The following is a 144,179-nucleotide window of genomic DNA, read 5'->3' as shown; positions in this document are numbered from 1 at the left end:
AAGCTGGATGGCAGCACTCAGCTGCGATCCAGCCTGTCATCTCAATGCCATCCCAGCGTGGGAGAATTCTCCTGAGCTTACAGCATGCGCAGGAGGATTCTCCCACGCTGTCAGTGACGTGCAAGAGGTGAGCTGAGTTCATTGGACATGAACTCGGCTCATCTGGATGCCGTCACAGCGAGACACTGAGGAAGCTCCCTGTTTAGTGGCTGAGGCCGATGTGAAAGAGGTCAAGGTGGCAGAGTCACTGTCACGTGCCCAAAAGCAACAGTGCAAAGAGTTGCTACAGCGAAATCAAGACCTGTTTTCGGAGTTGCCAGGACTCACTCAGGTCATAGACCATGAGGTTCTCACAGAGCCTCATGTTCGCGTCAATCTAAAACCATAACGGATCCCCGAGGCCCGGAAAGAGGTGATCTCAAAAGAAGTGAGGCGGATGCTTAAACTGGGAGTCATTGAAGAGTCCAAAAGTGGATGGTCCAGTCCTTTAGTCTTAGTGCCGAAACCAGATGGGGAATGGCGGTTTTGCAACGACTATGGGAAGATGAACGAGGTCTCGAAGTTCGATGCCTACCCAATGCCTAGGGTAGATGAGCTTATCGAAAGGCTAGGACCCGCTCGGTACATCACCACTCTGGACCTCACCAAAGGATATTGGCAAATTCCCCTGTCCAAAGAGGCCAAGGAGAAGACAGCCTTCTCGACGCCAGACGGATGTTATCAATACGTCAGGATGTCGTCTGGGTTGCAGGGAGCTCCGGCCACCTTCCAGAGAGCCATGGACCGGATCTTAGCACCCCACAAAAAGTATGCAGCGGCCTACCTAGAGGACATCGTCATGTTCAGCCAGGACTGGGAAAGTCATCTGGACAAAGTTCAAGCGATACTAGATGCCCTAAGGAAGGCGGGTTTTACTATCAACCTGAAAAAATGTGCCATGGGGATGGAGGAAGTCAAGTACCTAGGGTATGTGGTTGGTAGAGGGGAAATAAAACCACAAATAAAACAGGTCGAGGCGATCTTGAACTGGCCACAGCCCCTCTCGAAGAAGCAGGTCAGGGCGTTTCTAGGCATTGTTGGCTACTATCGAAGATTTGTCCTTAACTTTGCCCTGATAGCAGCCCCACTGACGGATCTTCTGAAAGGGACAAAGTCGGCTATGGCCAAGTGGTCCCCGGAAGCAGAGGCATCCTTCCAGGAATTGAAACTGGTCCTCTGTAAACAGCCAGTCTTGGTGGCGCCCAACTTCTGAAAGGAGTTTGTGGTCCTGACGGATGCATCGGATGTCGGGCTGGGAGCAGTCTTGTTCCAGGAGATTAACGGAGAAGAACACCCTGTAATATACCTCAGTTGGAAGCTCTCCACTTGTAAGAAGAACTACTCCATTGTAGAAAAAGAATGTTTGGCCATTAAGGGGGCGTTAGACACTCTGAGGTATTACCTGTTAGGTAGAAGGTTCAGGTTAGTGTCGGACCATGCCCCACTGAGGCGGATGCGAGAAAAGAAGGGGAACAATGCCAGAGTGACTAGGTGGTTCCTGGCTCTACAAGATTTTAATTTCCGGGTAGAGCATAGGCCTGGGAAACAACATGGGAATGCTGATGCCTTGTCAAGGGTTTATTGTATGGTGACATAAGGTGCCAAGCCCCCAGGCTTTGGGCAGAGGGGGGGGATATGTAAGGTGGCTGCCGGACAGTTCGTGGACGGGAGGCACGTGTCACGCCCATGGGATGGGGAGGACTCGGCGCCCAGGCCTCGTTGTTAGTTTTGTAGGGGATGTCGTGGTTGTCGGCTCCCGGGCCCGTACCATGGGCCTCTCTTTTAAAAGGGATGGAAATGATGTGGAAGTTCGTGACGCCACCTGTGGTGTCTGGTGAGGATCACCAGCGCTGCGGCAGCCCATTGAGGCCGGTGTTAAGGCAGCTTGGGTGGTATAGCTCCCCACAGGCGGAGCTAGGCCTCAGGGCAGCATAGGAAAAGGGATGCAGGACGGAGGAGACCCAGCTGGGTCTGCAGAAGGATAGGCAAACGCACAGTTCACTTCAGTACCTTTTATTGATGGAAGCTCAGGCACATCCTGGAGCACTGTAGGGTGAATGGTGCATATCAGGATCCTCCCCAGTGAGCGGGTATAGGGCCTCCAGTTTCTTGCCTTTGTGTAGTAAGTTTCTGACCTGTTTTTCTGTTTTTGTTATTATGTATTATTAAAAATAAAATGTATCACCTTTGCATAAACTGACTCCACAGTTTAGTTAATTCTCTGTGTTTTGAGACATATTGCTGTTTATATTAGAGATTCGGGAATGACAATTTTTTCTTGGTATACTCATTGATTTGGGTTGTGGTCACCTTGAGTGACGCTTTTTATAGGTTTATAAGTTTCTCACCTGCCTGGAGCTATGCCTAACTTTGTCGCTATCCTGCACCGGCTGACTTTGTGGTAGGGCCTTCTCTTGGAGTACACGCTCCCAGCTTGCGGGGCCTCTGTGACTCCTGGCTCTGGTACGTATCAGCTCTTGGGTGATCCTGGGACCTGAAGTCTTCCAGGGGTCTCCGGTTGTCTCTACAGGGGGTATACGACTCTGTAGACATGGACCCGGTGTCCGGTATATGCTTTCTGGGGTGAGCTTGTACAGCTCTTCTGCCCCCAACGCTACTCACTCCTTTAGCCTTCGGCCTCGCTCGAGGCCCTCACTAGGCTATACACACTAGCGGCAGCTTGCCGCGCTTCACCGCTCTTATGGCGTGGGCACGCCTTTGGCTCACTAACCTGAGCTCAATGAGTCTAGCTTGCAGGAGCCTCGTGCTCCACTGCGGAACTCTTCTCAGACTCCAGACCAGACTCAACTGCCTAGCTCCACCTTCCCTATTTATATCCCTAACGGGCTCCCTCTGGTGGGCTGAGGTGGAAGGTGGAGGTGTGTGTGTGCTATGAGGGCCTCTTGTGGAGGAATCCGTCCATGCACCCCTCTAGGATCTGTGGCACCAAGCGCAGCAGGGCGCCACACATGTCCCCAAAGTGCCAAGCTTCGGTGATGTAGGTCCCGGAGAAGCAGGCTCCAGCACACATAGTGCTGAGAGGAATTTAAGGGCCCCGGATTATAGGGCCGGGTTTTACGAGCAGCTGAAAGAGCTGGGGGGGGGGTGAGGACAGCTGCTCACTTACCTCCAGTCCAGGTCTTGGAAGGCTGATTTAAGACATATACGCCTTTCTCTGGCAGTTTGTGTGTGTTGGGCAAGGTGAGCAGACCTTGCATGTGTTTCTCAGACTCTGCAGGAGGCAGAGGAAGGCACTCTGTTTAAACGGCTGAGGCCGTGCTGCATGGACTTGTTATTTTGAGCTTTGTTCTGTTATTCCTTTTTGTGCCAGTAAAAGGCTGATACTTTTGTTTCTTCACTGGTGTATGGACACTAAATAAACCACAAGTTTGTTTGAACCCGTGGACTGCATCACCGTGGGAACCTGAGCCTACCTTCAACGCTGCTCAGTGAGTACAAATCCCTACAATATATATATATTTTTTTTTTCAAATTACTTTCTACATTTGAAAAAAAAAAATAGAAATCTTGTAATTTTCACACTGACAAAGAGGCTTAGTATTAGACTCATACTTCCTTTCTTTTCAGCAGCAGCCAGAGGCCTCGGCCCGGCCCCAGCCAGATGCCCCGGCCTCAGCCCCATCCAGAGGCCTCGGCCCGGCCCCAGCCCCAGCCAGATGCCCCGGCCTCAGCCCCAGCCAGAGGCCCCGGCCCCAGCCACAAGCCCCAGCACAGAACCGGCCAGGCTAAGGGCCCAGCCAGGCACAGGCCCCGGCCCGGCACAGGCTCCAAAGCTTCTCACCTCTTCTGCTGAAGCCGTCGGCTTTCTGAGGGACTCTGCCTCCTGTGAACCTCGCTCCACCGCCCCCCAGGTTAGATACCGTACCTATTCAGACTATAAGACGGGTCCCCATCTTATAGAAAATATTTTTTTTCTATTTTCCACCTCAATATTTGGGGTGTGCCTTATGGTCCGAAAAATACAGTAGCCATTTCACAGCACTATATCCCTAAAAATGAAAACGTTGCAGGTCTTGAAAAATGGGGACAAAAGCAATTTTTTTTTCTTTACAAGTTTCCGAATTTTTTTCAGCACTTACTCGTACTCCACTGACCTGCAGAATCATACTGACCGGTCAGTTTCAACATATAGCGAATATGGTAAACAAAAAAACAATTGTGGATTTACACTTTTTTTTCAATTTCAAAGCACTTGGATTATTTTTCCCATTTTCCAGTACACTATGTGGTAAAATGAATGATGTCATTGAAAAGTACAACTCGCCAGCAAAAAACAAGCCCTCATACGGCTATGTGGACGGAAAAATAAAAAAGTTATGTCTCTTTGAAGAAGGGAGGAAAAAAACTAAAAAAATGGAAAAATCACACGGCGGAGAAGAGGTTAAATAGAAAGGATAATAATGGGGCGATAAGAAATAACAGGGGGTAATGAGATATTCCAGATGGATGAAGGGGAGTGACAGTCTGTAGCAGAGAGAGGAAGACAGAGCAGAACCGACAGCTAAGGATCATGGCCCTGTGCTGTGAAGAACGTGTGACCCTGACCCCGCCAGCCAAGGATTTTATATAGTTTCATGCTCAAATTCAAGGTTATGACACAAATTTTACTACAGATTCCAAACTGAAAACCTTGTTAGCACAGATGACAATCTGCAAACTATGTATGTGAAGGAGTCTTTGGCAGTGAAATTCATATGGGATGGAAAATATTAGTTAGATAAAGCAGCATTTCTACAGAATCTGCACAGGAAAAGCAACTTGAAAAACCTGACACAAATTACCCCATTGATTGACCTGCGGCTGTTCAAATTGTGAACTGTGGTTCTTACGGTATGATGCGCAAATCCGACATGTGGACGATAGTGGTTATGGCAGGAAAAAGGTCAGTAGCCGGCTGAAACGTCGCCATTATCGCACTTTATGTACTTTTAGGTGGAGACGCAATGAAAGGGCCATTTTAACATCACCCTATTTGAGCTTAATTTATTTGAGTGCTTGATTCAATCCCAGTGGAAGTGGAGCCCTGGACCACACTTGCAGAATCTACACAGCTTGGTGCTAGGGGATCTGACCACTTCTGCCAGCCTGCACCACCGGCCAGCAGATAACCACGTTGCTCCAGCCCAGTGGCCCCTGTGTAAATCCAGATTCCTACGCATTGGTTAAAGGGTGAAGGACAACCACTGGTATCTGGTAAATGGAGTGGTAGGCATATCCGAGGAAGCCATTTTTATAGCTGCCAGGTGACCACTTTATATTCATAAGTATACTTACCTCACAAACCAGCACTGCTTCTCTGCTCCAAGCCCTGTGTGCTACACCGATCTCATGACATTGTTTATGTCACGTGAGCGATGCAGTCAATCAGCAGCCGTTGATGGACTGCAGTGCTCACAGTTAGTCAGACGTAACTGCTCCATCTGCAAAAATGGGAACTTTGAAGGGTTACAGCACTTGTGTGACATAATAATACCATAAGATCACGGGGGGACACAGACCTCGGAGCGGAAAAGAGTCACCTATCCAGTAGACTTGTATGCGCTTTGTCTCCTTTAAATTACGAAAAGGAAAAACACTGGAAAAAAACAAAAGCACAAATAGGGTCTTATCTGGGTAACAAAATAAATAGAAATGCACAAAATGTGCTCAGCTGATTTGCTTGTGTGCACACAACCACTTATAGCGCTTAAGGCTGCTGCAGACCCACGAGGAGATGAATGCAGAAAAGAAGGAGCAAATGGGTTTTTCTGCACTGCTGTGAAAGAATGGAGGATGCCAATCCAGTATAAGTGGTTTATTAGTCCTAATTACTCCTTAGACTAATAAACCTATTACTACTGGATTGGCATCCTCCACTCTTTCATGGCAGAGCAGAACAACCCATTTGCTCCTTCTTTTTATGCATTCTCCTTTAAATTAAGTCCAGTGATGGCATTCAAAAGGAGATGTACTTCAGTGAATAACCCCTTTAAAGGGGTTGTCTGGTCTAAATCGATAAGTCTACAGTCACTCTGTGTGACTGCAGTATCATGAATCCCCCCAGTGCATGCACTGTGCACTGCGGGGATTCGCCGGTTTCTGAGCTGGGACAGGAGGGTATGGATGCGTTATGCACACTCCCAGCCAGAGCCCGACTAGTGGACAACCACGTCACTAGACAGGGAGCAGCCTCGCTCCATACAAGTGTATACATAACCATACGTACCCGCCTGTCTCGGCAAAGAAATTGGCGAATCCTCACTATGCACAGTGATTGCACTGGGGGGATTCATAAGTCTGCAGTCACACAGAATGACTGCAGACTTATCGATTTAGGCCGGACAATGCCATCAGTGGGCTTAATTTAAGAAGAATGCATAAAAAGAAGGAGAAAATTGGTTGTTCTGCGCTACAATGAAAGAGTGGAGGATGCCAATCCAGTAGTAAGAGGTTTATTAGTCTAAGGATTAATTAGGACCCATAAACCACTTACTACTGGATTGGCATCCTCCATTCTTCACGGCATCGCATACAAACACGGTGACTGATGGCTGCCAACATATATATTTTTCATGTCAAAGAGCAGAGTAATAACACACTGCAGAAGCAAGGAGACGCAAGTACTAATGACATACACGGTGGCCACCATTTCAAAAGACTGGGGGCCTTTGACCCGTTAAAAGGAGTTTGTCACCCCAAAAATCAAAATTAAACAATTAAGTAGGAGACTTAGCCATTATAAAAATCATATGAGGAGTGTATATTTCATTGCTGTAATTACTTTTAAAACTCGTTTTACTCCATAAGCAAATGAGGGGGATTGACTGGACCCTTTCAGTGGCCAAGAGCTCACTTTTACACCCCTCAATTTCCATTTTGAGCAGTTCCCCTGACTCTGATTGGCATCACTCGCCTGCCCATAGAGAACGCTGCCTGAACCCCCACATCAGTGCTGTGTGTGCACACAGACTATGCAGGAGTCAGCGGAGGGCACACAGCAGCCACCACTCCATACACTGATGCACCCAGAAGTGTAGACAGCGGCTTCAGAGAGGAGGAGAGGGTCAGTTACGTGCTCCTCCTCCTGTCTTCAGTGCATCACACAATAGGTCAATGTCAGCGGTGATCCTGACCTATTCTGTGATGCACTGAAGACAGGATCCTCTCCTCCGCTCTGAAGCCGCTCGCTACATTTCTAGGAGTATCAGTGTAATGAGCGGAGGCCGCTATCAGGAGGCAATAATGAAAGGGGGGACCTGAACCTGTACTGGGTGAGTGCCGCTGACTCTTTCATGGGAGCCTCTTTAACTGTTTCTTTTGTGTACCATGATAACCAATGAGTTAATATAACTCTGCAGTCCTATGTAAAAATACCAAGGGACACATTCTTATACTTTAACAAAACAGCTTGTTTTCTGGCACAGCTTATGGCAATACATTTGCATCAGACTAAAAAAAGAGACTCTCAACCACTTTTTATTGGAGTTATGTTTTACTTAAAAAAAAAATGAATAGAATAAATTAGAATAAAAGTGTCTCTCTATGATGAGTCTATGGGGTGGAAATAACTTCAGGGGAGGCCTGTAAATAATTGCGCTCCATGTTGCCAAGATAATCAAATTACCAGCCAATGAGCTACCAGCATTTAGTGGAAGATACCATATTTTACATCATAGGGGGAGGAGAATGTCTTCTATTTATTTAATTATGTAATATTTTGATGAAGAAACATGTGAAAGTCAATACATTCTTCATCAAATTATACAATATATCATTATTATATGTGACTGCATGCAAAAACAGTATTTAGAAGACAGGGGCACTTTAAATAAGAGGTGAATACGACCCTGCAGCAAGTAGTGGTGACCAGTGAGCGATGGCATCACAAACTGCCTCATGATGCAACAATCCAAACATTCCATCTCTATGGCAACCGGACATTCCGCCAGTAACCGCTTTACTGACACAGTGAAAACGCGACATTTCATATTCGCTTTCTGTGAAGTGAGAACCAAAATCGAGATTGTTATCCCCAATTATGACTGAAAGAAGGTCTACCAGAGCAAATAAAGGGGCCAGATACAAGGAATTTGTAGCTGATGGCCTGCTCAACTTTTTCTGGGAAAAGGAAAAACCATGTAAGTGTAAAATGAAGACCTAAAATAGCTGTACAATAAAGTTCCTTTAACAGGAACCCCGGTCATTAGATAAATACTTCCCGAACTATGGGCAGCATGAGTCTGAGCTTGGTGCACGACTGCAGCCAGGTATGTTTTTTTCTGAAATGCTCCAGTGGCTTTTCCCCGCACCACTCTAGTTGATTGATAGGTCTCTCAAGTGTGAATATAGGGAGCGATCGGTCAATCAACAGCAGGGATAACCCAGGATGGTCACTGGACGGTGGCAGGGAGACGGACGACTCCTTAAATTATGTTTTCTCTGAAACACAACAGCATTTTTAGAGAAAAACATACCTGGCTGAAATCGTGTAACCAGGCTCTGATTTATGCTGTCCGTGGATTGGGCAGGATGAATTGAGTCACAGGTCCCCTTTAATATGGTATTAGAGCAGCCTGACAAGTGCTGGATTAACAGATATTTGCTGATATTTATTATCACCAATATCCTTAGTAAAATAGATCTAAATTATTGATAAGGGGAGAAAACCTTCAGGAAGGAAGTTCAACGTAAAATTTAAACCCCAAATCGGCTGCTATCATTTCCTAAGGAGATAATTCTCCTAATAATCCCCATTTTCTCCAATAGTAGTTGTTCGTCGTCTTGAAACAGTATACCCAAGAAAGGGAAGAACATTAAAACACATCTTGGAACAGACCGCCGTACTCCCTGAGATCGGAGATCCCGATACAGAAGCAGACGGCAGACTGTACACAACGTAAGTCACCATTTGTATAGTACTGTACCTGCCGTGTCAGAGGGTCATTAACTTTTATGTCCATGTATCAGGGGTAGAAGGGGTATTGTTTCTTTATACATTAAGTGCAAAATCTCACAGTTCTAAATGCATTCATTGTCTTCTCTAAATAGAGAGGAGATTGACGCATCGCTCGCTCTTGTGGAAATGTCAAGACAATTTGAGAAGAAGAGAATCCCTAACCAGTGAGTTACACTCAGCGATGGCCCCGGCCTCACTCTATAACTTCATCTGAACTTCTTATTTCTTGTCCGTTACACAGACTCACTGAGAAAGGGATAAAACGTAACTTATAATCATCATAGCATTAAACAACCCCAATAAATAACTACAATTAGAGCAGTAAAATATAACTCCTGATTCCCCCATATGTCACTCAGGAGATGACTGAGACATAAATATACAAAATACATACAAATACCTGACGTCTCTTAAGCCTCATAGCTGGTGTACGTCAAAGCAGCAACTCTCTCCCATCAGACCCATGACTGAATGCGACTGGCTGCATCTGAGCCAAATGCACGGGTAACCCTAATGTATTCATTGTCTAATCTAAACAGAGAAGAGATTGATGCAGCGGTCGCTCTTATGGATTTATCAAGGAATTGGGAGGAGCGCAGAGCAACTGAGCAGTGAGTTACAGCGATGGCCCCGGCCTCACTCTATAACCTCATCTCAAGAGCTTATTTCTTCTCCGTTACACATGTAGAACGTCAGGACCTTATATTCATTTTCAGAGCTAAAAATACAAAAGAGGAAAAGAGCTCAAGGAAAACTCAAGGAAAAGAGCAAAAAACTCAAAACTCAAGGAAAAGAGCTAATAAGACCAGCAAGCCGCCCCCCAAGAAAAGAGCAAAAAAGAATAGTGATGAGGTAAGGCAGAGCGCCGCTGCCTTCATTTCTCTGTGGGGGAAGGGAGAGGAGGACCGAGCGATTGGGAAACACATAAGATAATGACATGCAACATATTGTAACAAAGTCCGACACATCACAGTGGCCAGGAATGGTGAAAAGAACCATAATTATATGTTTGCTGCGACTGAAGATTTCACTAAACTTTGGTTTTCTTTTCTGTTTCTTGTTCTAGGTGGTGACTGCATCACCAGCTATGACCACCAGCCACTCCAACCATACAAGAAAAGCTGCCACTAAATGCCAAGATCAACCGCCAGCTGCCACCATCATTTAGGATATTTCTATTATCTATTTTATTTATAGGACTAGTTTTTTCTTATTCATCCATTGATATTTTTAGATTTAATTAATGTTTGAGCATTTATTTTAATAGTTAATGATTTTTATATTTTTTATTCTATTTCTATTTTTGTATATTATATTTATTATAAATAAGAGATCTATATTTTTTATACCAAAGTGGCTAACATCCATCTGCCACCAACAACTATGCCTAATTACCACCAGCCAGTACCATCAATGCCGAACTACCACCAGCCAGTACCATCAACGCCTAATTACCACCAGCCAGTACCATCAACGCCTAATTACCACCAGCCAGTACCATCAATGCCGAACTACCACCAGCCAGTACCATCAACGCCTAATTACAACCAGTCAGTACCATCAATGCCTAATTACCACCTGCCAGTACCATCAATGCCTAACTACCACCTGCCAGTACCATCAACGCCTAACTACCACCTGCCAGTACCATCAACGCCTAACTACCACCTGCAAGTACCATCAATGTCTAACTACCACCTGCCAGTACCATCGGCTAACTACCACCTGCCAGTATCATCAACGCCTAACTACCACCTACAAGTACCATCAATGTCTAACTACCACCTGCAAGTACCATCAATGTCTAACTACCACCTGCAAGTACCATCAATGTCTAACTACCACCTGCCAGTACCATCGGCTAACTACCACCTGCCAGTACCATCAACGCCTAACTACCACCTGCAAGTACCATCAACGCCTAACTACCACCTGCCAGTACCATCAATGTCTAACTACCACCTGCCAGTACCATCGGCTAACTACCACCTGCCAGTACCATCAATGTCTAACTACCACCAGCCTGTACCATTTAAGCCTATCTTGCGCCTGCCAGTACCATCTATGCATCATTTTCACCACCTATTGTTATTTTTACTGAGTTTTATATTTACTTTTATATTTTACTCTATTGATATATTTTTTTATATTTTGTACATAGTGTAAATATTGTAAATAAGAGATATATATTTTTATACCAAAGCCCTGGTGTCAATTGTGTTCTTTATTCGTCTACAAAAATTCTCTGTTCTAAGAGATGATGAATTGATGATCCTTTACTTGCCTAAAACGTGTTCCCATTGTTAACACGACGGCTGACAGGTTAGGCTATTAATGTCGTGTGCCACGATGCATTACACAATTTGTGCAGTGTGGCCCCATACACCGATAGTGGTTTTCCACAGAAATTAATAATCCTGCCGATCCCTACTGATTCTGATCTCTATTGTTGCTTCCCTGCGCTGCTCTCAACACAACATAACAAAGCTCTTACACTAACTCCGGCAGGAGGAGAGAGCAAGAGAAAAAGGTATCAGAGGGTAAGATGGGGTTGTAGGAAATAACCAGAGGTGACAGGGGGCGATGGGGAATAACAGGGGGGTAATGAGAGATAAGAGATGGGAGTCACATACGGTGGCAAAGAAAAAAAATACGGAGCAGAACCAACGGCTAAGGACCACAGACCCTGGACTATGAATAAAGTGTGACCCTGACCCCCGACAGCCCAGAACATAAATAGTTTTTTTATAATTTTTTTTTGCAAATTACTTTCTACATTTGAAAAAAAAAAAAATAGAAATCTTGTAATTTTCACACTGGCAACGAGGCTTAATATTAGACTCATATTTCCTTTCTTTTCAGCAGGAATAGACTGACTGACCCTATTGACCTGTATAGGAAAGCTTTCTATGCATGCTCTGACCTAGGCAAAGGTCATTGCGGAGGGAGGAGGAGTAGGTGAGCTGTAATATCACCTATTTAAATGGTGGGTTCTGAGTTATTTATCTTGCATCAAGGTGACATTTGTCATGTAACCCTGTCTGTGATGATAATGAGACTGCTGTGAAGTATTACAGAACAGAAAGGATGAGTCTGCTTTTAGGTTTAGCGGCCAATGTGAAAATTGAAAGAAGTTTTTTTAAACGTAGAAATTAGCAACATAGAAAATTTGATGGAGGGAAAAAAAATTGCTTTTTTAACACAGAAATAACACAAAATCAGGTTTTTCAGTTTATTGTGGCTCTTGAAAATGACTCTAGCAAAAATAAAAAAAATATATAAGTTGAATTTAAAGGAAAGAGCAGCCAGTATACAGCCGGCCGGTCTGAGCACCGACACCAGAAACAGTGCAGAGCGGTTTCTTCTCTTACCTCGGGAATATTTCCTTCTCTGCACAAGTAATGAATCCCCAACATCCTGATGGCTTCCAGGTTATGGCTGTCCTTGTGTAGTAACCTATGGGAGAAAAAAGACAATGTCAGATTTTTATACATTATCTGTCTGGGAATAGTTTATATTTTTTTACCATCCATGTACAGAGACAGATATATTAGAAGAACTGTGCATGTGATCAGATGAAAGCAGCGGAGAACAGTAAACAGATCTGTCACCAGATTTCACAATATAAACTGCACACATTATTTAATCTTCGCCCTGATGAGGCTGATGTACTTACTTTGAAAAGCCACATCAGAATGGCTGTATAGTCCTGAGTACAAAATCAGTAGTTTATGAGTCCAGCCACAAAAAGAACTCATGAGTCCAAGTGTTTTCTGTCTCTGCCCACCCACTCAGTCAGCCTGAGAACTGCAGATTGTACTGAGCAGTGTAAGAATTCAGCAGCAGCATGCAGGAGGGACACTGAGGAGCTGTCAATCAGACCAGTTGGGCAGAGATTGAGTTTAGACTTTCAAAAAGTATTGTATACCATTCTGACGATGATTCTCAAAGTAAGTACACCAGCCTCATCGGGTTTAAGATCTATTGAAAAAATGTGTGCAACTTGTACTGTTAAAGCCGGTGACTGATTACATTTTATGTAAAAAAACAAACAAATAAGCAATGTCCTGTCAGCCAATGCTTCACAAATATCTCAGATAGCGTGTGATGTAGCTACAGGACAGCTACATCCAACTTACTGTTCGGTGAGGGTCCGACAACTTATACCGTCACTGATCAGCAAAACAGGGAATTTTATCCCTAATGGGGCATTTTACCCCCTTTACAAAATGGAGCAGCAGGTCGGACACCCAACTGACGATCAATTTACTCTCTATGGGGTTGGCGGAAAAAGCCGAGCAAAGCGCTTGTCAGCCCCAGAGAGGAGTTAACGGTCCCAGCGGTAGGACCCCATTGATCAATAAGTTATCACCTTACCTACGGATTGGTGATCAGGGGTTTCTTGGATGAACATAAGTTAAGATATACAGTGCATTGTGAAAGTATTTGGTCCCCTTGAACTTTTCTACCTTTTGCCACATTTCTGGGTTCAGACATAAAGATATAAAATTCTATTTTTTTGGGGGAAGAATCAACAACAAGTGGGACATAATCGTGAAGTGGAGCGAAATTTATTGGATATTTTAAACTTTTTTAACAAATTAAAAACTGAAAAGTGGGGCGTGCAATATTATTCCGCCCCTTTACTTTCAGTGCAGAAGTTCAGTGAGGATCTCTGAAGGATCCAATGTCGTCCTAAATGACTGGTAATGATAAGTAGAATCCACCTGTGTGTAATCAGGTCTCGGTATAAATGCACCTGCTCTGTGATAGTCTCAGGGGTCTGTTTCAAGTGCAGAGAGCATCATGAAGACCAAGGAACACACCAGGCAGCGCCGAGATACTGTTGTGCCGAAGTTTAAAGCCGGATTTGGATACAAAAAGATTTCCCAAGTTTTAAACATCTCAAGGAGCAGTGTGCAAGCGATCATATTGAAATGGAAGGAGTATCAGACCACTGCAAATCTACCAAGACCCGGCCGTCCCTCTAAACTTTCATCTCGAACAAGGAGAAGACTGATCAGAGATGCAGCCAAAAGGCCCATGATCACTCTGGATGAGCTGCAGAGATCTACAGCTGAGGTGGGAGAGTCGGTCTGACGCGCCCCCTGGGCCATATTCGTTAGTGGGAATATCCGGAGCCGGATCAGATGGGGGTTGTAGTCTTCCGAGTGGCTGTGACCCGGTCCGTGCCCAGGGTGTCAAACTGAGTTGTATGTGGCAGTCCTACAGATGTTATAAGTTCTTTATTTGTCGACTACGCCACCCGTTGTGTTGCGGTCACTGTGGCCGCCGCTGCAGCAGGGTCCGCTGAGGCTGATGGTGTAGGTGCAGCTTGTGATGGTATAACCCCCAACGGGTGGGGTATAGCCTCAGGGGATCAGGTGCAGAGGATGGGAGTTGTGGTGATGCAGTGTAGACGGCAATCAGAGACAGAGTCGGGTTATGCAGTTTAGGATGTTTACTCACTGCTGATGTTCTGGTCACTCCAGCTTCGAGTGACCTCCCGAGCCGTGCTGCGTCCACCAGGTTCTGGATCCAGCCAACTCCCAAATAAGTCCGGAGCGTGACCCTGAGCTCTCCTTCAGTCCTTTCTCTGGCCGTCCCCACTATTGATCCACCCAGGTCCAGCTCCCTCGGGCCTTCTGTTGGGAGACCCTTGGCCTTGGGTTCCCTGACCCTCCTCGTGGTATGCCTTCGTGGTGGATGTGGTGGGTGACCGTGGCAAACGCTGCCCACGGTCTCCGGTCTCTGGCTGGGGAGTGTTTTTACCCCCACCAGCTTGGGTTCCGGTACCCTGGTGCCGACTCTTCACCCGGGGATTTAAGTTGGGATCTTGGAGTCCTTTTCTGCTGTTTCCCCCTCTGGGTCTCTCTCTCTTCTCCTCTCTCACTCTGGGTCTCTCTTCTCCTCTGCTCCTGACTTTCTCTCTGCAACTGACTCTGTTCTTAGTTGGTGCCCACCTTATATACACCCTCTATGTGTGAGCTCAGGTGACCAGCACCCAATGAGCTCCTATCTTTACCCAGGCTGCTCCCCCTATCTGCCCCTACACTACTTGGGATGTACCACCCCCCTCCCACTCCAGCCAGGAACAGACTCGGTCGTACCTGCACATTTCTAAGTGGGAGTACCGTCGGTCTGCTCCTCGGAAATGGGATGTGTGTAGTGCATGCAGCCTACCGAGCTCAGATCCACACTCCTTCCTTACCCGGGAGTGGAATATCACACCTCTGGGTTGAGGTGCAATACCCCTGTAGCAGCCGAATCCTCAGGGTGCTACAGGTCCATAGGACAACAATCAGTCATACACTGCACAAATCTGGCCTTTATGGAAGAATGGCAAGAAGAAAGCCATTTCTCAAAGATATCCATAAAAAGTCTCGTTAGAAGTTTGCCACAAGCCACGTGGGAGACACCAAACATGTGGAATAAGGAGCTCTGGTCAGATGAAACCCAAATCGAACTTTTTGGCCACAATGCAAAACTATATGTTTGGTGTAAAAGCAACACAGCTCATCACCCTCAAAACACCATCCCCACAGTCAAACATGGTGGTGGCAGCATCATGGTTTGGGCCTGCTTTTCTTCAGCAGGGACAGGGAAGATGGTTAAAATTGATGGGAAGATGGACGGAGCCAAATACAGGAGCATTCTGGAAGAAATACTGTTGGAGTCTGCAAAAGACCTGAGACTGGGACGGACAAGACAATGATCTGAAACATAAAGCAAAATCTACAATGGAATGGCTCAAAAATAAACGTATCCAGGTGTTAGAATGGCCAAGTCAAAGTCCAGACCTGAATCCAATGGAGAATCTGTGGAAAGAGCTGAAAACTGCTGTTCACAATCGCCCTCCATCCAACCTCAATGAGCTCGAGCTGTTTTGCAAGGAAGAATTTGCAAGAATTTCAGCCTCTCGATGTGCAAAACTGATAGAGACATACCCCAAGCGACTTGCAGCTGTAATCGCAGCAAAAGGTGGCGCTACAAAGTATTAACTCAAGGGGGCCGAATAATATTGCACGCCCCACTTTTCAGTTTTTAATTTGTTAAAAAAGTTAAAAATATCCAATAAATTTCGCTCCACTTCACGATTGTGTCCCACTTGTTGTCGATTCTTCCCCAAAAAATTAGAATTTTATATCTTTATGTTTGAAGCCAGAAATGTGGCAAAAGGTAGAAAAGTTCAAGGGGGCAAATACTTTCACAATGCACTGTAACTAAAAAAAAAACTTTCAATAGAATAAAAATTCTGAAAATGTATAATATTACTGTTGGGTGGAAAATGCTTTACGTTACTCCATCTTCCCATGACACATTGCATCAGCATCATAAGAATAAGATGGTCTGGGTCACCCCAACACTGCAACTGTGACCTTCTTCACAGCATAACTGTCCAAATAAAGGAAAGAATGAACCTGATTCCTCCCACAGAGGAATAAAAAATAGCACAGGGTAATTAGATTCACATTGACTCTCAATACTGCCACATCTGTCACAGTGACAGGTAGATCCTATCATTTAATATGGGGTTGTTCTATAGATATTAGCAGGCGGGAGATGAATAGTGACGTTTGCATGTTATCATCCAGGAAGGTATAGAGTGTGCTGCCCATCTCATCCTGTGCACTGTATATACTATGACGCTGGATCTATATATCGCAGTGTCTGCATTGTAGATACGAATGGAGAGGAGACTTAATAGCTGTCTACAAATATGTCAAGGGCTGTCACATTGTAGAAGGATCATCTTTATTCTCATTTGCACAAGGAAAGACTAGAAGCAATGGGATGAAACTAAATGGGAGGAGACACAGATTAGATATTAGAAAAAACTTTTTGACAGTTAGGGTGATTAATGAGTGGAACAGGCTGCCACGAGAGGTGGTGAGTTCCCCTTCAATGGACGCCTTCAAACAGAGGCTGGACAGACATCTGTCTGAGATGATTTAGTGAATCCTGCTTTGAGCAGGGGGTTGGACCAGATGACCCAGGAGGTCCCTTCCAACTCTACCATTCTATGATTCTATGATTCTATGAGTCAACAGAACATAAAGGAGCGGATTTCACCTACAACACTGCCACCCAGTGGACAAGCATTGCCATGCAGCTATCAAAGTAGATCAGATTTCGATATTTTTTCTCTCTGCCGATTGTTTGTGTTGAATTGGGGACGGGATGGTATAAATGTTATGTTTTTCAAATAAATTTTTAATTAATTTTTCCTAGAAAACTTGAATCCGTGAGGAACTACTACAATCATAGGCGCACCAAGATGGAGGCGATAGGTTCCTTGTTAGCCCAGTGGCTACACTGACTACCCAACTGATCATTCAGCTACTAGAGATGAACAGTTGCATCCAAATAGTGAAACAGCAGCGACTGGAGCGTTCTCTGGTCGTTGCTTTAAAAAGCAAGTATTGGCTGAAAAAAACAGTATATGGAGCAGGATCAGCTCCGGAGACCACCCATACAACCTCACCCGCCATAGGACGCCCATACAACCTCACCCGCCATAGGACGCCCATACAACCTCAACCGCCATAGGACGCCCATACAACCTCACCCGCCATAGGACGCCCATACAACCTCACCCGCCATAGGACGCCCATACAACCTCACCCGCCATAGGACGCCCATACAACCTCACCCACCATAGGACGCCCATACAACCTCACCTGCCATAGGACGCCCATACAACCTCACCTGCCATAGGACGCCCATACAACCTCACCTGCCATAGGACGCCCATACACCCTCACCTGCCATAGGACGCCCATACACCCTCACCCGCCATAGGACGCCCATACACCCTCACCCGCCATAGGACGCCGATAAAACCTCACCTGCCATAGGACGCCTATACAACCTCACCCACCATAGGACGCCCATACAACCTCACCCGCCATAGGACGCCCATACAACCTCACCTGACACAGGACGCCCATACAACCTCACCTGCCATAGGACGCCGATAAAACCTCACCTGCCATAGGACGCCCATACAACCTCACCTGACATAGGACGCCCATACAACCTCACCCACCATAGGACGCCCATACAACCTCACCCGCCATAGGACGCCCATACAACCTCACCCACCATAGGACGCCCATACAACCTCACCTGCCATAAGACGCCCATACAACCTCACCTGCCATAGGACGCCCATACACCCTCACCTGCCATAGGACGCCCATACAACCTCACCTGCCATAGGACGCCGATAAAACCTCACCTGCCATAGGACGCCCATACACCCTCACCTGCCATAGGACGCCCATACATCCTCACCTGACACAGGACGCCCATACAACCTCACCTGCCATAGGACGCCGATAAAACCTCACCTGCCATAGGACGCAGATACAACCTCACCTGACATAGGACACCGATACAACCTCACCTGCCATAGGACGCCCATACAACCTCACCCGCCATAGGACGCAGATACAACCTCACCTGACATAGGACACCGATACAACCTCACCTGCCATAGGACGCCCATACAACCTCACCTGCCATAGGACGCCCATACAACCTCACCTGCCATAGGAAGTCCATACAACCTCACCTGCCATAGGAAGTCCATACAACCTCACCTGCCATAGGACGCCCATACAACCTCACCTGCTATAGGACGCCCATACAACCTCACCTGACACAGGACGCCCATACAACCTCACCTACCATAGGACGCCCATACATCCTCACCTGACAGAGGACGCCCATACAACCTCACCTGCCATAGGACGCCCATACAACCTCACCTGACACAGGACGCCCATACAACCTCACCTACCATAGGACGCCCATACAACCTCACCTGCCATAGGACTCCCATACATCCTCACCTGACACAGTACGCCCATACAACCTCACCTGCCATAGGACGCCGATACAACCTCACCTGCTATAGGACGCAGATACAACCTCACCTGACATAGGACACCGATACAACCTCACCTGACACAGGACTCCGATACAACCTCACCTGCTATAGGACGCCGATACAACCTCACCTGACACAGGATGCCCATACAACCTCACCTGCCATAGGACTCCGATACAACCTCACCTGCTATAGGACGCAGATACAACCTCACCTGACATAGGACACCGATACAACCTCACCTGACACAGGATTCCGATACAACCTCACCTGCCATAGGACTCCGATACAACCTCACCTGCTATAGGATGCCCATACAACCTCACCTGCCATAGGACTCCGATACAACCTCACCTGCTATAGGACGCCCATACAACCTCACCTGCCATAGGACGCCCATACAACCTCACCTGACATAGGACGCCCATACAACCTCACCTGCCATAGGACGCCCATACAACCTCACCTGCCATAGGACGCCCATACAACCTCACCTGCTATAGGACGCAGATACAACCTCACCTGCTATAGGACGCAGATACAACCTCACCTGCCATAGGACTCCGATACAACCTCAACTGCCATAGGACGACGATACAACCTCACCTGCTATAGGACGCAGATACAACCTCACCTGATATATGACGCCCAAACAACCTCACCTGACATAGGACGCCCATACAACCTCACCTGCCATAGGACGCCCATACAACCTCACCTGACATAGGACGCCCATACAACCTCACCTGACACAGGATGCCCATACAACCTCACCTGCCATAGGACTCCGATACAACCTCAGCTGCTATAGGATGCCGATACAACCTCACCTGACACAGGATGCCCATACAACCTCACCCGCCATATGACTCTGATACAACCTCACCTGCTATAGGACGCCCATACAACCTCACCTGCTATAGGACGCCCATACAACCTCACCTGCCATAGGACGCCCATACAACCTCACCTGCCATAGGACGCCGATACAACCTCACCTGCCATAGGACGCCCATACAACCTCACCTGCTATAGGACGCCCATACAACCTCACCTGCCATAGGACTCCGATACAACCTCACCTGCTATAGGACGCCCATACAACCTCACCTGCCATAGGACGCCGATACAACCTCACCTGATATAGGACGCCCATACAACCTCACCTGCCATAGGACTCCGATACAACCTCAACTGCCATAGGACGCCGATACAACCTCACCTGCTATAGGACGCAGATACAACCTCACCTGATATAGGACGCCCATACAACCTGACCTCACATAGGACGCCCATACAACCTCACCTGCCATAGGACGCCCATACAACCTCACCTGACATAGGACGCCCATACAACCTCACCTGCCATAGGATGCCGATACAACCTCACCCGCCATAGGACGCCCATACAACCTCACCTGCCATAGGACGCCCATACAACCTCACCTGCTATAGGACGCAGATACAACCTCACCTGCTATAGGACGCAGATACAACCTCACCTGCCATAGGACGCCCATACAACCTCACCTGCCATAGGACGCCGATACAACCTCACCTGACACAGGACACCCATACAACCTCAGCTGCCATAGGACGCCGATACAACCTCAGCTGCCATAGGACGCCGATACAACCTCACCTGCTATAGGACGCAGATACAACCTCACCTGACATAGGACGCAGATACAACCTCACCTGCCATAGGACGCCCATACAACCTCACCTGCTATAGGATGCCGATACAACCTCACCTGACACAGGACGCCCATACAACCTCACCTGACACAGGACGCCCATACAACCTCACCTGCCATAGGACGCCCATACAACCTCACCTGCTATAGGATGCCGATACAACCTCACCTGACATAGGACGCCGATACAACCTTACCTGCCATAGGACGCCCATACAACCTCACCTGACATAGGACGCCGATACAACCTTACCTGCCATACGACGCCCATACAACCTCACCTGCCATAGGACGCCCATACATCCTCACCTGACACAGGACGCCCATACAACCTCACCTGCCATAGGACGCCCATACAACCTCACATGCCATAGGAAGCCCATACAACCTCACCTGCCATAGGACGCCCATACAACCTCACCTGCTATAGGACGCCCATACAACCTCACCTGACACAGGACGCCCATACAATCTCACCTACCATAGGACGCCCATACATCCTCACCTGCCATAGGACGCCCATACATCCTCACCTGACACAGGACGCCCATACAACCTCACCTGCCATAGGACGCCCATACCTCACCTGACATAGGACGCCCATACATCCTCACCTGACATAGTACACCCATACAACCTCACCTGACATAGGACGCCCATACATCCTCACCTGACATAGGACACCCATATAACCTCACCTGACCTAGGACGCCCATACAACCTCACCTGACATAGGACGCCCATACAACCTCACTTGACATAGGAAGCCCATACAACCTCACCTGACATAGGACGCCCATACAACCTCACCTGACATAGGACACCCATACAACCTCACCTGACATAGGACACCCATACAACCTCACCTGACATAGGACGTCCTGGTTCTGATATTGAGATGAAAAGTTTATTGTTCCAGATATAATGTGAAACCTCATGGATCCAAGTAAATTCAGTCACTACCCACCCAACTTGACTAACAGCTGCAACTTGTTCTGAGCAGGGTGAGATCTCAGCAGGGGAGAGGGACAGTGAGGAGTTGTCAATCAGGCACATTGAGATAAAATTTCATGAAAGATTATACTGCTATTCAGCTATAGATATACAAAAGAAGCACACCAGCCACATCAGTCTCAGGGCCAATAATAATGTATGCAGTTTGCATTGTGAATTCTGGTGACAGATCTGCTTTAAATGTAGTACACTGACAGGAGCAAGTGCTCTTAAGGAGACGGTGACAATAGATAGCGATGTTTTTATATGCAACTCGCACACAATCTACAAGGTTTCCGGTAAAAAAAATGTTTAAACTACTGATGACTGTCAGATTCAGCCATTTACTTCCATAATTGCTTCTTCTCTGTTTTCCTAGCAGCTGAAATGCCGGCAGCCCACACAATTCCCAATATCTGTAACGCTCTGCTGGCGGTGCGAGCGCTGCGTACTGAACCTTAGTGCCGTCTCCACTGTCTGGTCCCAGTCCTGCAGAGCGAGCTGGAGACTCATTTCGTTAATGAGAGCCGGGGTGAAGCCCGGATGGCTGGCCAGGATTTTGTTCACGACTTCCAAGGCTCCGGAATAATTCTGTCGTAACTCGTAATAGTGAGCCTAAAATAAAGCCATGTGCATGCATTAAATGCTCTATGTAGCAAAAGCCGTATACTGCTTCTGAATAGTAATTGTGAGAAAAGCATACATTGGACGAGCACTTATGGTCTCTTACAGGGGCAGGAAATTAGATATTGATCACCTATCCTAAGGAAAGGCCGTGAATATGTAATCAGTGGGGTCTGACACCCGGCATCCCACCGATCAGCTGCATGCGGCTCCCATGGAGGTCAGATTTGCAGTGTGATCAGTGCAGCGCCGTACACGTGTAGTGGCCGTACTTGGTACTGCACCTCGGGCACTATTGAAGTGAGCTGCTTCACCCAAGAACAGCCACTCCACAGAGCCACTGTGGGATCCACGGGTGACAGACCACCTCCGGTATGATACGTCATCAATATACAAGTCCTGGACAACTGCTCCCATTTACCTGGTCATAAAGGTTCTCAAGTATTAGATAGACTGAACAGTCAGTGCTAATAGCGGCATTTTCCATGTTATGAACGATTCTTCTCATGGACAATAATGAGTCTTTTTACATTGCTATCTGTGTATATTTTTCAAGGGAGGTTTTCCAGCTGACAACAAGATCTAGATCTGATAACTGGACCGGTGTGATCACGTCATGAACAGAACAGATCACATTCCCTTGAAATACACCGTGACAGCAAGCAGAGATCTCAAGAAGCATGAAGAATTCCTACAGAAAGTCAATTCTAAAATGGCAAAACGTTTAACTGCACAAAGAATTAGGTTTGTGGGAATATTCCCCAGAGACGACCAGTCAATTGCAATAAATGTATATGTGATATTTTATCCTGGTGTCAATCCTGCAATGCTCCTGAATTTATTTTTTATTTATTTTACTCACTTATATGGCGCCATTAATTCCACAGCGCTTCACAGACATCATCACTGTCCCCATTGGGGCTCACAATCAGTCACTGGGCTATACCGGGGGGGAGAAGGTCACTGGGCTATACCGGTGAGGAAGTCACTGGGCTATGCCGGGGAGGAAGGTCACTGGGCTATACCGGGGAGGAAGTCACCGGGCTATACCGGGGAGGAAGGTCACTGGGCTATACCAGGGGGGAGGAAGGTCACTGGGCTATGCCGGGGAGGAAGGTCACTGGGCTATACCGGGGGGAAGAAGGTCACTGGGCTATACCGGTGAGGAAGTCACTGGGCTATACCGGGGAGGAAGGTCACTGGGCTATACCGGGGAGGAAGTCACTGGGCTATACCGGGGAGGAAGTCACCGGGCTATACCGGGGAGGAAGTCACTGGGCTATACCGGGGAGGAAGGTCACTGGGCTATACCAGGGGGGAGGAAGGTCACTGGGCTATACCGGGGGGGAGGAAGGTCACTGGGCTATACCGGGGGGGAGGAAGGTCACTGGGCTATACCGGGGGGGAGGAAGGTCACTGGGCTATACCGGGGGGGAGAAGGTCACTGGGCTATACCGGGGAGGAAGGTCACTGGGCTATACCAGGGGATAGGAAGTCACTGGGCTATACCAGGGAGGAAGGTCACTGGGCTATACCAGGGGGGAGAAGGTCACTGGGCTATACCGGGGAAGAAGGTCACTGGGCTATACCGGGGAGGAAGGTCACTGGGCTATACCGGGGAGGAAGGTCACTGGGCTATACCGGAGAGGAAGTCACCGGGCTATACCAGGAGGTGCAGGGGTCACTGGACTACACCGGGATGGGGGGGGTCACTGGGCTAAACCAAGGGGTAAGCCACTGGGCTATACAGGGGGGAGTCACTGGGTTATACTAAGGGGGGGGGGAGTCACTGGGTTATACCAGGGGAGGGGGGTCACTGGGCTATACAGGGGGTCCACTGGGCTACACCGGGGGGGAAGTCGCTGGGCTATATCATTCCCTGACTCCCGTTTACTTCTATGGGAGTTCTGGAACTACAATAGTAAAGCTCATCTCCGTTCACTCTTGCGGCAGGACGTGGCCAGGGATCATTGTTCTAGGGATAAGTGGGACCACATCTATGAGACATTTATGGGCCGTCCTATGAGCATGGGAAAGCCTCTTTAAGTAGGATTTAATGACGTTTCATAAGGATCTACTTATAACTTAGACGGTTTCACATGTCCAGCATTCACGGTCTGAGTATGGACCGCTATGTCTGGACCGGCCGCGGGTCTCCTGACTCCACTTTACAGACTCCTAGACATATATAAGGCTCTTAAGTTCATACATGGAGACTGCGTCCAGCCCGGGTACTGCGCTTGGTGCTCGGACCGTTAATGTCGGACGTGTGAAACCACCTACGTTGTAAGTAGATCCTATGTGAAGCGTCAAAGAAGCCTACATTTATAGTACTGGTACTCATTTATGTAGAAGGACTGATGGGGCCTTTCAGCATCGCCAATATGAATGCTGCTGCCCAATATTCAGTAATGCACCTACATCGGTGAGGATCGGTCGGTCAGCTGTTTGTAGCTGCAGCCAGCTGTATAGGAGCAGAGGAGCACAGCTCTATGCGCTGCTTTATGACCACTCTTGGGTGCGGAAGCTCCTATAGAAGTGAATAGGAGCGGAGCTGCAGCATCCAAAGATGGTCACTACACTGTGCACATCTGTCAGTGAAGAGGGCAACAACTGATCGAAGGGTGCACTGAGGAACAGACCCCCACACATCCAATATTGATCGATAGGTCATCAATATACAAGCCCCTCTTAACTCCCCTCCTTTCTGGATGCTCCTAATAAACTTTACCTTCATGACCAGATTATCTACAAGATTATCCAGATGTAAGTTAAAGGGGTTTTCCCACTAACAAAGTTAATTTTAAAGTTGATTTTAATCAATAAATCTTGGAATAACAATAATTTCCACAATTGGATGTGTTTAAATAAAATGTTCCTGTGCTGAGATAATCTTATAAATGTGCCCCTGCTGTGTACTGTGTAATGGCTGTGTCTGACCATGCGGGAACATGGTCTGATCATACCACAGCTCCTGGGCAGGGGAGGAAGGAAAAGAGTATACAGACATTACAGCACGGGATCACACCTGATTCTTTCTGTGAGATAAAATATTTCTCTGCATCTTTTTAAAAAATGTTTTATCTCACAGAAAGAATCAGGTGTGATTCCTGGATACCTGGATAAGCCAAAGCTGGGAACATTACTTAAGGCATAAAACACAAGATTTGATTTATATAGATGCAAAACGTTTGGTTATAAATGTTGTACTCGTGCGCTCTCTGTGTACAAAGTCCATAGACAGAGAGCTGCTTATCACAGGAGGGGGCATTGCCGGACTAGTGTAGTCCCAATGTTAATCCCTTAGTGATAAATCCTTCACAGTTAGTAGACAACAGCACGCACTTTGTCAAGTGACACATCCCTGAATTCTGTGTTTCAGCCTCTATCTCTTGCATAGTAAAAACCTGCTGACAGATTCCCTTTAACACTTTCCCATTTTTTTGCTTTTAAGTTTTTCTTCCTTTTCTTCCAAAAGCAAAATTATTTATTTCTCTGACCACTTGAAGGCTTGAAGTATAGGGGGACGAGCTGTAGTTTTGAATGTCGCCATTTTTCTACCATTCAATGTGCAAGAAAACAAGAAAAACAAGATTTCAAGTGCGGTGAAATTGTGCAAGTAGAAAAGAAAAAAAAAAGATGCAGGTTCAGCTCCTGAGCCAGCATACAAGAAGGTGACTTCTCAGATGTCGCACTCGTATGTCAGATGTCGCACTCAGGCTGCGCGACCTTATATCTCCACGGAGCACGCTGCTGGTTCAGTTTCTGTAAGTAACATGATATGTTGCGGAGGACTGTAGATTGTGAAAACTTGTAAACTGATGTATAAAAAAGAAAAACATAAGGGCCGATTCATCAAAGCTTTTACGGCAGAAAAGTGAAGTAATAAATTCAGCCCCTTCTACTGCAGTAAGACTAGCATGGGCTACTCCAGTCTTGATGAACCGGACCCATTATTTTGCAGGTTGCAGTGCACCATAATGGCGCACAACCTCAGTCAAGCTATTAGGAGAATATATCAGTCTGAGTGGCAACGAGCATAACCCTGAATATAAGTTTGGATGGGGCTGGCTATAGTTCCTTGCATATCGGCGGACGGCAGGAAAAACTTAGAAGGGGACTCAGTGGTAACGTGGTCTCTTCATTCTCTGGAAATCCCACAGAGGTCGCACCTTCACTGATCATAAAGTGATACCAATCCCCACTTTATGGCACGGCATACTGCCCAGTGAGTGTATGAGGGTATTGTTGTATTATGGCGCTGTGTTACTTACATCTCGGTCTCCGTTTGATATCTTAATCATCCTGTCGACATACTCCCGCGCTTTGTCATGACGCTGCACGTGCCACAGGAACAGCCCGGCGTAGTATAAGGCTCTGGGCGCTGCAGTCTTTCGCTGCTCTTTCATCCTCGTTTCCAGATCCTGAATCGCTTCTCTGTCTGCACAAAAGTAAAAGGAACTTTATTGTCTTTAGACACAGAAATATAATTAACCGTTTAAAATAAGAAAAGAAAGAGAATATTGATATAATGTCAGGGGTCTCTATGTGTATGTTATAGATTCCCAAAATATCCATGTCCTAGTGAGGCTGTGTCCCAGAGGACCAGGCTGCTACACAAAAATAAACGTCCATCCTAATTATCTGTCATCTCAGTGGGGACGATATTGGACTGACTACATGACCTGTAGGAAAATTATACAGGTGTATTCAGTCTCTGCCCACCCAGCCTGACTGACAGCAGCAGCTTGTACTGAGCAGTGTGAGATCTCAGTAGGGAGGAGGGACAGTGAGGAGCTGTCAATCAGGCCAGGTGGGCGGAGATTGAGCTAAACTTCATAGAGGATTATACAGCCATTCTGACATGGTTTTTCAAAGTAAATACCGTACAGCAACCTTATAAGGTCACATAGTGTTGCATATATTTCTGATATTAAAGAAATCAGAACGACAATGTATAAGCCTGACGTCAGTATAACAATATTAAGGGAAAAATAAAATATTAAAATTATTAATGCATTTAATTTAAAACAAATACAAAGCAAACATGGGTTAAAAGGAGTGTTCAAATGGAAAGGGTTAACCGGGAGTTTCAGCTAAAATCCATTACCTTCCATTAACATCCCAAAGGCCCGGAAAAAGAAGAACACCGGATCATTCCCATACTCCTTCAGCCCCTCATTAGCGGCTGCCTGCACGTGATGAAAGTACTTTTCCTGGCAGTAGTAATTGATTAATGCCGGAAAAGAGGAAAGAATTACAATTGTAGGCGCTTTCTAGAAATCCCCAAAGAACATTTCCATGAACGGTCATGAAAAACACAATGTTGACTCTTAGGATTCTGGAGAAACACAGGCTAAAAGGAAAGGTGTGAGAAGATCTGTAGGCTGCATCCTGCACAAGATCGATGGCCATTACTGCTCTTCTGGTGATCTGCACTCTCTCTCTCCGACAGGTGATGGCGTCCTATGGCTACACCTCTGTAGGGACCACCCTGGCACAGCAGAAGTGCCGCCTAGGCTTCTGCAGTAGTGATGAGAGAGTATGTTTTGTTAACCCTTTCGGCGAGTATGCTCGGGCCGAGCACCGAGTATTTATAGCGTGCTCGGTGATATGTTTGTGTGCATGATTTGTGACTTTTTGACAGCTTTGATACATGTGAGGAATGTCTGCTTCTTACACATTCCTCACATGTATTAAAGCTGTCAAACAGTCGCAAATCATGCACACGGGAGTGATTCAAACATATCACCGAGCACGCTATAAATACTCAGTGCTCAGCCGAGCATACTCGGCGAAAGGGTTAAGAAAACATACTCGCTCATCACTATTCTGCAGACTTCTACAAATTTCTGCTAGAAGCCACAGGAACATGCGCAGAGGCAAATCCAGACAAAATCATATGGATTTTGGAATAGATTTAGAATAAGCAATATAAAAAGAAAAGTAATCACTGGTAACAGCCTGTAGAGTTGGCGCGTATTGATTGTCAGGAACCTGTCCATTGGCCAGTGATCTGTGGCTGCTAGACGGTAGCCCTGAGAACAGCCTCTTACATAGCGGCATCGGCGGCTCTTCTTTTGGCGTGATGTCATATGTGTTTCACACCGCGATGATAATGTCACGCCAGGTCGGCTAATCAGATGAAGAGCGGCAGATGCTGTCAGGTAAGAGGCAGGTCCCAGGGTTCCTGTCGTGGCCATCAGACTGCGTCCTGTGGGGCGATTTGCACCACCTCTACTAGCCTGGTCTCTTGAGTTGTCATCGCAGCAGACTGCGCTATATTGACCGGCAGGGAACCAGGGGAGTTTTACCAGGGGAGTTGAGTACAGAATATTTGCTTTTATCTTCGACTTACTGAAAAGTGATTTTCCTTTTTATTTTGCACATTTTTTATTTTTAAGAAGTTGTGGATTTTCAGTAATCAACAAAAAATGGGATCTGTTGATATATTTTTATTTCAATGGGAAAAAAATCAGCAAGTGAGACAGGCAGCAGCTCCATGAGTCATTACTGACCCTAATGGGTTTTGTTTTACTCCCATATCATCCACTATACTTCTTAGACCACATTCACAAATTCAGTATTTGATCAGTATTTTACACCAGTATTTGGAAGCCAAAGCCAGAAGCCGACGTTCGCCGTCAGCCCCCCCCGACGTTCGCCGTCAGCCCACCCCTCCCCCGACGTTCGCCATCAGATCCCCAGATGTTTGCCGTTAGGCCCCGCCCCCCATCGTTGGCCGTCAGCCCTCCCCCGACGTTCGCCATCAGATCTCCAGATGTTTGCCGTTAGGCCCCGCCCCCCATCGTTCGCTGTCAGTCCTCCCCGACGTTCGCCGTCAGCCCCCCCTCCCCCGACGTTCGCCATCAGATCCCCAGATGTTTGCCATTAGGCCCTGCCCCCCATCGTTCGCCGTCAGCCCTCCCCCGATGCTCGCCGTCAGGCCCCCCCCATCGTTCGCTGTCAGCCCCCCCCCGACGTTGGCCGTCAGCCCCCCCTCCACCGACGTTCGCCGTCGGCCCTCCCCCGACGTTCGCCATCAGATCCCCAGATGTTTGCGGTTAGGCCCTGCCCCCCATCGTTCGCCGTCAGCCCTCCCCCGATGTTCGCCGTCAGGCCCCCCCCATCGTTCGCTGTCAGCCCCCCCCCGACATTCGCTGTCAGTCCTCCCCATCATTCGCTGTCAGCCAATAGTGAACTATAAAAGACGATACAATCTATTCTGAGGCATTCTCCGGTCCCTGGTACATTTTTGGGTCCTTTTGCTTTGGGAATGGGGTTTTGCTTTTTTCTGCCATTTCCACATACGTGCAAAAAAAATTATGAATAAAATGAACAAAAAAAAATACTATACTAGTGAAAACTGCAAGAAAAAAATCACAAACACCTAAGTGTGAAGGAGGGAGCAGAGCTCGACCCCCTCTGACTTATATGTGACAGATCGAGGGCTGATAATAAACGCATATTCGCTCTTATTCAGTCACCATCTACACTATAGCACAGCCAGTAAGTCGCAGCCGCTCCCACCTGAGCACTGGAGGCGGCAGCATCTGCAGCCATGTTCCCGGAATGCCCGGATGCTGCCTCTCTCCACAGCGGACACCGCTGACACTAAGGACCAGTCCTGTAACCCCGCCCACCGGAAGTACAAGGCCGGTGCGGCTCCAAGTTCTCGGAGTCCTTAGGAGACAATATTTACGTGATGACGTCACCAGCGCTTTATGTTCTCTCATAGTCAGTGTAATCATTCCTGAACACTAGAGGGAAAGCAAAGTATAAACTGCACGTTATAATATGTCGGCCTTTGTGGTGTGACGGAAGTGAGGGTTAACCAGTTATATGCCGCTGTCGATCGCTGATGACAGCGGCATTTAAATAAGAGTCGCGCATGTGATCGAGAGCACCAGCTCCCGTCTGCTCCCCCGCAAGGCGATCGTGGGGCACCGGTGGCTTACAATGACGGGGGGAGGGGCAGCTCACAAAAAGAGACAAAAAGAGCTACAACTCATTCTGCAGCAAGCAATTAGGGAAAAAAAGCAGTAATGTTGGACAACCCGTTAACCCTTTAAAGATTTAGTATTTTTTTTTATTTTTGCGTTGTTGTTTAGGCCCAACTATTTTCATTTAAAGGGAAACTGTCACCTGAAAAGGTTCACAATGCTATTAACCTGCAGATTAACCCCATGTCTGTCAGTTAATCAATTTTTTTTCAGGTGACAGGTTCCCTTTAAATAATAATAAAATGTCCCCAAAAGAGGAAAACCCCTTTAAGGGCCAATTTTTTTAACTTAAAGGTGTTGTCCTATGAAATACAGTTTTTTTGACTTATGAAAAAGGCTACATGGTACGTGTATTATTGCTGGCGGTCCAGCTGCTGAGACCCCGACCAATCCGGAGAACAGGGGGCTCCTATAGTCAGTGAGTGGAGCTACAGCCACAGAGGGAGCTAAGTGACGGAGGGGACGTTTTCATTTCTGCCTCCTCATTTTGCATCAGCTATATATTTTTTTTACTTTAAGGCTTTGTAGCTACTTAGGGACTTTATTTTTTTGGGAAAGGCTTTATATTGTAAAAGCTGCAAAAAAATATGTATTTTATGGCATCCACTAAGGGGTATTTCAGGCAAAAGTATTGGTTGCCTCCCCACTGGCAGGTGATAAATGGTGGGACCTGATCTCCGCGATCAGTGCAGTGCACTGGAGTTTACATGGCCTTATGTAGGAATCTGGCTGTCAGTCACTGGTGCCCTACTGATCGTACAGGCAGCTGATCCGGATAATGCTCATCTATAGCACGATGCAGGAATTATCTTCCGTATTGCTGATCATATTGTCAGGCTACTCTCGTGTTATTGATGAGGAACAACAGTTTTGATACAATTGATTTTTTTTTTTCTGCAAAGACCTTTCAGTGACTGCGTCGGTCAGGGGGTTCATTGACCCTTTATTTTAACATTTGACTTGGTGCCGGGTCAGAAGTTTAAAGCGGATCTGTCACCAGACTTCACAATACAAGCAGCATACAATACTAAATAGATCTCTTACACCTGATGAGGCTGGTGTATTTACTTAGAAAAATCCAAGTCCTTTGTTTCCCTCCCTAATATTAAAGTGAGCATTTTATGAGTCCAGATCTCAGCAGGACTCATAAAATGGACATTTTACTATCCGGATTATATAGCCGTTCTGACAAGGATTTTCATTGTAAATATACCAGCCTCATCGGGTCTAACAGATTTAATTTGTATATTCAGTTTTTATTTTGCAATCTGGTGACAGATCCTCTTTAACCCCTTACCGACATGTGATGTGTCAATTGCCCCTGTCTATGGAGGGGGTTCAGGATCTGAACGTGCACCATACCTGGGAGAGTGAAAATTTGAATCACCCCCTTTTTCCATAATTAATAATATTGAAATACTGGCAGATACTTTTCCATCAGCGAGGCGTCTGATTAGCCCTTAATTTATTCTGCAGCCGGACAATGACCCCCAAACATACAGCCAATGTCATTAAGAGCTATCTTCAGCATAAAGAAGAACAAGGAATGATGATTTGGCCCCACAGAGCCCTAATCCCACATCGTCCAGTCTGTCTGGGATCACATGAAGAGACAGAAGGATTTACACAATCAACATCCTCAGAAGATCTGTGGTTAGTTTTCCAAGATGTTTGGAACAACCTCCCTGCCGAGGTCCTTCAAAAACTGTGTGCAAGTACCTAGAAGAAGTGATGAAGGCAAAGGGCGGTTACACCAAATATTGATGGGATTTAGATTTCTCTTTTGTTCATTCACTTTGCATTTTGTTAATTGATCAAAATAAACTATTAACTCTGATATTTTTAAAGCATTCTTACTTTCCAGCATTTTCCCACATTTTAAGAAATATAAAAAAAGACATAGAATAAATAAGGTGTAAATCACATGAAAGTAACATGTGAACATGTGGTCAGGTGGCCACAGTCTTGAAGAACTCAACTAGTGACCCCTATGAAGGTCTGTTACACAGTTCTTCTGCACAATGGCACTTCTGGTCACCTATTGTCACCATCAGGAAACTGAACACGGCTCCAGAGCTTATTTTAAAAGGGGACGTCACCACTTTGAGACATGTAGATCAGGAGAGCAGACTGTCAGTCATTACATGTCTCTTTCATTTATAATAAGTTCTGGAGGCAGATTCTTGGTGAGATCTGTGTCCGGCTCATAGATCTTAACAGCTCATTTACATAGTAAAAAAAAAGTGTATTTCTCTAGAATAAGATATCAGATCATCGATATCAAGGTATCATTTTATTCAGCTTCCTATGACCTACTCGAGGTGGGCACACTTGGGGAGGAGAAAGTGACATTGCTGAATGCCTGTGGTATCTTCCCCTAGCCACAGGCATTCAGCACAGTGACAGCCGTGGCGCAGGCACACAGAGGAGCAGTGTCCGTCAATGACACTTCTCGCCCCTCTCTCTGCCTGTGCACCAGCCATTTTTCCCTTCCTGCACTCACGTCTGTCAGACATGCATACAATTGATGTCGGCACTGCCCGGAACAGGAGCAGAGGAGCTGTAATCAGCCCCTTGCTCCTCCGGGACCTCCACCTGAACACAGGCCACTTCCGGCCTGCGCACTGAAGGAGATGGCGCACACAGGGGACGGCGCGATGCTCTGACGTCATCACGCCTTTCAGCGTCCACTTCTGCACGAGACAGATTAGGTGAGTATAAGCTTTTTTTTACATTTTTCTTATTAGTTTGCCAATGAATGGGGGACATAGCAAGAGAGGCTGGCTGTGGGGATCTACATGGAGCTAGCTGTGGAGCTGGCTGTGGGGACCAATGTGAGGCTTGCTGTGGGGAAATACGTGGTGCTGGCTTTTGGGACCTACGTGGTGCTGACTTTGGGAACATAACAAGAGGGGCTGTTGGGGACATCATATTATATGGGAAACAATATACGGGGAGCTGTGGGGACATTATACCTAGGCTGTGGTTACATCATACTCTGTAGGATATGTGGGGAGGCATAATACTGTATAGGGGGCCAAGGGGGACATTATACTGGGGCTGTGGAGACATCATCCTGTATCGGGTTGTGGTGACCATACTGTATAGGGTGCCGTTGAGGACATTATTTTGTATATGGGGCTGTGGTGGACATCATACTGTATATTGGGGGGTTCTGGTAAACATCATGGTGTATATTGGGGGACTGTTGTGGATATATCGCATGGGCCGCTGTGGTGTCTATCATACCATGTAGGGCAGTGTTCCTCAACTCTACTATATACAGTATGATCCCCCATTTAGCCTCCTATATACAATATGAGCCCCCACATAGCCTCTTAAATACAGTATGAGGCCCCACATAGCCTCCGATGTAAGTATGACCCACACACAGCCCCTCTACATACAGTATGAGCCCCCACATAGCCTCCTATATACATGTAAAGTCCCCATACACATATGAAAAAAACCCGACATACTCGCCTCACTCCCGTTCCCCCGCTGCTCTGCTCCGGTGCACTCACTCTCGGCACAGCAGATGCGATTAAGTGACGTCATCGTGTCAGCTGTCTCACATGGTGATTGGTGAAAAAGGAGCCGGCAACCCTTCCTCCACCAATGTATTCACCGCTGTCTACCCCTACGTCCTGATGATGCGGACAGCAGTGACAGCGGGTGGCTGAGGGCATGGTGCGGCCGGTGGGCCACTGTTCCAGCCCTTTGGCTGTCTCGGTTAGTGGGCCGGACTGGGACAGCCAGAGGGCCGGATGTGGCCACAGTTTGACCAGCTCTGCTCTAGTGGCTGCAGTAATAGAATCATCTCACTTGATTCTTCATATTGGATCTCTGAAAAATAAAAATGTAGCTTTGCATACTAGAGAAATCTTATACCGAGTAATGGTGTTCACGGGTGTTTTTTGCCACCTTATATCACTAATTTCCTTGCTAAGATAACATTCTCTGGAACGTTTTCATTATCCTGACGCCTCTGTTATCAGTGCTGGCACATTACGGGTGCTATAAGCAATAAACCCCTCACTTTTGTGGCTTAAAAGTAGTTTACTGGATGAGTGGTGAATGGAAGACCCCTGTAACAAATGCATGAGAGACACGCGGCGAACATTTCCCTGTACATCACCTGTAGCAGCCGATATAGAGCTTCTTATCTTTCCTGTGCTGGAGATATACCTCAGCCATTTTCTCCTTGGTCTGGACAAAATACGGCTGCTCTGGAGAAACATTTCGGGGCATGGACAAAGCTCGTTCCACGTCCCCGTGAGACAGGGCCAGCTCAGCGTTGGCTATCATGAGGCGCAGCTCCTCCGCTGTCCCGGAGAATTCATTGATTGCATCTTGTAAGACTTTGGCAGCTTTGTGCTGTAGATATAAAAGGGAAAGTGGAAAAGATTTATTATAAGAGGCAGGACAGATGCAACACACTCGCTAGAAGAAAAATATTCTGGAAATTAAAGGTGGTTGTCTCCTAAGAAAAAACAGCTTTCAGAGTGCAGCTCCTGGGGGAGATCTGATAATCCGGCACCCGTGGCCACAGCCGGCCGACTGCAAGGCAATAATAATGACCACTATGAGCAAGATATGGGGGTCCGACCTCTGGCACCATCACAGAAGACTGTGAATGAGAATGAAGAGGCCATTTCCCCGTTCTCTGGATGAGTGGGGGGTACTAACGGTTGGACCCTCAGCAATCAATATGTTACTCTAAACAGTGGTGGCCAGTTTCAGCGGTGCAGGGAAAGAGTTTAGAGGGACTGCAGAGCTGAAACACTTTCTCCATTTTTATGATCTATGATTGTGGGGATCTTACATTTAAAGTGTAAAGAAACTTTTGTAAATTTTTTATACATATTTTACGCCCTTTAAATCTGAGCAGATAGGTGGGGGTCCAGGTCCTGAAACCCCCCGACAACTGCTTAAAAAACCTTTTAAAAGTGCGCAGCTCAGATGACAGTAGAGCAAGTGCACAGCAGAGTATGGATTAATTAAAAAGTCATAGGAGCACAGAACTACTGCCAGATCGTAACCCCCCCCACCCCCCCGGCTGAGCGCACAACCCCCTGACAGAGCACACAACCCCCCTGACCGAGTGCACACAGAGCAGACATGTAGTAGGAAGCTTAACTTTCTACTGAAGCCGTACTCATCTGAGCATGCATGCCCAGACAGGAGTTGGCCGCTCCTATGACTTTCTTTTGAAGCCGTACTCCATGATATGCGAGCTCCATGAGCTGCCCACTTCTAGGAGGTCTATTGAATGATGTGTGGGGGTCTCAGGACTCAGTCCCTCACCAATCTGCTCAGAATTAAAAGGCCTAAAACATATACATTTTATTTTTTACTCTTTAAATGTGACAATAAATCCTTTTTTACTAATACTCTGCAGGTATACAGTTCTTATTACCGGATTACAGAGAGGAGTGATGTTTTCTATGCAATTGCAAACCTGACATGTAACTGTAAAGGCGGCTTTATACGTCCGTATGTAAATGATAGCAAAGTATATTTCTTACAAACAAGATACCAAGTTCTCTAGTAGTGATGGGACCGGAGTGAGTGGACGCTTTCCCTCCGTTACCTGCTCCCCGTTCATGCTATGACAATCAACGAGCTCCAGGAAGATGGACACTCGGTCACTTGCTCCGATTTCTACTTTTCTTCCTTTTGCCTTTAGAGAAGATCCGGCCTTTTTCATTCCCGGTAAGCTCATTGCCATCTGTAGTGTTTTAATGGCCTCCTGAATTTCTCCCATTCGTTTCTGGGTCTGCGCTTTCAGGAGATTGTACAATGGATATTCACTAGTGTTGAGCGAGCATGCTCGACACTGCTGGGTACTCGCCCGAGCATCTCACTACTCGGGATGTTCGGCGAGCACCGAGCATTTCTGGGTTACTCGGGCGGGAGCTCCGGTCTCCGCCCTGCATGTTTGGCGCTCTTTACAGAGCCAATGAACATGCAGGGATTGCCAGCCAGTCACTGTAATGCCGCAGCCATGTTGTGGGCATTACAGTGATTGGCTGGACGCACAGCGTCACCTCGAGTATTTAAAACCGTGCGCCGCCATCTTGGACACAGTCGCCCGGGATCAGACAGTGTAGGATCAGTGCTGCTGAGTTAGGGAGAGATATATAGTGCAAAATAGGTAGTGTAGGGTCTATAAAGCCTGCCAAATCAAACAAACAGTCCTTCTGAGGACTAATATCCATCCCAGATATCAAGCAGGCAGGCTGTATAGGAGACGCAATGGTTATACCAACAAACACTGCATTACAGTCCTGTGTGCTGCTGCTGGTCAAATTGCTAGACTTAGCTCCAGGTCTCAGGGGCCAGGAAAAATCCTTTTTTTTTTATCTAAATCCTCTTTTTTTTTCTCTCAGTCAGACTGTACAAATACCCGTCTCATTAACCTTTTGGTATTCCCCCCCCCCCCAAAAAAAAAAAAAATTGAGTGTGTCTGTGAGTGTTCAGACACAAATATATCTGTTTAAACGAGTCTGGTTTCGGCTGGATAACTAGAACTGTGGTTTTGCAGTTCCACGGTTCAAATCTCTGTATTACCCACTTTTTTGCCTTTTTTACATAAAAAAACAGTTTGAGTGTCTCGCTGACTGTTCAGACACAAATATATCTATTTTAAAAAGTCTGGTATATGCCAGGAAATTAGAACTGTGGTTTTGCAGTTCCACGGTTCAAATCTCTGTATTATCCACTTTTTTGCCTTTTTTACATAAAAAAACAGTTTGAGTGTCTCGCTGACTGTTCAGACACAAATATATCTATTTTAAAAAGTCTGGTATACGCCAGGAAATTAGAACTGTGGTTTTGCAGCTCCACGGTTCAAATCTCTGTATTATCCACTTTTTTGCCTTTTTTACATAAAAAAAAACAGTTTGAGTGTCTCGCTGACTGTTCAGACACAAATATATCTGTTTAAAAGATTCCGGTGTAGGCCAGAGAACTAGAACTGTGGTTTTCCTCTTCCACGGTTCTAATCTCCTTTTTATTACCCTTTTGCCATTGATAGTGCGAGTGTAAGCTATTTTAGTTAATTTACAATGGGCAAGGCGCGTGGCAAGGGACGTGGAACTGGACGTTCTGGTGACGGTGTGTGCAGAGGACGGGGCCGTGGCCAAGGTGAAAATGTGCCGCAACCAACAGCCACATCTTCTCGCTCCCAGTTCTTGACCGAATTACTAGGGAAGCACTGTCAGGCAAAATGTATTTTTGTCCTAGTTTTAAAAATGAGAGATGTCCTAAATTTCCACCCCTCTGTCCATTTGTAAGACATAGGACTCACTGTAGCTTCCCCCAACCCTCAGGAATTTTTATGACACCATAAAACCTCAGCCCAGAGCAAGTATACTGGTATACCCTGGATCTTTCCCTCCAAAAATCCTATTGTTTAAAAGTTTGTACAGTTAATGTAGATTTTAATAAGGCACATGACTGTCATAAACCCAGGGACCACATTTTTGGAATGCTCGCTTTTTTCCGGTTACAATGGTATATCTTGCATGGCTGGGAAACCGCCGGAAACGTGGGAAATGGTTTCTTAGCTTCTGAGCATCATAGAGATATCATATTTGATAGCCATCCGCATGAATATTAGTGACGGCAAACATGATGTCTACATCTTGGATGTGGGACCCCCCCACACCAAGATATGAAAGATGGAGGATTTTTATGTCTTATGCAGCTGGGTGGGTTCACAAAACCGAGCCCCCGTGTGAGGTAAGCGATATGGGTGTCTCCTGGTGTTTTGGCCCCATGCTAAAAACCAGAACGGCCATAAACCAGCAGATTCTTCTCAGGGACGTCAGACGCATGCCCTACACGCTGCGTGGAAGAATCACATTTAATTTCCGGGGAGCCGCCCCCCCCACAGAATCTGAGACCATCACCTTGTGAAGCAGGTTTTGCTATTACTTATCCCTTTTATTTTAATAACTGTTTTATGCATATATGTAAATTGTCTCTTTTATAATATCTTGTATATATTTTGTAAACACTGTCCCCCTTTCGGGAGTAAATCATTATTATTTACCAGTTTCGTTCTTCTTGTTCTATGTCGAGCAAACACGTTCCTCACCCGCTAATTCACGTTACCTAACGGGTACCCGATCCACCTGTTAAGAGATCGGTGGTGGCAGTATACCAGTATTTATGTGATATTGTGGTTTGAGGGTGGCTGGTCGGAGGTATATATACGTTCCTGGAAGGAACTGGTGGTATATATACGTCCTGTCACATCACGTGACGCAATAGTCGACATAAATTAGAGCAGCTGCACCCGTGCTTATCCTCGGTCAATACCGTGTTTGACCAGCAGGATAAGGGGGCGACAGAGAGCGGCAAGGTCTGACCCAAAAGTGGGTGTTGTTTCCTGACAAGCACATAACAACACCAGTATTGCGAACTGATCAGTGTGAACAGGTTTTTAATTGGATAGCAGATAATACTTCCAGTCACCTGGGCACCACCACCTCCGGTCTGTCTTCCACACGGTCAAGTGTTAGTAGCTTTGAGTTTCGACCGCATACTCCTCCTCACCCTGATGCTCCTTCCTCCCACCATGCCGAGTGTCGTCAGACAGCAACTGATCCCACACTTGGACACTCTGAAGAGCTGTTCACTGGTCCATTTCCATATTTGGGCCCCTCGCCTGCTCCGCTTGAAGTGGTGGAAGAGGAGATCCCATGTAGCGATGGCCAAATATTTGAACAGCCACGGCCACAGGAAGGCGAGGCTGCCAATTTGTCACAAGAGGTGGACGATGACGAGACACAATTGCCGCGAAGTGAGGAGGAGGACCGTGGTGCGGAAGTGGAAGAGGAGGAGGTGGTGGATGATCTAGTAACTGACCCAACGTGGCAGGAGGACACGCAGAGCGAGGCCAGCAGCACACAGGGGGAGGGAGGCAGAGTACCCCCAACAGGCTGGAAGAAGCAGTGTGGTGGCCGCAGACAGAAGGCGGGCAACCGTTCCCCGTAACACCAACACGAGGGACGTTGCCAGTACAACCGGTAGGTCTTCCAGAGTCTGGAATTTTTTTAAAGACTCTGCTGATGACCCCAAAAAGGTACCACCTGCCAGGCCAGCATCAGCAGGGGTGACAAAACTACCAGCCTGACCACCACCAGCATGATCAGGCACATGTCAGCAAAGCACCCGACTTTGTGGGGCGAACCCCAGGGTCCATGACCAGTGTCAGCGGGTGTCACCACTGCTTCTTCCGCTGTTGTGCATGTAAGAGAAACCCCTGTTGTGCGTGCAAGGCAATCCCCTGTCCATACTGCATGCAAAGATGCCCCCTCCTCTCAGTCTTCACTTGTTATGGCAGTTTCTCAAGAAACAGCATCAACGTCCACGTCCAAGTCACACCACAGCGTTCAATTGTCCATATCGCAGACTTTTGAATGAAAGCGCAAATTCGCAGCCAACGCCCCACAGGCCCCTAAATTCGCACATTTCACGACTGCTTGCGTTGGAAATGCTGCCTTTTAGGCAGCTCCTGTGCATCCTCCTCCTCCTCCTCATGTTCAGCCTCCATCTCAGATATCACCACATCAGTTACAAGCTGGAAGCACTGCCGTACTGCCTCAGCCAAGCGGCAACAGGCTGTGCTGAAACTCATAAGCTTAGGTGATAAGCCTCACACTGCTTGTGAGTTGTGGACAGCTGTGAAAGAGCAGGCAGATCTGTGGCTGAGACCGCTGAGCCTACATCCAGGCATGGTCGTGTGTGACAATGGCCGCAACCTGGTGGCGGCTCTGATGCGAGGCGAGATCACACACGTACCATGCCTGGCTCATGTGCTTAACCTCGTGGTTCAGCGGTTTCTTAAATCGTACCCCGAGTTGCCAGATCTGCTCATCAAAGTACGCCGCCTGTCAGCTCATTTTCGGAAGTTGGCTACAGCTTCCGCCGCCCTTGCTGTGTTGCAGCAGCGTTTGCAGCTTCCGTCACACCGACTGGTGTGTGATGTCCCCACACGTTGGAACTCTACCCTCCACATGTTGCAAAGGATTTGTGAGCAGAAGAGAGCATTGTGGAGTACCAGCATCAACAATGCCATCGGTATTCAGTTCAGACTCCACACATAAGACCTCAGGAGTGGACCTGGATGTCTGACATATGTACCATCCTGACAAACTTTGAGGAGTCCACCAAGATGGTGAGTGGCGATGACGCCATCATTAGCATCATCATTCCACTTGTCTGTCTTTTGCAACGCTCTCTGCAGAGAATTAAAGAGGAGGCATTGCAGCCAGAGTATGATGAGATGGATCAAGAAGCCGTAGCGGGCGATTACACACAGCCCAGCCTCATCTCATCCCAACGTGCATTGGGGGACAATCAGGGAGAGGAGGAGGAGGAGGAGGAAGAACAGGAGCTTGTATCATGCACTGTAGACGGTAGTACCTGTACAACTGTCATACCGTCGGTTCAGCATGGCTGGCCTGAGGACAGGTGGGAGGAGGACGGAGGACAGCATGGTTAGTCGTTATCTTGGTGAGGACACGGAAGTCTTGCCCATTACCAGTCTGGTACGCATGGCTGACTTTATGTTACAGTGCCTTAACCGTGACCCTCGCGTTGTCAAAATGTTGGGTGACAGTCATTACTGGTTGGTGACACTTTTAGACCCCCGCTCCAAGGAGAACTTTCACTCTCTTATTCCTGAGGTGGAGAGGTCTACAAAAATGGGGCAGTACCAGAAGGCCCTTGCTGTAGAACTGTTAAAAAAATTCCCATCTGAACACGCTAGCGGCAGAGGTCACAGTTCATTGCCCAACCAAGGTGTACAGGAGAGTCGCAACTCCAATCCAGCAGAGGCAGGGGAACACTGTCAACGTTCTGGAACAGTTTTCTCAGACCCTCCCTTCGGACAGACCCTGAGGCGTGGGGTACTCTCACAAGGAGTGGAAAGTTTCAAAAGATGGTGAGGGAGTACTTTGCCGACCGTACCAGCATCCTTCGTGATTCCTCTGTGCCTTTTAATTATTGGGTATCCAAGCTGGACACTTGGAATGAACTTGCTCTGTACGCCTTGGAGGTCCTGGCCTGCCCTGCCGCTAGCGTGTTATCGGAGCGTGTTTTTAGTGCCGCTGGGGGAATTATAACTGATAAGCGAACTCGCCTGTCAACTGACAATGCTGACAAGCTGACCCTTATCAAAATGAACAAGGGCTGGATTGGGCCAGACTTCTCATCACCACCAAATGACAGCAGAGTAACATAAAGTCAAATCCACTGTGTTATTTCGGGAGGTGTATTCACATGCACCGCTTCACACCCACACATGGGTATACGCTTCCTCATTTTGGCTGTTTTATGTTCTTCTCCTTATCCTCAGCCTCCACCACCACTATACCACCAGGGTGACCGTGGTCCGTGTTGCCATTATTGAAAGTTCCTCCGTCCTTATTTTTGTCAGCTTTTGCTTGGAAGGCATAAGCAAAGACAGTGGGAGACCCACTCCCCAATAATGGGAATAATATTTTTAAGATGCGTCTTGTTAAGCTACTGCGACCTCCACGTCTCTTCCGAGGGGCAATAAAACTGTCTTGTTAAGCTACTGCGACCTCCACGTCTCTTCCGAGGGGCATTAAAACCATCTTGTTAAGCTACTGTGACCTCCACCACTTTTCCAAGGGGCATTAAAACTGTCTTGTTAAGCAACTGCGACCTCCATCACTTTTCCAAAGGGCATTAAAACCGTCTTGTTAAGTTACTGCGACCTCCACGTCTCTTCCGAGGGGCATTAAAACCATCTTGTTAAGCTACTGCGACCTCCACGTCTCTTCCGAGGGGCATTAAAACCGTCTTGTTAAGCTACTGTGACCTCCACCACTTTTCCAAGGGGCATTAAAACCGTCTTGTTAAGCTACTGCGACCTCCACGTCTCTTCCCAGGGGCACTAAAACCGTCTTGTTGTAACATCCCTGGTGGCATGCTTGCATGGTGCACCACCTCCCACCATGCAAGACCGCAATCTTACCCATCAGTCCAGCCTGCAAGCTGTGCTCCAGTTCTTGCCGTGTGCATGCCTCTTGACTGTCTGCTTAGGGCGGCGGCCCAGTTACTTCCTGGTTGTTATAGCTGCTGTGGGCACACCCCTAATGCGTCTCCAGCCTATTGCTATGAGTCACTGGATATTTAAACCCCCTCCACCCAGTAGGAGGTGCCTGAACAACACTTACATTCAGTGTGCTCCTTTACTCTGAAGTTGCCAGGTCCAGTCTGCTTCTTGCCTGTTTCCACCATCTCTGGGAGCTGTATACCCAGACCTGTTTTCTGTGACTTCTAGTTCGTCTCCGCCACTCTGGGGAATGCCTTCCCAGACCTGTTATCTGTGACTTCTAGTCCTTTCCGCCATCCCTGGGGGCCGTATACCCAGGCCTGTTCTTGTATCTCTTGCAGTAGCAGTTCCTATCTGAACTGTATCCTAGCCTGTTATCTGTTTGTCTCTATGTTCGTACCTTCCCTTTTCCTGCAGTGTCTGAACCAGCACCTAACTCCTACTCATTGTCTCTGTACTTCTGTTTGTGAGTTTTGTGTCCACTCGCTACTTCAGTGTAAGTACCTTGTGTGTATCTGGTTCTGCTTGTCCCTTTTCTCTTCTTCCGTATCTACCTCCTGTGTCCTAGCCATCTTTCTGTATCCTTCAGTCTGTTCCATGTGAACAGAGCCCTGTCCTCTTTGCCTGCACCGTCAGCCCTGTTCTGCTCTGCCTTGCTCACCGCTCCGGCGGTTCCCCTCTGCTCTGCCTTGCTAACCGCTCCGGCGGTTCCTCTCTGCTCTGCCTTGTTCACCGCACCTGCGGTTTAGTTCTGCTCTGCCTTGTTCCCCGCACCTGCGGTCCCTCTCTGCTCTGCCTCACTCACCGCTCCGGCGGTTCTTCTCTGCTCTGCCTTGCTCACCGCTCCGGCGGTTCCTCTCTGCTCTGCCTTGTTCACCGCACCTACGGTTTAGTTCCGCTCTGCTTGCTCACCGCTCCAGCTTTTCCTCTCTGCTCTGCCTTGCTCACCGCTCCAGCGGTTCCTCTCTGCTCTGCCTTGTTCTCCGCACCTGCTGTTTAGTTCTGCTCTGCTGGCTCACTACTCCGGCGGTTTCCCTCTGCTCTGCCTTGCTCACCGCTCCGGCGGTTCCTCTCTGTTCTGCCTTGTCCACCGCTCCAGCGGTTTCGCTTTACTCCGCTTGTCTACCGCATCTGTGGCTCTGTTCCTGTCTCCCAGTCTGTACTGGACTCTATCCAGCAAGCGCTCAAACTTGCCAGTATTTCCCTGTCTGCACTCCAGCCGTGCTTGTCAGCACCCACCAGTCTGTACACCAGCCGTGCTTACCAGTACCCCCCTGTCTGCATACAAGCCGTGCCTGCCAATACCCACCTGTCTGTGTGCTAGCCTAACCTGCCTGTTCCTGCATTCCCCGGTGTGGGTCAACAGCTGTGACCGGGGTCTGACCTGGTGTAGCACCTGGTCCCTCTGCTCGGTTCCTCCTTGGTTCACGGAGTCGTTAGCCGCCATGCGACTTAGTTACACCTCTCCAGGCACTCCTCGGTTCATGGTACAGTGGGATCACTAATCACGCTCATGCCAGTCAGTCCGGGCATTAACACTTGTTAAGCTACTGTGACCTCCACCACTTTTCCAAGGGGCATTAAAACCGTCTTGTTAAGCTACTGCGACCTCCACGTCTCTTCCGGGGGGCATTAAAACCGTCTTGTTAAGCTACTGTGACCTCCACCACTTTTCCAAGGGGCATTAAAACCAACTTGTTAAGCTACTGCGACCTCCACCACTTTTCCAAGGGGCATTAAAACCGTCTTGTTAAGCTACTGCGACCTCCACGTCTCTTCCGAGGGGCATTAAAAGAGTCTTGTTAAACCACTCTGAACTCCACAGCTCTTCCAAGGGGCATTGAAATGTTGTTTTTAATTAACTGTAACCTCCACGACTCTTCGAACGGGCATTGCATTTCCTCCTAGTTTTTGGCAGCTTTTGCTTGGAAGGCATAAGCAAAAACTATGGGAGACCCACTCCCCGATAATGGGAATAATGTTTGTAATATGCTGTACTGCATGGCTCTTGTAAGGGGCATTGCAAGTTCCTCCATCCTAAATTTTGGCAGCTTTTGCTTGGAAGGCATAAGCAAAGACTATGGGAGACCCACTCCCCAATAATGGGAATAATGTTTGTAATATGCTGTACTGCATGGCTCTTGTAAGGGGCATTGCAAGTTCCTCCGTCCTAATTTTTGGCAGCTTTTGCTTGGAAGGCATAAGCAAAGTCTATGGGAGACCCACTCCCCAATAATGGGAATAATGTTTTTAAGATGCTGTACTGTATGGCTCTTGTAAGGGGCATTAAAACCGTCTTGTTAAGCTACTGCGACCTCCACCACTTTTCCAAGGGGCATTCAAACCGTCTTGTTAAGCTACTGTGACCTCCACCACTTTTCCAAGGGGCATTAAAACCGTCTTGTTAAGCTACTGTGACCTCCACGTCTCTTCAAAGGGGCATTAAAAGCGTCTTCTTAAACCACTCTGAACTTCACAGCTCTTCCAAGTGGCATTGAAATGTTGTTTTTAATTACCTCTAACCTCCACGACTCTTCCAACGGTCATTGCATTTCCTCCTAATTTTAGTCAGCTTTTGCTTTTCAATGCAAAGGCGAAAACTAAGGGAGACCCACTCCCCAATAATGGGTAGAAGGTTTTTAGTATGCTGTAATCTACGTCTGTTTCAAGGGGCATTGCAGTTCCTCATAATTTTTGGAAAGCCTTCCATTCACTGCTTAAGCCAACAGTGTACAGGAGACCCAGTTGCTATAAATGGAAAAAACGGTTTAGTTAAGGCCCTCTGACCTCCATGTCATTTCCAAGGGGCTTTGGAGTGCCTCAAAATTTTTGGTAGGCATTGCACTCACTGTATGCTCTATAACTGTGTAGCCGAACCGCTCCTTTTGTTACAGAAAGATATCCTACAAGACATATGTGGTTGACTGGCCTGATATTGATGTGAATGGTCCCTGTTGCTCCTGCTCTTTCTCCTTTGCCACCACCTCATCCATCATTTATCACCTGAAGCTTTGTTTTAACGGGAGTCATAGAACTGGGATAGTAGCAGGAAAACATCCAGCAATCCTCGGAGGAGGTAGGATATGCGCCAAAACGCTGACCACCTCAGGCCTAGCCACTACTACATACAGTTAGGTCCATATATATTTGGACAGAGACAACATTTTTCTAATTTTGGTTCTAGACATTACCACAATGAATTTTAAACAAAAGAATTCAGATGCAGTTGAAGTTCAGACTTTCAGCTTTCATTTGAGGGTATCCACATTAAAATTGGATGAAGGGTTTAGGAGTTTCAGCTCCTTAACATATGCCACCCTGTTTTTAAAGGGACCAAAAGTAATTGGACAGATTAAATAATTGTAAACAAAATGTTCATTTCTAGTACTTGGTTGAAAACCCTTTGTTGGCAATGACTGCCTGAAGTCTTGAACTCATGGACATCACCAGACGCTGTGTTTCCTCCTTTTTGATGCTCTGCCAGGCCTTCACTGCGGTGGTTTTCAGTTGCTGCTTGTTTGTGGGCCTTTCTGTCTGAAGTTTAGTCTTTAACAAGTGAAATGCATGCTCAATTGGGTTGAGATCAGGTGACTGACTTGGCCATTCAAGAATATTCCACTTCTTTGCTTGAATATTCCAGGGTTGCTTTGGCTTCATATTTTGGGTCATTGTCCATCTGTAGTATGAAACGACGACCAATCAGTTTGGCTGCATTTGGCTGGATCTGAGCACACAGTATGGCTCTGAATACATCAGAATTCATTCGGCTGCTTCTGTCCTGTGCCACATCATCAATAAACACTAGTGACCCAGTGCTACTGGCAGCCATGCATGCCCAAGCCATCACACTGCCTCAGCAGTGTTTTACAGATGATGTGGTATGCTTTGGATCATGAGCTGTACCACGCCTTTGCCATACTTTTCTCTTTCCATCATTCTTGTAGAGGTTGATCTTGGGTTCATCTGTCCAAAGAATGTTGTTCCAGAACTGTGCTGGCTTTTTTAGATGTTTTTTAGCAAAGTCCAGTTTAGCCTTTTTATTCTTGATGCTTATGAGTGGCTTGCACCATGCAGTGAACCCTCTGTATTTACTTTCATGCAGTCTTCTCTTTATGGTAGATTTGGATATTGATACGCTTACCTCCTGGAGAGTGTTGTTCACTTGGTTGGCTGTTGTGAAGGGGTTTCTCTTCATCATGGAGATTATTCTGCGATCATCCACCACTGATGTCTTCCGTGGGTGTCCAGGTCTTTTTGCATTGATGAGTTCACCAGTGCTTTCTTTCTTTCTCAGGATGTACCAAACTTAAGATTTTGCCACTCCTAATATTGTAGAAATTTCTCTGATGGTTTTTTTCTGTTTTTGCAGCTTTAGGCTATGTGCCCACGTTGCATTTATGAAGCAGAAAATTTCTGCTGCATAAATGCAAGTCCTCTCCCGGAAAAACGCATGCGGAATTCCGCACGCGTTTATCGCGCATTTTTCGCGCGTTTATCACGCGTTTTCCACATGCGGAATTGCCTTGCGTTTTTTATGCATTGGACAAAGGCAATTCCGCTTGCGGAAACGCAAAATTAAATGACATGCTGCGGATTTTTGAACGCGGCATAAACGCTGCGGAAAAATCCGCAGCATGTGCATAGAACTTGCGGAATCCCATTGGGGACCATGGGGTGCGGATATACATGCGTTTTTCAAGCGTTTACGCTGCGGAAATTCCGCAGCATATACGCTTGAAAAATGCTACGTGGGCACACAGCCTAAGGATGGCTTGTTTCACCTGCATGGAGAGCTCCTTTGACCGCATGTTTACTTCATAGCAAAACCTTCCAAATGCAAGCACCACACCTCAAATCAACTCCAGGCCTTTTATCTGTTTAATTGAGAATGACATAACGAAGGGATTGCCCACATCTGTCCATGAAATAGCCTTGGAGTCAATTGTCCCATTAATTTTGGTCCCTTTAAAAACAGGGTGACACATGTTAAGAAGCTGAAACTCCTAAACCCTTCATCCAATTTTAATGTGGATACCCTCAAATGAAAGCTGAAAGTCTGAACTTCAACTGTATCTGAATTGTTTCGTTTAAAATTCATTGTGGTAATGTCTAGAACCAAAATTAGAAAAATGTTGTCTCTGTCCAAATATATACTGTATATACACTGCTCAAAAAAATAAAGGGAACACTTAAACAACACAATGTAACTCCAAGTCAATAACACTTCTGTGAAATCTACCTGTCCAGTTATGAAGCAACACTGATTGTGAATCAATTTCTCCTGCTGTTGTGCAAATGGAACAGACAACTGGTAGAAATGATAGGCAAATATCAAGATACCACCTATAAAGGAGTGGTTCTGCAGGTGGTGACCACAGACCATTTCTCTGTTCTCATCCTTTTTGGCTGATGTTTTGGTCACTTTTTCATTTTGCCATTGCTCTCACCCCTAGACGTACAGTAGCATGAGGCGGTGTCTACAGTACAACCCACAGAAGTTGCTCAGATAGTGCAGTTCATCCAGGATAGCACATCAGTGCGAGCTGTGGCAAGAAGGGTACCTGTGTCTGTCAGCACAGTGTCCAGAGCATGGAGCAGATACCAGGAGATGTGGAGGGAGCCATAGGAGGACAACAACCCAGCAGCAGGACCGTTACCTCCTCCTTTGTGCAAGGAGGAACAGGAGGAGCACTGCCAGAGCCCTGCAAAATGACCTCTAGCAGGCCACAAATGTGCATGTGTCTGCACAAACGGTTAGAAACCAACTCCATGAGGTTGGTATGAGGGCCCGACGTCCACAGATGGGGGTTGTGCTCACAGCCCAACACCGTGCAGGACGCTTGGCATTTGCCACAGAACACCAGGATTGGCAAAGTTGCCACTAGCGCCCTGTGCTCTTCACAGATGAAAGCAGGTTCACACTGAGCACATGTGACAGACGTGACAGAGTCTGGAGATGCCGTGGAGAGCGATCTGCTGCCTGCAACATTCTTCAGCATGATCGGTTTGGCAGTGGGTCAGTAATGGTGTCGGGTGGCATTTCTTTGGAGGGCCGCACAGCCCTCCATGTGCTCGCCAGAGGTAGCCTGACTGCCATTAGGTACCAAGATGAGATCCTCAGACCCCTTGTGAGACCACATGCTGGTGCGGTTGGCCCTGGGTTCCTCCTAATGCAGGACAATGCCAGACCTCATGTGGCTGGAGTGTGTCAGCAGTTCCTGCAAGATGAAGGCATTGAAGCTATGCACTGGCCCGCCCATTCCCCAGACCTGAGTCCGATTGAGCACATCTGGGACATCATGTCTCGCTCCATCCACCAACGTCATGTTGCACCACAGACTGTCCAGGAGTTGGCGGATGCTTTAGTCCAGGTCTGGGAGGAGATCCCACAGGAGACCATCCGCAACCTCATCAGGAGCATGCCCAGGCGTTGTAGGGAGGTCATACAGGCACGTGGTGGCCACACACGGTACTGAGCCTCAATTGTTTTAAGGACATTACATCAAAGTTGGATCAGCCTGTAGTGTGTTTTTCCACTTTAATTTTGGGGGTGACTTCAAATCCAGGCCTCCATTGGTTAATGAATTTGATTTCCATTGATGATTTTTGTGTGATTTTGTTGTCAGCACATTCAACTCTGTACAGAACAAAATATTCAATGATAATATTTCATTCATTCAGATCTAGGATGTGTTATTTGAGTGTTCCCTTTATTTTTTTGAGCAGTGTATATCTCCGTTAGGATTCGGTTCTGCTGGTTCCAGCACAATCATACTTGCAGTCAAGTGACAGCTAGTGTCAGTGACTAGAACACTGTAGGACGTGGCTGACTCTCTAGTTGGCACATGACAGCAAGTGTGCAAAGTGCATCCTCGTGGTTACGTGATTAATGATGGAACTGGCAGAGCCCAACCAAGTATATATTATATTATATTACATTATATGTCTGGTATCGATACCATCTTGTATCTGGTCGAATTCTACAAATTAAAGTATGGAATATTGTAGTACGCTGCATTATTCCATACAATGGTATCCTGTAAAACACGTACTTAAAAGATTGACATTTTTTTTTTAACAGTGGATGTTGAAACCACTGTATGGCAGGTGGGAGTGGATGGGTGTCACGGGTGTGTCAGATGCAGCAGACAGTCGTTCCGCAGCTGGTTGCAGAAGGTTACTTTGTTTGACATTACAGACGACTTCTTAAATCTCTCTGAAGTCGGCTCAAGCTAAGTTGCTTCCACCTGTGTTTGTTTTCCTTTTTGTCTTTAGTTGTTTAGTGGGGACTGACCAGTGCTCATCCCCACCCTTACCTATCCAGTGCCAAGCTCTAGGGAAAGACAGGACTTAGGATTCCTGTTCGGAGATTGGTGAGGAACCAATATAGGGATGGTAGGGGAGACAGGGTGATATCTCCCCTTTCCTTAGTGTCTGGGCTCCCTTCCCCTCATCCCTTCGTGTTGCACTTTGTCTTTCCTACACTATGCGTGACATTGGGTCAATCAAAATCGGGCCCCTTGACTGAGAGGCCCCATAGCGGTTGCATGGTCTTCTGTCATGAGCAGTATGCCCCTACATCCATGGGCCCCCCTTGCCTCTGGGCCCCGGTGCAGCTGCACCGACTGCACCAGCAGTGTGTCCGCCTCTGGTTGTTGCCTTCTCACCAAGCTGCTTGCCTATTGCCCTGTAGCCCATCCCAGCTTTGTGCAGGTCTACAATTTTGTCCCTGGTGTCCTTAGACATCTCTTTGGTCTTGGCCATGGTGGAGAGGTTGGAGTGTGATTGATTGAGTGTGTGAACAGGTGTCTTTTATTCAGGTAATAAGTTCAAACAGGTGCAATTAATTCAGGTAATGAGTGCAGAGTAGGAGGGCTTCTTAAAGAAAAACTAACAGGTATGGGAGAGTGAGAAATCTTGCTGGTTGGAAGGTGATCAAATACTTATCTCATGCAATAAAATTCAATTTAATTATTTAAAAATCATGCAATGTGATTTTATGTTTTTTATTTTTAGATTCTGTCTCTCACATTTGAAGAGTACCTATGATAAAAATTACAGACCTCTCCATTCTTTGTAGGTAGGAAAACTTGTAAAATTGGCAGTGAATCAAATACTTATTTTCCCCACTGTAGGTACTAACCATGCAGGGTGCCCAAACTTTTGCATTGGACCATTTTCATTTTTGTAATTTTTAAATGTAAAAGTTGAATGAATAAATAAATATATATATATATATATATATATATTATTTTTTTGCCTAATATACAAAGGAAATGTGTCATCTTTAACTTTATGCCTTTTAGAGATCATTTCATCTTCAGCTTGCTTAACTGTTCACAGTAACAGTAATTTTGACCAGGGGTGCCCAAACTTTTACATGTCACTATAGATATGTATGACGCGCCCCCTGGGCCATGTTCAAGGGATACCCGGAGCCGGATCTGTATGGGGGTAGTAGTCCTTGTGGCGGTGACCCGGTCCGTGCCCAGGGTGTCAAACTAAGTGGCAGTCTATGACAATAGATGTTAACTTGGATGTCGACTACGCCACCCGTTGAATGCGGCTTTGAAGCCGCCGCTGCAGAGCAGTCCGCTGAGGCCGGTGGTATATGTGCAGCAGTGATGGTATAACCCCCAACGGGAGGGGTATGGCCTCAGGGCAGCAGGTGTGGATGATGGGGGTTGTGATGATGCAGGAAGGAGAGGCAGAGTCAGGAGATGCAGTTTCAGGGTTTTTACTCACTGATGTTGCTTTAGTCACTCTGGCCTTGAGTGACCACCCGAGCCGTGCTGCGTCCACCAGGTCCTGGACTCGGCTAACCCCCAGGCAGTCCGGAGCATGGTCCTGAGCTTCCCTGTCTCTCTCTCTTCCTCCTGGCCGTTCCCACCAGGGATCCACCTTTGGCCGGCTCCCTCGGGTCTCTTGGTGGTCAAACCTCCTCTGGGTTCCCTGACCCTATGCTTGGTGTGCCTTTCTGGTGGATTTGGTGAGGGTCGTGGCAAATCTTGACCACGACCTCCGGTTCCTGGCTGAGGATTAGTGGCCTCCACCAGTTCGGGTTCCGGTACCCGTGTCCGCCAACCCTTCACCCTTTCTGGTCTGTTTCTGGGTTCTTGGGGTTCCCTCTGTCTTTCTCTCTGGGTCCTTCTTACTCCTCTCTCTCTGCAGGCCTTGCTCTGGAGCTGGGCCCAGCCGGAGCCACAGCTCCCTGTCAGCCCTCCTGGCTGAGCTCCCCTCCTCTTCTCCTCCTGCCTGAACTGAACCCTGATCTAAGATGGTGCCCACCTTATATACTCCCTCTATGTGTGAGCCCAGGTGACCAGCACCCAATGAGCTCCTAGCTTTACCCAGAGTACTCCCCCTATCTGCCCCTACACTACTGGGATGTTCCACCCCCCTCCCACTCCAGCCAGGGACAGACGCTGTCGTACCTGTACATTTATCTGGTGGGAGTACCGTAGTTCTGTCCCCCGGAAATGGGATGTATGTAGTGCATGCAGCCTACTGAGCTCAGTTCCACACTCCATCCTTACCCGGGAGTGGAATACCACACCTCTGGGTTGAGGTGCAATACCCCTGTAGCAGCCGAATCCTCAGGGTGCTACATGTACATCTGAGGAATCATTGTTTGTTGGCTCATTTTCATGAAATGTGTATGGGGGCATGTAGTTTCAGATTTTTCTCTTGTATTAATGACTCTCCCAGTAATACATGTTGGATGTGATCTCAGTGTATCTAGGTTTCTGCGACCTTCACTAATATATCAGCACAGCTTCTATCCTGAACTTATTGTTTATACAAGTGTTTTCCTCTTTGTCCACAGCCTGTTTCTCTGCCCTCCTTAAGATGGTAGATGCTTTGCCACTTCCCCAAAATGTATGGAGATATGTGTACGAACCATTCTAAGCTGCTATCCCCACCAGGGAGAGAACGGAAGACGACAGCAGAGACAGCCGTCAGGAATGAGCAGTCTCTGACGGATTTGTATCATTTTTGTAGATCACTCAGCCAGGTAAAAGATTTACAAACAGTCTGCAGAAGCAAAACAGTAGAATGTTTTATTATGAAAACTGTCTTAAAAAATGCTTTATATTGCATTTAGCAAGAAAATAAACAATAAAAATGAATCCTTCAAAGTTGTATAAAGATTTTAAGTTCTATATCCACTAATTGTAAGAGTGTGACTGATTACACCTCCACTAGGGCTTACTGTCAAGTGTCTTTGGAAGGTTTGTCGGGCACCAATTGCACCTAACGTCTCCCCAATCTGTACAATTGTTGTAAATATGACCCATGATGCTAAAATGCCATTGATGTAGACTCACAAAATGTGTTTCAAATTGTGAGATTCTTATCTGTTACATAAAGCAGTAAGATTTCTATCCCTTATAATACACCGATGCAGGTGCCAGACCCTTTCTTAATGGGAACCTGTCTTCTGATTCTGCCCAGTCCGCAGGCAGCATGGATCAGAGCCTGGCTGCATAATTCAACATGTCTACTATTCTCTGAAATCCTCCAGCATTTCAGGGCAAATATGGTCTGGAGGTTCGGCCGGGGAACATAGCCACAGATGAGACTCTTCCCAGCACTGCTAGAGATAAGGGACAGGTCTCTCCCTATGTACACACGAGGGAAAGACCTGTCAATCACCTGCAGAAGCGCTGGAGAAAGCTGGACCTAGGTGGCACTAGTCTGGTCTCTGGCTATGGTCCCCGGCCGCATCTATAAACACTGGAGAATTTCAGAGAAAAATATACCTGGCAGCAATTTTGAAGCTGGACTCTGATTCATGCTGCCCGCGGTTTGGGAGAGGGATCTTTTATTTATTGCAATTTCTCCCAATCCGTCCTTCCTGCTTTTCATCTTTACAAGGGTCATGATAAATCATTTATGCTACATTTTATCTTTATATGGATGTGTTATACATATTCAAGGCCAGATCAGCTAAATGGCTATAAATGAGAACGTGCAGAAGATTTGTCATTTACTTATGATATCATTGCATTACATATATAGGACTGATATAGGTTGATATATGGTGGGGTATGAACCAGCAATTTGTACTGGAAGGGACTTTCATTTTTCAAACTTGCTTTTTCTTTCTTTCTCTTTCATTTATTTCACCATAAAGACATAAGAGTGGGACATTTCACTACTATAATACACGTTTCTTATTGCTGATTTCCCCAGTAACTAGGGCTGGATATTAGCATTTTCAGGCTTCTGCCTCCGCTGCAGAGCTGATCTGTGCCGTGGGTTTAGTATATTATAATAAATATATCACTTTGTGTCATGCATTTTTCGTCTTTTTCTGATTTGATTGTCAGTCCTCTGTAATAAACCATCTTTATAGGGAGTCTGGCCGGCTCTGACAGCGGCTCTCCGCTCCGGCAGCTGCACGATCACCACCTAAACCCCACATGGTAAAGGATGGAACTTTCCAGAGACACAACGATTAATATTAATGATGTAAATGATTTATCACTTAGATCACATATCATTAATTCTTCTATAGTTTTTAATAGTAAACTCTGCAACCAGTGAGTTAAATGTTCTATGGCGAAAAAGAAATACATGAGGTACTAAATATATTCAATATTCCCCATAATATGACAGAGTATATCATTAGTGTATGTTCAACATTGTCGCTTTTTCAGCATTAAGATTCTATCACAAGATTCCGTGATGACATCACTGATGATGGTCACCCATTATGACATCACGGCTCACAGTCCCTACTTATACAATGTACGCTGGGTCACGGGTGCCTTTGTTGGCTTCATAGTGATTGAGCGCACTTGCAGTTTCTCGCTATTTCATAGTGACTGATCGCACTTGCAGTTTCTAGCTATTCCATAGTGATTGAGCGCACTTGCAGTTTCTCGCTATTCCATAGTGACTCATCGCACTTGCAATTTCTAGCTATGGCTGAATTACTTCTGGACAATCTTCAGGTACAAGCCTTATGGGGGATTGTTATCAATAATCGCCCTGACATTGAGCTTCTACCACCCGATGGCGTCCTTAGCTTCACTCACCAGCTGATGGTGGAGCTAGTAAGGGACTGCCTGTCCAAACACCGACAACGTCGTCTTACCTCAGACTATCTGACGGATTTACATTACAACATCAGGACATTACTACACCAGGTAAATGGCGGACACTCCGCACAAAACTTCTCTATAATAATAGATAATAATGGTGGGAGAGAAGCTTTTTCTTTCCTCCAGTGTAAATTATGATGAATCCCCAGATATGTAGACATTGTATCAGCAGACACAGGAGCAGATGTCACATACAATGGCCGCCTCCATTGTGCCCTTTCTCATAAACTCAGGAATTTACTTTTTCTTTTTTTATTTATAGGCTGAAGAAAAATCTCAAAATGGTGATTTGGCTTTTATAAAAGAGCTGGCCCAAGAAGTCCTGTCTGTATTGGAATGTACGGCCCCCTCATTGGAATGCCCGGTAAGTACCCATCCAGGGGCATGCATAGCAATCATGGGGCCCCATAGCAGAAATCCCAATTGGCCCCCCAAAAATTTAAAAAACTGAATAATCCGAAGGGTCACAGAAGAGCACAACCCACAACGGTGTAGCCTTTACATAATGATTTTCCTCCAGTTGAAGCCCCTTAGTGTTCCTATTAGTGTTGAGCGATACCTTCCGATATCAGGAAATATCGTATCGGATTGGATCGGGCCGATACCCAAAAAGTATCGGATATCGCCGATTCCGATACCGGAAACCAATGCAAGTCAATGGGACACAAATATCGGAATGAAAATAAACCCTTTCTTTCCTTGTAGGTTAATTCTACATGAAGTAAAACAACTAAGAATAATGTAGAATGACATGAAAAGCCGGCAATTCATCAGCGGCATTCACCGGTACCCGACAATTTACAACAGAAAGAATAGAGCTTCACACATAGATTAGATAGATAGAAACATGTCAGTCACATATATATGAAGTACAGTGACAGTGTTGCTTACTGTACTTGTCATTTAGTGTAAAGAATTTATTAAAAAAAATATTAGTGTTTTCGTGCACCGTCTCTTTAAAAAAGCCGGCCGGCAATTCAGCATCTGTACCCGACAATTTATAACAGACAGAATAGAGCTTCACACATAGATTAGATAGATAGAAACATGTCAGTCACATATATAAGAAGTACAGTGACAGTGTTGCTTACAGAACTTGTCATTTAGTGTAAAGGATTTATTTAAAAAAATAATAGTGTTTTCATGCACCGTCTCTTTAAGAAAGCCGGCCGGCAATTCAGCATCTGTACCCGACAATTTAGAATAGAAGGAATAGAGAATCACACATAGATTAGATAGATAGAAACATGTCAGTCACATATATATGAAGTACAGTGACAGTGTTGATTACTGTACTTGTCATTTAGTGTTAAAATAAAGGATTTATTTAAAAAAAAATTGGCGTGGGGTTCCCCTTAATTTTAGGCTCTAGCGGAGGTTAAGCAGACAGCTGGGGCAAATGTTTGAAGCCTGGGAAGGGGGTAATACCCACGGAGCTTCCCAGGCTACTAATATCAGCCCCCAGCTGAATACCTAGCCTTTACTAGCTATTAAAATGGGGGACCCCCCCAAAAAAATGACGTGGGGTCCCCCCTAATTTAATAGCTAGCACAGGCTAGGCAGACAGCTGGGGGCTGATATTAATAGCCCAGGAAGGGTGCCATGAATATTGGCCCCCTCCCAGGCTAGAAACACCAGCCGTCAGCCGCCCCAGAAATGGCGCATCCATAGGATGCGCCAATTCTGGCACTTAGCCTCGCTCTTCCACGCTGCCCTGGTGCGGTGGCAGGGGGTAATAGGGTTGGGGTTGATGTCAGCTTATAATGCCAGCTGACATCAAGCCCAGGTTAGTAATGGAGAGGCGTCTATAAGACACCCCCATTACTAACCCCATAGTCAAAGTTAAAAGAAAACACAAACACCCAGAGTAAAGTCCTTTAATTGAAATAAAGACACAATTCTTTATTGTTCTAAATTAAACCATACTTACCGTCACGCCCATTCCAGCTGAAGCCAACGATCTCCTGCAATAAAAGAAAAATAATAAAGCAACCTCATCCTTACCTTTCGATGGTTCCCAGGACAGCTCCAGCTCTGCTACATCGAGATGACAGGCTGGACTGCAGCAGAAAGATGCCATCCAGCCTGTCATCCCGCAGACACTGAGAAGCGCAGGCATGCTTGCGCTCCTCAGTGTCTCTCTGTGACGTCATCCAGATGAGCCGAGTTCATGTCCAATGAACTCAGCTCACCTCATGCACGTCACTGACAGCGTGGGAAAATTCTCCTGCACTCAGCGCTTCAGCGTGAGAATTCTCCCACGCTGTCAGTGACATACATGAGGTGAGGTCATGTCCAATGAACTCAGCTCACCTCATGCACGTCACTGACAGCGTGGGAAAATTCTCACGCTGAAGTGCTGAGTGCAGGAGAATTTTCCCACGCTGTCAGTGACGTACATGAAGTGAGCGGAGTTCATTGGACATGACCTCGGCTCATCTGGATGCCGTCACAGCCAGACACTGAGGAGTGGAAGTATGCCTGCGCTTCTCAGTGTCTGCGGGATGACAGGATGGATGGCAGCGTTCTGCTGCGGTCCAGCCTGTCATCTCGATGTAGCAGAGCTGAAGCTGTCGTGGGAGCCATGGAAAGGTAAGGATGAGGTTGCTTTATTATTTTACTTTTATTGCAGGAGATCGTTGGCTTCAGCTGGAATGGGCGTGGTGGTAAGTATGGTTTAATTTAGAACAATAAAGAATTGTGTGTTTATTTCAATTAAAGGACTTTTTTCTGGGTGTTGTGTTTTTTTAAATACTTTACTAGAAATTCATGGTGGTCATGTCTAATATTGGCGTGACCCCATGAATTTTGGGCTTAGGGCCAGCTGATAATGCCAAGCTGGCCTTAACCCCTTTATTACCCAGTGAGCCACCGCACCAGGGCCCTGGATGAGTTGGGTACAGCGCCAGAAGATGGCGCTTCTATGAACGCGCCATTTTCTGGGGCGGCTGCGGACTGCAATTTGCAGCGGGGGTGGCCCAGAAAGCTTGGGTCTCCCTGCGCTGCGGATTCCAGCCCCCAGCTGCCTAGTTGTATCTGGCTGGGCACAAAAATAGGGCGAAGCCCCACGCATTTTTTTTTTAAATTATTTCATGAAATTCATGGAATAATTAAGAAAAAAAGGGCTTCCCTATATTGTTGTGTCCAACCAGGTACAAATAGGCAGCTGGTGGTTGGGGGCAGCCCGTTCCTGCCTGCTGTACCTGGCTGGACACAAATATAGTGCGAAGCCCCACGTCAATTTTTTTTTAATTATTTCATGAAATTCATGGAATAATTAAGAAAAAAAGGGCTTCCCTATATTGTTGTGTCCGGCCAGGTACAAATAGGCAGCTGGTGGTTGGGGGCAGCCTGTTCCTGCCTGCTGTACCTGGCTGGACACAAATATAGGGCGAAGCCCCACGTCGATTTTTTTTAAAATAAGTCCTTTATTTTAACACTAAATGACATTTGAGGAGTTAATAAAGATGCAGTCCCTAAATTATTATTTATTTTTTAATTAATTTTTCCCAAAACTTTTGACGTGGGCTTCGCCATATTTTTGTATGCCAGCCAGGTACAGCATCCAGCTTCTATGAACGCGCCATTTTCCGGGGTGGCTGCGCACTGCAATTTTCAGCGGGGGGAGGGGGGGGGCAGAAAGCTTGGGCCTCCCTGCGCTGCAGATTCCATCCCCCAGCTGCCTAGTTGTACCTGGCTGGACACAAAAATAGGGAGAAGCTTCACGTATTTTTTTTTTTTAATTATTTCATGAAATTCATGAAATAATTAAGAAAAAAAGGGCTTCCCTATATTGTTGTGTCCAACCAGGTACAAATAGGCAGCTGGTGGTTGGGGGCAGCCCGTTCCTGCCTGCTGTACCTGGCTGGACACAAATATAGTGCGAAGCCCCACGTCAATTTTTTTTAAATCATTTCAGGAAATTCATGAAATAATTTAAAAAAATTGATGTGGGGCTTCGCCCTATATTTGTGTCCAGTCAGGTACAGCAGGCAGGAACGGGCTGCCCCCAACCACCAGCAGCCTATTTGTACCTAGCCGGACACAACAATATAGGGAAGCCCTTTTTTTCTGAATTATTCCATGAATTTCATGAATTTAAAAAAAAAAAAACGTGGAGCTTCGCCCTATTTTTGTGTCCAGCCAGGTACAACTAGGCAGCTGGGGGCTGGAATCTGCAGCGCAGGGAGGCCCAAGCTTTCTGGGCCCCACCCGCTGCAAATTGCAGTCCGCAGCCGCCCCGGAAAATGGCGCGTTCATAGAAGCGCCATCTTCTGGCGCTGTACCCAACTCATCCAGGGCCCTGATGCGGTGGCTCACTGGGTAATAAAGGGGTTAAGGCCAGCTTGGCATTATCAGCTGGCCCTAAGCCCGAAATTCATGGGGTCACGCCAATATTAGACATGACCACCATGAATTTCTAGTAAAGTATTTAAAAAAAACACAAACACCCAGAAAAAAGTCCTTTAATTGAAATAAACACACAATTCTTTATTGTTCTAAGTTAAACCATACTTACCATCACGCCCATTCCAGCTGAAGCCAACGATCTCCTGCAATAAAAGAAAAATAATAAAGCAACCTCATCCTTACCTTTCCATGGCTCCCACGACGGCTCCAGCTCTGCTACATCGAGATGACAGGCTGGACCGCAGCAGAACGCTGCCATCCAGCCTGTCATCCCGCAGACACTGAGAAGCGCAGGCATACTTCCACTCCTCAGTGTCTGGCTGTGACGGCATCCAGATGAGCCGACAATGAACTCGGCTCACCTCATGTACGTCACTGACAGCGTGGGAGAATTCTCCTGCACTCAGCGCTTCAGCGTGAGAATTTTCCCACGCTGTCAGTGACGTGCATGAGGTGAGGTCATGTCCCATGAACTCGGCGCACCTCATGCACGTCACTGACAGCGTGGGAGAATTCTCACGCTGAAGCGCTGAGTGCAGGAGAATTTTCCCACGCTGTCAGTGACGTGCATGAGGTGAGCTGAGTTCATTGGACATGACCTCGGCTCATCTGGATGACGTCACAGAAAGACACTGAGGAGCGCAAGCATGCCTGCGCTTCTCAGTGTCCGCGGGATGACAGGCTGGATGGCAGCGTTCTGCTGCGGTCCAGCCTGTCATCTCGATGTAGCAGAGCTGAAGCTGTCCTGGGAACCATGGAAAGGTAAGGATGAGGTTGCTTTATTATTTTACTTTTATTGCAGGAGATCGTTGGCTTCAGCTGGAATGGGTGTGGCGGTAAGTATGGTTTAATTTAGAACAATAAAGAATTGTGTCTTTATTTCAATTAAAGGACTTTTTTCTGGGTGTTTGTGTTTTTTTTAAATACTTTACTAGAAATTCATGGCGGTCATGTCTAATATTGGCGTGACCCCATGAATTTCGGGCTTAGGGCCAGCTGATAATGCCAAGCTGGCCTTAACCCCTTTATTACCCAGTGAGCCACCGCACCAGGGCCCTGGATGAGTTGGGTACAGCGCCAGAAGATGGCGCTTCTATGAACGCGCCATTTTCCGGGGCGGCTGCGGACTGCAATTTGCAGCGGGTGGGACCCAGAAAGCTTGGGTCTCCCTGCGCTGCAGATTCCAGCCCCCAGCTGCCTAGTTGTACCTGGCTGGACACAAAAATAGGGCGAAGCGCCACACATTTTTTTTTTTAATTATTTCATGAAATTCATGGAATAATTAAGAAAAAAAGGGCTTCCCTATATTGTTGTGTCCGGCTAGGTACAAATAGGCAGCTGGTGGTTGGGGGCAGCCCGTTCCTGCCTGCTGTACCTGGCTGGACACAATTATAGGGCGAAGCCCCACATAATTTTTTTTTAATTATTTCATGAATTTCCTGAAATAATTAAAAAAAAATTGACGTGGGGCTTCACACTATATTTGTGTCCAGCCAGGTACAGCAGGCAGGAACGGGCTGCCCCCAACCACCAGCTGCCTATTTGTACCTAGCCGGACACAACAATATAGGGAAGCCCTTTTTTTCTTAATTATTCCATGAATTTCATGAAATAATTAAAAAAAAAAAAACGTGGAGCTTCTCCCTATTTTTGTGTCCAGCCAGGTACAACTAGGCAGCTGGGGGATGGAATCTGCAGCGCAGGGAGGCCCAAGCTTTTTGCCCTCCCCCCCCCCGCTGAAAATTGCAGTCCGCGGCCGCCCCGGAAAATGGCGCGTTCATAGAAGCTGGATGCTGTACCTGGCTGGCATACAAAAATATGGCGAAGCCCACGTCAAAAGTTTTGGGAAAAATTTATTAAAAAATAAATAATAATTTAGGGACTGCATCTTTATTAAGTCCTCAAATGTCATTTAGTGTTAAAATAAAGGATTTATTTAAAAAAAAAATGGCGTGGGATCCCCCATAATTTTAGTCTCTAGCGGAGGTTAAGCAGACGGCTGGGGCAGATGTTTGAAGCCTGGGAAGGGGGTAAAACCCACGGAGCTTCCCAGGCTACTAATATCAGCCCCCAGCTGAATACCTAGCCTTTACTAGCTATTAAAATGGGGGACCCCCCAAAAAAAAATGACGTGGGGTCCCCTCTATTTTAATAGCTAGCAAAGGCTAGGCAGACAGCTGGGGGCTGATATTAATAGCTCAGGAAGGGTGCCATGAATATTGGCCCCCTCCCAGGCTAGAAACACCAGCCGTCAGCCGCCCCAGAAATGGCGCATCCATAGGATGCGCCAATTCTGGCACTTAGCCTCGCTCTTCCACGCTGCCCTGGTGCGGTGGCAGGGGGTAATAGTGGTGGGGTTCATGTCAGCGCCAGCTGCCATGAAGCCCAGGTTAGTAATGATGGCCGTCTATATGACACCCCCATTACTAACCTACAAAGTGTTAAAAAGAAAAAACACACTACACCCAGAAAAAAATAATTTATTTGAAATAAAACACCATTTTATTTAATTCTTAGTTTACTAAAAAAAAAATAGTTACCTGTCCACGTTCCTGCGCTGATCTCCCATGCACAGCTGTCACATCTGGAGATGGTGACAGCTGTGCATGGCTGCTGTAAGCTCACGCTGCCGGGAACACGTCCGCTCCCGGCAGCGGGAGCCACTGACTGAGGTCACCGGAGTGCATTCAGGCAGCGCAGCTCCGGAGACCTCCTTTACGGCAGTGCTGTACCGTGGGAATTTCTCACGATACAGCAGTGCCGTAAAGGAGCTAACCGGAGCAGCGCTGCCTGAACTCCGGTGAACCCTTACGGCCCCGTCATTCTAGCGGCGGCAGCGGTTCAGAGCGGTCACATTCTATGTGGCTGCTCTGAACTGGAGATCTTCGTGGGACACTCGTGGACTACTACGGAGGGGTAAGGATAAGGTTGTGGTTTATTATTTTATATTTTATTACAGGAGATCGATGGCTTCGGGGAATTAGGTGTCTTGGTGAGTATAGGTGTAGTTTTTTATTTTTTACTTTATTTTAGGTGGCGATCGGCGGGGACAGGTAATGTATGAACTAATTTCTTTTAGGTAACCACTGGCCACCAATGACATGTATTTAACATTTATTGGGGACACAGTAGGGCAATTTAAATAGCAGGATCAGGCTGATGGGAACTACTGCTCCCATCGAGCTGATCCTGCTGGCAGGAGTGGACGGGGGACAGACATAGGCCGATGGGAGTAGTAGTGTCACATCGGCCTATGTCTGCCCGCACACACACCCGCACACACACCCGCACACACACACCCCGCACACACACCCGCACACACACACACCCCGCACACACACCCCGCACACACACACACCCCGCACACACTAATCATGACGGGTCCGGGAGGTGAGGCTGACCTGTGCGGCCGTGGGAAAGTTGATGTGAGTTCATGCAGTCAAGCAGTCAAGCATGAACTCACATGAACCCTCTGAGGGCACCGCGGCTACTTCAAATGAACAGCTGATCAGCATCACCTGATACCTCAGCTGTTCATTTGAAATAACCGGCGGGAAAGCGCAGCACAGAACGGGAAAGCCGGCGGTGAAGTCTTTTCACTGCCGGCTTCCCCGCCCGGGTCCTTCGCTCCTTGGTGCTGCGCTCCCCGCCCGGTCCTAATTTACGATCGGGATGGGAGGTGGCGAGGGGAGCGGAGGATCGGGGTGGGAGGCTGCGGGGAAGCAGTATGGGGCTGCGTGATTGTTTAAAAGCCGGCGGCTTTTTACCGCGCGCCGGCTTTTAAACAATCAGGAGAATTCTCCCACGCTGGGATGGCATTCTGATGACAAGCTGGATCGCAGCTGAGCGCTGCCATCCAGCTTGTCATCCTTCAGAGACACTGCAGAGCGCAGGCATTATGGGAACTTCCGATTCCGGTATTCGATATTATAAAAGTATCGGAATTAAGTATCGGAATTCCGATACAGTGAATATCGGCCGATACCCGATATTTCAGTATCGGAATGCTCAACACTAGTTCCTATGCATTAACATACCACTTTCATGGCCCCCATAAAGTATGATGCCAACAAAAGTGCCCTCCAAACACAGTGTTATACCCCGCACAGTGAGATCTTTCACAGCAGCCTCTAGACGCATAGTTTGATGACCCTACATTACCCCGAATCCCGCAAAGTATAATACCCCCACAGTGACCCCAACACAGTATGATGGCCCCGACACAGCCCACGATACAGTATAAAATCCTCCATACAGTTTTATGACCCTTACTCCCCTCCACACAGTATGGTGGCCCCTACACAATCCTATACACAGTATGGTAGCCCAACACAACCCTCCACAATGTAAAATGGCGCCCACACTGTATAATGAACCACACTGGCTCTCCAAACTGTATAGTCACCCCACATAGCCCTGCAAACAGTATAATTGCCCCCACATAGCTCCAAACAGTGTATTGGCTCCCACATAGTGCCCAAACAGTATATTTACTCCCACATAGCCCTCCAAACACTATAATTGCCCCCACATATCCCTGCAAACAGTACAATGGCCCCCCATAGCGCCCAAAGAGTGTAATGACCCTATCTATATAGCCTTCCAAATAGTATATTAACTCCCACATAGCCCTCCAAATAGTCTAATGGCCCCCATACAGCCCCCCGAATACTATAATGGCCCCCATATAATCCTGTGAACTGCATAATGGCCCCAACATAGCTCACCAAATAGTATAATGGCCCACACCTAGCCCTGCAAACTTTATCATGGCCCCCACATAGCCCTCCAAACTGTAATATTGCCCCCACATAGCCCTGCAAACAGTATAATAACCCCCACATAGCTCCAAACATTATATTAACTCCCACCAAGCCCTCCAAACAGTCTAATGGCCCCCACATAGCCCTCCAAATACTATAATGGCCCCCACATAGTCTTGCATGCAAACTGCTTAATGGCCCCAACATTGCCCTCCAAATCTCCAAATAGTATAATGGCCCACTCCCATCCATGCAAACATTATAATGGCTCCATATAGCCCTCCAAACTCTTTTAGGGCCCCCACACTGCTCTCCAAACAGTATAATGTCCCCATTGATTTACAAAAAAAGAAAACAAAAATACTCACCGCTCTTTGTACCGCCGCTGCTCCGGTCTCCTCAGCGTGTGTGTCCCCCGCAATGTAATGACGACATAGCACCTGCTGCGCTGAGATGTCAGAGCTCAGAAGCAGAGGGAGTATGATGGCGGAGAGATCGTCAGCTGATAGCTCCCTCTTCCATCATTGTTTTCAACTATATAGGCATCCTCTGCAACCGCAATCGTTACGCCCCTGGGTGTAAATGTCCCGTCCAGCATTATCCCCCATATGACCATGAGATATCTCTATCCTAAGGGTATAAGACACTACTGTGTTACAAATTACAAATTAGGTTTTATATTAAAGGGAATCTGTCACCAGGATTTTGCTTCTCAATGTGAGAGCATTATTAGGTAGTAGGGGCAGAGACCCTGTTTCCAGCAATGTGTCACTTACTTACTTACTACTGGTTGCAACAATTGTGATAAAATCACAGTTTTCTCTGCTGCAGATCTAGCAGTGCTTTGAATGCTGACCTCTGTATAACTCCGCCCACACCACTGATTGGCTGCTTTCTGTGTAAACTGTGCATAGACACAAACCTGCTAATCAGTGGTGGGGACGGGGTTACACAGAACAATAGGACTATATGGCACAAGACAGCTAGTCCTTTAGTGACATTCTTCTGCTGATAAAACACTGATTTTATTGAAACAACAGCTCACAGCCTAGTAAGTGACACATCTCTGGACTCAGGGTCTCTGCCGCTACATCATGCAGCTCTTAGATTACATAGCAAAAACCTGCTGACAGATTCCTTTTAAGTTCTCCCCTGTGTGATCTTGCGTATTATCCAGCACTATACAATGATACTGGTGTATAGAGGATCCCCTTTATATTACATCCATGCGGAGCGTCCTGCTTGTATCGTCACCTACATCGGATCAGTGTAAATCAGCTGGGACATAATATAGGAGAGAGAAGATTTTACGTCCTGAGATGTTTTCCTGCAGCTTCTATATCTTAGTGTTATTTCTTATTCTTTTTTAGGACTTGATCAAATCATTGGTCCCGGCAGGAGAGCCGCACATGAGCGACTATGAGACATCTAAACTGATCAGCAGTGGAGCTTTTGGGTGAGATTTCTGCTACCATAATCCACATTTCTCAGGGTTCCCTATGACAATGCTTCTGCCTCTGTGCTCGGCCATTCAGTGTTATCATAGGGAAACGATATGAGTCCACATCACTGTCCACATCTAAATGTCACTATGCAGGTCTTCTATATAGAGATGACCAAACTGATCTGTAACAAATCAAACTGTTAAGGAAAGAGATGACAATAATACATTACCCTCGCCTGTCCGAGACCCTCATCTGTCCTTATGCTGCCCCCTCCATCAGAGCTTCCCACTTCTCTGGCCGATCTTCACTTTTTTCGGGGCTCCATTATGAAGCTGATAAGACTGATTGGCTGGGGTGAGGGTCCCGGCAGACGTGGCATTGTGCCCACCTCCCATAGGTGATCTATATAGTGATATTTCATGGATTTCTAGATGTGGATTTCTAGTGACGGCCGGACTTCTAGTATTAAAGTATTAAACATTAGGACAGAAGATCATATAATGACTTCTATAGACGGACTGTTAATAAGGATTTATTATAACCCATGGATTCTCCTTCTCTCCAGTGCCGTCTACTTAGTGCGCCATAAAGACTCCCAACAGATCTTTGCTATGAAGAAATTGGCTAAGCAGAATCTGGATACTCCACAGAAAGTGGAATGGGCCTTTCAGGAGAGGGACATCTTAACATTCGCAGATTGTCCCTTCGTGGTCTCCATGCTCTGCTCATTCCCTACTAGATCTCACCTGTGTATGGTCATGGAGTATGCAGGAGGTAAGACACCTACATTGTATTATATTCAGCCCATGTCTGCTTTCTTCTTATCACCTCATATCATTAAGACTTGTCCATGTGAACGGTTACATCCCCACAGAGCATTTACTATAGGTGATCTAATACCAAGATGGCCGGAAAGTCATTGATCTGTGTGATCTCCTCTGTATGTCCGCACTGAGTATGTCCATATCTCCAGCTGTAGACGTCACATCACTTTATGTTATTAGTTACATGGAGGACATTTCACCATCACTTCAGACTAATATTATGACACTATACATTATATCTTTCTATATTCTCTCCTGCCCCAATGTCTCCGCTCACTTCTCATTATACATCATGGTGATCTGCTGTATTAACCCCTCACCGGTCATATTTCCTTTCTTCTTTAGGTGGAGACTGTGGGACCCTTCTAAGCACCAGGGGTCATTTATCTGTCCCCTTGGCCCGTTTGTACTTTGCAGAAGCGGTTCTTGCTTTGGAATACCTGCATAGTTACGGTGTGGTGCACAGAGACCTGAAGCCGGAGAAGTAAGTGCCCCCTGTATTATAATAAAGGGAGTAAAGTTATCACTTAATATCACATTGTGTGTGAGGCTAAAACCATCTTCTCTTTCACAGCCTCCTGATAACATCTTCGGGACACATTAAAGTCACCGATTTTGGGCTTTCAAAACTTGGTCTAATGATACCAAAAACCAACACCTATAAGGAATTAGCACAGGACATCAGCAGAGAGTTCCAGGATCGAGAGGTTGGTAACACTTACAAGAACTCAGCTTGTTCTTTACAAATGTCATTGTATTGTCTTCTCTCTACGTTCTTTATTTCTAGAGAACTTTTCCTCTGATTTCATTTGCTTTAAATTGCGATTTTATGGCAAGAACTTGTCATAATTATAGTTTCATCAATCTCATCCTTTTTCTATTGGTTTCCAGGTCTGTGGCACCTTGTATTACACAGCCCCAGAGGTCATCCTGAAGCAAGGCTATGGAAGACCTGTTGACTGGTGGTCAATGGGCATAATCCTATATGAATTTCTTGTGGGATGTGTACCTTTTGATGGGGATTCCCTTAATAGGCTTTACAAAAATGTTGTCATTAGTAAGTAGAATTATTTGATCTTTACTTTGAATGGTTACATTGGTTTAGTTATTTCTTTTGCTTTATAGTACAGTCCATTAAAAACATGTTATTTTCTATACAACAGGAGACATAATTTGGGATAGTGATCCCGCTCCTCCTCCGGATGCTCAGAATCTCATCACTGAGCTGCTAAGAACAAATCCTGTGAATAGACTTGGGACAGGTAACATATATAATAGGATTAATATTCCGTTATAACACCAAGGACATATCACTCATGTCCATGAGGACCAGCACTTCTCTATCAGCTTGTCCATTTCTAGTTCTCCATAGTAAGACTTTCAGTCTATTTCCTTCATGTCGGCTCAGTTATATCATGCGTTCAGATTAAGATAAACTTGTCAGATATGGAGAAATCTCTGAAAATATCCACATCACTTTTATTTTTATTTTTCCAGGAGGAGCATTTGAGATCAAGGGTCATCCATTCCTTAGTGACTTGGACTTTGACAACATTCTAAGTCAGAAGCCGGAATACATTCCTCAGCTTGAGTCAAACGTGGACACCAGCTTTCTTATCAGTAAGTAAAATGAGACGTCATCTAGACTAAGCGACTGTTTGTCTCATCTTCCCCAATATGTGTTCATTGGTTCCCATTAATATTAGTGATAAATGGTGACTATATTATACTGACAAACTCTAATAATCCTTCATTACGTATGTCTTGCAGATCACTCTGATATAAATAACCATCTGGTCTCAGAGGATAAGGAGGGCACAAGTGAGGACAGTGAGAGCTTTGACTTCCTAAATTTCACATCATCTTCTGAAAGGCTTCCTAAAGTACGTATGTGATCAATAAACCCAAGATATTCAGAAATAACCCCTCTAAAAGTAAAAAAAAAATAATAACTTGTTGTCTGCATTTAGCTCTGTACCATCACAACCGGGATGATGAACAATGAGGATGCCAAGTCCCCTCCAGAGTCTACCCCAGCATCAAGCATAAACATCTCAGAAATGTGAGTAGATTAAGGGGTCATTACTTGGTGCTCTAGGCTGATAGATGTATACCAGACCAAATATAGGACATAAATACCATAATTTTAAATGCAGCATTCACTGCCCCATGATTATCGACTATTTTGCTTTTGGCTTTAGAAATCGCTGGTGCTTACAGACCATAAATATGGCCGGTCATGCATTTTTAATTCTGCCCACGGTGTAGGAGAGATGTAGTATTGAATGCCAGATATTCTTGGTGGTTGTTTTCTGCTCCGCTCTATAAAAGGTAGTTTTGAGCAGAAGACCTTCCCCACCATGAGAGTCATATGTCCTATTAGGCCTTATAGTCAGTGTTATTATAGTGAGACAGCCCCTTTTATACTGCGTTTACTTGTGATTGACACGTTTTTCTTCTTTGAAATAGGCAGGAAGAATCTATTCCTGTAACTAATACAGACGATGATATTACCATCTTGCCAACCTCGTCCTCATTATCAGGTATGTACATGTCTTCAGCACCAACAATGTGAGTGTTGACTTCAAGGCTCCAACATTTCCACATGGTTTTCTGCAATAGGTCTCCTATGTCATCCATGTTTCATGGATCCCAATTATGTTGACCATGAACCCGTACTGTGTCCCTATTTCCCTAATTTTGTACAGCAGTTTTTTGTTCATGGATTCTGTCAATTTCTTTGTAGTATCCAGTTACCTACGTTATCATAATGAAACATAATCTCCTATAGTAGAATATCGCTCATTAGGGATGCACCACATGGCGGCACACAAAGAGCTCACTGCTCTATATTAGTGACACATCTAATGCCCCTCAGATGAGGTCTTGTGTGGTATATAGGACTTATTATGCCCTATTATGATGTAATACCAGATTACCAGGACTATAGGAGACAGGACTAGAGCAATTTTACTATATACAGGAAAGATACAAAGCAGATCCCATAAGAATATATCATTAATGAGGTTTTTTTTCACTTTCTGATCAGAATTTCCAGCTCAGGAAGAAGGAAAATCTGCAATAAATCTGAGTAAAGAGCAAAAAAAATCAGGAAATGTAGAAAAGGGGAAAAAGAGACGAGGTAAGTGTGAGAATCAGCTCCATGTTGTGTGATGTCAGTGAGAATAATTCATGTGGAGCAGATGTCATCTGTCAGTGATGTGATTGTCACATGTATGATGGCTGACAATGATCCCTGACCTCCGTATGATAAGATTCCTCTGCCGTCCGACCACAGTGACCGCATAGTAGCATCATGTAATATGGAGTCCCATCACTTACATTATATTTACTTCTCTTCTCATAGGCTCCATCTTCCACCGGATCTTATCATCCTGCCGGCGTGGATTATCCAGGGCTGCTCGTGCTTTTGCATGTTGTCACTGTTGTCCTAAAACCATCTAAAAGACAGGACACCTCCGCATCCAGCGCCCTGAAGTCCAGCAGATCCACCATCACTGCTGGACCAGTATAGAAGGACCTTCACCAACTAACTGTGGCCTTCAGACTGTTACATCTCTACCCGGACATGTATCACCTCTGTCACCAGGCTCCGCGGTATTCATACTGCTCGCCTGATGTGACTTTTACTATCACCTGGTATCTGGCCCTCATCCTTCTATCCTTTTTTTATTTTTTATTATTAAAAAACTATTGCAACCATCACTTACAGCAATGAAATAAAACATCATATTACATCACTTCTGGATATGGCATGGACCCTCATTATTAGCGCATGAACCAAAACTACATGGCCTAATAGAAAACACAACACGTTATTTTTTTGGGTGTCAAACAAACAAAGGGGTGGGTGGGAAATTCTTCTGCCATCTCTTCTGGTAGGAAAAAGAGGAGGAGACAGTGAGACAAGAAGTTATATTTTTCCTAATCTCCTGCCCCCCAACAGTAATAAGAAACCAGGCACACAACCGGACTCAATGTAAATATAGATAATAGAAGATCCAGAAGTTGAGGGTTCCCCCCTTTCTACAGTCATGTGTCACCTTTGAATAGTACTCTGGGGAGTTCAGTAACATTATATGGCATCAAGCAATTGGAACTACATTTGTCCCTCAAAAATATGATGAGGGATTTATAATATAAGTGAGGTTCTTTAACAAACTGATTAGTCTCGCTTATTTTCCCTTTTTTAGGGAGAGTAAAAATCTAAAATAAAAATTAGAAGCAAGAGAGAGAGATGAGAGAGGAAGGAGAAAAAAACAAAGCGAAGGGAAGGAGTGGTAGGGAACTGTAATATGCAACCAATCAATAACAATTAAGAGGTTAAGTCAGGGAGAGGTGCCTGAGAGCGCTAGGTTTCCATATTCTGTGGAGCGTTGAAACTAAATCCACTTGTACCATGTTTTGCAAAAGGCATCATATCTGTTGTAAAGAGAAGCCGTCAGGTCCTCCATATACATTAAGCCACTGTCCTTGGAAATCCAGAGGGACATATTAGGAGGATTTGTTGTCTTTGAAAGTAGAAGAATGCAGGCTGTGGCAGCCATCACTAAGAATCTTAAGAATGGAAGTTTAAAGGAGGAAGCAGGAGTCTCGCAGAGCTGGAGGAGAAACAGTTTAGGACCCATCTCTGAAGTGTAACCAGGGACTAGAATAATTATGCTTTTAAAATTAGCCGAGAAGGGTTGTAGAACTGGGCAGGACCAAAAGATATAGCAAAAATTGCCCCATGAAGTCTACATCTCCAACACACAGGATCGATCGAGGGGAACGTTTTATTTTAGTTAGTTAGAACCTTATACCATCGGAACAAAATTTTATCATTCGATTCTTGAAGATGTGAGCTTATTGAAGATTTTTGAGCCAAGGAGGACAGTACCTTAACCCTTTGATCAGGTAAAAGAAGTGCCCAAATCATCCTCCCACTGGGGCAAGAATCCAAGAGGTGACTGATCCATTGGATTAACAAGCAAGGAACAGACAATAGATAATGTATGGCGGATTATACCTTCTCCCACAAAGATGTTTTCAAATGCAGTTGTTTTACGTACATATTGAGCCTAATTTGGAAGAGAATGGCTCTGTTAAGCTTGGAGGAAACTCAGGAGAACCAACAATAGGAGAAAGAGGTGATGGGATGGGTAAGAGAAGTTTTCATATCTCTGAATTGGAGCAGCAATGGAAGGTGGTACTAATAGTAAGATGAGACTTCAATGAGGGAAAGTTAATGTTGGCTGGCCAAGACAAAGCTGATAAAGAGACTTCTGAAAAACTGTGCTCTATTTGCAGCCACGGCTTCAAGGAAGCATGTCTACACCAATCTAATACTCTTGACTCATGGGTAGACAGATTTTAGCCCCTTAATTCCAGAAGACCCAACCCGTCCCCTTTTTTAGGTCTACAAAAAAAATGTATACTCTGTAATCTGGCTGGTTTGTTTGCCTAAATAAAGCCAATAAATCCTATCTGCAGAGAATCAATGTATTTTAAATAAGAATTTAGGGATTTTAAAAGGGCGAGTTTGGAGAAGATATAAAACGCAAGGGAGGGTATTTATTTTGAATATTTCACATCTCCCAAACCAAGTAAAGAAATGTTTAGACTATTTTGCACAATCTTCTCTAATAGCCTGGAGTAGAGGTAAAAAGTTAAGTCTAAAAGTGGAGCATAGATCTGCAAGGAGGAAAATGCCCAGGTATTTTAAAGACTGTGATGACCACCAAAATGTAAAAGTATGTTGTAATGAGGAAACGGTCTTATTTGGGAGATTGATATTCAGAGCTTCGGATTTGGATAAATTAATCTTAAAATATTCAAAGATGCATATCTTTTGAATTCCAACATTAGATTAGGAAGGCAGATGATCGTGTTAGTGATATAAATAAAATAGCAAATTGCCAGCATAAGCAGCGATTTTATATGATTAATCTTGGATCTTTAAACCCGAAATGTCAAGATTAGCTCTAATGGGACAGATGAAGGGTTCGAGGGTAAGATTAAAGATAAGAGGGCAAAGGGCACGACCTTGGCGGGTGCCATTTCCCACTGCCCCATATCGCTGCTCCCATTTGCCTCCAAACTACTTGAGCAACACGTTCACACTGAACTTTCCTCCCACTTCTCATCTAACTATCTCTTCGACAACTGACAATCCGGTTTCCACCCCCACCATTCCACCGAAACTGCCCTTACCAAAATCACCAATGACTTACAGCCAAAGCTAACAGACAATTCTCTGTACTCCTTCTTCTTGACCTCTCCTCTGCTTTCGATACAGTTGACCACTGCCTCCTACTACAGATCCTCTCTTCCTTCGGCGTCAAAGACCTTGCCCTATCTTGGATCTCCTCATACCTTTCTAACCACACATTTATCCTTTCCCACTACCACTTGACCTCCTCACCCCACCCCCTCTCTGTTGGAGTCCCTCAAAGCTCTGTACTAGGACCCCTAATCTTCTCAATCTATACCCTTGGCCTGGGACAGCTCATAAAATCCCATGGCTTCCAGTACCATCTGTATGCTGATAACACCCAGATCTACCTCTCTGGCCCAGATGTCACCTCTCTGCTGTCCAGAATCCCAGCATGTCTAGCAGCTATATCCTCCTTCTTCTCCTCCCGCTTACTCAAGCTCAATGTGAACAAAACTGAACTCATCTTCTTTCCCCCATCTCGCATATCTTCTCCACCTGATCTTTCTATCACAATAAATGACATCACACTTTCCCCTGTACTGGCAATCCGCTGCCTCGGAGTAGCTCTTGACTCTGCCCTGTCCTTCAAACCCCACATCCAAGCTCTCGCCACCTCCTGTCACCTGCAGCTCAAAAATACTTCCAGAATCCATCCTTTCCTCAACCCTCAATCTACTAAACTACTTGTGCATGCCCTCATCATCTCCCGCCTCGACTAATGCAACATCCTCCTCTGTGGCCTTCCTGCTAACACTCTCACACCCCTCCAGTCCATCCTTAACTCTGCTGCGCGACTGGTCTATCTCTCCCCTCACTACTCCTCTGCTAACCCCTTTGCAAATCCCTTCACTGGCTCCCAATTGCCCAGCGTATCCAGTTCAAACTACTAACACTGACCTACGAAGCCATCCATAACCTCTCTACTCCATACATCTCTGAACTAATCTCCCGATACATTTCCTTACGTAATCCCCGGTTCTTCCAAGACCTACTTTTCTCCTCCACACTTATTCGTTCCTCGCCCAATTGCCTCCAGTATTTCTCCTGAATATCCCCCATCCTCTGGAATTCTGTACCTCAACCAGTCCGATTATCTGCCACACTTGGATCCTTCAGACGGAACCTGAAAACCCATTTCTTCAAACAAGCTTACAGCCTGCCATGACCTTGCCCTCTGCCAACTCAACAACACCGGAGCTAATGCAACCCCCAACCTACTGTCTCCTTCCCTGTTCCTGCAGAATGTAAGGCCGCAAGGGCAGGGTCACCTTCCCTCTGTACCAGTCTATCATTGTTAGTTTGTTTACTGTAAGTGATATCTATATTTGGTATGTAACCCCTCCTTATGTACAGCGCCATGGAATCAATGGCGCTATATAAATAAATAATAATAATAATAGGAAAGCCATTGGAAAGGAAACCATTTACCCGGACACAGGCTGTAGGTGAATTATAAAGGGACCCTTATCCATTTTAACACAGAACTCTGCAATCCAATTATCTTCAGTAATTCTTCCATGATACCCAATTAACTCTATCAAATACTTTTTCAACATCCATGGAGTGCAGCATCAAAGCGGTATCATCTGATTTGGCTCTAGGAATAAGGTTCAGGGCTTTGGTAGTGTTATCTCTCGCCTCTTTGCCAGCCATGAAGCCAGCCTGGTCATGGTGAATGATGCCTCCGAGCGGAGGTGCCAATCTGATTGCCAGGATCCTGGTATTAAGTGTAGCGCCGGCGTCCCTGCCCTCTGCTAGGCAGGGACGCTGTTCCCCTCACCTCTCTGCTCCGTGCCCGGCGTCCTCCTCCCGCTCTGCTGGCAGCGCGCGCTCCTTCCCGGCCACTGTGCTTAGGGCGCGCGCGCTCTCCCTCCCTCTTAAAGGGGCCGCGCGCGCCGTCCTAAGGAGTCCCCGGCCAATGGCCGGAGGACTTCACCATATATAAGGCACCTCCTCCAAAATGGAGGTGCCCGAGCAATGTTGTTGCACTGTTCACTACTCTGCTTCAGCCCTCAGGTCCCGTTGCCAGTTACCTGCCAGATACCTGCCAGATTCCTGCCAGCTTGCTGTCTTATTCCTGCCTGATATTCTGCTACCTGCCTGCTAGCCTGAGGTCCGACGGTCTGCCTTACTACTCCTGTCAGTCTGTCTAAGGACCAGCTTGCCCGCTCACCTGGGAGCGCACATCTGCTACCTGCCTGCTAGCCTACCTGGAGGCTCTGCCGTCACGTGCTGTGACCACCTGCCTGTCCAGTGACTCCTGCCCGCTCACCTGGGAGCGCTCATCTGCTGCCTGTCTGCTAGCCTACCTGGAGGCTCTGCCGTCACGTGCTGTGACCACCTGCCTGTCCAGTGACTCCTGCCCGCTCACCTGGGAGCGCTCATCTGCTGCCTGTCTGCTAGCCTACCTGGAGGCTCTGCCGTCACGTGCTGTGACCACCCGCCTGTCCAGAGACTTCTGCCCGCTCACCTGGGAGCGCTCATCTGCCGCCTGTCTGTTGGTCTTCCTGGAGGCTCCGCCGTCACATGCTGCGACCACCCGTTTATCCAGAGACTCTCGCCTGCTCTCCTGGGAGCTCACGTCTACCATCAGCCGCCACAGGTCGTACCAACCCTTTACCCAGAGACTGCCCCGGTCACTTGCCGTGACCATCTGCCCGTTCACCCAGAGACTGCCCCGGTCACTTGCCGTGACCATCTGCCCGTTCACCCAGAGACTGCCCCGGTCACTTGCCGTGACCATCTGCCCGTTCATCCAGAGACTGCCCCGGTCACTTGCCGTGACCATCTGCCCGTTCACCCAGAGACTGCCCCGGTCACTTGCCGTGACCATCTGCCCGTTCACCCAGAGACTGCCCCGGTCACTTGCCGTGACCATCTGCCCGTTCATCCAGAGACTGCCCCGGTCACTTGCCGTGACCTCCTGCCCGTTCTTCTAGAGACTGTCCCGGTCACCTGCTGTGACTGCCTGCCTGGTCGCCACCCGCTCCCTTACAAGGACCGCCCCCTTGTATAGTAGCTCAGAGGTTCCGCCTCCCAGACCCGTTACATTAAGCTTAAGATCTACACTAAGTAGAGAGATTTTGCGATAACTAGAGCATTGAGCAGGGCCTTTTCCTTCTTTATGTATAACAGTAATATTGGTATTTAATGCGTTTTTAGGTAATGGTGACACCAATCAGGTAGTTATGTTATTGATGGCAGAGAGAAGGGGAGTAAGTGACTAGCCCAGGCGATGGGGATGACTCGGTACCCGGGCCTTTGCCTGGCCTTTGGGGATGTCGCGGTGGTCGGCTCCCGGGTCCGTACCCTGGGGTCAGCTTTTAAAAGGGGATTGTTTGTAAATTTTATGAAAGTTCGTGACGCCACCTGTGGTTTCTAGTGAGAATCACCAGCGCTGCGGCAATCCACTGAGGCCGGTGACAAGGCAGCTCGATGGTATAGCTCCCCACAGGTGGAGCTAGGCCTCAGGGCAGCGTATGGAGCGGGGGATGCAGGGCAGGCGAGACCCAGCCGGGTCACAGCAAGAACGGGGATGGACACGGTAGTCACTTCAGTACCTTTTACTGGTGGAAACTCAGGCACATCCCGGAGCACTGTAGGGTGAAGGGTGCATATCAGGATCCTCCCCAATGAGCGGGTGTAGGGCCTCCTGCTTCTTGCCTCTGCGTAGTAAGTTTCTGACCTGCCTGAAGCTAGGCCTAACTTTGTCTCTGTCCTGCACCGGCTGACGGTGTGGTTGGGCCTTCTTTTGGAGTGCACGCTCCCAGCTTACGGGGTCTATGTGTCTCCTGGCTCTGTTACGTATCAGCTCTCTGGTGAACCTGGGACCTGTAGTCTTCCAGGGATTCCGGTTATGCCTTACTGGGTCTTGGAGATCCCGGTAAGCTCGGAACCGGTGTCCGGTAAATTCTTCGGGGTGAGCTAGTTAAGCTCCTCTGCCCCCTATGTTACTAACTCTCCACTCGCCTTCGGCCTACTCGGGCCCACACTATGCTATACACACTAACGGCAGCTTTCCGCGCTTCACCGATCTTATCGCGCCGGCACACCTTAAGTTCTAACTGAGCTCCCTGAATCTAGCTAGCTGGAGCCTCGTTCTCCACTGCTGAACTATTAACTGAGTTCTCTAGACTAGATTGAGCTCCACTGCAGACTGACCTATCTCAGGCTTCTCTACTGCAGGAACTCTTCAGAGGAACTGAACTGCCTAGCTCCACCTTCCCTATTTATATCCCTAATGGGCTCCCTCTGCTGGTCTGAGGTGGAAGGTGGAGATGTGTGAATGTTTATGGGGGCCTCTTGTGGAGGATTCCATCAATGCACACTTCTAGGATCTGTGGTACCAAGCATAGCTGGGCTCCACATTCCCCCCTAGCAAAGCTCAGCACTCCCGGGCTGAAGTACATTTTAAAACAACAATAGTAAACATGAACAATACAATAACTCTTCCCTTTATGGGAGGCACATTTCTTAAACGTTGCATAATAACATAAACAGGTACAAAGCGTCCTCAGAATTCAAGTCTCTTATGGTGAGGTTCCCAGACAGGATGTCCATCTCACAGGGTAGAGTACTTGGTGGTTTGAGGGACCTGTCCCAAACCCTCAACGTAGGCCCTGGGGTGGCTTCAGGGCATGAAGATCCCGAGTTGGACCTCCAGTAGAGCCACTCCAGACAGGTTTTCCTTCTGAGGTCACCTAAAGGGGCACTCCAGGGAGTGCAATTATATACAAGAAGCAGTTTTTGGGCTGCACACAGTCCTCAGCCACGCAGTTCTTAGGTAAACAATAAAGGAAGTCATTAGGGAAAGAGTCCATATAACTTAAACTGTTCAATAATAAAGCAAAGCACAAAATAATATACATATGCATGAAAACACACAATACTACAGTACAATTTAATTCAATGCTATATAATACCCCAGGGGTAACTATCTACATTTTCAGAGTTTTACTTTACTCTCTGTACCTGACAGGGGGTTGACCTCGCATGCTACGTGTTGATCTGCGTAGTACCGTGAAGTACTAGTAGGTGCACTACCTCCCAATGTGTCAGTACTAGGTGTGGAGGGGCTACATGACTGTATTGACCTCCCTACTGGACTAGGAAGCATACCATTGGCTGGGCCTTCTTGCTCTGTTCCAACCGGGGATCCTTCTTCCGGGGATTCTGCTTGAGCAGGCTCTTCTGCAGCACTCACAGGTTCTTCTTGCTGTGGGTAGAAGGTGATTACAGTGATGATTACTGCTCCTCCTAGTTGGGGCCAATCTGCCGGGAAATCTCCTAACTCAGTGTGTATCACTGCTTCTTTAGGCTCCTCCGGTACGGTGAGAGGCACTTCTTTTTGGGGTTTCAGTAGATCTGGACACAACTTTAGGTGATCCCTGGACACTGTTGCAGTCGTCCTACCTCCATCTCTACTAATTATGCAGGTCTTTTTATTATCAAATCTTGAATTCAACACAGTGTAGGGTTCTTTTTCCCACTGGTCATCAAGTTTATGGTTTCTTCTCTTTCTTTTCAATACTGTTTCACCAGGTGTGAAAGGTTCTGCTTGGGCACCTCTGTTGTATTGAGCTTCCTGCTTGTCCCTCACCCGAGTGAGACTGTCCTCGACACAGGCTTGTACCCTTCTGTATTGTTCATGTCTGGTCGTGTCCCAATCCTCAGTGGTCATATCAGCTTCAGGCTCGACAACACCAAGCTCCAGATCCATGGGCAGCTTCCCAGGTCTTGCTCGCATGAGATATGCCGGAATGCAGTTGGTGGAACTTACTGGTATATAGTTGTACAGATCCACTAAGTCGGGTAGTAGGTCTGGCCACTGATTTCTCTCCTCAAGTGGTATGGTCTTTAGCAGGTCGATGATGATGTTGTTCATCTTTTCACAGAGACCATTGGTTTGTGGGTGGTACGGTGTAGTTCTTATCTTCTTACACCCGTATAGATGGCAGAACTCCTTGAACAACTCAGCCTGAAAGGCCGGACCTTGGTCCGTCAACACCTGCTCAGGATAACCATGGGGTCTACAGAAATACGCCTGGAACATCTTTGCTGCTGTCTCTGCCGTCAGGTCTTTGACGGGGGGCGACCACCAGGAACCTGGAGTAGTGATCCACCATGGTCAGTGAGAAGGAGTACCCTGACCAGCTGGGTGACAACTTGACATGGTCTAGGGCCACGATCTCCAGGGGTCGAGTCGTCTTGATGGGTTGCAGGGGTGCCTTCTGGCTGCTGTAGTCCTTTCTTCTGAGGCCACAGGGTCCACAGTCCCGGCACCACCGCTTGATGGAGCTGCGCATTCCTACCCAGTAGAATCGACACTTCAGCAGGGTCTCTAGCTTTTTCCAGCCAAAGTGCCCCGCCTGATCGTGGTAGGCCTCCAACACCATTTGGATGTCTGTCTTGGGGACCACTATCTGCCATACCATCTCATGGGTTTTTGGATTGACGTACCTCCGGCACAGCTTCTCACGGTAGATAAACAGCCGGCTTCTCTTGTTCCACAGCTGGTTTGCTTGGAGAGACGCTTCCTTCTCCAGGGAGGAACCTTCTTGGGTAATCAGCTCCTTGATGCGGCTGACAACCGGGTCACTGTCCTGTGTCTCTTTCCAGCTGTGGTGAGGCAGGGGGTTTAACGTCTTTCCATGCTGCCTCCTGGAGGATCGGTGCTCCTGGATCATCCCATTCCGGTGAAAGGCAGGTAGTTCAATCTCCTCCAGGTCATCCACTTCTTCTTCTGTGTCTGACTGGTGAGGCATCCTAGACAGGGCATCGGCGTTGGCGTTCTTGCGGCCCGCACAGTATTTAATTGTAAATTGGTAGTTTGACAGCCGAGCCATCAATCGTTGTTCCAGTGCCCCTAGCTTAGCTGTTTCAAGATGGGTCAAGGGGTTGTTATCAGTGAAGGCAGTGAACTTACTGGAGGCTAGGTAGTGATGGCCCAGACCAAGGCCAGGAACTCCAACTTAAAGCTGCTATAGTTCTCTGGGTTTCTCTCGGTCGGGCGGCGCTTCCTGCTTGTGTATGCGATCACTTTCTCTTGGCCATTCTGCTTCTGACTTAAGACAGCTCCCAGTCCTTCGTTGCTGGCATCTGTATACAGCAGGAACAGTTGGCTGTAGTTAGGATCTCATCACCTGTCAGGATCTCCTTCATCTCCTGAAACGACTCGGCTTGCTCCTTACCCCAGTGGAATGGTGGATTCTTGCCTTTAGGGGACTGTCCTACCAGGAGGTCTTGCAGAGGGGCTGCTTTCTAAGTGTAGTCTTTTACAAACCTGCTGTAGTATCCTACTAGTCCCAGGAACTGACGCACCTCCTTGAGGTTCTTCGGCTTCGGACACTTCTGGATCGCAGTGATTTTCTCCGGGTCTGGTGCTACTCCTTCCGGACTGACAATATGCCCCAGATACTGTACCTTTCTCTTGAGCAGGTGGCACTTTGAGGGCTTCAACTTCATCCCGTACCGGGACAATGACTCAAATACCTCCGCCAGGTGCTTCAAGTGGTCCTCGTACGTTTTGGAGTACACTATTACATCGTCCAGGTAAAGTAACACAGTCTCGAAGTTGCGGTGTCCCAGGCAGGACTCCATCAATCTCTGGAACGTTCCGGGGGCATTGCAGAGTCCAAACGGCATACTATTGAACTCGCAGAGTCCCATCGGGGTAGTGAAGGCCGTCTTCTCCCGATCCTCCTCAGCCACAGCTACTTGCCAGTACCCACTAGTGAGGTCAAGGGTGGAAAAGTAATTTGCAGACTTTAAGGCAGCTAGGGACTCCTCTCTGCGTGGTAAAGGGTATGCATCTTTATGTGTAATGCGATTTACTTGTCGGTAATCTACACACATTCTCATGCTCCCGTCCTTTTTCCTAAATAGCACTAGGGGAGCTGCCCAGGGACTATAACTATCCCTTATTACCCCCGCCTTTCTCATGTCCTGCAGCATTTCCTTTGCCTTCTGGTAGTGAGCTGGTGATATAGGCCTGTAACGTTCTTTTATTGGGGGATGGTCGTCTGTGGGGATATGGTGTTGAACCCCCTTAATCCTCCCGAAGTCAAGTGGATGTTTACTGAACACCTGCGTGTATTCTTGAACCACCCGGTTTACACCCTGTTTCTGATGGGCCAGAGTGATGTCTGTCCCAACATGGAGCAGTTGACACCAATCCTCCACCTGGGTTGCAGGGTCATTATCCTCCACTTCATCTGGTGAGGTTAAGGACTCCGCCTTGTGAATGCAGTTGTTATTTACAGCATGTAATTTGGCAACAGTGGCATAATGTGGCAATCTGACCTCATCTTCCCCACAGTTGAGAAGACGGACGGGCACCCTCCCATTGCGTACATCTACCACTCCTCTGGCGGTTAAGAGCTTGGGTCTGTGCTCGGAGCAAAGGGGTTCTACTACCGCCTGGTAGCTCTGTCCTCTAAGACCTATAGCAGCTCTACACCAGATAAGCATTTCACTCATTGGGGGGATCACAATGGGTATGGGGTCCGTCACCCGCACATTACCGATTTCACCGTCTGTTAACCTTACTTGCTGTTGGTACATCAGGACCCGGATTTCCTTCTGCAGCACCCTCCTCTGTCCTGGTCTGGCAGTGTCAGTTATCTGTTGGAGCAAGAACACAACTTCTCCCAAACAGTTACCAACAATGTTAGTGCCTAGTACCATATATGGATTGGTGTCATCAGGATTAGTCTCTACTACAATTAGCCCCTGGTCCTTCAGCTCCACTCTCCCCACCTTTACAGTCACATTCTTAACCCCGATTAGGTTAAGGGGGAGTCCATTTGAGGCATAAACAGAAAGATTTGGAGCTGGCGGCCTTAGGTCGTCCATGGACCAGAACCTCTTGTAGAGGACGTCAGGCATGATGGTTACCTGAGATCCTGTGTCCAGCAGGGCATGCGTCGGGATGCCGTCCAGCACAATGGACAGGAAAGGTCTTCCTCCGACGAACCTGTTGTACCAGTCTGAAGGGCCTGGGGAATTTACTCCTGGGTGTCGGCCCTCGGCCCCAGGGTTTTCTCGTTTAAAGGACAATTCTGGGCGGTGTGTCCGGTCTTGCGGCAGCGGTAGCAGGTAGGGTCCTTCTGTGGACGGCGCTGGTCAATGATCCTCGTAGAGGGTGGTGTTGTCCTCCTCCTCCTTCGCATCAAGGGGACATCCTCAGGGCTATCGGCTAACAGGATTTTCCCTCCTTCCTCGGGCTCCGTCCGCAGCTGCAGGGCACTCAGCACAGTGGTCAGGGTTTTGCTCAACTGACGCACTTCAGAGCGCAGACTGTCCAGCTCTCTAGGGGACGTTGCTGGAACCTTGGCTTCAGCAGCCACTGGGGAAAAGGTGGGTGTTGCAGGCACTGGGGTGGCCCCACCCTGGTAACATTGGATGGCATTTGTTTCCAGGGGCTGCAGTCCTTTTATAGCCATGTCCTTAAGATTGTCAAAGGTGGCATCTGGATGATCCAAGGACCACCAACGTACAGTCCTGCTCTCCTCTGGAGACCTCAGTCCCCGGAAAAACTGTTCCTTCAGCATTTTGTTTTCATTTTCGATGCTGGTTGGGCTAACCTGTTTCAGAGCCCGCAGGGCCCCTTGTAGACGCCAGGCATAGTCCCAAACATTGTCCTCCGGCTGTTGAGAACAGTTGTAGAACCTCATCCAGAGGTTCGCCTCAGTATGGTCCTCAAAAACAGTCAGTAGCTTTTGAAAGATTGCGGACACTGACTCCTGGTCTGCGGCTGACCATGTTTCCACTTCTCGCTCCGCAGCACCAGTCAATTGTCCTAATACTACAGCGGCTCTTTGCTTGCCTGTCATAGAGTACATGTCCGAAATACCGCATATCTTCAGTTTGAATCCAAACAGGGTATCTGGTTTGCCGTTGTACTGGGGGAGCCACTTTGCTCCAGGAATGTACGGTAAAGTTATGGGAATGACAGGGGTTACAGGCGCTGCTGGTGGAGCGGCCGCTTCGGCCTGCTCGGCGTCGGGCGCGGGTTGAACATCAGGGCCGTTAACCGGTATCCCGGCGTTGTGCTGTTCCTCGGACATTCTGGCACCCCCCTAGCGAACCGTGGCCTACCTTCTTTTCTTTTCTTCCAGTAGGCCGCAGCTCCGCAGGTGACGGCCGTATTCAGGACCTTGCGTCCTACGTCAGAGCGCTCACCGCGGCTTCTTCCAGGACCTGGCGCTTCCTGGTCTGACGTCGAGGCGTGGGGCGTGTCCGGGGCTTCGCGCTCTTTTGCAGTTACGCCCCTTAATTTCAAGCAGTTACGCCCTTCTTCTTGCTCGGCGGCCCAGCAATGGCGGCCGTCTTCACCACAGTCAAATATACAGTTCACTTCAATAAAGGCGCACAGTACCCGGTGGCAACTGGCAGAACACTGCGGCGTTGCAGCGGGCACGGGATCCTGTTCGTGACGCCAGAAAAGGATGACTAGCCCAGGGGATGGGGATGACTCGGTACCCGGGCCTTTGCCTGACCTTTGGGGATGTCGCGATGGTCGGCTCCTGGGCCTGTACCCTGGGATCAGCTTTTAAAAGGGGATTGTTTGTAAATTTTATGAAAGTTCGTGATGCCATCTGTGGTTTTTGGTGAGAATCACCAGCGCTGCGGCAGTCCACTGAGGCCGGTGACAAGGCAGCTCGATGGTATAGCTCCCCACAGGAGGAGCTAGGCTTCAGGGCAGCGTACGGACCGGGGGATGCAGGGCAGACGAGACCCAGTCGGGTCACAGCAAGAACGGGGACGGACACGGTAGTAACTTCAGTACCTTTTACTGGTGGAAACTCAGGCACATCCCGGAGCACTGTAGGGTGAAGGGTGCATATCAGGATCCTCCCCAATGAGAGGGTTTAGGGCCTACTGCTTCTTGCCTCTGCGTAGTAAGTTTCTGACCTGCCTGGAGCTAGGCCTAACTTTGTCTCTGTCCTGCACCGGCTGACGTTGTGGTAGGGCCTTCTCTTGGAGTGCATGCTCCCAGCTTACGGGGTCTATGTGTCTCCTGGCTCTGTTACGTATCCCCTCTCTGGTGAACCTGGGACCTGTAGTCTTCCAGGGATTCCGGTTATGCCTTACTGGGTCTTGGAGATCCCGGTAAGCTCGGAACCCGTGTCCGGTAAATTCTTCGGGGTGAGCTAGTTAAGCTCCTCTTCCCACCTATGTTACTAACTCTCCACTCGCCTTCGGCCTACTCGGGCCCACACTATGCTATACACACTAACGGCAGCTTGCCGCGCTTCACCGATATTATGGCGCCGGCACACCTTAAGCTCTAACTGAGCTCCCCTGAATCTAGCTAGCTGGAGCCTCGTGCTCCACTGCTGAACTATTAACTGAGTTCTCTAGTCTAGAGAACTCAGTTAATAGTTCAGCAGTGGAGCCTCGTGCTCCACTGCTGAACTATTAACTGAGTTCTCTAGACTAGATTGAGCTCCACTGCAGACTGACCGCTCACAGGTTTCTCTACTGCAGGAACTCTTCAGAGGAACTGAACTGCCTAGCTCCACCTTCCCTATTTATATCCCTAACGGGCTCCCTTTGCTGGTCTGAGGTGGAAGGTGGAGATGTGTGAATGTTTAAGGGGGCCTCTTGTGGAGGATTCCATCAATGCACACTTATAGGATCTGTGGTACCAAGCATAGCTGGGCGCCACATAAGCAATGAGTCACTACATTTTTTATACTACATAAGAGGTAAGCCATCACGGCCGGGGGCTTTGCCTGTTGGGGAATTCTTAAGCTCCAATTGAGATATATGTCTTTTTAGGTCTGCAAAATTATCACCCTTCAAAGATGGAAGGCATGAGTTCCTAATATATTCTTGTATACAGTTTTAGAAATCAACACTCGAGGTTTCAGAGTTTGTTTTATCAATGGAAAATCAATGAGGTATAATACTCCTTGGAGGAGGAAGCAATGCTTCCAGGCATATTAACTTTACTCCCCGAGAAGTGCAGATCAACGATATGAAACCTATGGATCTTTGGATCCTAAGTGCTCTAGCAAGTGTTCTGCTGATTTTATTTCCAGATTCAGAAAAATGTCTTCTGAATTTGGCCAGTGCACCCTTAGCTTTGTGTGACGGAAGGACTTTTGAATGTCAGATGTCTTAGTGCTGTAATCATGGAGGCCCTTATATTTCAAGCACCATCATATCTGACAACAGAGCATTGCTTGTTGAGACCCGTTTTCGTTTTATGTGTGACCCATGATTAATAAAGAACCTCATAATTACACATTTGGGGCCCTTCCGGATTATATTGGGGGACTTACCCTATGTAGAGTTAGTAGTAAAATAGTCAAACAGAGTATTTTAAACCTCTTGGACAACTATCAGGTCATTTAATAGTATTGAATTCAATTTTCATTGCCATTGTCTGGGAATGGAGAAAGAGAGACAAAATCACCAGAGCTTGGTCTGAGAACAGGATATCTATTAGTTAATGTCGATCACTGTGCCTGATAAAGAAGTAATCCAAATGGGAATATGTGTTGTGAAGAGATGAACAGTACATCTAATCTCTGTCTTCAAAATGTAGACGCCGCCAAGTATCAATTGATGTTCATTAGTGTTGAGCGAGCATGCTCGACACTGCTCGGTACTCGCCCGAGCATCTCACTACTCAGGATGTTCGGCGAGCACCGAGCATTTTCGGGTTACTCGGGCGGGAGCTCGGGTCTCCGCCCTGCATGTTTGGCGCTCTTTACAGAGCCAATGAACATGCAGGGATTGCCAGCCAGTCACTGTAAAGCCGCAGCCATGTTGGTTGTGGGCATTACAGTGATTGGCTGGCCGCACAGCGTCACCTCAAGTATTTAAAACCGGGCGCCGCAATCTTGGACATAGTCGCTCCGGATCAGACAGTGTAGGGAGAGTGCTGCTGAGCTAGGGAGAGATTTATTCTGCGAAATAGGTTGTGTAGGGTCTCTAAAACCTGCAAAATCAAACAAACAGTTCTTCTGAGGACTGATATCCATCCCAGATATCAGGCAGGCAGGCACGCAGGCTGTATAGGAGACGCAGTGGTTATACCAACAAACACTGCATTACAGTCCTGTGTGCTGCTGCTGCTCAAATTGCTAGACTTAGCCCCAGGTCTCAGGGGCCAGGAAAAATCCTTTTTTTTCATCTAAATCCTCTTTTTTTTTTTTTTTCCCTCAGTCACACTGTACAAATACCCGTGCTATTAACCTTTTGGTATTCCCCCCCCCCCCAAAAAAAACCCACTAGAACTGTGGTTTTGCAGTTCCACGGTTCAAATCTCTGTATTATCCACTTTTTTGCCTTTTTTCCATAAAAAAAAACAGTTTGAGTGTCTCGCTGACTGTTCAGACACAAATATATCTATTTAAAAAAGTCTGGTATACGTCAGGAAATTAGAACTGTGGTTTTCCTCTTCCACGGTTCAAATCTGGGTGTTATCTACCTTTTTGCCTTTTTTCCATAAAAAAAAAAACAGTTTGAGTGTCTCGGTGACTGTTCAGACACAAATATATCTATTTGAAAAAGTCTGGTACACGTCAGGAAATTAGAACTGTGGTTTTCTTCTTCCACGGTTCAAATCTGGGTGTTATCTACCTTTTTGCCTTTTTTCCATAAAAAAAAACTGTTTGAGTGTCTCGGTGACTGTTCAGAAACAAATATATCTATTTAAAAAATATATCTGTTTAAAAGATTCTGGTGTAGGCCAGAGAGCTAGAACTGTGGTTTTCCTCTTTCACGGTTCAAATCTGGATGTAATCCACCTTTTTGCCATTTTTACATAGAAAAAACAGTTTGAGTGTCTCGCTGACTGTTCAGACACAAATATATCTGTTTACACGATTCTAGTGTAGGCCAGAGAACTAGAACTGTGGTTTTTCTCTTCCACGGTTCAAACCTGGGTGTAATCCACCTTTTTTCCTTTTTTACATAAAAAAAACAGTTTGAGTGTCTTGCTGACTGTTCAGACACAAATATATCTGTTTAAAAGATTCTGGTGTAGGCCAGAGAAATAGAACTGTGGTTTTCCTCTTCCACGGTTCAAATCTGGGTGTAATCCACCTATTTGCCTTTTTTACATAGAAAAAACAGTTTGAGTGTCTCGCTGACTGTTCAGACACAAATATATCTGTTTAAAAGATTCTGGTGTAGGCCAGAGAAATAGAACTGTGGTTTTCCTTTTCCACGGTTCAGATCTGGGTGTTATCCACCTTTTTGCCCTTTTTCCATAAAAAAAAAACAGTTTGAGTGTCTCGCTGACTGTTCAGACACAAATATATCTGTTTAAACGATTCTAGTGTAGGCCAGAGAACTAGAACTGTGGTTTTTCTCTTCCACGGTTCAAATCTGGGTGTTATCCACCTTTTTGCCTTTTTTACATAAAAAAACAAACAGTTTGAGTGTCTCGGTGACTGTTCAGACACAAATATATCTATTTAAAAAAGTCTGGTATATGCCAGGAAATTAGAAGTGTGGTTTTCCTCTTCCACGGTTCAAATGTGGGTGTTATCCACCTTTTTGCCTTTTTTCCATAAATAAAAACAGTTTGAGTGTCTCGCTGACTGTTCAGACACAAATATATCTGTTTAAAAGATTCTGGTGTAGGCAAGAGAAATAGAACTGTGGTTTTCCTCTTCCACGGTTCAAATCTGGGTGTAATCCACCTTTTTGCCTTTTTTACATAAAAAAAAACAGTTTGAGTGTCTTGGTGACTGTTCAGACACAAATATATCTATTTAAAAAAGTCTGGTATATGCCAGGAAATTAGAAGTGTGGTTTTCCTTTTCCATGGTTCAAATCTGGGTGTTATCCACCTTTTTTCCATAAATAAAAACAGTTTGAGTGTCTCGCTCACTCTTCAGACACAAATTTATCTGTTTAAAAGATTCTGGTGTAGGCCAGAGAAATAGAACTGTGGTTTTCCTCTTCCACGATTCAAATCTGGGTGTAATCCATCTTTTTGCCTTTTTCACATAAAAAAAACAGTTTGAGTGACTTGCTGACTGTTCAGACACAAATATATCTGTTTAAAAGATTCTGGTGTAGGCCAGAGAAATAGAACTGTGGTTTTCCTTTTCCACGGTTCAAATCGGGGTGTTATCCACCTTTTTGCCCTTTTTCCTAAAAAAAAACAGTTTGAGTGTCTCGCTGACTTTTCAGACACAAATATATCTGTTTAAACGATTCTGGTGAAGGCCAGAGAACTAGAACTGTGGTTTTTATCTTCCACGATTCAAATCTGGGTGTAATCCACCTTTTTGACTTTTTTACATAAAAAAAACAGTTTGAGTGTCTCGCTGACTGTTCAGACACAAATATATCTGTTTAAAAGATTCTGGTGTAGGCCAGAGAAATAGAACTGCGGTTTTCCACTTCCACAGTTCAAATCTGGATGTAATCCACCTTTTTGCATTTTTTACATAAAAAAAACAGTTTGAGTGTCTCGCTGACTTTTCAGACACAAATATATCTGTTTAAAAGATTCTGGTGTAGACCAGAGAATTAGAACTGTGGTTTTCCTCTTCTACGGTTCTAATCTCCTTTTTATTACCCTTTTGCCATTGATAGTGCTAGTGTATGCTATTTTACTTCATTTACAATGGGCAAGGCGCATGGCAAGGGACGTGGAACTGGACGTTCTGGTGATGGTGCGTGCAGAGGACGAGGCCGTGGCCAAGGTGAAAATGTGCCACAACCAAAAGCCACATCTTCTCGCTCCCAGTTCTTGACCGTAATTACTAGGGAAGTGACGCGCCCCTGGGCCTGTGTCGCGCTACGGTGCGCACGCGGGAGCTTACCCGGAGCCGGATCCGTGGAGGGTTGTAATCTCGTGGCGGTGACCCGGTCCGTGCCCAGGGAGTCAAACTAGACGGCAGTCTATTAGTAGTAAATAGTTGATGACTACGCCACCCGTTGAGTGCAGCCAGGAAGCTGCTGCTGCAGGGCAGACCGCTGAGGCCGGTGGTAGGATTGTGCAGCGTGATAGTATAACCCCCAACGGGAGGGGTATGGCCTCAGGGCAGCCGACGTGGATGATGGGGGTAGCAGGAACCACTCAGAGACGGTACGGTGTAGTTCAGGGTCTTTACTGGTAACAACGACAGACCCTCCCGGAGTACTTGCTAGCAAACGGGGCCTGGTCAGTCTTTGAGCAGATGGGATCTCCCCTGGCCAGGCGTAGTTGTAGGCCTCCCAAACTGACTGTACTCTTCTGGCTACCTTGCTAGAAGCTGATGTAAGTAGCCCACGTCCCTGAGTGTACCGTGTGGTGCTCACCCGTATGGCCGGTGACTCGGGGCCTTCTAATGGCTTCCGCTCCACGATGGCGGTGCTGGTCCCACGCGTGTGACCGTGCCTTCGGGCTTCTGGGCCAGAGGACCTGAAATCCCCTGCCCGACGGATTCTGCTGCTGGGTAGGAGTTAGTCCCCACAGCCTCGGACTCCGGGTCCGGTAAAGAATCTTCTTAGTCAGGGCGAGCTCTGTAGCTGCCAGCCCCTGACTCCTTGTAACTCTGCTGTTTCCTATGCTGCTTCTCTTCTCCACTCTCCTTGTCTGACTCACCCTGCCTCAGCCCCGGGTTTATACAGGGGAAGTTCTTCCCCTCCCAAGACTGGGCAGGAGGTGTGGCATGCACAGGATCCCTGACCAAAGGACCTCCCACCTGCTCTCAGACATAATATCTCTATCACTGTGGCAACCAGACCCCTGGGGTGTCACAGAAGCACACAACAACACCACTATTGCGAACTGATCAGTGTGAACAGGTTATTAATTGGATAGCAGATAATACTTCCAGTTACCTGGGCACCACTACCTCCGGTCTGTCTTCCACACGGTCAACTCTTAGTAGCCGTGAGTCTCGACCGCCTACTCCTCCTCACCCTGATCCTCCTTTCTCCCACAATGCCGAGTGTCGTCAGACAGCAACTGATCCCACACTTGGACACTCTGAAGAGCTATTCAGTGGTCCATTTCCATATTTGGGCCCCTCGCCTGCTCCGCTTGAAGTGGTGGAAGAGGAGATCCCATGTAGCGATGGCCAAATATTTGAACAGCCACGGCCACAGGAAGGCGACACTGGCAATTTGTCACAAGAAGTGGACGATGACAAGACACAATTGCCACGAAGTGAGGAGGAGGACCGTGGTGCAGAAAAGGAGGAGGTGGTGGATGATCTAGTAACTGACCCAACGTGGCAGGAGGACACGCAGAGCGAGGCCAGCAGCACACAGGGGGAGGGAGGCAGAGTACCCCAACAGGCAGGAAGAAGCAGTGTGGTGGCCGCAGACAGAAGGCGGGCAACCGTTCCCCGTAACACCAACATGAGGGACGTTGCCAGTACAACCGGTAGGTCTTCCAGAGTCTGGAATTTTTTTAAAGACTCTGCTGATAACCCCAAAAAGGCCATTTGTACCACCTGCCAGGCCAGCATCAGCAGTAGTTACAAAACTACCAGCCTGACCACCACCAGCATGATCAGGCACATGTCAGCAATGCACCCGACTTTGTGGGGCAAAACCCAGGGACCACGACCAGTGTCAGCGTGTGTCACCACTGCTTCTTCCGCTGTTGTGCGTGTAAGAGAAACCCCTGTTGTGCGTGCAAGGCAATCCCTTGTCCATACTGCATGCAAAGATGCCCCCTCCTCTCAGTCTTCACTTGTTATGGCAGTTTCTCAAGAAGCAGCATCAACGTCCACGTTTCAACGCAGCATTCAATTGTCCATATCGCAGACCTTTGAATGAAAGCGCAAATTCGCAGCCAACGCCCCACAGGCCACAGTCCTAAATTCGCACATTTCACGACTGCTTGCTTTGGAAATGCTGCCTTTTAGGCTGGTGGAGACGGAATCCTTCCGCAACCTTATGGCGGTGGCCGTCCCTCGGTACTCGGTCCCTAGCCGACACTATTTTGCCCGGTGTGCCATCCCCGCACTACACAAGCACGTGTCCCAAAACATCTGCCGTGCCCTCAACAACGCAGTTACATGGAGAGTCCACCTGACAACGGACACGTGGACAAGTGCTTGTGGCCAGGGACGGTACATCTCCCTGACGGCACACTGGGTAAACATAGTGGAAGCCGGGACCCAGTCGGACCTTGGGACGGAACACATCCTCCCCACACCGAGGATTGCGGGCCCTATGTCAGTCAGAGTTGCCCCCACAGTGTACAGCTCCTGCGCATCATCCTCCTCCTCATGTTCAGCCTCCATCTCAGATATCACCACATCAGTTACAAGCTGGAAGCACTACAGTACTGCCTCCGCCAAGCGGCAACAGGCTGTGCTGAAACTCATAAGCTTAGGTGATAAACCTCACACTGCTTGTGAGTTGTGGACAGCTGTGAAAGAGCAGGCAGATCTGTGGCTGAGACCGCTGAAACTATATCCAGGCATGGTCGTGTGTGACAATCGCAGTAACCTCGTGACGGCTCTGAGGCGAGGCGAGATCACATACGTACCATGCCTGGCTCATGTGCTTAACCTCGTGGTTCAGCGGTTTCTTAAATCGTACCACGAGTTGCCAGATCTGCTCGTCAAAGTACGCCGCCTGTCAGCTCATTTTCGGAAGTCGGCTACAGCTTCCGCCGCCCTTGCTGTGTTGCAGCAGCGTTTGCAGCTTCCGGCACACCGACTTGTATGTGATGTCCCCACACATTGGAAATCTACCCTCCACATGTTACAAAGGATTTGTGAGCAGAAGAGAGCATTGTGGAGTACCAGCATCGACAATGCCGTCGATATTCAGTTCAAACTCCACACATAAGACCTCAGGAGTGGACCTGGATGTCTGACATATGTACCATCCTGACAAACTTTGAGGAGTCCACCAAGATGGTGAGTGGCGATGACGCCATCATTAGCATCAGCATTCCACTTGTCTGTCTTTTGCAACGCTCTCTGCAGAGAATTAAAGAGGAGGCATTGCAGCCAGAGTATGATGAGATGGATCAAGAAGCCGTAGAGGGCGATAACACACAGCCCAGCCTCATCTCATCCCAATGTGCATTGCGGGACACTGAGAGAGAGGAGAAGGAGGAGGAGGAATAACAGGAGCTTGTGGCATGCACTGTAGACAGTAGTACCTGTAGTGCTGGCGTCCCTGCCCTCTGCTAGGCAGGGACGCTGTTCCCCTCACCGCTCTGCTCCGTGCCGCGCGCTCCTTCCCGGCCACTGTGCTTAGGGCGCGCGCGCGCGCCCTCCCTCCCTCTTAAAGGGGCCGCGCGCGCCGTCCTAAGGAGTCCCCGGCCAATGGCCGGAGGACTTTACCGTATATAAGGCACCTCCTCCAAAATGGAGGTTCCCGAGCAATGTTGTTTGCACCTGTGTCTCACCTGTGCTTCAGCCCTCAGGTCCCGTTGCCAGTTACCTGCCAGTTACCTGCCAGATTCCTGCCTGATTACTTGCTACCTGCCTGCTAGTCTGAGGTCCGACGGTCTGCCTTACTAATCCTGTCAGTCTGTCTAAGGACCAGCCTGCCCGCTCACCTGGGAGCGCACATCAGCTACCTGCCTGCCTGCCTGAGGTCCGACGGTCTGCCTTCCAACTCCTGTCAGTCTGTCTATGGACCAGCTTGCCCGCTCACCTGGGAGCGCACATCTGCTATCTGCCTGCTAGCCTACCTGGAGGCTCTGCCGTCACGTGCTGTGACCACCTGCCTGTCCAGTGACTCCTGCCCGCTCACCTGGGAGCGCTCTTCTGCTACCTGTCTGTTTGCCTACCCGGAGGCTCTGCCGTCACGTGCTGTGACCACGCGCCTGTCCAGAGACTTCTGCCCGCTCACCAGGGAGCGCTCATCTGTCGCCTGTCCGCTGGTCTTCCTGGAGGCTCCGCCGTCACTTGCTGTGACCACCCGTTCATCCAGAGACTCTCGCCTGCTCACCTGGGAGCTCACGTCTATCTTCAGCCGCCACAGGTCGTACCAACCCTATACCTAGAGACTGCCCCGGTCACTTGCCGTGACCTCCAGCCCGTTCACTCAGAGACTGTCCCGTTCACTCAGAGACTGTCCCGTTCACTCAGAGACTGTCCCGTTCACCTGCTGAGACTTCCAGCCCGTCTTCCCTGGTCGCCACCCGCTCCCTTACAAGGACCGCCTCCTTGTATAGTAGCTCTGAGGTTCCGCCTCCCAGACCCGTTACAGTTTGCTCGGGCCATGGAACCCGGTGGCACCCAAGCTCCCTCGCTCTCGGACCTGTGTCATGAACTGTCCCGTCAAAGGTCCCAACAGGAGTCCATCCTGGGTCACCTGCGGAATGTCAATACTCGCCTGGACACTCTGACTGCTCCACCAGCAACCTCCGCCAGTGCCATGTCTCGCAATCCGGCAGCTCCGCTGCCCACTAATACCATGGTATCCTACCCTGGACCCCGGCTTTCTGCACCTCCTCGTTTCGGAGGCGACTCCGCTCAGGCTCGGGGCTTCATAAATCAGTGCACCCTGCACTTTGAACTTTTGTCCCATCAGTTTAACTCCGACCGAGCCAAAATTGCATTCATCATGTCCCATCTCACCGGGGAGGCCCTGGCCTGGCTAAATCCTCTATGGGAGAGAGGAGACCCCCTGGTGTCCAACTTGCCTGCTTTTCTCACGGCTTTCCGGAAAGTCTTCGACGAACCCGGACGGAAGACCTCATCCGCATCATCGTTGCTACGCCTCCGTCAGGAAAGTCTCACCGTGGGCCAATATGCCATACGGTTCCGTACCCTTGCCTCGGAGCTGGCCTGGGATAACGACGCTCTGGTTTCCGTCTTCTGGGAGGGTCTGTCCGGCCGTATTAAAGATGAACTTGCCGGTCGGGACATTCCTACCACTCTCGATGACTTAATAACTCTTGCCACCCGGATTGATCTACGGTTCCAGGAGCGTGCCAGAGAGGTCACCCGTGAGAGGAGGTTACCACGTCTAGCTCCTACTTTTCAGAAACCCGTCACTCCTTCTGTCTCTAACCAGGTACACCCTCCTGAGCCTATGCAGGTCGACCAGACCAAGATGGTCAAGACCCATCAGGACTTACGTCGTGCCGAGGGGACCTGCTTCTACTGTGGCAGTAAGGAGCACCAGATCCGTGCCTGCCCGGAGAGATCGGGAAACGCCTGTGTCTAGGTTCGCTCAGAGAGGTCCACCTAGACAAGAATAAATCCTCTCCATCCCTGCTGTTGTCAGTTTCAATCGTCTACGGGGAGAACCGTTATTTCGAACTAGCCCAACTGGACTCTGGAGCAGCCGGGAATCTTATTTCACAGTCCCTGGTAGAGAAATACCGCATCCCCACCAAACCTCTGGCTGTACCCTTGTCTGTTGCTGCCGTGGATGGGGGGCTCTTACCACGCCCCATCCAACTCATCACCGAATCCATTACTCTGCAGGTGGGAATGCTGCATTCTGAAAGTATCTCCTTCCATGTTCTGCCTGGACTCTCTCACGCCCTCTTGCTAGGCCTACCTTGGCTCCAGAAACATGCACCCGTTCTTGATTGGCAGACCGGAGAAGTCCTTCGCTGGGGACAGGGCTGCCATAAGACCTGTCTGGTTCCCGTTCATCCCATCCGTCCTTCTCCTACCCCAGCTAATCTACCTGGACTTCCGATTCCTTATTGATCTTATGCTGATGTCTTTAATAAAAAGGAGGCAGAGACACTACCCCCTCATAGACCATACGACTGTCCTATCGACCTGTTACCTGGTACTTCTCCTCCCCGTGGGCGTATTTATCCATTATCCGCTGCTGAGACCTGGTCGATGTCCGAATATATTGAGGAAAATCTGGCCAGGGGATTCATTCGGAAATCTACCTCCCCGGCGGGAGCAGGCTTCTTTTTCGTCAAAAAGAAGGACGGCTCTCTCCGTCCCTGTATAGACTATAGAGGCCTTAACCAGATCACGGTGAAGAATAAGTACCCCCTTCCGCTCATTCCGGAGTTATTTGATCGTCTGAGGGGGGCTAAAATCTTCACCAAACTGGACCTCCGTGGGGCGTACAACCTGGTTCGTATCCGTCAGGGGGATGAATGGAAGACGGCATTCAACACCCGGGACGGCCACTATGAATATCTGGTAATGCCCTTTGGTCTCGGTAACGCTCCTGCCGTCTTTCAAGAGTTGGTCAATGACATCTTCCGGGACCTTCTCTACTCCTGCGTAGTGGTGTACCTGGACGACATCTTGGTCTTCTCTCCGGATCTCCAGACTCACCGGAGGGACGTTCGTCAGGTCCTGCTCAGGCTCAGGCAGAACCATCTCTACGCTAAATATGAGAAGTGCCTCTTTGAGCAGACCTCGCTTCCGTTTCTGGGCTACATTATCTCTCAGACCGGCCTTCAAATGGATCCTGAGAAACTGTCTGCCATCGAGAAATGGCCCCGACCAGAGGGGTTGAAGGCTATTCAACGGTTCCTGGGCTTCGCCAACTATTACCGCCTCTTCATCCCGCACTTCTCTTCCCTGACTGCCCCAATTTCCGCACTCACCCGTAAGGGTACTAATCCCAAAGAGTGGCCGCCCGAAGCAGAGGAGGCCTTTCTTTCCCTAAAACAGGCCTTCTCTTCCGCCCCGGTGCTGCATCGCCCGGACGGCAACAAGCAGTTCTTCCTGGAAGTTGACGCCTCCTCCTCTGGAGCCGGAGCGGTACTTACTCAAAAATCATCTTCCGGGAGAATGGTAACTTGTGGCTTCTTCTCCAAACTCTTCTCCTCTTCTGAGCGCAACTATTCCATAGGAGACCGAGAGTTATTGGCCATCAAACTGGCGTTGGAGGAGTGGCGTTACCTACTCGAGGGGGCTCTTCATCCGGTAATAATTTACACTGACCACAAGAACTTGGCTTACCTCCAGCATGCCCAGAGACTTAACCCGCGCCAAGCCCGGTGGTCCTTGTTTTTTGCTCGTTTTGATTTTGTTCTTCATTTTCGCCCGGCTGACAAAAACGTCAAAGCAGACGCCTTGTCCCGATCCTTTCTGGTGTCCGATCTCGAGGAAGAACCTAAACATATCATCGATCCCGCCAGAGTAATGCAGGTGGCTCCCGTGAGTCTAAATCGTCTCCCTCCCGGTAAGACGTTTGTTTCAGTACCAGATCGGGAGAAGATCCTACACTGGGGCCATTCGTCTAAACTTGCTGGCCACGCCGGTCAGAAAAAGACCCTCCAGCTTATTGCCCGGCACTATTGGTGGCCTACCCTGCACAAGGACATAATAGACTTTGTTTCTGCCTGTGTGTCCTGCGCCCGCAACAAAGTCCCGAGACATCTGCCAGCCGGACGCCTCCTTCCGCTTCCTGTACCTTCTGCCCCCTGGCAGCATATAGCAATGGACTTTATAACTGATCTCCCCGTCTCTGCCGGTTGTACGGTCATTTGGGTGGTCGCTGACCGCTTTTCCAAGATGGCTCACTTTATTCCCCTGCCAGGCCTTCCGTCTGCACCCGAGCTGGCTAAAGACTTTATCCGCCACATCTTCCGTCTTCATGGCCTGCCCCTCCACATCGTGTCGGATCGTGGGGTACAGTTCACCTCACGTTTCTGGAGAGCCACTTGTAAACTACTAGACGTCACCCTGGACTTCTCTTCCGCTTACCACCCACAGTCCAATGGTCAAGTGGAGCGGATCAATCAGAACCTGACCAGTTACCTCCGGCACTTCGTTAATGCCCACCATTCTGACTGGGTGGATCTCCTACCATGGGCCGAGTTCTCTTATAATAATCACGAGAGCGAATCCTCCTCCAAATCCCTGTTTTTTGTAGTCTTTGGTCAGCATCCTCGGATTCCTTTTCCTGTCTCCACCTCTGTGGACAACCCGGCTGCGGAATCTCTCGTTAGCAAATTTTCCTCCATATGGGAGAGTACCCGGTCCGCACTCCTTCTGTCATCCGAGCGTATGAAAAGACACGCTGACAAAAAACGCCTGGATCCTCCACAATTTCGTCCAGGAGATAAAGTCTGGCTCTCATCTAAATATGTTCGACTCAAGATACCTTCTTACAAGTTAGGGCCTCGGTTCATCGGTCCTCTGGAGGTCATCAGTCAGATCAACCCGGTGGCCTATAAATTGAAACTCCCGGCCAACTTACGGATCCCCAACTCCTTCCATGTATCTCTCCTCAAACCCGTGGTGCTTAACTCTTTTTCCAAGTCTACAGGTACGCCTCCTGCTCCGGTTTCTGCTGAGGACGAGTTTGAGGTAGAGAACATTCTTGCCACCAAAAGGGTAAGAGGAAAGACCTTTTTTCTGGTAGATTGGAAGGGGTTTGGTCCTGAGGAGAGAACGTGGGAGCCCCGGGAGAACATCCATGCCCCTCTCATCCTAGCTAAATTTCTATCTGGCCTAAAAAAGGGGGGGCCTAAAGGGGGGGGTACTGTAGTGCTGGCGTCCCTGCCCTCTGCTAGGCAGGGACGCTGTTCCCCTCACCGCTCTGCTCCGTGCCCGGCGTCCCTCTCCCGCTCTGCTGGCAGCGCGCGCTCCTTCCCGGCCACTGTGCTTAGGGCGCGCGCGCGCGCCCTCCCTCCCTCTTAAAGGGGCCGCGCGCGCCGTCCTAAGGAGTCCCCGGCCAATGGCCGGAGGACTTTACCGTATATAAGGCACCTCCTCCAAAATGGAGGTGCCCGAGCAATGTTGTTTGCACCTGTGTCTCACCTGTGCTTCAGCCTGATTACTTGCTACCTGCCTGCTAGTCTGAGGTCCGACGGTCTGCCTTACTAATCCTGTCAGTCTGTCTAAGGACCAGCCTGCCCGCTCACCTGGGAGCGCACATCAGCTACCTGCCTGCCTGCCTGAGGTCCGACGGTCTGCCTTCCAACTCCTGTCAGTCTGTCTATGGACCAGCTTGCCCGCTCACCTGGGAGCGCACATCTGCTATCTGCCTGCTAGCCTACCTGGAGGCTCTGCCGTCACGTGCTGTGACCACCTGCCTGTCCAGTGACTCCTGCCCGCTCACCTGGGAGCGCTCTTCTGCTACCTGTCTGTTTGCCTACCCGGAGGCTCTGCCGTCACGTGCTGTGACCACGCGCCTGTCCAGAGACTTCTGCCCGCTCACCTGGGAGCGCTCATCTGTTGCCTGTCCGCTGGTCTTCCTGGAGGCTCCGCCGTCACTTGCTGTGACCACCCGTTCATCCAGAGACTCTCGCCTGCTCACCTGGGAGCTCACGTCTATCTTCAGCCGCCACAGGTCGTACCAACCCTATACCTAGAGACTGCCCCGGTTACTTGCCGTGACCTCCAGCCCGTTCACTCAGAGACTGTCCCGTTCACTCAGAGACTGTCCCGTTCACCTGCTGAGACTTCCAGCCCGTCTTCCCTGGTCGCCACCCGCTCCCTTACAAGGACCGCCTCCTTGTATAGTAGCTCTGAGGTTCCGCCTCCCAGACCCATTACAGTACCTGTACAACTGTCATACCGTCGGTTCAGCGTGGGTGGCCTGAGGACAGGTGGGAGGAGGAGAGCATGGTAAGTCGTCATCTTGGTGAGGACACGGAAGTCTTGCCCGTTACCAGTCTGGTACGCATGGCTGACTTTATGTTACGCTGCCTTAACCGTGACCCTCGCGTTGTCAAAATGTTGGGTGACAGTCAGTACAGTGGAAAGTTTCAAAAGATGGTGAGGGAGTACCTTGCCGACCGTACCAGCATCCTCCGTGATTCCTCTGTGCCTTTTAATTATTGGGTATCCAAGCTGGACACTTGGAATGAACTCGCTCTGTACACCTTGGAGGTCCTGGCCTGCCCTGCCGCTAGCGTGTTATCGGAGAGTGTTTTTAGTGCCGCTGGGGAGAATTATAACTGATAAGTGCACTCGCCTGTCAACTGACAATGCTGACAAGCTGACCCTTATCAAAACGAACAAGGGCTGGATTGGGCCAGACTTCTCATCACCACCAAATGACAGGAGAGTAAGATAAAGACAAATCCACTGTGTTATTTCGGGAGGTGTATTCACATGCACCGCTTCACACCCACACATGGGTATACACTTCCTCATTTCGGCTGTTTTATGTTCTTCTCTTTATCCTCAGCCTCCACCACCACTATACCACCAGGGTGACCGTGGTCCGTGTTGCCATTATTGAAAGTTCCTCCGTCCTTATTTTTGTCAGCTTTTGCTTGGAAGGCATAAGCAAAGACTGTGGGAGACCCACTCGCCAATAATGGGAATAATATTTTTAAAATGCTGTACTGTATGGCTCCTGTAAGGGGCATTAAAACCGTCTTGTTAAGCTACGGCGACCTCCACGTCTCTTCCGAGGGGCATTAAAACCGTCTTGTTAAGAAACTGCGACCTCCACGTCTCTTCCGAGGGGCATTAAAACTGTCTTGTTAAGCTACTGTGACCTCCACCACTTTTACAAGGGGCATTAAAACCGTCTTGTTAAGCTACTGCGACCTCCACCACTTTTCCAGGGGGCATTAAAACCGTCTTGTTAAACTACTGCGACCTCCACGTCTCTTCCAAGGGGAATTAAAACCGTCTTGTTAAGCTACTGCGACCTACAAAACTTCTCCAAGGGGCATTAAAACCATTTTGTTAAGCTACAGCGACCTCCACGTCTCTTCCGAGGGGCATTAAAACTGTCTTGTTAAGCTACTGGGACCTCCACGTCTCTTCCGAGGGGCATTAAAACCGTCTTGTCAAGCTACTGTGACCTCCACCACTTTTCCAAGGGGCATTAAAACGGTCTTGTTAAGCTACTGCGACCTCCACGTCTCTTCCGAGGGGCATTAAAAGAGTCTTGTTAAATGACTCTGAACTCCACAGCTCTTCAAGGGGCATTGAAATGTTGTATTTAATTAACTCTAACTTCCACGACTCTTCAAACGGGCATGGCATTTCCTCCTAATTTTTGGCAGCTTTTGCTTGGAAGGCATAAGCAAAAACTATGGGAGACCCACTCCCCAATAATGGGAATAATTTTTGTAATATGCTGTACTGCATGGCTCTTGTAAGGGGCATTGCAAGTTCCTCCGTCCTAATTTTTGGCAGCTTTTGCTTGGAAGTCATAAGCAAAGACTATGGGAGACCCACTCCCCAATAATGGGAATAATGTTTTTAAGATGCGGTACAGTATGGCTCTTGTAAGGGGCATTAAGACCGTCTTGTTAAGCTACTGCGACCTCCACCACTTTTCCAAGGGGCATTCAAACCGTCTTCTTAAGCTACTGTGACCTCCACCACTTTTCCAAGGGGCATTAAAACCGTCTTGTTAAGCTACTATGACCTCCACCACTTTTCCAAGGGGCATTAAAACCGTCTTGTTAAGCTACTGCGACCTCCACTACTTTTCCAAGGGGCATTAAAACCGTCTTGTTAAGCTACTGCGACCTCCACGTCTCTACCGAGGGACATTAAAACCGTCTTGTTAAGCTACTGTGACCTCCACCACTTTTCCAAGGGGCATTAAAACCGTCTTGTTAAGCTACTGCGACCTCCACCACTTTTCCAAGGGGCATTAAAACCGTCTTGTTAAGCTACTGTGACCTCCACCACTTTTCCAAGGGGCATTAAAACCATCTTGTTAAGCTACTGTCACCTCCATGTCTCTTCAAAGGGGCATTAAAAGTATCTTCTTAAACAACTCTGAGCTCCACAGCTCTTCCAAGGGACATTGAAATGTTGTTTTTAATTACCTCTAACCTCCACGACTCTTCCAACGGTTATTGCATTTCCTCCTAATTTTAGTCAGCTTTTGCTTTTCAATGCAAAGGCAAAAACTAAGGGAGACCCACTCCCCAATAATGGGTAGAAGGTTTTTAGTACGCTGTAATCCATGTCTGTTTCAAGGGGCATTGCAGTTCCTCATAATTTTTGGAAAGCCTTCCATTCACTGCTTAGGCCAACAGTGTAGAGGAAACCCAGTTGCTATAAATGGAAAAAACGGTTTAGTTAAGGCCCTCTGACCTCCATGTCATTTCTAAGGGGCATTGGAGTGCCTCGAAATTTTTGGTAGGCATTGCACTCACTGTATGACCTATAACTGTGTAGCCGAACCGCTCCTTTTGTTACAGAAACATATCCTACAAGACATATGTGGTTGACTGGCTTGATATTGATGTGAATGCTCCCTGTTCCTCCTGCTTTTTCTCCTTTGCCACCACCTCATCCATCATTTATCACCTGAAGCTTTGTTTTAACGGGAGTCATAGAACTGGGATAGTAGCAGGAAAACATCCAGCAATCCTCGGAGGAGGTAGGATATGAGCCAAAACGCTGACCACCTCAGGCCTAGCCGCTACTACATACATGCGCTTGCATTCCAAGAAAACAAAGCAGATGCTAACTTCTATCATCATCATCATGCTCCTCACCTTGGCACTCTCAACTCCCCTGATGGAGAAGCGAGGGCCCACCGGAGGAGTCTTCTTTCTCTGGTGGGCTCGTCCAATGCTGCCCTAAAGCAGGCCAGGCTAAGAAAAGTGTGTGGGAAGGTGACAGGAGAAATAGAGGCGGCTGGGGACCGTTTATGGACACCTGGCACCCCCAGGCGGCTGAGGAACGTGTATGGACACCCGGCCTCGGGGCGGCTGGGGACCGAGTATGTACACCCGGCCGCCGGGCGGCTGGGGACTGAGTATGCATACCAGGCCACCAACTCAGCCATGACGTGGTGGCCAGATTCCGACTCCACATGCCTAAAAGGCCCAATTTAAAGTGCAAGCAAGCAAGCAGTATGGTATTGCAGCCTGGGGGTGGGTGGGTGGCAGGCTGCATACTTGCGCTTGCATTGCAAGGAATGGGAGAGGTACAATAGAACACTGCCCTGGGACAAGGACTTGAACGGGGATAGTTGCAAGTCTGCAACGACATGTGCAGGGTGGGAAGCATCTTCGCATGTGCCATGAACAGGGGGTTGGCATGCACACACTACAGCGGAATAGGCTGTCCTTCCCACTAAATGCACTGGGGAGGGCACAGGTAATGTTTTGGTATGCGCGCTTAATCTTATGTATAAGGCGCACCGGACAAATAGGGGCGGCTGGGGACCGAGTATGGATACCTGGCTGCCGAAGCAGCCATGAGGTAGTGGCCAGCTTCGGCCTTCTCCAAACTAAAAGGCCCCATTTCAAGTGCAAGCTAGCAGTATGGCATTGCAGCCTGGGGGTGGGTGGTTGGCTGCACATTTGCGCTTGCATTGCCAGGAATGGGGGAGGTACAATTGAACACTGCCCTGGGACAAGGACTTGCAAGGGGATAGTTGCAAGTCTGCATCTTCTGATGCGGCAAGGATCACTTCTGATGTGCACACTTTTAGGCAGTGACCTGGGAGTCAGAGATGCTTCCAGGGGTCTTCCCCATGCTGTTCCCATGTCTTTTCAGCACTGTATGCATGTATCACACAGCACATGGCCAGATAAGGTTGTAAAATGTTAAAATGACATTTCCCGGTGAATGCATTTGTCACGGTTGAAAGCAATACAAAAGTGCAAAAACGCATGAAAAATCCTACTTGTGAACATAGCCCAAGGTGTGGAGGAGTATTTTTGTTTTTGGTTATTTATTTTACCTTATACACAAGTCTTTACCCTAGAAAGGAAATTCCTTAACATATTTCACAGGAAAACCATTTTAGTGCTCGCTCAACACTAATAAGGACCGTCAGGGACGACACTGGGAAAATCGCACAATATCTCACCATTGCCATCACTCTGTCAGGATTTCGTCAGGTACATGATCCCGACTACTCCCTGCATAGCTATCGGCAAGAGACGAGAAAGCGTATGGCGTCACAACTCCGGATTTCAACTCATGGAATATGTGTATACTCCCCATACGGTTACTGCCAGCTTCACAATAGCCCAAATTATTATTATTCGCTGCCACCACCGGCCAGATTTGAACTATTATACAGGCCTGGTCTGACGCCTGATTTCTCGTAGCGTATAGGGCTTCCGGGGAGGGAACAATTACAGAGCAAAAGAAACAGAACTATTACATTTTATATTTAATTCAAAAGGGAAAAAGTGTTATGAAAAATATACAAGGATTTTACAAAAGGGGACGATACAATACTTATGCAGTTACACAAAATAATAAGGATTAAAAAAGACTTACTATAAAGATCGCTGAGATGATTCAATATAGGTGGAGGAGAGGCACTCCAGATTTGACCGTTATCGAATATGATCCTTTGCTATAATAAATATATACTCCCGGCAATGAATACTGATCCATACTCAGAGGGGTATTTTATGCCGAAGGGGAGGAACTGCCCACACACCCCCTGGGATGATATCACGTGGGCTGGTCTCCAGCCTTCAAATTTTTATTAAAATATCTGGCTTTTGCGATAACTTATCGCTAGTTGATTGCAGAAGCTCCAAAGTGATACCATATTTTCCGTTATGAATTTACCTTCCTTTAGAGACCACATACGATATAGCTGCAGTCTGTTATGTTGTTCCTTTTGTGCCACAGATCACCAGAGAGGCTTACGGCTACGGGCTACGATAAAATAAGCATATTGTTCCTTAGCTGACCCTGTCACTAAAAATATGGACCCCATTATTATTGGACGTATGGAACTTTAGTTATTCCATATTTCGTGTCGGCTCTGGCCTGTCTGCAGCCCTTCTGTTAAATTCCTTTTGACGTCATGGGAATACAACCCTCTCACCTAGATGTAAATTTATCGCAAGCCTGTGTTAATTGGGTTTGGTAGCACCCTTGGTGATAGCATTTGCTTACAAGGCACTTCTCATGTGTGTGTTAATTTGCATAGACAACACTGGCCAAGTGTCAGCTCTTCTCTTTTGACAATTACTATAGGGGAGGATGGAAGAGGGGTTTGGGAGAAATTGTTAATATTTTCTTAATATTTTTCTGACACTGTGCATCATTGAGTTTCAGCTCCCTCCAAAGATTTTCGATTGGGTTCAGGTCTGGAGACTGGCTAGGCCACTCCAGGACCTAGAAATGCTTCTTACGAAGTCACTCCTTAGTTGCCCTGGCTGTGTGTTTCGGGTCATTGTCATGCTGAAAGACCCAGCCACGACCCATCTTCTAAGCTGTTACTGAGGGAATGAGGTTGTCATGCGTGTGTCAGAGGTGACAGACAGTCGTCCTGCAGTGGTTTGCAGGAGATCTCCACGTTTGGCAATGCAGACAGCTGCCTAGATAGGAGGCTGTGTTTAGGACCCAGCGACTACCTCACTTTAGTCTGGGTGTATATATACCTGATGTGTCTAGCCCCTTTACCCCCGAGGGTGGTTTGCACGTTAATGACCAGGCCAATTTTTACAATTCTGACCACTGTCACTTTTCTGAGGTTATTACTCTGGAACGCTTCAGCGGATCCCCCTGATTCTGAGATTGTTTTTTCGTGACATATTGTACTTCATGATAGTGGTAAAATTTCTTCGATATCACTTGGGGTTCCAAATGCTCACTATGCATCTAGATAGGTGCCTTGGGGGGTCTAGTTTCCAAAATGGGGTCACTTGTGGGGGAGCTCCAATGTTTAGGCTCACACTTGAGTCGATTTTCCATTCAATTTGTTAGCGGACACCATGTTGCGTTTGGAGAGCCCCTGTGTGCCTAAACAGTCGAAACCCCCCACAAGTGACCCCATTTTGGAAACTAGACCCCTCAAGGATTTTATCAAGGGGTATAGTGAACATTTTGAACCCAGAGGTACGACACAGAATTTGATAACATTAGGTCGTCATATTGAATAAGTTGTCATTACTCTTGAGCTCAAGTGCTCGCTACTTAAGTTTGCATCGGGTACTCAGGTATGCACCATGTACTGCTTGTGCTCGAGTGACATGCTTGAGTCCCTGCCCCGCATGTTTCACGGTTATTAGACACCCCAAAAAAAACATGCGGGGATCGCTCGTGCATGGCAGGCAATCCCCGCAAAGTTTTTTTGGCCGCGAAGCATATGGGGCGGAGACTCGAGCATGTCACTCAAATACCCACGATACTCAACGCATACCAGAGAACCCGATGCAGCTTTATTCTTTGGGTCAGTACGTTTACAGCGGTACCACATTTATATCATTTTTCTATGTTTTGCACTTTTACATAATAAAAGCAATTTTATAGAAAAAATTATTTTTTAGCATCGCTTTATTCTGAGAGCTATTACTTTTTTATTTTTCAGATGATGGAGCAGTATGGTGGCTTTTTTTTTGCGGGACGAGATGACATTTTCAGCTGTACCATTTTTATTTATATTCATCTTTTTGATCGCGTGTTATTCCATTTTTTGTTTGGCGGTATGGTGATAAAGCATTGTTTTTTGCTTAGTTTTTTATTTTTATTTTTTACCGTGTTCACTGAAGGGGTTAACTAGTGGAACATTTTTATAGGTCAGGTCATTCCGGACGCGGCGATACCAAATATGTGTACTTTTATTGCTTTTTTTGTTTTTTTTTCATAATAATATTTATTGATGGGTACATTATATTTTTATTTTTGGTGGATTATTTTTTTTATATTTTTTTTATATTTTTACAATTTTTTTTTTTTTTTTTTCACTTTCTAACAGTGTTTTTACTTTTTTACATTGTCCCACTATGGGACTTTCACTTTTTTTACTCTGATCGCCTGCATATCATAGGGATGGAGCACCATCCCTGTGCCATGCAGGCAGTCAGCGCTGGACAGGGAGAAGATAGTTTGGAAATGCTCTGCGCATGTCCAAAAATCTTCCTGCTGTCTGGTGAACCGGATGTTGTCATGACGACATCGGGTCGTCATGGCAACATCCTGGAAGCCGCGGCAGACAGTGCTGGAGGCCGGAAGAGGAGGTGAGTATACGATGACCTCCCCTTAGCCACCGCAATGCTGCGATTGACTTCGATCGCAGCATTGTGGGGGTTAATGTGCCAGGAGTGGTGCGGGACCACTCCCTGCACATAGCCCCGGGTGTCAGCTGTGACAATCAGCTGACACCCGGCGGCGATCGCGCCCGCACCGCTTGTGTGCGGGCGAAATCGCCAGGGCGTATTAATACATATCTGGTCCATAAAGCCCAGGGCACAGATATGTATTAATACGCCCTATGTCGTAAAGGGGCTAGGTGGGCATCGCCGATTATACTCATTTCTACTTGGAACTTGGCTGAAGCAGCATCACGTCCTCTCTGGAGTCTTGAGGCCATGTGCCCTGTTAGAGTTCTTCTAATGCTAAGTTTTGTTCCCCTGTGTTGTCTTCCCCTTTTGTCTTTAGAGTTCTAGCGGAGATTGACTAGTGCTCATCTCCTTCCACCCCCAGCTATAACCTACGCCAGGGATAGTAGGGCGAGGCATGTGATCGGCGACTGCTGTGGACGCTGTATAGGGATGTTAGGGGAAGACAGAGTGACGCTAGTCCAGATTAGAAGGTCACCCCTACCCCCTTTCCCTAGTGCCTGGGCTCACTTTCCCTTTCCCTTCTGTGTTGCTTTCACGCCTGGCATGACTCTCTGTGTTGCACTCACACCTGGCGTGACATTATAACCGGCCGAGCCCGTTTTGGAAAAAAAAAAAAAAACTACACAAGATTGACATTTTGTTTTTTTTTTCCTTGTGTGTTTTTGGGCGTGCACCTTTTTTTTCCTTACTCCCTTTAGTATGGGATCAGTTGCAGAGCTTGCAGAGCAGTTCCACTGTCTGTTTCTGGAGGTGGATGACCTCCGCGGTGAGGTTCAGCAGCTGTATCACTGGTTACAGGCCGCCAATGTAGGGGTTTCTGCTGGTAGACCTGTCCAGTCTGAACCCAAGGTTGCCCTCCCGGAGAGGTTTTCAAGAGGTAGAACAAGTTTTTTGTGCTTAAGAAGGTTTGCAAATTGTACTTCAAACCTCTTCCCTACTCCTCCGGTAATGAGGAGCAACAGGTTGGTGTTGTGATCTCTCTACTGCAGGTCGATTCTCAGTCATGGGCGTTTTCGTTACCGCAGGACTCAGTTTGTCTCCAGTCTGTGGAGGGTTTTTTGGAGCTCTTGCCCTCATCTATGATGACCCTGACCGAGTCGCCTTGGCTGAGTCTAAGCTGCGTCGCCTTCAGCAGGGGATTCGGTCAGTGGAAACAAACAGTTTGGAATTCCGTGGATGGGCAACGGATTCCAAATGGAATCACTCAGCCCTTAAAAGTCAATTTTGTGAGGGGCTTACTGAAAGGTTGAAAGATGCCTTGGCTGTCTATGATGCCCTCAGTCCTTGGAGGTTGCCATATCTTTGGCCATATGTCTGGATAGGCGCCTTCGGGATAGACGGGTGCAACCTTCTTGTCCGGGGCCTTCTTGTCGGGGTTGTGTACCTTTGCCAAGGGAGTGGTCTAGGGGTGAACCAGTACTGGGGGAGGTGGAGGAACCTATGCAGTTAGGGGGTGTCTCTACAGTATGCATCTCCCCGGAGATTCACAAGAAAAGAGGCGTACGTTTTTTGTGGGAAAAAGGGACACTTTGTCCTTCAATTTCTAAACAAAAGGAGACTTGTTTAACTCTCGGTAGTCTGGAGTTGGATAAACAAGGGATGCATTTGTGGGCAAACTGCAGTTCCCCCTTTGTCCTGACAGCAGAGATGGTGCTAGTGAGCAAAACCCCAAAAATTCTGTGTTTGTTGACAGTGGAGCCAGGGTCAGCATGGTTGATGCTGAGTTTGTGAAAACTCATGGTCTTGCTTGCTGTGCTTTAGCTGAACCTATTCCCATCTTTGCCATTGACTCGGCGCCACTGGCACAGAAAGCATTTACTCAGATTGTACATATTGTAAAACTGAGGGTGGGGTCAGTTCATTGTGAAATCATCCCTTGCTATGCTTTGGAAAATCTCCCTACTCCGATTGTTTTAGGTATCCCCTGGCTTGTTAAACATAATCCGTTGGTGGATTGGCAAATCGGAGAGATTACTGAATGGGGAGATTACAGTCATGAGAACTGTCTGAATGTTTCTATTACTGCTGTCTCTACGGATATTCTGCCTTGCTTTCTGTCTGGTTTTGAGGATGTTTTTTCTGAAAAGGGGTGTCAGGATTTGCCTCCTTGTGGCGCCCCTGAGGGTTCGACCGCCACAGGAATGCTGCACTTCTCTAATGGAGTGTGGTGTTCCTCCTCTGAGGTAAGTCCGGTGCGATGGTAGTGACCTAGCCTCTTACATCCAACACCACATTTCCACCAGAGGGAGCTAGTATGCACTAGTGCTGCTCCCCTGGTTACAGGGAGACTGGGGAACACAAAGTGGTAGGAACCAGTTAGTGGGTGTGGGTGGAGGAACAGTTAGTTTGTGACACTTCTAATTTCATATTTAATAGTATGCCATCTTTGATCTTGGTCCTTCAGTCCTTTGATGTTTTGGTCATTCAGCCCTTGGTGGGTTCAAAGCTGGTCCTGTGTGGACCTGTCCAGTCCTATCGGCTGCTGTGTGCTGTCAAAATACTGTGTGTAAAGTGACTTCCCTCCGGGAGCGCAGATCCTGTGTGGGCCTGCACGGGTATGGGACACAGCCCTCGTACCCCGAGCTATGGGACGAGAATTAGGTTGCAGACAAGGAATGTCTCAACCCGGCCAAGGACCAGGATCAAGAAGGCCCGGGAGCTTTAGAGTGTGGCTCCCTAGCAAATGGGTCCCGGGGAGGATGCAGACGGAGCGGAGTACGCCACCTGTCCTCGCCTACCTGATCTATTCAGAGGGATTCCGGCTGCAAGAGGGGTACCGGCCCCCGACACCCGACCTCGTACTCTATTTCCAGGATGGGAAAGCCCGGTTAGGCCCTGAGGATCCCGCCGGGCTTGGGATGGAGAGGAATTGCCACCCGAGCCATATACCTGAGAGGAGCTCAGAGGGAGACCTGGCCTATCTACACACGCACAGACGGGAAAGGGGAAAGTCTGTAGTGCAGGAACACTCTGGTGTAGGGACGCTACCGAACACTGGACTTCCTCGGAGGTAGTTGGACCCCCGTCCCTGGTGACCGCAGGACTCCGCGAGGAGCAGGGAGAAGCCTTGCGCTGCTTAAGAGAACTGTGAGTAAATCCTCGGAAATTCATCCCTATGGCCTCCGGACTGTTCATTACGCGCCATACCACGCGACGCGGTGCCCGCACTCCCCGCGCTACTACTACTACCCCCTTCATCCTGCCTTGCCTGCCCTGAGGCCGCGCTCCGCCTGTGGGGAGCAGCGAGAACTTTAGCCGCCATGACACCGGGCCTCAGCGGACTGCTATCGGCGCTGGTGGTGCATCACCAGACACCACAGGTGGCGTAGTCGACAATTACCACTCAACCCGGAAAGCCCTAACATCATTTTCAATGTGACGGCCCTGGGCACGGAACGGGTCAAGGCCACGACTGCATCCCCGTTCTCAACATCTGACCCGGCTCCGAGTACCCCATCTTCCCAGGGCAGGGCTTGCGAGGCGTCACATCACTGGCGTAGTCGGCAGGATATCGTGCCCGCAGCAACGGAGAAAAGTGCCCATTGCTATCGGGTACTGTGTGCCTTACACCTTGGACTGTTGTTTTACACTTAAAATGGCACCCGCCCAAGAAGAACAGGTGCCATCACGCAGTGAAAAGACTGACTTTGTACACCTCCCATCGTGGGCTGGGCTCCCGCTTGGCGCCAAAAATGTGGACTGCCCCTTCCATCAGAGACTGTCCGCGGGGTAATGCCCGTCAAACTGGATGGGCTGAACGAAGGCGGGCCTGTCAGCATTCCGCCCAGGAACCGCCCCGAAAAGAGGAGGAAGAAGAAGCAAAGCAACAAGGTGCGGCCATTGCAGTCGGAGCTTGGCAGTGAACAGAGGCGGTCATGGATGCCTCTGGGGAACGAGGCCATGCGACTGCTGCACCCAATCCAGGCCCTTCATCTGGCGGAGAGTCTAGCGGCAGTGTGTTGACACCGGGAGACTTCGAGTTTCTAAACCAGGAGGCTCCAGAACTTCTAGGAGGCAGAGAGAGGCCCAGGAGGCGGCGACGGCTGCATGGAAAGCGGAGATGCTGCAGCGAATCCGAGACCGCCGCTGAGGAGTAGAGGCTCCGGAAGCAGTCGGCCTGGAGGTCGAAGTGGAAACCGACCTGACAGCAGGTGAGGATGCAACCCCTGCCCCGGCTGCGGAGCCATCGGGACTGATCCTGGACCTCATGGCGGAGTATGTACATCCCCAAGCTGTCACCTGGGAGCAAACGTTAGCTCCCGAGCTGCAAGCGGCAGGTATCGGTGGGGATTTGTACTGCCATGGGAGCTCCGTGACGGAGGTACCTGTAGTTGCGGAGGAGACTACCGACTCCAACCCGGATTGGTCCGCACTACTTGAGGACTTTAAGCAACCCGTCCTGACCCTGCTACCTGCCCCGGCGGTAACCTGGCCCGAGGCCGAAGAGTGGGCCTGGGAAAACCAGGGGGGCGACCTAATGGGCTTCCCGCGGGAGACCCGAGCGGAAGCGCGAAGGAGGAGTCAATGGTGCAGCGACCAAATCTTCCAGCTAGCACGGGAGCAACGTCGGCGAGAGCAAAGCTGCGAGCGCCTCGAGGTCAGGACCAAGGCTGCGAAGACTCGGGCGCGTCAGGAGGAGGCCACCCGTCCAAGTCCCCGATATGAAGGCAAGGTCGTGCGGTTTCACCACGAGGAGGGGTGGGGGTTTATCAGGTGTCCCCTCTTCCGAGACGATGTGTTCGTCAGCAGGCGGGACGTCGAGCTGCGCCTTAAGAAGGGACACCCCGGCCGGAACCTCTTCCCGGGCGATACTGTGACTTTCGCTCGCCACCAGGGGGAGCGTGGGTGGTACGCCCTGGACGTCCACAAAGTGTCCGGGAGTGACGCCACCACCTCCTCAGCCTCAGGTGACCGGCCTCTGTCGGGAGGAATGAGCCCTTCCCTCCACGTGAGCCCCAAGTCTAAAGCAGCCCCCGGCTGCTGCTGTTGTTGTTGAAGTTTAAGTTCTATGCTGCTATTCTTGTGTTTACCTTTTTTTATAGAGACTTTGGTCCCTGCGGACTATGGCAGGCGGCAGACTGTAATGTAAATAGTTATGCACCTATTTAGGTGCTCCCTATTGGTTTTATACAAAACCGTGCCTACTTTCTACCTCAGACTTCAGAAGCAAAGCCTGTCTGGAGTGGCATGTGTGGGGGTCCAACTCCGGATCTTCATGCCCTGCAGCCACCCCAGGGCCCACGTAGAGGGTTTAGGGCAGGTCCCTCTTGCTACTGAACTGACTGTCGCTACTTTTAACCAGTCCGCTGCCTTAATCGAAAAGTCTCTTGTCCTAATTTATAATTTTGCACTTTTATATCTCTGTATTTTTATAATTTTATACGTTTGCACTTTTTGTACTTTTATAACTGTTATGCAACGTTACAAGAAATGTGCCTCCCATAAAGGGATGATAGTTCTACTTGTTTATATTAAAAAGAATTTTCCTGGGTGCTATTCCTTTGCAGCCCACGGACGTGCTGTGTTTTACCAGGGGGGAATGTGGCGCCCCTGAGGGTTCGACCGCCACAGGAATGCTCCACTTCTTTAATGGAGTGTGGTGTTCCTCCTCTGAGGTAAGTCCGGTGCGATGGTAGTGACCTAGCCTCTTACATCCAACACCACATTTCCACCAGAGGGAGCTAGTATGCACTAGTGCTGCTCCCCTGGTTACAGGGAGACTGGGGAACACAAAGTGGTAGGAACCAGTTAGTGGGTGTGGGTGGAGGAACAGTTAGTTTGTGACACTTCTAATTTCATATTTAATAGTATGCCATCTTTGATCTTGGTCCTTCAGTCCTTTGATGTTTTGGTCGTTCAGCCCTTGGTGGGTTCAAAGCTGGTCCTGTGTGCACCTGTCCAGTCCTTTCGGCTGCTGTGTGCTGTCAAAATACTGTGTGTAAAGTGACTTCCCTCCGGGAGCGCAGATCCTGTGTGGGCCTGCACCGGCATGGGACACAGCCCTCGTACCCCGAGCTATGGGACGAGAGGTAGGTTGCAGACGCGCCATACCACGCTATGCGGTGCCCGCACTCCCCGCGCTACTACTACTACCCCCTTCATCCTGCCTTGCCTGCCCTGAGGCCGCGCTCCGCCTGTGGAGAGCAGCGAGAACTTTAGCCGCCATGACACCGGGCCTCAGCGGACTGCTAGCGGCGCTGGTGGTGCATCACCAGACACCACAGGTGGCGTAGTCGACAATTACCACTCAACTTGGAAAGCCCTAACATCATTTTCAATGTGACGGCCCTGAGCACGGAACGGGTCAAGTCCACGACTGCATCCCCGTTCTCAACATCTGACCCGGCTCCGAGTACCCCATCTTCCCAGGGCGGGGCTTGCGAGGCGTCACATCCTCATCTTGCTTATGACTGTCCTATTAACCTGACCCCAGGAGCTAAACTACCCAAGTCCAGACTATATAATCTTTCTGGCCCTGAGAGACAAGTCATGAAGGATTTCATTGCGGAAAGTCTGGAGAAGGGAAATATCAGACCCTCATCTTCGCCCGTGGCGGCAGGGTTCTTCTTTGTGAAGAAAAAAGATGGCGGTCTATGTCCCTGTTTAGATTTCCGGGAATTAAATCAAATTACCATCTGTGATCCATACCCTCTTCCTCTGATTCCTGATTTGTTCAGCCAGGTTGTGGGAGCTAAGGTATTCTCCAAGTTGGATTTAAGGGGAGCCTACAATCTGGTAAGAATCAGATAAGGGGATGAATGGAAGACAGCGTTCAATACCCTGGAAGGTCATTTTGAGAGTCTGGTTATGCCTTTTGGTTTGACCAATGCTCCTGCGGTATGTCAGCATTTCATAAATGATATTTTTCATCATTTGGTGGGGAGGTTTGTGGTGGTCTATCTGGACGATATATTGGTTTATTCACCTGATTTTGAGACCCATCGGGGGCATGTTAAGCAGGTGCTCCAGATATTAAAGGATAGCAAACTTTATGACAAACTAGAAAAATGTGTTTTTGCTGTTCAGGAGGTGCAGTTTTTGGGTTACTTGTTGTCATCTTCAGGTTTTCGGATGGATCCGGAGAATATCCCTGCAGTCCTTGACTGGGAACGTCCCGAGAACCTGAATGCCCTACAACGTTTTCTGGGCTTTACTAATTTTTACAGGAAATTCATCCAAAATTACTCGGTGGTAGTGAAACCCCTTACTGACATGACTAAGGAGGGGTCTGATTTTTCCAACTGATCAGAGGCTTCCCTCCAGGCTGTTTCTTCCTTAAAGAATCATTTTGCCACTGCACCTATTCTCAGTCAACTCGATGTTTCTCAACCCTTTATTGTGGAGGTCGATGCTTCGGATGTTGGGGTTTGGGCTGTGTTGTCTCAGGGATCGTCCCCTGGTAAATGGCGCCCATGCGCCTTCTTTTCTAAAAAATTGTCTTCGGCTGAGAGAAATTATGACGTGGGTAGTAAGGAACTTTTGGCAATCAAATTGGCGTTCGAGGAATGGCGACACTGGTTGGAGGGAGCTATCCAGCCTATTACTGCTATTACTGAATATAAGAACCTGTTATATCTCCAGTCAGCTAAACATCTCAACCCTAGGCAAGCCAGATGGTCCCTGTTTTTTACTAGGTTCAATTTTGCTGTCACTTTTCGTCCAGGGGTCAAAAACGTCAAGGCTGATGCTTTGTCCCGGAGCTTCCCTGGTGGTGGTGACCATGAGAACCCTGCCCCAATATTACAGAAAGGGGTAGTTATTTTGGCTCTTTTTCTTGAACTGGAGGGTGAGGTGCTGGAGGCTCAGCGGGACGCCCCTGCCTCCTGCACTTCAGGAAAGTTATTTGTACCACCTGATCGGCACCGTAATCAAGGAACATCATAACTCTGTGCTTGCTGGGCATCCAGGTGTTAAGGCAACCGCGGACCTCTTCTCTCTTTGTTTTTGGTGGCCGGGGTTGCATCGGGATGTAATTGAACACATAGCTGCTTGTAGTATTTGCGCGCGTTCTAATGTTTCACACACCCGTCCGTCTGGTACTCTTCTTCCGCTACCTATCCCTAGCAGGCCATGGACACACTTGTCCATAGATTTTATTACTGACCTACAGGTTTCTGCAGGCAAAACGGTGGTTTTGGTAGTACTAGATAGGTTCAGTAAAATGGTTCACTTCGTCGCTTTACCTGCATTTCCCAAAGCTAAGACACTTGCTCAGGTGTTCATAAATGAGATTGTGAAGCTTCACGGGGTTCCCTCCGATGTGGTGTCTGATCGGGGGACACAGTTTGTTTCCAAGTTCTGGAAGGCATTCTGTTCTCGACTGGGGGTGCAACTGTTCTTTTCCTCTGCCTTCCACCCTTAGTCGAATGGTTAGACCGAGTGGGTCAATCAGAACTTGGAGACATACCTCAGGTGCTTCGTCTCCGAAAATCAGGAGGATTGGGCATCCTACTTACCGCTGGCAGAATTTGTCATCAATAATCATCGTCAAGAATCCACTGGCAGGTCACCGTTTTTCGGTGCATACGGTTATCATCTGACGCACCCCCTGGGCCTAGTGTGGACGCGTGTGGATTACCCGGAGCCGGGTCTCTGGGGGTTGTAGTCTCCGTGGCGGCGACCCGGTCCCGTGGCTCAGGGTGGTCAAACCAGTGGCAGTCTTTTATGGGTTTTAGGTTAATTGTCCGACTACGCCACCCGTGGATTGCGGTCAGGATGTACCGCCGCTGCGAGGCAGTCCGCTGAGGCTGGTGTGGTGTGCGCAGCAAAAGATGGGATAACTCCCCACGGGAAGAGTATGGCCTCAGGGCAGGGAATGTGGATGATGGGAGTGATGGTGCACGGGCGTCCCAGTACTAGTAGTGCAGTATGCGGTGAGAAAGCAGGAACGACTCAGAGTCTTTGCAGTGCAGTGCAGGGTCTTTACTGATGATATTAAGGCAGACCCTCCCGGGAGTACTGGCTAGCATAAGGGGCCTGGTCAGTCTGCGAGCAAACAGGAGTTCCCCTGGCCAGGTGGAGTTGTAAGCCTCCCTGTCTATCTGCACTCTTCCTGGCTACCTTGCTGTAAGCGAGTGGAAGTAGCCCACGTCCCTGAGTATACCGTGTGGTGCTCACCCGTATGGCTGGTGACTTGGGGCCTTCTGATAGCCTCCACTCCTTGATGGCGGTGCTGGTTCCTTCTTTGTGACTGAGCCTCCGGGCTTCTATGGCCAGAGGACCTGGAATCCCCTGCCGGCTGGTTTCTGCTGCTGGGTGAATATACGTCCCCACAGCCTCGGACTCCGGTGTCCGGTACTTGGATTCTTCTGCCAGGGCGAGCTCTGCTCAGCTCCAGCCCCTGGTCTTCAGCTCCTGCTCCTACAGAGCTCCTAGCTGTAACTCTCCCTGTGTCTGGAACTGTCTCCAGGCTCTGACTCTACTAATCCCACCCCAGACCCAGTTTATAAGGGCAGATTCCTCCCCTCCCAGGTCTGGGCAGGAAGTGTTGCATGCTTAAGGGCTCCTGACCAGAGAAACCTCCCACTTGCTCTCAGACGTAATATTTCTATTACTGTGGCAACCAGACCCCTGGGGTGCCACACAGCCACAGTTTGGTACTTTCAGTGGGAGAGGAGCTTCAGGAGTTCCTGAAGAGGAGCGGTTTGCTTCATTGCTCTCCTCGGTGTGGCAGGATGTTCTGTGTAATTTGAAGACCATGGGTGACAGGTATAAATGTATGGCTGACAGAAAACGCTTGCCAGGTCCGGACCTGAATGTGAATGACTTTGTGTGGTTGTCTACCAAGAATATAAAGTTGAAAGTTCCTTCTTGGAAGCTGGGACCTAGGTTTATTGGTCCCTACAAAATTACTGCCGTCATTAACCTAGCAGCGTTTCGTCTTGAACTTCCTCGGGCCCTTAAGGTTCACAATGTGTTCCACAGGCCCTTACTCAAAAGGTACGTAGAACCTATTGAGCCCTCACCTCTACCATCACCCCAATTAATGGTTGATGGTAATTTGGAGTTTGAGATTTCGAGGATAGTAGATTCTCATCTCCAACATCGTTCTCTGCAATACTTGGTGCACTGGAAAGGCTATGGTCCAGAGGAGAGGACGCGGATTTCAGCGTCAGAGGTGAATGCTACCAGATTGTTTCGCTCTTTTCACACTTCTTTTCCCGAGAAACCCGGTCCTGAGTGTCCGGAGGCCACTCGTAGAGGGGGGGGGTACTGTCACGGGTGTGTCAGAGGTGAAAGACAGTCGTCCTGCAGTGGTTTGCATGAGATTTCCACGTTTGTCAATGCAGACACCTGCCGAGATAGGAGGCTGTTTTTAGGACCCAGCGACTACCTCCCTTTAGTCTGGGTGTATATATACCTGGTGTGTCTAGGTGGGCGTCGGCGGTTATACTCATTTCTACTTGGAACTTGGCTGAAGCAGCATCACATCCTCTCTGGAGTCTTGAGGCCGTGTGCCCTGTTGGAGTTCTTCTAAAGCTAAGTTTTGTTGCCCTGTGTTGTCTTCCCCTTTTGTCTTTTGAATGCTAGTGGAGGTTGACCAGTGCTCATCTCCTTCCAACCCCAGCTATAGCCTTACACCAGGGATAGTAGGACGAGTCACATGATCGGTGACAGCTGTGGAGGCTGTATAGGAACGTTAGGGGGAGACAGAGTGATGTTAGTCCAGATTAGGAGGTCACCTCTACCCCCTTTCCCTAGTGTCTGGGCTCCCTTTCGCTTTCCCCTCTGTGTTGCACTCACACCCGGCGTTACTCTTTGTGTTGCACTCACACCTGGCGTGACAGAGGTTGTTGGTCAAAATCTTGCGATACATGACCCCATCCATCCTCCTTTAAATACAGTGCAGTCATCCTATTCCCTTTGCAGAAAAGCACCCCCAAAGTGTGATGTTTCCCCCACCATGCTTCACGGTTGGGACGGTGTTCTTGGGGTTGTACTCATCCTTCTTCTTCCTCATCATAACATGGTGAGTGCAGTTGATACTGAAAAGTTCTATTTTGGACTCATCTGACCACATGACCTTATCCCATGCCTCCTCTGGATCATCCAGATGTTCATTGGCGAACTTCCAACGGGCCTGGACATGTGCTGGTGTGAGTGTAATGCAGGTGCCGGGATGCAACGCACAGAGACACAAGGCGAGAACAGTAAGAGTTGAATATAAACAGTTTATATATATATATTTAACAGGTACGCTGAACAAGGGATTGCAACAAGGGTAATAAACAGTAATTTGTAGTATTAGCAAAATGCGAAGTCTCTCAAGGTAATGTGGTGCCCTAGATCATGGGAGACACCACGTGAGTTCCTTAACTGTGCATATGGCTCTAGCGGGGGTCACCGGTTATTCCCGCTAGGCCGTGAGTCTTTTTCCGGATAAATTCAAGTAGGTCACGTTGAGCTTCTTTAGCCCCAACCGTTCCCCTCCCAATCTGAGTACCTAAACCCAATTGTCTCCGGTACCGTGAGTGAACAGTAGAAGTGACAGCCCTGTTCACGTATGCAGCTCCTCTGCTTTCGCTGGCGTGACTTTCCTGGGGCAGCCGTCTCTCAAGTCCTCTCTGCTTGGCCGTTGGAGGCAGTCTCTCAAGCCTTGGGTAGGGGGGTCCAGACCTCGTCTGTCGGCGAGCGACGTCAGGTTCTGTGAACTCACTCAGCACCGCAAGCAGGTTCCGAGTCTCCTCAGCAGGCACAGCACTCGGGTCACATCTGTGAGGGATCCGGAGCTCTTCTACTGGTGGCCGGCTGTGGCACCTCACAGGCCTCTGGCTTAGGCCTGTCATTCGGGGCTTCTCAGCACGCAGGGAACACGTCTGCTCCTTTCTGCTGCTTGGCGCCAAAGACCCCTCAGGTTTGGCACGCTGGCCTCTTATCTCCCGGAACTCCTTCCTGGAAGTCACCTGATCGGGTCCAGTGTCTAAATCTGCTCTCCCTTCAACTTCCCTTGCATATCTTGGTTCCGCTTGACTGTGTCTGGCCAGCAGATGGCAGCCTTTCTCCATCTTTGAAACATCATGTAGGAATTCCCTTACAAGCTCTCTCGCCTTTGCTACATTCCTCCCTCCTTTTTGCACGCCAGTCCTCGGGCGAGTGGACTTCTCGCAGAATTGATGCTTCTTTTCAGGCAGTGCAAGTTCAGACAGGAGTTGGGCACACTCCTGCGTTTTCTGTTGGATTTGAGACCAGATAAACTCTTCTTGAGTATACCAGTTAGGAGGAATTCCGGCATTAGCCCTCTCAGTTCTGCGGGGCTCCTCTTGCGGAGGTGACTCCGGGAGATCCGATGAATCAACTACTGGGGATTGCAAGTCATTTCTCGACTCATTCTGGGTTCCACTCGGGGTTGGCCTCAACGGTTCTGACGGGCCCAACTGCATTGTGGCCCATCCTTCTTCATCCCCCAAGGTTCCTGCATGTGGCACTTCTGCATGTGGCACTTCAGCCAATACGTTTGAAGCCCCAACTTCGTTACAGACTTCTGCTTCAGAGGAGCAAGGCTGCAGCATATTGCGGTGCAACACCCTGGGTGTCGCGGCGTCATCCCCTTCGGGCCTAACCTCGTAGATGGGGTTGTCTGGGTGAACCTTCTTCACCACCCGATATGGTATCGCCTCCCAAAGATGGTCCAGTTTACTCCCAAATCGTTTGGCCCTTACCAGTACTCGGTCTCCTGGCTGAAGTGACCCACTTGCGGTCGGGGGACGATCTGCATGCTCTACTTCCTGAAACTTCTGAGCAACCAGTCTTTTCACTGTATGGAACCGACGCTGGTGTTCTCGATTCCAGGTACTTGGGCTACTGCCCGGGCCGGAGTCTTCTGAATCTAGCTCCAGTTCAGTAATTTCTCGCCCACTTCTTCCAAACAGCAACATGTAAGGGGTGTAGCCGGTAGTCGCATGAACTCGATTATTATACACCCACACCAGCTCGGACACAAATTCGGGCCACTTCATCTTTTTGTCCGCTTCCAGCGTTCGCAACATTTGCAACACGGTTCGGTTGAAGCGCTCGTATGCGCCGTTCCCTTGAGGGTGGTAGGGCGTTGTTCGGGATCGGTCGATCCCATAGATGCGGTATAGCTCATCCATCACTCTTCCTTGGAAGCAGGCCCCCTGATCAGAATGTATTCGCTTTGGGCACCCATAAATCCGGATGAAATCCTGACAGATGGCCTTAGCTGCGGCTTCTGCTGTCTGGTCTTTAGTAGGCATCACTACTGCGAACTTGGTGAAGTGATCAGTCATGACTAAACAGTGTCCATAACCATTGTATGATGTTCCTATCATCAGGTAGTCAATCATCAAGACTTCCAAGGGGGCAGAAGTTCGGATGGTCTGAATGAGAGCTCTTTGCTCCGGGGGCTTGTTCAACTCACACTGACGAAATGTTTGGCAGACCCCCTCGACTTCTTGCCGCAGTTGAGGCCAATACACCAGCCGTTGCAACCACCAAAGGGTCTTTTCTACACCGAAGTGAGCACCTCTTCTATGAGCTTCTTGGGCTAGCTGCGTTACTAGCGCTCCTGGAACTACCACCTGCCAGGTAACATCAAACTCTCGAGGCAGCTGGATTCTTCGGCATAGCAAGCCGTCCTTCAGGAAGAGTCTCTCCCACTGGCCTAGGATTTGTAGGGTAGTTGGAAGTGAAGCGGCTCTGGCTTCCTGGTCAGGTCTTTGCCTAAGGGTGACCCATTCTCTCAGCTTTGCTAACTCTGGGTCGGATTGCTGCAGATGTATCCATTCGTCTCTTGAACGGCCCAGAATTTGAGTGGGCCTCGGCTCCTCTCTGGTCTCCTGGGCGTCGACCACAGCAGCGGCGAACTGGCTGAAATCCGGGATCTCGTTGCCTTCGAGCTCCTCATCTCTGTCCCTCTTCGGCCCCGCCTGAGTGACCCGGGACAGGGCATCTGCATGAGTGTTCAGGGCCTTGGACCGATAGGCAATTTTATATTGGTATTTGGACATCCTTGCGACCCACCGCTGTTCTAACGCGCCCAGTTTGGCGTTCTCCAAGTGGGCCAAAGGGTAGTTATCTGTCCGCACTTGCACTTCTGACCCTGACAGGTACTCAGCAAATTTCTCGGTCATGGCCCACACCAGTGCTCCAGCTTAAACGAACTGTAGTTGTCCGGATTCTTCTCCGTGTCTCGGAGTGACCTGCTGGCATACGCGATCACTCGCTCTTTTCCTCCTTGTACTTGAGCCAGCACTGCTCCCAGTCCATGCAAGCTTCCATCAGTGTATAACATAAAAGGCTGCGAAAAGTCAGCGTAGGCCAGAATTGGGGCATCCGTTAGCGCCATTTTCAATGCTCGGAATGCCTCTTCTTGGCATGGGCCCCACTGAATGGGCTGCCGCTTGGCTCCCCCAGCCGTTCCTATCAGCAATTCATTGAGTGGGATCGCAATCTTAGCGAAGTCTTTAATGAATCTGCGGTAGTATCCAGCAAGCCCCAGAAACGCCCTCAGTTCCCTTAGATTGGCGGGCGTGGGCCACTTCTGCGCGGCAGCTACTTTCTCCGCAGTGGGGTGCACTCCTGCACTGGACACAGTGTGCCCCAGATATGAAATTTCTCGTTTGAAGAGACGACACTTACGAGGCTTAATTTTCAGGCCGTGCCTTTGAAGCCATTCTAACACTTGTTCCAATCGGCGGAGATGATCTTCAAACGCAGCGGAGTAGATAATTATATCGTCCAGATATATTAAAGTGGCTTCAAAGTTGAGGTCCCCCAAGCATCTCTCCATCAGCCGTTGGAAGGTTCCTGGCGCATTTGTTAGCCCGAACGGCATCCGATTGAACTCAAACAGGCCCATAGGGAGGACAAAAGCTGTCTTCGGACGATCCTTCTCAGCTACTGGGACCTGCCAATAGCCACTGGCCAGGTCGAGGGAAGAGAAGAATTTGGCACTCCCTAGTGCAGATAGAGACTCTTCAATTCGGGGGAGTGGATAGGAGTCCCTTACTGTACAGGCATTCAGCTTTCGATATTCTACGCAGAATCTCAGGGTACCATCCTTCTTCCGGACCAGCACGATCGGAGCCACCCAAGGACTCTGACTTTCACGGATCACACCGTTCCGCAACATGTGGGCCAACAGCTCTTTCACCTCCTGGTACATTTGAGGCGGGATCTGCCGATATCTCTCTCTGATGGGAGCAGTATTTCCAGTGGGTATTTCGTGCTGAATGTCCCGAGTGCACCCGAAATCATCTTCATGCTGTGCAAACACTCCCTGATATCGCTGTAGAAGTTGTTCGATCTGCCTTACTTGTCCAGCAGAAAACTCAGTCAGATTAGCCTCCATTTCCTCCAAGAGGTGGCTCCCAGCCAACGGTTCTCTTCCATTCTCTTGGATATTGAGAGACATCTCCAGGGTCCATGGCTTTCCTTCCACAGGTGCCAGCCCTATAGCGTCAGCTCTAGTAAGGGCTTCTGGCATTATACACACTCGCGCCACCTCTTGTCTGGGCAACAACTGTAAACTTGTGCCACTTAAATTGATGCAACGCACGGGTACTCGACCGTGCCGCACGGTGGTCAGGGTCCGAGCAACCAGGAGTCCAGAGGGCGCTTCCTCTCCCTCCATTGGTTCAATTTGAATGTCAACGCCCTCTAAGGACACATGTGCCAGCATCGGTAGAGTGAGTACAGGCTGTCCCACTGGCAGTGTCATTGTGGCTTTGGGTGGTATCGATACCTTACCAAGGTACTGAGAGGTAACGGGCAATTTTTGAATCTGACTGACCCGCACGAGATGCTGGAATACTCTCTTGTTAGCTGAATCTCGAGTGGCATGGGTCCAGTTGCTTTTGTTACAGCCCTCAGCCAGGAATTGTCCGACCTCTTTCAGCACATTCATGCCCCGGGTTACAATGGGCCCATCGCCTCCGGGCCCTGTGGTCAGTACGATCCCTTTCCGACCGAGGTCCTTTCCACATGCCCGAACGGACATCCATACTACTCCCGCTACTGGGATAGGTAGTTGATTAGTCACCACCAGTTTGACAGTGGGTTCCCGGCAGGAACGAGCGACTTCAGGAAAGTGACTTTGGAAATACGTCTCAGGCATAGTGGTCACTTGAGACCCGGTGTCCATTAAACAGCGGATCCGCTGCCCATTGAATTCAGCCCAGATAATGGGCCTCTCGGAGACAATGTCTTCAGAGCTCCCTCTTCCACTCTCTGAAGCTCGAGACCCCACGGTATGCTCCACAACCGTGGGGCATTTTAGTTTAACGGCTGTCCCCTCCTCCTCCTTTCTCGGTTGGGACAGTCTTTGGAGATATGCCCCCGACCTCCAGCACTCTGGTCCACGTTCTACCGATAGGTCGGGTACATGCCGTGCTGGGGCCGTGTAGGAACGTCTTTCTCGCTCTGGTCTCCGTCCGCGTTGGGCAGTACGGTCCTTTGGCAAGGGGGCAGTAGGGGTCTTTCTAATAGCATTCAACTCACCCCGAATGTCTCAAATTTCCTGACATATTTCCCGTACCCAATCAGGCTCTTTGTTGGTGAATTCAGGGGCAATTGCCTCATGACTTCTATCTGTGGCTTTGAGAACAGGAACTTCTCTCTCCAGGACTCTAGCTTCAGCCCCTACCTCCAGGAAGCCCAGATCAGGGCTCAATCACAGCCGCTCCTTCAGGATCTGCCTCAGGGAAGGGTCTTTCAAGCCAGGAATCAGTTGGTCACGCAACACCTCATCCAATGGTCCAAGTCCTCGGTTCCCGTCTCGAGCCTTCTTAGTGATATGGGCCGTCACTTCCTGTAATGCATTAACATACTGATTTACTGTCTCATTTTCCCCTTGGACCCGCTGAAACAACCGTAAGCGCAAGTGTCCCAAATCTGTAGTGTCACCGTGCATGTCCTCTAGAATTTTTATCACTTTGTCTACGGTGTCACGGTCCCCAGGTGGGCGGTACATCACAGTCTGCCGGGCCTCTACATCAAGGGTTAGGAGGGCCAGCTCCGCCTGGGCTAGGGGATCGAGGAGATACATACGTAGCATACTTCTCAGTCTTTTTACCCAGTCCCACAGTGACATGCCATCCCCCGTAAACTTGGGTAGGTGGCTGAGCATAGCCCCCAAAGGTATATGGCTCCGGCCGGACCCAGTCACAGGCTGCTCCGCCATCTCTGCGTCTGAATGTTGCATCCTGCCGACTACGCCAAATGTAATGCAGGTGCCGGGATGCAACGCACAGAGACACAAGGCGAGAACAGTAAGAGTTGAATATAAACAGTTTATATATATATATTTAACAGGTACGCTGAACAAGGGATTGCAACAAGGGTAATAAACAGTAATTTGAAGTATTAGCAAAATGCGAAGTCTCTCAAGGTAATATGGTGCCCTAGATCATGGGAGACACCACGTGAGTTCCTTAACTGTGCATATGGCTCTAGCGGGGGTCACCGGTCATTCCCGCTAGGCTGTGAGTCTTTTTCCGGATAAATTCAATTAGATCACGTTGAGCTTCTTTAGCCCCAACCGTTCCCCTCCCAACCTGAGTACCTAAACCCAATTGTCCCCGGTACCGTGAGTGAACAGTAGAAGTGACGGCCCTGTTCAAATATGCAGCTCCTCTGCTTTCGCTGGCGTGACTTTCCTGGGGCAGCCATCTCTCAAGTCCTCTCTGCTTGGCCGTTGGAGGCAGTCTCTCAAGCCTTGGGTAGGGGGGTTCAGACCTCGTCTGTCGGCGGGCGACGTCGGGTTCCACGAACTCACTCAGCACCGCAAGCAGGTTCCGAGTCTCCTCAGCAGGCACAGCACTCGGGTCACATCTGTGAGGGATCCGGAGCTCTTCTACTGGTGCCCGGCTGTGGCACCTCACAGGCCTCTGGCATAGGCCTGTCACGCGGGGATTCTCAGCACGCAGGGAACACGTCTGCTCCTTTCTGCTGCTTGGCGCCAAAGACCCCTCAGGTTTGGCACGCTGGCCTCTTATCTCCCGGAACTCCTTCCTGGAAGTCACCTGATCGGGTCCAGCGTCTAAATCTGCTCTCCCTTCAACTTCCCTTGCATATCTTGGTTTCGCTTGACTGTGTCTGGCCAGCAGATGGCAGCCTCTCTCCATCTTTGAAACATCATGTAGGAATTCCCTTACAAGCTCTCTCGCCTTTGCTACATGAGCAAAGGGACCTTGCGTGCCCTGCAGGATTATAATCGATGACGGCGTAGTGTGTTATTGATGGTAATGTTTGAGAGAGTGGTCCCAGCTCTATTCAGGTCATTGACCAGGTCCTCCCATGTAGTTCTGGGCTGATTCCTGAACTTTCTCAGAATTTTCCTCACCCCACGAGACGAGATCTTGCTTGGAGCCGCAGGATGAGGAAGATTGACAGTCATCTTGTGTTTCTTCCATTTTCTAATAATTGTGCCAACAGTTGTTGCCAGGGGCAGACGCTGACTGCTTGGGGCCCCTATGAAAGAAATGTGTCTGGGACCCCCTTCTTGTCCTGCATGCCGCTTATGATGAGGGCAATCTGGTGACGGGACGCCTGGAGCCTCGGGCTCCGAGCAAAACGTCAGATTGCCCTCATAATTACCGCCCAAAAGCAGGGGCATACATCGAAATCATAGGGCCACATAGCAAAAGTTCTATTTGAGCTCCATAAACCTCTACAAAAATATGTATTTTTTTTTTTTAATGAGATGGAGATAGATATATATACACTGCTCAAAAAAATAAAGGGAACACTTAACACATCAATAGACGAAGTAGCAAAAAATAACGAGGTGATTATTATGGGGGATTTCAACTACCCCGATATAGACTGGGAAACCGAAAGCAGTAGATCTCAGAAAGGAAACAGGTTTCTGTCAATTATCAAAGACAATTATTTGTCACAACTTGTGCAGGAACCAACTAGAGGGACGTCCCTTTTAGACTTAATATTAACTAACAGGCCAGACAGAATAACTGGGGTGCAGGTCGGGGGGCACCTGGGAAATAGTGACCACAACATTATACAATTCCACATGTGCTTCAGTAGGGTGCCCAGCAAGGGAGTCACAAAAACACTGAACTTCAGGAGGGCAAAGTTTGATCAGCTAAGAGATGCCCTTCACCTTATAGGCTGGGATAGTATCTTCAGTAATAGGAGCACGGATAGAAAATGGGAAATTTTCAAAACAGTCCTACATAGTCACTGTAGAAGGTACATACCTTATGGGAATAACAAGGCTAGGAATAGGAGGAAGCCAATGTGGCTAAATAAGGAAGTCAAGAGGGCAATGAAAAACTAAAAAAGGGCTTTCGGTAAACTTAAACAAGAAGGCAGCGAGGAAGCGCTAATATCTTATAGGGAAAAAAACAAAATCTGTAAGAAACAAATAAGAATAGCAAAAGAGGAGACAGAGAGACTAATTGCCAAGGAAAGTAAAACGAATCCCAAACTGTTCTTTAACTATATAAACAGTAAAAGGATTAAAACTGATGGAGTTGGCCCATTGAAAAATAACCTGGGTAAAATCATAGAGGGCGATGAGGGTAAAGCAAACCTACTCAATAGCTTCTTCTCCACTGTTTTCACAAAAGAAAACAATTTATCGGAGGAAATGCAGAGTGATAAAGTAAACCCTCCGCTAAATATCACCCACCTAACCCAGGAGGAAGTTCAGAAACGCCTAAATAATATCAAAATAGACAAGTCACCAGGCCCAGATGACATACACCCCCGGGTACTAAAAGAATTAAGTAATGTGATAGACAGACCGCTGTATCTTATATTCAAGCACTCTTTATGGACAGGGACTGTCCCACTAGACTGGCGCCCAGCAAATGTGGTACCAATATTCAAAAAGGGGTCTAAAAGTGACCCTGGGAACTATAGACCAGTCAGCTTAACGTCTGTTGTGGGTAAATTGTTTGAAGGATTTCTTAGAGATGCTATTGTAGAATATCTTAATGATAATAACTGTCTAACTCCATATCAACATGGATTCATGAGGGATCGCTCCTGCCAAACAAACCTGATCGCCTTCTACGAGGAGGTGAGCTCACAGCTGGACCGGGGAGAGTCAGTGGATGTTGTATACCTTGACTTCTCCAAAGCGTTTGATACCGTGCCACACAAAAGGTTGGTATATAAAATGAGAATGCTTGGTCTGGGGGATAATGTGTGCAAGTGGGTAAATAGCTGGCTGAGTGATAGAAAGCAGAGGGTGGTTATCAATGGAGTAAGCTCAGGGGGTGTCAGGGTTACTAGCGGGGTGCCTCAAGGGTCTGTCTTGGGCACTATATTATTTAATATATTTATTAATGATCTAGTGGAAGGGTTGCATAGTAAAATAGCAATATTTGCAGATGATACTAAACTTTGTAAAGTAGTTAATACAGATGAGGATAGGGCACAGCTACAGGAGGATTTAGATAAATTGGGGAGTTGGGCCAAAAAATGGCAAATGAGGTTCAATGCCGATAAATGTAAGGTCATGCACATGGGAAAGAAAAACAGCAGTCACCCATACATATTAAATGGGAAACCGTTGGGGAAATCTGACATGGAGAAGGACCTGGGCGTCTTGGTTAACAGCAAATTAAATTGGAGTGCCCAGTGTCAGGCAGCAGCTGCGAAGGCAAATAGAGTCATGGCATGCATCAGAAGAGGAATAGGGGCATATGATGAGAACATTGTTCTTCCTCTGTATAAAGCGCTGGTAAGGCCGCACTTAGAATATTGTGCACAGTTCTGGGCTCCGGGGCTCAGGAAAGACATATTGGAGCTAGAGAGGGTACAAAGGAGGGCGACTAAGGTAATAAAGGGAATGGAGGGACTAGAATACCCAGAGAGGTTGTCAAAATTAGGCCTATTTACGTTGGAAAAGAGAAGGCTTAGGGGAGACCTCATAAACATGTATAAATACATCAGGGGGCAGTACAGAGATCTCGCCCATGACCTGTTTATACCAAGGATGGTGACAAAGACGAGGGGGCACACTATGCGTCTGGAGGAAAGGAGGTTCCTGCACCAGCATAGAAGGGGATTCTTTACGGTCAGAGCTGTGAGACTCTGGAACTCTCTGGGAGAGGTAGTGGTGATGTCCAACTCACTTAATGAGTTCAAGAGAGGCCTGGACGCCTTTCTTGAGAGCAATAAGATTACATCTTATGCTTAGTGATAGTTAATTAATCCAGGGATTTAATCTGACTGCCAGATTGGAGTCGGCAAGTGAATTTTTCCTCAATGATGTAAATTGGCCTATACCGTATGGGTTTTTTTTGCCTTCCCCTGGATCAACGCTGCGGAATAGCTGCAGTGCACAAGAAATAGGCTGAACTGGATGGACGCTTGTCTTTTTTCGGCCTTATAAACTATGTAACTATGCAACACAATGTAACTCCAAGTCAATAACACTTCTGTGAAATCTACCTGTCCAGTTATGAAGCAACACTGATTGTGAATCAATTACTCCTGCTGTTGTGCAAATGGAACAGACAACTGGTAGAAATGATAGGCAATTAGCAAGATACCACCTATAAAGGAGTGGTTCTGCAGGTGGTGACCACAGACCATTTCTCTGTTCTCATCCTTTTTGGCTGCTGTTTTGGTCACTTTTTCATTCTGCCATTGCTCTCACCCCTAGACGTACAGTAGCATGAGGCGGTGTCTACAGTACAACCCACAGAAGTTGCTCAGGTAGTGCAGTTCATCCAGGATGGCACATCAGTGCGAGCTGTGGCAAGAAGGGTAGCTGTGTCTGTCAGCACAGTGTCCAGAGCATGGAGCAGATACCAGGAGATGTGGAAGGAGCCATAGGAGGACAACAACCCAGCAGCAGGACCGTTACCTCCTCCTTTGTGCAAGGAGGAACAGGAGGAGCACTGCCAGAGCCCTGCAAAATGACCTCTAGCAGGCCACAAATGTGCATGTGTGACACCCCAGGGGTCTGGTTGTCACAGTGATAGAGATATTACGTCTGAGAGCAGGTGGGAGGTCCTTTGGTCAGGGATCCTGTGCATGCCACACCTCCTGCCCAGCCTTGGGAGGGGAAGAACTTCCCCTGTATAAACCCGGGGCTGAGGCAGGGTTAGTGAGTCCAGGAAGAGTAGAGACAAGAGCAGCATAGGAAGCAGCAGAGTCACAAGGAGTCAGGGGCTGGCAGCTAAAGAGCTCGCCCTGACTAAGAAGATTCTTTACCGGACCCGGAGTCCGAGGCTGTGGGGACTAACTTCTACCCAGCAGCAGAATCCGTCAGGCAGGGGATTTCAGGTCCCCTGGCCCAGAAGCCCGAAGGCCCGGTCGCACGCGTGGGACCAGCACCGCCATCGTGGAGCGGAAGCCATTAGAAGGCCCCGAGTCACCGGCCATACGGGTGAGCACCACACGGTACACTCAGGGACGTGGGCTACTTACATCAGCTTCTAGCAAGGTAGCCAGAAGAGTACAGTCAGCTTGGGAGGCCTACAACTACGCCTGGCCAGGGGAGATCCCATCTGCTCAAGGACTGACCAGGCCCCGTTCGCTAGCAAGTACTCCGGGAGGGTCTATCGTTGTTACCAGTAAAGACCCTGAACGCTACCATACCGTCTCTGAGTGGTTCCTGCTACCCCCATCATCCACGTCGGCTGCCCTGAGGCCATACCCCTCCCGTTGGGGGTTATACTATCACGCTGCACCATCCTTCCACCGGCCTCAGCGGTCTGCCCTGCAGCAGCAGCCCCCTGGCTGCATTCAACGGGTGGCGTAGTCATCAACCATTTTCTACCGCTAACAGACTGCCGTCCAGTTTGACTCCCTGGGCACGGACCGGGTCACCGCCACGAGACTACAACCCTAAACAGATCCGGCTCCGGGTAAGCTCCCGCGTGCGCAACGCAGCCCGACACAGGCCCAGGGGCGCGTCAACTTTGGCGTAGTCGGCAGGATCACGTGCCCGCAACCACCGGGTACTGCGTGCCTGAAAAGCAAAGACTGTTCAAACTTACCAGTGGTGAAGATTCCCGCCATCGGTGAAGATTCCCGCCATCCGGCGCCATCTTCAGCCTTCTTCCCGCCATCCGTGGAGTTTTCCCGCCATTGGACGCCATCTTGAGGACGCCGCGCGGGAAGAAGAGGGGCGTGGACTCCGAAAGCGCGCGAGAACTGAAGCCCCGCCTCACGTCCGGACGTTGCGTAAGGTCCTGGAAGGAGCCCAGCAGACGCCGACGTCACAGGAGCGCGACGGAAGGTCCTCAACCCTGACGATCCACTGCGGAGCCGCGGCCTACGGAACAGGATCATCGCAAGGTAGGCCACGGTCCACTAGGGGGGAGGAAGATGTCGGATACGGAGGAGAGCTCCACTGCCTCAACCCCCGCCAGCGCTACCGCTGTTGCAGTTATGCCCTTCACCATGCCCTATATCCCGGGAGCAGCTTGGCTACCCCAGTACTCAGGGGAGTCACATACCCTGCATGACTTTAGAGAAAAGCTGGATAGCCTCTTCCAGGTGTACCCCCTCACAGAAGAGCAAAAAGTGAGCATCCTGGTGGCCCAACTAACTGGGGCAGCCAAAAGGGAAGTAAAATCCTGGCCACCTGGGAGGAAGACTGTCGCAGGGATACTAACCCGGCTGAAGGACACCTTTGATACCCGCACCTCAGCCGAGATTAAACTTAGATTCTACGGGTGCAAGCAGCGAGCGCATGAGAGTATAAGGGACTATGCACTCAACCTACAAGAGGCCCTGAGGGCCATTAAGCAGACCGACCCTAATGGAGTGGGAAACGAGGACAGGCTGTTGACCGAACAATTTATAGAGGGTTTATATTGCAATGCCCACCGCACCCAGTTGCGGGCAATGGCCTTACAGGACCCTCATCTAGAATTTGCACAGTTCAAGGACAGAGCCATCCGGGTGCTCCGAGAACCGGCACCAGGTGGCGTTGTGACCCACAGACGCCCCACTACCACTTACTACCAGGAGGCGGCGCCCTTGTCAGCAGGGCCTGTGGGAGCTGATGCGCAGGCTTTGGACAATGACCCGGCTCCAGACCTACACCATCAGGTCCAAGAGCTAGCTAAAAGCGTTGCTGCGCTAACCCGAACTGTGCAGTCTTTACAGGTTTCCACTCCAGGGAAGATCCAGCTGGCATCCGGACCGGAGGACATCCCGTGGCGTCGACCAAGGAGGACCCCACCGGCCAGAGGAAGACCCAGTGACCGATACAGCGAGGACGGACGACCCATCTGCCGCCGCTGCAATCAACCCGGACATATGGAAAGGTACTGTTCTTTAAACGGGCACAACCTGGGGTAGAGGGCCAACCCCCAGGAAAAAGATCACCAGGCCCATCGAACTGGCGCGACAGATATGTGGGAGGACGTCCAGTCTTGCCTGTGGTACTGGATGGCATTCCCATGAGTGCCCTACTGGACACCGGGTCACAGGTCACCACCATCCCGTACGTGCTCTTCAAGCAGTACTGGAATGACTCGGATATTACCCGCTACCCTGACGACGACTTGAGTATCATCGCCAGCAATGGTCAGCCCGTGCCACAGATCGGATTTAAAGAGGTGACCATCAAAATTGGTAGAGTCGAACTGGCCGCACAGGGACTGATCATTGTAGATATTGACAAACATGAGAGTCACCCAAAAATAACTCTAGGAACTAATGTAATTGAAAATTGTCTTGCAGAGGTGATTTTCCTTTTACAGCAGGTTGCCAAGAATGCCAGCTCCGGCGAGCAGCGGGTGCTCCAGAAAGAGATCCGGGCACTGATGCAACGGCAACAAGTGGAACTCTCCGGCGGTGAGATTGGTAGCGTAAGAATGTGTGACCCTTTTCCTATTGCCATGCCCCCAAAAAGTGAAATGATGATTTGGTGCCGGGCAGCTATTGGTCTGAGAGGTAGAGATTACCAGGCAATGGTAGAACCAGTTTACTCAGACAGTAGGCCCACCATTTTGACAGCACGGGGGGTGGTCAATGTACGCCATGGGAGGGTGCCCGTTCGCATAATAAATATCGGGGAGAGGGAAGTGTACCTGCCCCGGTATGCCACGCTAGCCAAATTATATACCACTAATCAAAATTCTATACAATCTGTGGAACCCTTGCCTCCATCTCACCCGGAGGAAGGTAACGGCTCTAAGAAAGACATGGAGGACTGGTGTCAGCAACTACATCTGGGTACTGACTCCACTCCCTCACACCAGAAACAAGGAGTCTATCGGGTGGTTCAAGAGTATGAGAGAGTGTTTAGTAAACACCCGTTAGACTTCGGGCGAGTCAAGGGGGTAGAACACCGCATCCCCACGGGAGATCATCCTCCCATAAAAGAGAGGTATCGACCCGTACCCCCTGCACATTACCAACACGCCAAGGGGATGCTTAGAGACATGAAGGAGGCTGGGGTAATCCGGGATAGCTGTAGCCCCTGGGCAGCCCCACTAGTTTTAGTCAAAAAGAAAGACAACACCATGAGGATGTGTGTAGATTACCGGAAAATCAACCGTATCACACACAAGGATGCGTACCCCTTACCAAGGATAGAGGAGTCATTGGCTGCTTTAAGATCTGCTAACTTCTTCTCTACCTTGGATCTCACTAGCGGGTACTGGCAGGTTCCTGTAGCAGAGGCGGACCGGGAGAAGACCGCATTCACCACCCCGATGGGACTTAGCGAGTTCACCTGCATGCCGTTCGGACTCTGCAACGCCCCAGGAACCTTCCAACGATTAATGGAGTGCTGTCTGGGCCACAGAAACTTCGAGACGGTCCTGTTGTACCTGGACGATGTCATCGTATACTCCAAAACGTATGAGGACCACCTGAAACACCTGGCGGAGGTGTTCGAAGCTCTGGCGAGTTACGGCCTAAAGGTGAAACCCTCCAAGTGTCACCTCCTGAAACCAAAGGTGCAATACCTGGGACACGTGGTGAGCGCTGACGGAGTGGCTCCCGACCCCGATAAGATCACCGCAATCAAAGGATGGCCAAGCCCTTCCAGCGTAAAAGAAGTGCGGCAGTTCCTAGGGTTGGTAGGCTACTACCGAAGGTTTATTCCCGGTTTCACCAAAAAGGCGGCGCCTATGCAGGACCTCCTGATAGGCCAGTCCCGGAAGGCCAAGAACCAGAAGCCGCCCTTCAAATGGGAAGAGCTAGAGGAAGAGTCCTTCCGCCAGCTGAAGATGGCCCTCACGGGGGATGAAATCTTGGCGTATCCGGACTATAGCCAGCCCTTCATCCTCTACACCGACGCCAGTAACGTCGGGCTAGGAGCCGTACTGTCCCAGATTCAGCAGGGGAAAGAGCGAGTAATCGCCTATGCCAGCCGAAAACTGCGACCCACCGAAAGGAATCCCGAGAATTATAGCTCATTTAAGCTAGAGTTCCTGGCCATGGTATGGGCAGTCACCGAGCGCTTTAAGCATTACCTCGCTTCTTCCCGGTTCACCGTATACACGGATAACAACCCGCTGACACACCTGGACACGGCAAGACTCGGTGCCCTGGAGCAGAGGTGGATGGCCCGTCTGTCCAACTACGAGTTCACAATTAAATACCGGGCAGGGCGCTCCAATACCAACGCGGACGCCCTGTCCAGGATGCCCAACCTGCCGGACGGAGGAGAAGATCCGGAGGGACTGGAAGAAGTTGAACTCCCTGCGTTCCACCGTCATGGGACTATCCAGTATTCCCACCGGGTAAGGAGTAAGCAGGCTGCTACGTTGAACCCCTTACCTCACTACAACTGGGCGGAAACGCAAGACAGCGACCCTGCCGTCCGACTGGTGAAGGAGATGCTGACTCGCCCGGAGGCTAGCCTGGAATCAGACGCTCCAGAGGAAGCCAAACAACTATGGGCAGAGAAGAGTCGACTGTTCCTTTACAAGGGGAAGTTGTGCCGCAGAATGGTTAACTCCAGGACGCATGAACTACTCTGGCAAGTAGTGGTGCCACGAAGAGACGCAGCCATGGTGATGGAGGCATACCACGACGGAGCTGGACACTTCGGGTGGAAAAAGCTGGAGTTCCTGCTGCGCGAGCGGTTCCACTGGGTAGGCATGAGGGGAACCATCGAGAAGTGGTGCAGAGACTGTGGCCCGTGCAATCTGAGAAGGAAGGACCGGGCCAGCCAGAAGACTCCCCTGCAGTCCATCGTCACCCGGCAACCGTTGGAACTGGTAGCCTTGGATCATGTAAAACTGACCCCCAGCAGAAGTGGCTACGTCTACGCGTTAACCATCGTGGATCATTACTCCCGGTTTCTGGTTGTCGTCCCCGTCAAGGACTTAACGGCTCGAACAGCAGCTAGAGCCTTCCAGCAGCACTTTTGCCGTCCACACGGGTACCCGGACCAAGTGCTGACGGACCAGGGACCTGCCTTTGAAGCGGAGGTCTTCCAGGAATTCTGCAATCTGTATGGCTGCCGGAAGATAAGGACGACACCCTACCATCCGCAAACTAATGGACTTTGTGAGAAAATGAACCAGGTGGTAATGGATCTTCTAAAAACGTTGCCCCTGGAAGAACGAAGTCTGTGGCCTGAGAAGTTGCCCGATCTGGTGGACCTATACAACCACATCCCGGTAGGTTCCACCAACTGTACCCCGGCTTACCTAATGAGGGCAAGACCTGGTAAGTTACCTGTTGACCTGGAAATGGGAGTCCTGACGCCCGAGGACACTTCACCAGAAACAGACTGGGACACAGAGAGGCAGCAGCAGTACCGGAAAGTACAGGAGAGCGTGGAGCGAAGTCTCTGTCAGGCTAGGGAAAGACAAGAGAAGACTTACAACCAGTATGCTCCCGCTGTTCCCCTGGTACCCGGAGAGCAGGTCTTGAAGAGGAAGAGACGGCTCCACAAGTTGGACGACCAGTGGGAGAAGGACCCGTACACCGTACTGCCCTCAAGCCACGAGAACCCGAAGGTCTGTACCATCAGTAAAGACGGAGGGGAAACCACAGCCATTGTATCCCGGGACCACCTGAAGAAGTGCCCCGAACAACTGAGGAACCCTGAGGAGGAACAGGAAGACCATCGACCCGTGGAAGAAAGGGAAGATATGGTTAGTACCGTGCTCGGGGACTTCCCTCGGTCTTGGACTCAAGTCAAGGGTGCAGTTGTGGTACCCGTACTCACCTTCCTCCAACCATCATCCCAAGAACCTACGGAGCAACGGGTAGAGCTGGAAGAGCAGCCGGTCCAGGAGGCAGAAGACTCCACCCAAGCGGAACAGGAGAATCCACCCTCTGCTTATAGTGAGCCTGCCGTACCCCTAGTGAGACAAAGAGCCGGTAGACAGCTGCCCAGTTTACCCTTGACAGCTCCTACACCCTGTAGTTCAGGGCCAGACAGTCAGCTCCGTAGGTCCACTAGGGCCACTAGAGGCCAGTTACCCGCACGTTGGAGGATCTAAATGTTTAAGTTGTTTTACAATGTTTACCTGTTTATTGTTGCTTGTGTGTAATTTTGTGTTTCTAGTTGTTTTTAGGAGTCTTCGGTGGATTTACCGGGAATCCTTTGTATATAGTTGGAGCGTAACCCAGGATGGACTAGAGACTGTTAAGGACTCGGGGTAGGACAGACCCCTACCTGGTTACGTCTCCCTGTGTTGGTGAAATGGACACCTTTGCTTTTCTTCAAAGACTGCACCCGGTTGCGGACATCCGTGACCATCTTATTGTGTTTCCTTATTGTATTTTATTGTTCTTTGATATACCTTGTTATATTTTTCTAAAAAGTGTTTAGTCCCGGAGTACTAAATTTCACTAGGGGGGAGTGTGACACCCCAGGGGTCTGGTTGTCACAGTGATAGAGATATTACGTCTGAGAGCAGGTGGGAGGTCCTTTGGTCAGGGATCCTGTGCATGCCACACCTCCTGCCCAGCCTTGGGAGGGGAAGAACTTCCCCTGTATAAACCCGGGGCTGAGGCAGGGTTAGTGAGTCCAGGAAGAGTAGAGACAAGAGCAGCATAGGAAGCAGCAGAGTCACAAGGAGTCAGGGGCTGGCAGCTAAAGAGCTCGCCCTGACTAAGAAGATTCTTTACCGGACCCGGAGTCCGAGGCTGTGGGGACTAACTTCTACCCAGCAGCAGAATCCGTCAGGCAGGGGATTTCAGGTCCCCTGGCCCAGAAGCCCGAAGGCCCGGTCGCACGCGTGGGACCAGCACCGCCATCGTGGAGCGGAAGCCATTAGAAGGCCCCGAGTCACCGGCCATACGGGTGAGCACCACACGGTACACTCAGGGACGTGGGCTACTTACATCAGCTTCTAGCAAGGTAGCCAAAAGAGTACAGTCAGCTTGGGAGGCCTACAACTACGCCTGGCCAGGGGAGATCCCATCTGCTCAAGGACTGACCAGGCCCCGTTCGCTAGCAAGTACTCCGGGAGGGTCTATCGTTGTTACCAGTAAAGACCCTGAACGCTACCATACCGTCTCTGAGTGGTTCCTGCTACCCCCATCATCCACGTCGGCTGCCCTGAGGCCATACCCCTCCCGTTGGGGGTTATACTATCACGCTGCACCATCCTTCCACCGGCCTCAGCGGTCTGCCCTGCAGCAGCAGCCCCCTGGCTGCATTCAACGGGTGGCGTAGTCATCAACCATTTTCTACCGCTAACAGACTGCCGTCCAGTTTGACTCCCTGGGCACGGACCGGGTCACCGCCACGAGACTACAACCCTAAACAGATCCGGCTCCGGGTAAGCTCCCGCGTGCGCAACGCAGCGCGACACAGGCCCAGGGGCGCGTCACATGTGTCTGCACAAACGGTTAGAAACCGACTCCATGAGGGTGGTATGAGGGCCCGACGTTCACAGATGGGGGTTGTGCTCACAGCCCAACACCATGCAGGACGCTTGGCATTTGCCATGGAACACCAGGATTGGCAAAGTTGCCACTAGCGCCCTGTGCTCTTCACAGATGAAAGCAGGTTCACACTGAGCAGAGCACATGTGACAGACATGACAGAGTCTGGAGACGCCATGGAGAGCGATCTGCTGCCTGCAACATTCTTCAGCATGATCGGTTTGGCAGTGGGTCAGTAATGGTGTGGGGTGGCATTTCTTTGGAGGGCCGCACAGCCCTCCATGTGCTCGCCAGAGGTAGCCTGACTGCCATTAGGTACCAAGATGAGATCCTCAGACCCCTTGTGAGACCATATGCTGGTGCGGTTGGCCCTGGGTTCCTCCTAATGCAGGACAATGCCAGACCTCATGTGGTTGGAGTGTGTCAGCAGTTCCTGAAGGCATTGAATCTATGGACTGGCCCGCCCATTCCCCAGACCTGAGTCCGATTGAGCACATCTGGGACATCATATCTCGCTCCATCCACCAACGTCACGTTGCATCACAGACTGTCCAGGAGTTGGCAGACGCTTTAGTCCAGGTCTGGGAGGAGATCCCACAGGAGACCATCCGCAACCTCATCAGGAGCATGCCCAGGCGTTGTAGGGAGGTCATACAGGCGCGTGGTGGCCACACACAATACTGAGCCTCAATTGTTTTAAGGACATTACATCAAAGTTGGATCAGCCTGTAGTGTGTTTTCCACTTTAATTTTGGGGGTGACTCCAAATCCAGGCCTCCATTGGTTAATTAATTTGATTTCCATTGATGATTTTTGTGTGATTTTGTTGTCAGCACATTCAACTCTGTACAGAATAAAGTATTCAATGAGAATATTTCATTCATTCAGATCTAGGATGTGTTATTTGAGTGTTCCCTTTATTTTTTTGAGCAGTGTATATCTCCGTTAGGATTCGGTTCTGCTGGTTCCAGCACAATCATACTTGCCGTCAAGTGACAGCTAGTGTCAGTGACTAGAACACTGTAGGACGTGGCTGACTCTCTAGTTGGCACATGACAGCAAGTGTGCAAAGTGCATCCTCGTGGTTACGTGATTAATGATGGAACTGGCAGAGCCCAATCAAGTATATATTATATTATATTACATTATATGTCTGGTATCGATACCATCTTGTATCTGGTCGAATTCTACAAATTAAAGTATGGAATATTGTAGTACACTGCATTATTCCATACAATAGTATCCTGTAAAACTCGTACTTAAAAGATTGACATTTTTTTTTAACAGTGGATGTTGAAACCACTGTATGGCAGGTGGGAGTGGATGGGTGTCACGGGTGTGTCAGATGCAGCAGACAGTCGTTCCGCAGCTGGTTGCAGAAGGTTACTTTGTTTGACATTACAGACAACTTCTTAAATCTCTCTGTAGTCGGCTCAAGCTAAGTTGCTTCCACCTGTGTTTGTTTTCCTTGTTGTCTTTAGTTGTTTAGTTGGGACTGACCAGTGCTCATCCCCACCCTTACCTATCCAGGGCCAAGCTCTAGGGATATACAGGACTCAGGATTCCTGTTCGGCGATTTGTGAGGAACCAATATAGGGATGGTAGGGGAGACAGGGTGATATCTCCCCTTTCCTTAGTGTCTGGGCTCCCTTCCCCTCATCCCTTCGTGTTGCACTTTGTCTTTCCTACAGTATGCGTGACATTGGGTCAATCAAAATAGGGCCCCTTGACTGAGAGGCCCCATAGCGGTTGCGTGGTCTACTGTCATGAGCAGTACGCCCCTACCTCCATGGGCCCCCTTGCCTCTGGGCCCCGGTGCAGCTGCACCGACTGCGCCGGCAGTGTGTCCGCCTCTGGTTGTTGCCTTCACATCAAGCTGCTTGCCTATTGTCCTGTTGCCCATCCCAGCTTTGTGCAGGTCTACAATTTTGTCCCTGGTGTCCAGCTTCTATCCTGAACTTATTGTTTATACAAGTGCTTTCCTCTTTGTCCACAGCCTGTTTCTCTGCCCTCCTTAAGACGTTAGATGCTTTGCCACTTCCCCAAAATGTGTGGAGATATGTGTACGAACCATTCTAAGCTGCTATCCCCACCAAGGAGAGAACGGAAGACGACAGCAGAGACAGACGTCAGGAATGAGCAGTCTCTGATGGATTTGTATCATTTTTGTAGATCACTCAGCCAGGTAAAAGATTTACAAACAGTCTGCAGAAGCAAAACAGTAGAATGTTTTATTATGAAAACTGTCTTAAAAAATGCTTTATATTGCATTTAGCAAGAAAATAAACAATAAGAATGAATCCTGCAAAGTTTTATAAAGATTTTAAGTTCCATATCCACTAATTGTAAGAGTGTGACTGATTACACCTCCACTAGGGCTTACTGTCAAGTGTCTTTGGAAGGTTTGTCGGGCACCAATTGCACCTAACGTCTCCCCAATCTGTACAATTGTTGTAAATATGACCCATGATGCTAAAATGCATTGACGTAGACTCACAAAATGTCTATTTCAAATTGTGAGATTCTTATCTGTTACATAAAGCTGTAAGATTTCTATCCCTTATAATACACCGATGCTGGTGCCAGACCCTCTCTTAATGGGAACCTGTCTTCTGATTCATGCTGCCCAGTCCGCAGGCAGCATGGATCAGAGCCTGGCTGCATAATTCAACATGTCTACTATTCTCTGAAATTCTCCAGCATTTCAGGGCAAATATGGTCTGGAGGTTCGGCCGGGGAACATAACCACAGATGAGACTCTTCCCAGCACTGCTAGAGATAAGGGACAGGTCTCTCCCTATGTACACACGAGGGAAAGACCTGTCAATCACCTGCAGAAGCGCTGGAGAAAGCTGGACCTAGGTGGCACTAGTCTGCTCTCTGGCTATGGTCCCCGGCCGCATCTATAAACACTGGAGAATTTCAGAGAAAAATATACCTGGCAGCAATTTTGAAGCTGGACTCTGATTCATGCTGCCCGCGGTTTGGGAGAGGGATCTTTTATTTATTGCAATTTCTCCCAATCCGTCCTTCCTGCTTTTCATCTTTACAAGGGTCATGGGACCCCGTATGATAAATCATTTATGCTACATTTTATCTTTATATGGATGTGTTATACATATTCAAGGCCAGATCAGCTAAATGGCTATAAATGAGAACGTGCAGAAGATTTGTCATTTAGGCTATGTGCCCACGTTGCATTTATGAAGCAGAAAATTTCTGCTGCATAAATGCAAGTCCTCTCCCGGAAAAACGCATGCGGAATTCCGCACGCGTTTATCTCGCATTTTACGCGCGTTTATCACGCGTTTTCCACATGCGGAATTGCCTTGCGTTTTTTTTGCATTGGACAAAGGCAATTCCGCTTGCGGAAACGCAAAATTAAATGACATGCTGCGGATTTTTGAACGCAGCATAAACGCTGCGGAAAAATCCGCAGCATGTGCATAGAAGTTGCGTAAACCCATTGGGGATCATGGGGTGCGGGTTACCAAGCGTTTTACAAGCGTTTCCGCTGCGGAAATTCCGCATCAAAAACGCTTGTAAAACGCTACGTGGGCACACAGCCTTACTTATGATATCATTGCATTACATATATAGGACTGATATAGGTTGATATATGGTGGGGTATGAACCAGCAATTTGTACTGGAAGGGACTTTCATTTTTCAAACTTGCTTTTTCTTTCTTTCTCTTTCATTTATTTCATAATAAAGACATAAGAGTGGGACATTTCACTACTATAATACGCGTTTCTTATTGCTGATTTCCCCAGTAACTAGGGCTGGATATTAGCATTTTCAGGCTTCTGCCTCCGCTGCAGAGCTGATCTGTGCCGTGGGTTTAGTATATTATAATAAATATATCACTTTGTGTCATGCATTTTTTGTCTTTTTCTGATTTGATTGTCAGTCCTCTGTAATAAACCATCTTTATAGGGAGTCTGGCCGGCTCTGACAGCGGCTCTCCACTCCGGCAGCTGCACGATCACCACCTAAACCCCACATGGTAAAGGATGGAACTTTCCAGAGACACAACGATTAATATTAATGATGTAAATGATTTATCACTTAGGTCACATATCATTAATTCTTCTATAGTTTTTAATAGTAAACTCTGCAACCAGTGAGTTAAATGTTCTATGGTGAAAAAAAAATACATGAGATACTCAATATATACAATATTCCCCATAATATGACAGAGTATATCATTAGTGTATGTTCAACATTGTCGCTTTTTCAGCATTAAGATTCTATCACAAGATTCCGTGATGACATCACTGATGATGGTCACCCATTATGACATCACGGCTCACAGTCCCTACTTATACAATGTACGCTGGGTCACGGGTGCCTTTGTTGGCTTCATAGTGATTGAGCGCACTTGCAGTTTCTCGCTATTTCATAGTGACTGATCGCACTTGCAGTTTCTAGCTATTCCATAGTGATTGAGCGCACTTGCAGTTTCTCGCTATTCCATAGTGACTGATCGCACTTGCAATTTATAGCTATGGCTGAATTACTTCTGGACAATCTTCAGGTACAAGCCCTATGGGGGATTGTTATCAATAATCGCCCTGACATTGAGCTTCTACCACCCGATGGCGTCCTTAGCTTCACTCACCAGCTGATGGTGGAGCTAGTAAGGGACTGCCTGTCCAAACACCGACAACGTCGTCTGACCTCAGACTATCTGACGGATTTACAATACAACATCAGGACATTACTACACCAGGTAAATGGCGGACACTCCGCACAAAACTTCTCGATAATAATAGATAATAATGGTGGGATAGAAGCTTTTTCTTTCCTCCAGTGTAAATTATGATGAATCCCCAGATATGTAGACATTGTATCTGCAGACACAGGAGCAGATGTCACATACAATGGCCGCCTCCATTGTGCCCTTTCTCATAAACTCAGGAATTTACTTTTTCTTTATAGGCTGAAGAAAAATCTCAAAATGGTGATTTGGCTTTTATAAAAGAGCTGGCCCAAGAAGTCCTGTCTGTACTGGAATGTACGGCCCCCTCATTGGAATGCCCGGTAAGTACCCATCCAGGGGCATGCATAGCAATCATGGGGCCCCATAGCAGAAATCCCAATTGGCCCCCCAAAAATTTAAAAAACGGAATAATCAGAAGGGTCACAGAAGAGCACAACCCACAACGGTGTAGCCCTTACATAATGATTTTCCTCCAGTTGAAGCCCCTTAGTGTTCCTATGCATTAAGATACCACTTTCATGGCCCCCATAAAGTATGATGCCAACAAAAGTGCCCTCCAAACACAGTGTTATACCCCGCACAGTGAGATCTTTCACAGCAGCCTCTAGACGCATAGTTTGATGACCCTACATTACCCCGAATCCCGCAAAGTATGATACCCCCACAGTGACCCCAACACAGTATGATGGCCCCGACACAGCCCACGATACAGTATAAAATCCTCCATACAGTTTTATGACCCTTACTCCCCTCCACACAGTATGGTGGCCCCTACACAATCCTATACACAGTATGGTAGCCCAACACAACCCTCCACAATGTAAAATGGCCCCCACACTGTATAATGAACCACACTGGCTCTCCAAACTGTACAGTCACCCCACATAGCCCTGCAAACAGTATAATAACCCCCACATAGCTCCAAACAGTATATTAACTCCCACCAAGCCTTCCAAACAGTCTAATGGCCCCCACATAGCCCTCCAAATGCTATAATGGCCCCCACATAGTCTTGCATGCAAACTGCATAATGGCGTCAACATTGCCCTCCAAATAGTATAATGGCCCACTCCCATCCATTCAAACATTATAATGGCTCCATATAGCCTTCCAAACACTTTTAGGGCCCCCACACTGCTCTCCAAACAGTATAATGTCCCCATTGGTTTACAAATAAAAGAAAACGAAAATACTCACCGCTCCTTGTACCGCCGCTGCTCCGGTCTCCTCAGCGTGTGTGTCCCCCGAAATGTAATGACGACATAGCACCTTCTGCGCTGAGATGTCAGAGCTCAGACGCAGAGGGAGAATGATGGCGGAGAGATCGTCAGTTGATAGCTCCCTCTTCCATCTTTGTTTTCAACTATATTGGCATCCTCTGCAACCGCAATCATTACGCCCCTGGGTGTAAATGTCCCGTCCAGCATTATCCCCCATATCACCATGAGATATCTCTATCCTAAGGGTAGATGACACTACTGTGTTACAAATTACAAATTAGGTTTTATATTAAAGGGAATCTGTCACCAGGATTTTGCTTCCCAATGTGAGAGCATTATTATGTAGTAGGGGCAGAGACCCTGTTTCCAGCAATGTGTCACTTACTTACTTACTACTGGTTGCAACAATTGTGATAAAATCACAGTTTTCTCTGCTGCAGATCTAGCAGTGCTTTGAATGCTGACCTCTGTATAACTCCGCCCACACCACTGATTGGCTGCTTTCTGTGTAAACTGTGCATAGACACAAACCAGCTAATCAGTGGTGGGGGTGGGGTTACACAGAACAATAGGACTATATGGCACAAGACAGCTAGTCCTTTAGTGACATTCTTCTGCTGATAAAACACTGATTTTATTGAAACAACAGCTCACAGCCTAGTAAGTGACACATCTCTGGACTCAGGGTCTCTGCCCCTACATCATGCAGCTCTTAGATTACATAGCAAAAACCTGCTGACAGATTCCTTTTAAGTTCTCCCCTGTGTGATCTTGCGTATTATCCAGCACTATACAATGATACCAGTGTATAGAGGATCCCCTTTATATTACATCCATGCGGAGCGTCCTGCTTGTATCGTCACCTACATCGGATCAGTGTAAATCAGCCGGGACATAATATAGGAGAGAGAAGATTTTACGTCCTGAGATGTTTTCCTGCAGCTTCTATATCTTAGTGTTATTTCTTATTCTTTTTTAGGACTTGATCAAATCATTGGTCCCGGCAGGAGAGCCGCACATGAGCGACTATGAGACATCTAAACTGATCAGCAGTGGAGCTTTTGGGTGAGATTTCTGCTACCATAATCCACATTTCTCAGGGTTCCCTATGACAATGCTTCTGCCTCTGTGCTCGGCCATTCAGTGTTATCATAGGGAAACGATATGAGTCCACATCACTGTCCACATCTAAATGTCACTATGCAGGTCTTTTATATAGAGATGACCAAACTGATCTGTAACAAATCAAACTGTTAAGGAAAGAGATGACAATAATACATTACCCTCGCCTGTCCGAGACCCTCATCTGTCCTTATGCTGCCCCCTCCATCAGAGCTTTCCACTCCTCTGGCCGTTCTTCACTTTTTTCGGGGCTCCATTATGAAGCTGATAAGACTGATTGGCTGGGGTGAGGGTCCCGGCAGACGTGGCATTGTGCCCACCTCCCATAGGTGATCTATATAGTGATATTTCATGGATTTCTAGATGTGGATTTCTAGTGACGGCCGGACTTCTAATATTAAAGTATTAAACATTAGGACAGAAGATCATATAATGACTTCTATAGACGGACTGTTAATAAGGATTTATTATAACCCATGGATTCTCCTTCTCTCCAGTGCCGTCTACTTAGTGCGCCATAAAGACTCCCAACAGATCTTTGCTATGAAGAAATTGGCTAAGCAGAATCTGGATACTCCACAGAAAGTGGAATGGGCCTTTCAGGAGAGGGACATCTTAACATTCGCAGGTTGTCCCTTCGTGGTCTCCATGCTCTGCTCATTCCCTACTAGATCTCACCTGTGTATGGTCATGGAGTATGCAGGAGGTAAGACACCTACATTGTATTATATTCAGCCCATGTCTGCTTTCTTCTTATCACCTCATATCATTAGGACTTGTCCATGTGAACGGTTACATCCCCACAGAGCATTTACTATAGGTGATCTAATACCCAGATGGCCGGAAAGTCATTGATCTGTGTGATCTCCTCTGTATGTCCGCACTGAGTATGTCCATATCTCCAGCTGTAGACGTCACATCACTTTATGTTATTAGTTACATGGAGGACATTTCACCATCACTTCAGACTAATATTATGACACTATACATTATATCTTTCTATATTCTCTCCTGCCCCAATGTCTCCTCTCACTTCTCATTATACATCATGGTGATCTGCTGTATTAACCCCTCACCAGTCATATTTCCTTTCTTCTATAGGTGGAGACTGTGGGACCCTTCTAAGCACCAGGGGTCATTTATCTGTCCCCTTGGCCCGTTTGTACTTTGCAGAAGCGGTTCTTGCTTTGGAATACCTGCATAGTTACGGTGTGGTGCACAGAGACCTGAAGCCGGAGAAGTAAGTGCCCCCTGTATTATAATAAAGGGAGTAAAGTTATCACTTAATATCACATTGTGTGTGAGGCTAAAACCATCTTCTCTTTCACAGCCTCCTGATAACATCTTCGGGACACATTAAAGTCACCGATTTTGGGCTTTCAAAACTTGGTCTAATGATACCAAAAACCAACACCTATAAGGAATTAGCACAGGACATCAGCAGAGAGTTCCAGGATCGAGAGGTTGGTAACACTTACAAGAACTCAGCTTGTTCTTTACAAATGTCATTGTATTGTCTTCTCTCTACGTTCTTTATTTCTAGAGAACTTTTCCTCTGATTTCATTTTCTTTAAATTGCGATTTTATGGCGAGAACTTGTCATAATTATAGTTTCATCAATCTCATCCTTTTTCTATTGGTTTCCAGGTCTGTGGCACCTTGTATTACACAGCCCCAGAGGTCCTCCTGAAGCAAGGCTATGGAAGACCTGTTGACTGGTGGTCAATGGGCATAATCCTATATGAATTTCTTGTGGGATGTGTACCTTTTGATGGGGATTCCCTTAATAGGCTTTACAAAAATGTTGTCATTAGTAAGTAGAATTATTTGATCTTTACTTTGACTAGTTACATTGGTTTAGTTATTTCTTTTGCTTTATAGTACAGTCCATTAAAAACATGTTATTTTTTATACAACAGGAGACATAATTTGGGATAGTGATCCCGCTCCTCCCCAGGATGCTCAGAATCTCATCACTGAGCTGCTAAGAACAAATCCTGTGCATAGACTTGGGACAGGTAACATATATAATCTAATATATATAATTGTCTTATCCCATCGAGCGCCGCTCCCCGGTCCTCACTAATACGACGCTGATTGGCCGCGACCAATCAGCGATCTTGGCGCCAAATTTAAACACCGCTGTGCTGATTGCGCCTGGTCGGCCGCATACATGTTCTAGAATACCCGATGCGTTAGAATCGGACCACCATCTAGTAGTATTAATATTCCCTTATAACACCAAGGACATATCACTCATGTCCATGAGGACCAGCACTTCTCGATCAGCTTGTCCATTTCTAGTTCTCCATACTAAGACTTTCAGTCTATTTTCTTCATGTCGGCTCAGTTATATCTTGAGTTCAGATTAAGATATACTCGTCAGATATGGAGAAATCTCTGAAAATATCCACCTCACTTTTATTTTTATTTTTCCAGGA

The sequence above is a fragment of the Phyllobates terribilis genome, unplaced genomic scaffold (assembly GCF_046119375.1).
Source record: "Phyllobates terribilis strain yellow unplaced genomic scaffold, ASM4611937v1 Scaffold_9__5_contigs__length_417890890, whole genome shotgun sequence".
In the NCBI taxonomy this organism is placed as follows: Eukaryota; Metazoa; Chordata; class Amphibia; order Anura; family Dendrobatidae; genus Phyllobates; species Phyllobates terribilis.
Note: the sequence above shows the minus strand (reverse complement) of the source record.